The following is a 144,179-nucleotide window of genomic DNA, read 5'->3' on the forward strand; positions in this document are numbered from 1 at the left end:
AGATTAATAGGTTAGATTTAATCAAATTTCTTACTTCTAATCTAGCATGATGTTTATATAATAATGTCTAAAGATTGAGCTAATGAAAGACATTGTTTTGTTGTACAGATGAGAAGGAGCATATTAATTCTTATAATATGACCAAGGAAATCATGAATGATAAAATGCATATTGACAACATGAAGATCCTAAGGACCTTGATCTATGCTGATGATGATATGCCACCACTGTATGATGGTCCTGCAAAGAAAAGGGTTTGTGCTCGAAACTTCTGTCACTATGAATCAATTAATAATCGTTCCAACATTTTGACATGGCTATCAACTCATGGAAAATTATACTCATAATTTTACTATTTTTCAGGTCCCCCTTGAGATTTTGAGGAGGAAGAATGTGTTGTTACTCATATCAGGCCTCGATATCACTCATGAAGAGCTATCTATTCTAGAGCAAAGTTACATTGAATCAAAGGTCCATGAATATGAGGTTGTCTGGATCCCAATAATTGACAGTTCTCTACAATGGACTGATCCCATGAAAGTTAAGCTTGAGAACTTAAAAGACTCAATGCCCTGGTACTCTGTTCATAATCCTTCATTAATCAGAAATGCAGTCATCAGGTTTCTGACAGATGATTGGAACTTTCATGGTAAGCCTATGCTTGTGGTGCTCGATCCTCAGGGAAAAGTTCTGAGCCCGAATGCAATCCACATGATGTGGATCTGGAAAAATCAAGCTTTCCCGTTCACACACGCAAGGGAGGAGGCGCTTTGGGAGCAGGAAACATGGAAGCTTGAACTGCTGGTTAATGGTATTGATCAGAAAATTCTAGACTGGGTAATTTTCCTTCACTATTTTACAAATTCTTACTCCCTTCGTTCCGGAATAATTAACATGTTTTACTTTTTTTTTCAGTATTCATACACTAACTTTGATCTTTGTTTATAGTATTATATAAAAAATGTTGAATAGGTATTAATATAATGTTTCATAAAATCATTTCATTTATATTTTTACTTAAATTTAATTATATATATCTAATGTTAAATTAGTACATTGACATATGTGTCATGTTTGACTGTACGTGTCAATTATATAAATTTTAGAATCTCCTATGTAATATTACATAATCTAACCTCATATAAATATGCTAACATCAGATCAGAGAAGAAAAGTACATTCTCTTGTATGGAGCTGACGACCTAACATGGATCAGACAATTCACTAATGAGGCACGAGCTGTAGCGCGAACTCTGCAAATTCCTCTTGAAATGGTCTATGTTGGTAGGAGCCATACCAAGGAGGAGGTGCACAAAATTTGTGCATCTATAATAATGGAGCAGCTGAGCCATTGCTGGCAAGACCCAACCTTTGTTTGGTACTTCTGGACAAGAATCGAGAGCATGATCTACTCGAAGATTCAACTAGGTAATGTCCATGACCATGAAGATACCATATGGCAAGAGATACAAAAGCTCCACAGTCATGACAAATCACACAGCGGATGGGTAGTGCTAGCCAAAGGCTCAAGGATCATTGTCCATGGTCAGGGTAAGGTGGCCATGGTGACTCTTGAAGAACTCGAGAAGTGGAAGGAACCAGCTATAAGAAATGGATTCGATGTGGGGTTCGGAAACCATTACACAAAGCTTCATATGGAGGAATATCCATGTCATAGGATTCTGTTCCCCTCTGGTATGAGAATTCCAAGAAGTATGCCTTGCCCTGACTGTCGTCGCCCTATGCATAAAAACGAATCATTCATCTGCTGCCATGAAGATCACAATGCTGAAGTTGCTGAAGTTCTGGCTGCTTTAACTGATGTTGATCAATATGAGGCCTAAGTTACAAATTTACTATGTTTATTTGATTTTTAATTTGTCTTGTATTTTAATACGAATAGTACTAGAATAAATCCTAAAGAGGTGAGGTGACACATTTGCATTGGTATCATGTTGTTGCAAATGGGTTAGTTCAATCTTGTAGTTTTATATCATGTATTAATGTATTCTCCATTTTAGTAATGCTCTTTGTGTCCCAAATAAGTTTTTACACATTTAATTTATTTTTCTTTGGGAATATTGTTGCTGAAAATTGTTAAACCAAGGAGCTGACATTACCTTAATTTTTTTTTTTTCTTCAATTTATTTAATATAAATGGCCTATCATCTAATTGTAATTCAATTTTAAAGTTAGAACAATAGGCAAAAGCTAATTGGAAAATTGAAGCATAGAAGATTGATTCCGAGGCATATCAGATTATTAGGTGCTTTAGGTCCTTTCTTCACTTTCACTAACGTGCTAACATGCGGAAAATTACTGGTGCATAGCGCTTAAATGTAACTTGATGCAGAAAGTTAAGAGACTATAATTCTAAATTTCTAATATGACAAAATTTTTACAAAAATTTATATTCATTAAAATGAACTTTTATTAGTCGGGTCCCATTTTTTTTAGTAAGAACATGGGGTGAGTCTGGGCGCATAGCACCTATGGGCGAGTTATGTAAATATGAGGGTAAGGAAGTAATTTCCGCTGATTCAATTTTTGCTTTTAGAAAAAATTGGCTTTCTTGGGGTACATTATAATGTACCATTATGCATGTATAATGTACCACTAAAATATAATTTGTCTGAATAGTATGTTTTGTGGATTATTACGAGTGTAGTGGTACTTTTTTTACCATCATATAAGTTTCAACTTCTGGAAAAAGTTGATTCTCTAATGGTACATTATAATGTACCATTATGCATATATAATATACCACTAAAGTATAAGTTATCTGAACAGTACCTTTTTATTGCAAAATTGTCATCCTATATGCATTGAAATCATTAGGCGCTATGCACCAAGACTTAACCGTAAGAACATAGTCTCCAAGATATTATTTAAGATGACCATGAATACATCTTTAGAACATTGATTGACAATTACTTAATACTTTCTATATAGTTTATAGTCACTTTTCCCGTTAATAAACAGAATTTTACAGATCAATTTCCCACAATAATGCTAGAATAAAAATAAATTCCCTTTATGCATCGATTTGGAAACTAATTCCCTAGATACCATCCATGTATGATCGGTAAACCGCCACTGTCATTAGCGGTTTCAGAAAAGAGACCGCCTATTTCAATAAACAGGTCTCTTTTCTTCCTTTTTTTAAATAAGGAGACAAAGAGGCCTAACAATAAAAAAGGAGGTCTCTTTTCTGAAACCATGTCTTAGCCAATACCAGGAAAGAGAACGCCCACTTAAATTCAAAGAGACCTAATTTCATTAATAACTGGTCTCTTTTCTTTTTTTAAAAAAAAAAATCCAAAACCGCTAATATTGCTAGCGGTTTTATCCAAACCAAATACCAATCCTACATGGACGGTATTTTGGGAATTTGTTTTTAAATAGGTGTATAGTGGGAATTTGTTTCTGTTTTAACATTATTGAGGGAAATCACTCGAATTTTACAACAAAAAATAAAATAAATCAATAAATAAATAAAACTATATTCACTTATAAAAGCAAGAATTCGTTTCCTTTTTCCAAACAGGGAAAAAAGCAAGGGTATGGAATCTTCTGCTCTTCTACTGTGGTTTTGCCTCTTGGTGAAAAACAAACTAGAGAATATTGAAATTGAAGTTAATTAGAGAATCGAGCAAACCAAATCAACTAAGCAATTGCTCTGACACTCTACCTTTCACAACACTGTTTGCATTTAACTAATTGTCCTTGAACTGATCCCTTTTTTTTTTTTTTTTTTTTTGGTATGACAACAGTAAAGCACAAATAAAGTAAACAATTACAGAAAAGGAAACTAAACTAGTCCGACAATTGTTCACAATACTGTCTACCTTCAAAATGTTGCGTCTTTGTAGAAGTGAGCTAAGTCGTTGTACGTCTTGTAATGTCCTATGTGAAGGTGAAGCTGTAGTCGTAGTATCCGTTATTCTGAAGGCAAACACGTACTCTTTTGACCATAAAGTGCAACACTTTAACTAGCATAGTTAACGAGGCACTACCGCACTATGTAGTCAATGTTCGGTTACTCTCATGACCATCACAAATACCATCGGCTATGAGATTGGGGGTTCAATCCCCACTAGAGGATTTGAGAGTGAGATCTCTTACCCTTCCCCCCTCTCTCTCAAATTGTCTGACCCGCAAATACCGAACAACATAACCGTGAGGGTTGAGGTATGGTCAGGGTCCTCCTCCTTACCTTTAAAAAAAACAAAAAAAAACAATCCAATACAAAGTTCCTTCTGTTTTTTGTGCGTGTAGGAGGTTGGGGAGGCTTCAATTAAGGGAAATTACTTGTGTTGATTAACAACCGCAAGTCCAGAATCCCACAGTTAAAAAGTAAAAGGTGATTGAGAGACAAAATCTAAGTATTTCATTAAACAAACGAAGAATATTCTTACAAGTTAAACTTCAATGGAAGCAAGGAATTGAAGTTGATTCACTTTGCTTTATTCCTGCAATGCTATAAAAGAGCAGTAACCAACAAACGCAACACACAAGCCATTCTCAGTTTTGACATTTCTTGACCAACCAAAAGTGTATAACAACTTTTATAGCCACCATGGCAAACGCCCCGAATCCAATGACCCCCAAAGTATCAGCTCAGTTACAACCTCAGCTGCAAAAACAATCATGGGATGCTGAAAAAAGCAACATGTTGTTGCCTTCTTATATAGGCACGTCCCTGCTGTCGAGGGGTAACGAACGAGGAGGCATCTTCTTGACCTCTGATGATAATGCCCTCTCCAAACAGATTGAGCAGCTGCACCAACCTGATGCTCGAAATGTTAATGTCAGACCTCTTTTCCATCTAGTTGAGGAAATCATCCGCCATGCTACTCAAAATACTGAAAGGTCTTCAATGGTATAGCGAATAAATAACTTATTTCAAAATTTTTGTATTAGTATTTTTTCATACCCAACCTTGCATGTTTACTGATAGTGGTGTTCTAATCTGTTTACAGGGTCAGAGGGATGCCCAAGGAAGCAGACTTACCCTTGACGGTCTTCAAGAAGTTCCTGATTTGCCACTCATTATTGAAAGGATATCCTCTGAGGTATTTCCTGAACTATTACTTCTCTATAAACCGCACAATATAAGGTCCAAGTATTCAGTGGTTACAGCTTAATCTAAACATAAAACAGGTTTCCTGTTTTCACCTTTGTTAGCTTATAGTTCAAATGCATTTTATAGTTAATTACATGAACAAGAATGTGTCCTGTTTTCTAAAAATTACTTGCTAAAACTGTTTTTAGTTGACTGTAAGTAATGCCTATAAAACTGATGCAGATGACATGTAAGTTACTGAGTGGATATGATGCACACAATACCACCCTCTCGGTGTTGAATATGCTGCCACACTTTTCTTGGGAAGCCAAGGTGGTGCTCACATTAGCAGCATTTGCTATGACTTTTGGAGACTTCTGGCTTCTTGCCCAAATTTATTCTACAAATGCCCTGGCAAAATCGATGGCACTTATGAAGCAATTGCCTATGGTTGTGGAGCATGCAGGCGCCTACAGGAACCAGTTTGAAGCCACTAATAATCTAATAAAGGCCATGCTTGATACAACTAGGTGCATTGTTGAGTTTGGAGAGTTACCCACTATGTATATCACAGATGAAGATCCTGAAGTCAAGGCTGCAATGAGGCATTTCCCAATAGCTATTTATTGGATAATCAGAAGTGCTGTGGCTGCTGCGACCCAAATTACAACCATGTCTAGCAAGGGAGTTGGGTAAGCTTTGGCTATACAATAATGCGATGCCTGATACAACGCAAGGTTTTCTAATAGATTTTCTTTTTGGCAGAAATATGTCAGCCACAGCTGAATCATGGGAGCTCTCCAACTGGGCTCACAAACTTAAAACAATCAATGATCATCTCAGGAGCACCTTAGACAACTTGTACATGCTTATAGGTCAGATAGCTTCTCACTTCATCAAATTTCTTGCTTATAATCTTGCATTATATTTTCACAGTAATGCCTAGAATATTATTTAGCTCTAATGGACATTGGTTTCTCATATAGAGGAGAAGAAACAGATTGACGCTTATAATATGATCAAGAAAATCATCTACCACACAATTCATGTTGACAACATGAAAGTCCTGAAGACCTTGATCTATGCTGATGATGACATATCTCCACTTTATGATGGTCCTGCAAAGAGAAGGGTTTGTGCTCGAAACTTCAGTCCATAGTATACATCAACTATCATTCATTCCAAACAATAGTTTTTTTAAACATAGCTATCTAATCAAGGAAATTGTACTTGTATTTTTGCTAATTTGCAGGTCCACCTTGATATGTTGAGGAGGAAAAATGTGTTATTACTCATATCAGGCCTTGATATCACTCATGAAGAGCTCTTCATTCTTGAGCAAAGCTACAATGAATCGAAGGTCCACGAATATGAGATTGTCTGGATCCCAGTCATTGACCGTTCACTGCAATGGACAGATGCCATGGAAGTAAAGCTTGAGACTCTAAAAGCCTCAATGCCCTGGTATTCTGTTCATCATCCTTCAATAATTGGAAATGCAGTCATCAAGTTTCTTAAAGATGATTGGCACTATCATGGTAAGCCTATGCTTGTGGTGCTGGATCCACAGGGAAAAGTTCTAAGCCCAAACGCAATCCACATGATGTGGATCTGGCAAAGCCAAGCTTTCCCATTCACAAGCACAAGGGAAGAGGCTCTTTGGGAACAGGAATCATGGAGGCTTGAACTGCTTGTTGACGGCATTGATCAAAAAATTCTAGACTGGGTAAGTTGCCTTTGCTATTTTGTCTATCAAAGAAAGTTCCCAGCGCAGCTTATATACTATGTATGTTTCACCTACTTGCAAACATACAGGTTCTGCTTTTAAGAAATTTTTTATGTAACCAGGCAAACTTTGAGTAGTTTACTACTATTTGGTTATAAACCAGTAAACAAAACACAATCATAATTTTCATAATAATATGAATGGTTACAGCCCTTTAATCTTATATACCCATCAAGAGCACAGAAAGCCCCCACAAAGTCCAATTGCATGCCCACCTTAAGTGAATTATTGAAATATTCATATGCCCATACATCATACATGCAGTTTCTTGTTAGTTTGTAAAGAGTATTGCATGACACAATTCCAACAGCCATGAAAATTTTAGACGAGATTACTAGTTGCAGAAAATTTAAAATAGGAAGCTCAACCACAAAACTCTCAATCAAAACAGCTCAATGATTTGAAGGCAATTAGACCATAGAGAAAACTGGTGGAGCTGATAATCTGACATTAGTGCAGTAAATAGCGTACTTGTTTAGCAGGAGAGGGAAACCTTTAAAGAAGTGTTTTCGCAACTTGAGTATCCAAGACCATCTGCAATAGAAAATCAAAAGAATTTAAGCTAATAGATCAAATAAACTAGTCTACAGTGACCATATAAAGGGAAAAAAACCCTCAAAATTAGGGTAAGATTGCATAACTGAAACTCACCAAATTATCCCAACATTCATAGTAGGTTCTTGTTCTTCTTGTCATGGCTTCAATTATTCTATGTTAATTTTAGTACCTTTAGTCCTGTCAAAAGTACTATTGGTAAATTATTTCTACACTAACTTCAAGTAAACCTGTAACTTTCCTACAAACAGATCAGAGAAGAGAAGTACATTTTCTTGTATGGAGGAGATGACCTACAATGGATCAGAAAGTTTACAAACGAAGCACATACTGTATCGCGAGCTCTGCGAGTTCCACTTGAAATGGTCTATGTTGGCAGGAGCCATAACAAGGAACTGGTGCGTAAGGTTTGTGCAGCTATAACAATGGAACAACTGAGCCACTGTTGGCAAGACCCAACCTTTGTTTGGTATTTTTGGACAAGAATTGAGAGCATGATCTTCTCGAAGATTCAATTAGGGAGAGTCCACGACCATGCAGATATCATACTGCAAGAGATACAAAGGCTCCACAGCCATGACAAATCTCATGGTGGCTGGGCAGTCCTAGCCAAAGGCTCAAAAATAGTGGTCCATGGTCAGGGTAAGCTTGCTCTGACTGCTCTTCAAGAAATGGAGATATGGAAGGAGCGTGCTATAAGAGAGGGATTCGAAGTGGGGTTTGAAAGTCATTACAAAGAACTTCATATGAAGGAATACCCATGCCATAGGATTGAGTTCCCCTCCAGTGTGAGAATTCCAAAAAGTATGCTATGCCCCGAGTGCCGTCGCCACATGCATAGGTTCAATTCATTCATCTGCTGCCATGAAGATTACGATCCTGAAGCTGAGATTCCACCTGCAGTAGCGGCTGCTGCAACTACTGTTGCTCAATATGAGGGCTAAGTCACAATGTTTCTGTGATTTTCATTTTGTCTTGCCTTTTTTCTTTCTTTTTTTTTTCTTTTTTTTCTTTTTTCATAAAAGTAATATACTAGAATAAAGACCACAGAGGTGAAGTGATCCATTTGCTACCTATATTATGATCCATTCTCGTTGCAAATGGCTTCAGTCTTGTAATTCGCTTTCATGTTATCAGTGTACTCTCTCCATATACAAAGTATCAAGTAATTATTTAATGTTGATGCAAAATTAGTTAGAGAGACTAAAACTCTTTTAATGTATCCACTGATTGATCTCAGGTTTGCGCTTCCTTTTGTTCCTGCTAAAAGGTTGACACATTTACGACCCTAAATCATTCTAAAAGGTAGAAAAGCACAAGGAATGCCATGAAAACTGTGGGTGGAGCTCACATATAATGTCGAAGATAGGATAACATATGAATAATTGAATAGAGTTGCCAACTGGTTTAGGTTACACCCGTCTTTACATGCAACTGCTGATTCTGAACTCACACACTCAGTTGGTGGAAGAAAAATCAGCAGAGTTTGTTGGATAATATTCCCAGTAAGGTGATTTGGTTCAAGTTCACTCTAGCAGCAGCAGATGCAGGGCAATAAATCACAGCAAGTTAAGCTCAAGAAAATTGGTGATCAAATGACCTTGTCCACCTCAGCAAGAAGTTTTTAGATAATTTGATATGACAATGCAATTCTGTAAGAAAGTTTTTAGGATGTAAAAAGCTTAGCTCCTTTCAAAAATACGTAAATTGTGAGAAATGAGAATTCATAATATTTTCCTCAAATTTTGAGTTTGTAAGAGTTTCTCTCACTATCTTAAAATCAATAAAAATTCTCAATTCCTCTTCATACATTCAAAGTTTTTCTACATAATTCATTTGATGAAATTTACGGTTTTATCAAATTCAATACAGTTTCTATAAGAAAGCCATTGAATTTTGATGTGTATCATGTATCTTTTCATGGTATATATGCTCCAAGGTATATAAAGTTCACACTTTCACAGATAGGTTGAAGATACAGATTACAGATTGTGCTACACACTTCATCCGCTGACTCTCACTACAACAATTAGAGAGAATTTAACTTGGTTTCAGTCAAAATAGCAGAGCTGAACCCAATGTTTAGTTTCAACCCCAAAGAGGTCAATAATTTTTTAAACTTGCAGTGTAAATCGATTTGGAAGTTGGGAAGGAAAAAAAAAAGGATAGAAATTGGTTAGGGTATTGTATCAGCTCACAGTTTCTGTTGGAAAGAGCTTGGATGTACTTCTGCTTTATAATGCACAATGGCAGACGGCGGTAAAGATCCGATACAAATCTCGTGTATTGTTCTGAAAAGGGGAAATGAATCAAACCATCTGTTGCTTTCTAAGACCTCGTATACCTCTTTAGCTGTCGAGACACCCTTCAAGAAAATAAAGACAGAGGCTGCTATAAGTGGAATAAACATCATTAACTGTATCAGAAAATTATATTGCTGGTCGAATAAATAAAAAGAGCATCCGAGATATTGATTAACTTCTCTCTAGAATCAGATGCTTGAAACATGCAGTCTAACATTGTCTTTTAAGATGTATATATTTCATTTTCCATATGCATCCAATGGATACGAAGATTTTTAACAGTCTACCTGTAATTTCTGCCCCTGCAACATCTCAGCTTCCAGCTCCTTAAAGGGTCTAGCACGATTTAAATTTAACACTAGATTAGCATTTGCCTGAAACAATCAATCACCACAAAATATTCATTGTAGGGAAACATAAAAAAAAAAGTTTTACAAAATCTATACCTCTTTCCTCCATGAATTGCAAAAGCCTCTGCAACTTTTCTGTTCCTTCCTCCAACTGTCAAAGAAAAACCATTGAGCATACTAAGTTGAAAGAATGTTTTTGAAAAAAAAAAAAAACAATCAATCAAACAATAACGTGAACTGAGATATTACAACAAGTAGCGATAAGATCAGCAACTCCACAACTCTCAAAGAAAGTGTCCTCTCTAACCGATGGAAACAGTCGCTTGGAGAATGCCCTCATTTCATTCAAGCCAATTCTCATGATTGCTGCCTGAAATAAATCATTCTGATTACTCTTGCAGCCACATGTGACCTACCAGCAACAAATCTAGCTAAATAGACCGTTCTGATTACTCTTGCAGCCACATGTGACCTATACCAAGCAACAAATCCAGCTAAATAGAATTTCACAGCATTTTGAATATATTTTGGACATATATTTACTTTTGAAATACACTTTGAGCCATAGAATATTTACTCACAAAACTTTGCTTACTTTTGAATTAGTCCCCATATCCAAGCCATCAACAAATCCTGTAAGTAGAGCACTCTATGGTCATTATCCATTGAATGCATTAACTCTTATCAATAATCTTCGATCGAAAAGAGCAAGTGCTAAAAAAAGAAAAACCTGCAGCTATTGCCACTACATTTTTTAGTGTACCACATAATTCCACTCCTTCCACATCTTGAATCTGTTTTTCATGAAACAATTATAATGGTGTATTTGAGACTGCGAGAAGACATAGCGCAGATGGAATAAATCATGAAATGTTCTAATTTCAGAAGAAATTCCAAAAGAATAAAAAATAAACTCACAGTTGTGACAGCAAAATAGGGTGTGGCAAATAGTCGAGCCCACCTATCTGCAACCTCTTTATTCTCACTATATCCTAATGTTGCTTCACTAAACTTCTCCTCAGCTATCTACAAAAGAAGAATCAGTTATTCTGATTACCCAAGGGATAGATCAATAGGCCAGATCTCATTCAAAGGTACAATAAAGTCAGTAATAAAATAAACAAATAAATACCTCATCAGCAATATTTGCCCCCATTAAAACACAACAATTGACTCCAAGTTGCTTAGAGATTACATAGGATATCATGTGTGGGCCGTCAACTTTGACCTCCATGCCTTTGATCAATGAAATAGCCTCAACATCACCCCTTAGTTTTCCAGCTAGTCTCTTACAAACACCATCGACAAACTGATGTGGTGTCACGAATACCAGCATGTTAGCATCTCTGACTGCACACAGTTCACCCAACCAAAACAATAAAATGAATTAAAAAGAAAAAAAATATACCATTGAACTATAATGATTAAAGAATATACAAGTTAATCTTGAGTAGAGCTTCTGAACAGAATAATATAAACCCACTCTACCAAGCCAAAATTCTCATTTAGATATCTTTAACATTGTGACAATTGGATATTGAGTACTAAAAAAGTGTCATCTTAATTAATAGTTTCATTTGTATGTATCAAGGCTGAAGCAGTAAATTGAAACTCTGTATTTGTAGATGTCTACACATTTGATGCTTCTTAATGAACATATTAGCCTTTGTTGTCAAATCTCTTGGTGCAAAAATACACCTAAATAGTAAAATTGTAATCACTTCTAAGGGGCAGTATGAATATTTAAGGAACTCTAAACCATATGAAGAAGAGGAAATTGGACACAACTATTCTGATTCCTCAATAACATCGTAGCTAACTTTTTCCAATTTCCCTCCTAAAATTAATTGTTACATAGTCCCAACCATTCGAATCAAAGAATTAGACATGATTCACATATATATCTTTTCATAGTTGTTTTAACCTCATTCTCTCCCCCATATCACTTACTTTAGTAAGGGTCTGTTCACATTTACTGAACGAGCTGAACTGAACTGATTGGAGGTGAACTGAAATGAAATGAATATTTTATTAGAGAGGGAAATTAGGAGCTGAGCTGAACTGATCTAAACTGATTGGAGCTGAACTGAAATTAAGCAGAAGTGAACAGGCCCTAAGGATACATTTTTTAAAAAAAAATTATGAAAAATCAATCACAAACCACTACAGCTTCAAGAAATAAGACAAATGTTTTCGAGCTATCCTCAAATAGGACTAAAAGACAAATGAAATATTTCATGTTATGTATTTATTATTATTGTGGACCCACTCAGATACTCTTTTTCTCTCATATTCTCCATTCATATTTCATGTTATGTGGGTCCTCTCACCACTAATTATCTTTAATCATCAGTTTTTAGTTATTTTTATTACCCCATTATCAACCAAAAAACTTACCAAACCCTTAAGGGATGTTTAGTTCACGAAATTTAGGTATTAGGTATGGGTTTCCACATGTGTTTTGTTGACAACAATAAGAATTTTAATTCCATCAAACCAATACCTTTAGATATCAAATAGAAGAAAAAAAAATCAATTTTAAAACAAAATTAAATACATAGTATTACTATCAAATTCTAAACTAATTCACCGTGATTTCATTCCTAATTTCAACCTCGTACCTCTCTACAAACAGAATGTGCTCAATATTTGCAAATAAGTGAAGTATATGTGATCCATAATTTCAAGCAAAGATAATATATAATACCTGTGGTATCGAGGTCCGGGTCAGCAATCACATTTCTACCAAGCTCTATGCCAGGGAGGTACTTCACATTTATCTATGAAAATACCCAAAAATAAACATCCATAAATGACAAATGATCCATCTCATCAAGCAATACTACCAATTAAAAGGATGATGTGATTATATCATATTCCATTCACTATCAATACTCCATCTCCAATAAAAATCCCATATGCTTTTAACACACATTTTTATGATGGTAAATTAAAGATGTAAGACAATAGAATTTGGTTAGTTAATGATGATTATATATTTAAAATAAATAAATAAAAATAAAAATAAGCAAGATATTGGGGTTTTGTTAATTTAAATTTGATATAAAATAAGATAATGTAATTTGGTCCATTAAAAGCGAATAAAAAAATAAATAAAAGTAAAATGAAACATTTATTGAAAGGCAAGATCTTTAGACATTAGGTGAAATGATGAAATGAAACAACTACAAACAAATGTTATTTTCATTTATAATAGGGTTTCACTATAAACATAAACCTAAGAGTTCAGCATAAGCATTAGGCCTTATTGTATTCGACTTATATTGAGTATATTAACTAGTTTCAAACAAAATAGATAGTAATAGTTCGAATAAGTTCAAACAAATTGAGTTCGGACATACTAAGAGTTCAACAAACTTTTAAGACAAAATAAGGTCTAAAAAAGTACATACAAAATGTAAGATAAGTTTAGACAAATAAGTCCAATAGAATAGACCCTTTAACTCATTTCCAAACATAGCAGTATAGTACTCTCTCTAATGCTTCTTCCCATTTAGAGTCTTAACACTATTCATAAGTTTGAGAAAATGTTCTAAATTACTAACAACACATGAAAAAAAAATAATCATGTTGAGTCTTAATTGATTCATCACAATGATTAGTTTACTAATATTCAAATGTTATATTTTATAGGAAAAATTACCCCATTAATCTCAACTTTGCCTCGTCCGCCAATAATAATCCCTACTTTGGATTATTCACCATCACTCCAAACTTTAGGGGGTATTAATTTCTATAGCACTCAAATGACTTGCAACCGGTTAATTAGGTAAACATTTTTGAATTAGTTTTTTTTGCACACGTGTCAATATGTAATTGATTGAAAAAAAAAGAGAAAATAAAAAAAAAATGTAAACAAAAAAATTCCTAAAACTAACTGTCGTACCTCCACCACCACCGACGCACACCCTCCTCACCACACCACCACCACCGACGCACTCCCTTCCTAGCCATTACTACCGAGTACCGAAAAACCCATCACAAGCCTAAACGGTCGTTTCCCCTCAAAAATTGGCCACAAAGCAACCCCTCTCCCCAAAATCGACCACGAAAATTGGCCACAAATGGCCGATATTGGGGCTGAATGGTTGATTTCAACCCTAAACCGGCCGATTTCGTAGCTGATTATCGCCGGTTGCCAATGGTTAGGGGAAAGGGGCGAAAGTCGACGAGGAAAGGGGAGGAATTCAAAGGGGAAAGGAAGGTCTAGGCCGAAATCGGTGGGGAAGGGGGTGAAATCGGCGGGGAAGGGACGAAAACGGCTGGGGAACTGGCGTGGCAGGGCTACCGCGCCGCTGCCGGAGGTGGCTGGCTGTTGAGGAGGGGTTTTCGGGGGTGGGGGAAGGGAAGGGGTGAGTTTCGAGGGAGGGGGAGGGCTAGGCGGCGGTTTCCGGCAGCGGGGGAGGGGTTTTCGGGGATGGGGCCGATTTTTCGTCAGGGGCCGATTTTTCGGCGGGGTGGGGGTGTGGTGTTTTCTGGGCATGGTTGGTTTGTGGGTTTTTATTTTGTTTTTTGTTTTTTTTAGCCAATTATAGGCTGACACGTGTCTTTTAAACTGTAATATTAGGTTGGATGATCGGTTGGGTTCAATAGAAATTAATAGGGTGAAAGTAGGGATTATTATTGGCGGACGACGCAAAGTTTGGATTAATGGAGCAATTTTTCCTATTCTATACTAATATCCAACTGTAGATATATATGATCGAACTTCAAAGTAATGCATTGGCGCACGTACAGATTCAAAATGTGAATAACATTTGGGATAAGAGGGGGTATCAATTTAGAATTCATGATACAACCTCTAAGTGATTTGTGCTCCTAATACTTTAATTTTACATGGGCCACTATATCATCTACATAATAATTCATGATCATAATCTCATAAATATTACTTTGTCTATTAAATAATACAAACATGAATATGACACAAATATTTCACCTTACATTGGTTTGATTGATAACATTGGACAATTTCTCTCCACTGGGCAATGTTTCATCAAATACCCACATCCTAACTTCATCTGATGGACATCAAAAACATCATAAATCAATAAAAAAAAAAAAAAAAAATCCAAAATTTCAATCAATTGTATATTCGTATACAAAAATTGCAGGTAAAAACTATAGAATGTTTTGATATTACCATGGAAGATGTTGTAATTAAGGGTATTGGATGCAATTAGCTTGGCAGCAACACTTCCCCAGTTACCGCTGCCAATAACAGCGACTTTGTATTTATCTGGAAATTCTTCAGCTTTCATAGAGATGATGATTACAGAAAATGAGGAGAGAAGTTGAGAGAGATTTGGTTTTATGATAGATTGTGCATGTGTTTGTGTAGAAAATGTCCAGCGAATTGATCTTGTATTAAAATATACTTTCCCCTTTTGTTACTACTCCGGTACTCCCTCTAGTTTTCCTCAAACTTGGGTAACAGTTTTTTTTTTTTTACGTTCATTTTTTTTTACCCGTTTACCTTTACCCTAATTCGAATTCGGGGATCAGTTCTGACTAGGGCTGTTCATTATCGGATACCCAGGTTTTCGGGTAAGGCGGGTAGTCAATTACTCGGCCGATGACCCGACCCGCGAAAGGCGGGTATCCGGTAATCGGGTACCCGATTTTTGCGGATCGGGTCACGGGTACCCGATTAAACAACATTAAATTTTACAAAACAATGAAATTAATTAAATATCTTCAGATCTACTCTATTGCTTGTTGAAAGAAGTGAAATGAAGTACCAATATGGCAGTGTTACAATCAATTTCACCCATTATTCCCAAAAAGAAAAAAAAAATCTCGTAAATCAAATACTCTGGCCTATCTCAATTTCCTCTGCCACCACTCAATTTCCCCCGTCGTCGTAGTGTGTTGGCTTAACAATGGCTAGCAATTTCAAACAATACCAGATTACCTACTTCCACCAAAAAAAAAAATGCGGCTGATGTTGAGGGATGGCGGAGTGAGATCGGTGTTCGCTTGAGAGGGAGGACGGTGGTAGCCTAAGATGGAGGACGATGGTCGTCGCTTGAGAGGGAGGATGGTGGTCGTCGCCTAAGAGGGAGCGTTTGAATGTTTGAGAGAAGGGAGAGGAGAGAGGAGAGAGATGAGGGGTGAGTATGTGAGATGCGGTTACTCACAACTCACAAGCCCAATAAGTGAGTATGAGTAACCCTAATTCCCAAGTAGAGGGAATTCCGGATTTCCAGCCAAAAAAAAGAAAAAAAAAAAAAAAGAAAACGGGTATTTAGCGGGTACCCGCTACACTCAAAGGGCGGCCCATTACCCGACCCGCAAATCTAATATTTTAGCGACCCGACCCGCAAAAATGGAAAAAAAATACCCGCCGGGTACTTTGCGGGTCAACGGGTCGGGTCAAACGGGACGGGTATTTTTGAACACCCCTAGTTCTGACTACTCTTTTGAGTAGTTAGGTTTCAATCCCCTTTCAATTATTATTCAAGCACGGGTCCTCCCTATTAAGTGTAGTCTCAATCACCACTGCACCAACAACCAATTGGTTAACCTCCTGCCTATCTTTTTATTGTAAATAAAAATGTTTTTGAAAATAATAATTCTTTCATTTCACTATTTATATACTTTGACTATCTTGATGATTTATACAAAATATAAGAAAATAAATTAGCATGTGGAATTTTGTAGATTCGCCTCAAATACCTAGATTTATACTTCTAATAATATTTAGTTATAACAATTTTTACATATTATAATTTTGAAAGACTTTATTGATAGAAATAATCTTTTGGCAAGCGTAAAATAAGGAAAGTTTATACCATAAAAAAGTTGTTTCCTTCTATAACGTGAGGTATTGACCATATTCCATGACATTGGGAAAATTCTCTATTTCTAAATGACTGAATCATACTCAAGTGTGACTGCGTGAGAGTGTTTGTTATCTTGAAATATATCACACAACATATTACAGTCTTCCATTTCCATGGTATCAAGGGTTAGTGTGACACAGAGGTTGCGGGTTCAAATCTCATCTACTTCTTCTTTCATGTAAAATATATCGCGCTGGGTATGAGGAGTGTTATGCTACATCCACTTTTAATCCCAAAGGGCACTCATGTGAGGTAGTGTGATAGAGTATATAAATCTCATCCCCGCCTCTCATTCTCCACTACTACGTGTTTTTTAATATCTATGGTTCTCAATTCTACAAAATTTATTATTTCTCTGATCTTACATCCTTCTCAATTCTTATAATACAGACTCGGGATCATTATAGGTGCACCACCCATGCCCCCCCCTCCAATGCATTATAAATTAGACTAAAAGCGCGCATTAATTTAATGTCTAAATTTTTTTTTAAAAAAAAAACATACGCTTAACAAAAAGAAACATCAACAAAAGAGAAGACTTCTCATCCAAAAGAATACTCATTCCAAACATTTAATTCATAGTGTGGTAATTCACACCAACAAAAGTCCCACAAATTGATTGATTATTATAGTAATAGGATGTATGCCTCCTATAAAATTCAAGAAAGTCTTGAGACGTCTTCTTAATTCATATCAACTAAAGACCCACAAATTAAGTCGTACATGTTAGTAATATATGTTGTATCATGCACAAATAAGTCCCCAAATAATTAATAATCTATCTTCATTGTTCCATCTTTCAAAAAAAAAACAAAAAAAAAAAAAAAAAAAAAAAGAAGAAGAAGAACAACAAGTAGAAGAAGAAAAACTATATGCCCTTTTATCATCAACTTTTAAATAAAAATAAAAATCGGGTTTTGGTAATTTTCTTTGTTGAAATACCCTTAATTGTTCTCTTGTATCACTTGTTCATAGCCATTAAGATGCTTCCTTGTCTTCACTTTACTAACTCCATTATATGCATCCCTTGCAACAAAACTTAAACCATCATACATAACTCCCAACTTCATTCCTCTTAAGTTAAATTGCATCAGTTATCCCAATATCATTATCTTTTAACGTAGTGGGGGTGAATAATTATTCTTTAGTCACTTGTCTTTGTGACCTTAGCCAAAACCTTTTTGTCACTAGGCATCATTTTATAATTGTGAACTATCTCATGTCTTACACATCATTAAATGTCATGATCAACATGAATCGAACAAAAGTCTTACAACCACACCTCACATTTGCCTTAATTATTATTAGAATTGTCAAGAATAATACAACCTCTAACCTTTTTTTTCAAAAAAATAAATAAATAATAACACCTTTATGGTTATTCCATAATAAAACAACCTTTGACAAACATCTCCTCAAAATAGAGGTCCTTTCCAAAATAAAACATTGAACATTGTAGAGGTATTATTTTGCTAAGTTTGTAGAGGTGACACGTGTATTAGGTCATTCAAATTGAATTTAATTGGGTCGTTTTAGATTAGGTGACTCATAATTTGATATTTACTGCTTAAAATCTATTTGCATAATCATCACTTGTCCTAATTATTATTCTTTCTAATAATAATTGATCATAATAATCGAGGTTAATCAGAAAGAAATCAAGTATGTATATTTGATGTCCGGAAACAATCTCCAATGTGATGACGATCTTTATTTTATAAGTAGGACTAGTTTTGGCCCCTTGCACGGATTTATAAAGTATGATTTATTAATAATACGAGTAATAGTCAATTGAAAAAGCGTTCATTGAAATTAAATGACACATGTAACATACCTAAAAAAATTGCTTATGCAACAGAGTTTTTTTTTTTTTTTGAATTTATTAATGTCTATCCTATAAATTCTTATGTGTTATATATATAATTTATTAAAATAATTTCAATTTTTTTTTCTTTTAAAAAAAAGCAGAGCATTTTGGAGGGAAATTTTTTTTTCACAAAATAATGCCAAGTGTCCCCAATGTGATGGCGATCTTTATTATATAGGTAGGACTAGTTTTGGCCCCTTGCACGAATTAATAAAGTATGATTTATTAATAATACGAGTAATAGTCAATTGAAAAAGAGTTCATTGAAATTAAATGACACATGTAACATACCTAAAAAATGGCTTATGCAACTGTTTTTTTTTTTTTTTTTTTTTTTTTTAATTTGAATTTATTAATGTCTATCCTTTAAATTCTTATGTGTTATATATATAATTTATTAAAATAATTTTAATTTTTTTCTTTTAAAAAAAAGCTGAGCATTTTGGAGGGAAATTTTTTTCACAAAATAATGCCAAGTGTCCCCCCTTTTAATTACTTTAGTATATAGTATTATGAAGACTACTTTTCAATTATTTACTTACAAACTTGTGTGTAATAACTATTATTATATAATTAAATGTTAGAGATATGAGATATCAAAAAATGTATCAAGGGATTTTTTTTTTTGGTAAACGGTTTTAAGATTTAATTTGACTCTGATACCATAACAAATTATGGTGAAATAGACAATGAGTGGCATGTTTTATTATGGAAAAATTTCCCGTAATAATCCCACGCACCTTTGGGCCGTCCGCTAAAATAATCCCACCTTTGAATTATTTTTAAATAATCTCACCTTTACCCCTGATCTTTTTTAATGGTCCCATTTTACCTGGAACCGGTTGTATAAGGTTTTTTTTTAGTTTATTTGACAAGTGTAGCTACTTGATTGGTCAAATTTTTACAAAAAAAAAAAAAAAAAAAAAAAAAAAACTTGTAAGGTGATAGAGATGGTCTTGTTCATGGTGCTAGAGTATGTTATGGTGCCCCCCCCCCCCCGGATTTCACATTTATTTTTTGCTGACGATAGTATTTTGTTTGCTAAAGCTAATACTCAAGAGTGCTCTGTGATAGCTAATATAATTAGCAAACATAAAAGAGCGTCGGGCTAGAAGATTAATTTTGATAAAACTGAAGTGGCTTTTAGCAAAAAAGTATGTCCCTTTTGTCGGAAAGAAATTGTGGATACTTTGGGGTTCGGGAGTTAACAGGCATGAGAAGTACCTTGGCTTGCCGACGATTATTGGTAGATCGAAGATAACTATTTTTGCAGGCTTAAAAGAGCATCTCTGGAAGAAGTTGCAGGGTTGGAAGGAGAAATTGTTATATATGCCCGGAAAAGAAGTATTGATCAAAGCGGTAGCTCAGGCCATCCCGACTTATATGGTGAGTATTCTACGGATACCCGATGGTATTATTGATGAATTTCATGCTCTCTTAGCTCGCTTTTGGTGGGGGTCGACGGGATCGACAAAAAAGCTACATTGCAGAAATGGGAATATTTATGCAAACCGAAGAATATGGGTGGATTAGGCTTTCGTGACCTTCGGTGCTTTAACCAAGCTCTCTTGGCAAAGCAAGTTTGGCGCCTCCACCATAACAAAGGTACTCTCTTGCATTCTATTCTAAAAGCAAAATATTTTAAAAATTGTGATGTGTTGGATGCTTTTCGAGGGTATGACTCGAGCTATACGTGGAGTAGCATGTGGGGGTCAAAATCTCTGCTTTTGGAGGGATTAAAATGGAGAGTGGGAAACGGGTGTGACATTTCGGTTTGGGAATCCACATGGCTGCCAGGAAATTCTTCGGTGTGTGTTCCTACCACTACAAAAATTTGGCCTTTTAGCAACAGGTGAAATCCGTTGCTTATTGCTAAAAATCCATCGCTGGACATAGCTAGCTACGGATATATCGACGGAATCACTTCGTTGGTAAAAACCATGTCGCTAAATAAACTTAGAGACCGGAAAAAAAAAAACCGTCGTTGGACTTAGCAACGGAAAAAACAAATCCGTCGCTGGATTTAGCAACGGAAAAAATAAATTCGTCGCTGGATTTAGCAACGGAAAAATAAATCTGTCGTTAGCTTTAGCAACAGATTAAAAAAATCTGTTGCTAGATTCAGCAACGGAAAAAAAAAATCCGTTGCTAGATTCAACAACGGGAAAAAATATTTTGAATCCAAAAAAGAGTTGCTATTTGGGTCGACCTTACTCGGGTCAACCCGACTCGACTTTCCTTTAATCTCGAATCGCAATATTGCTATTAGTAGGAGTCGAACCCGTGACCTCAATGTCAAATAGTGAAACTCGTACAAACTATACCAAATATTATTTGTTTACTTTTATGCACATAATTGATAATAAATGAAAGAAATATTAGAGACGGAATTTAAAATCCGTCTCTAGTTTAGAAATGGAATTTAAAATCTGTCTCTAATGTTGAAACGGATTTTGAAATCCGTCTCTAATTTAGAGACGGATTTTAAAATCTGTTTCTAGTTTAGAGACGGATTGAAAATCCGTTTCTAGTTTAGAGATGAATTTAACTTACATAATTCGTATCTAATGTATGTAATATTTTAAATAATTAGTTTCAAAAATTATCTAGCTAGAGACGGAATCAAAAATCCTTCGCTCATATTAGCAACGGAAAAAAAATTTCCGTCTCTAACTTAGCAACGGAAAAAAAAAATCCGTCTCTAAATTTAGTAACGGAAAATAAATCCGTTGCTAATTTAGCAACGGAAAAAAAATCCGTTTCTAATTTAGAGACGGATTTTCAATTCCGTTGCTAATTTAGCAACGGAATTTTTAATTTCGTCTCTAATTTAGAAACGGATTTTTAAATTCCGTCTCTAAATTAATATAGAGACGGATATTTTTATTCCGTCTCTAATTTAGAAACGGATAAAATTCCATCGCTAGAATTCCGTTTCTATATGGACATTTTTTTGTAGTGTACACCCTTACCTAATAGTGAGTTGGGGTTGTGAGTATGCGATTTAATTGACCATGAGACAATGTCTTGGCGAGTTAAGGTGATTAGAGATAATTTTAATGCTGCTGAACAAACACAAATTATGTCAATACCATTGTCGTATTGTAGTATGAAATATGGGATGTATTGGTGGCCAAATAAGAGTGGGGAGTACTCTGTGAAATCTGGATACTGGCTTGCAAAACAAGGTCCTGCTACTGTCCAAAGACAGCCACATGATGAGGCGTGGAGAATTATTTGGGGTCTTAAGGGACCCCCGAAGCTTGCCCATTTCTTATGGAGGGCCTGCAAGGGCTTTCTTGTTGTAAGGGAAAGGTTACATTATCGACATATGGTGGCTGATAAAATGTGCTCAATTTGTGGTTGCGGAGATGAGACAGTGATTCACGCCACTTTTGAATGCAGGGCTGCACGAGACATTTGGGCAGCGAGCAACTTCATCCAACTCACTACTCAAGCTCCTGTCACATGTTTCAGAGACAGATTTCTGTGACTGGCTTCACATTCCACAAGCGAGGAGCTGAGATCGATGGTAACTCTAGCTTGGGCTGCTTGGTGGTGTCGAAATAAGATCACGTTTGATAATGGAAGTCAATGTCCCATAAGTATTGCAACTAATCTGACAAAATCAGTCCATGATTATGTTGAATATGTTAATAAGGTGTTCCTGCGTGGTGGAGCTCAAAGGTCTTCATCAGCAAACTCGTGGGTGTAACACCCCAATAACTCTCTCTTTAAACCTGTGAATAACCTGAACAATTCTAAGAGAATTACTAGCGTGATACCGCCACATGTTCAAACGTTAAGGTTTTATCAGAAAATAGCAGCGGAAAAACTAAAACAAATATATATAGGTTTCAAAACCAATAACCAAAACCAAATTAAATTTTACAACTTGGAATCCTTAAGGCCCTTATTCAAAACTTAAACTAATAGAAATAGTATGAAAGTAAAGTTGAGTTTAAACAACTTTAAATGTAAATAGCAAATAAAATAAGAAAAGTAACCAACACTCCACTCAAGATCCCACCATCTAGAAACAGATGTTGCATGTGTAAGAACATGTGGTTAATCTGCTCCCCAATATTACAAGTGTAAAAATTGGATCGTCACAGGGTCATTGAAAGGCGAAGGCCATGACCAAAGAAAGACACACACAAAAGCACGCAATCAGCAAAGCTGAGTACATACAAGCTGCGAAATAAATTAAGAAATACCTAACATGCTACTAATAATCAAGCAGAAGCATCATTAAAATACAGACTCAACACGTGGCTCAATTATCAAATTTATTATGACCTCACTAGTTGATATTAACTAACTTATTTATTTATTCCATTGGATTTTAGCAATAGACAAGGTTGTCCAACCCATGTCCCATTTGGAACATCAATAAAAGAAAAACCCCATGCCTCCTTTCGGAAACATCAATAAACATTCAACGACCACGGGCGCGACTCCGTGACCGTAGTTAGTATGAGATCTCACCTAACTCCTAGTTTTGAAAAGTATTTGAAATAAGAGACTCTTAGATCAGAAGACCTCGAGAAAACTACATGGCTAATACCCCGTGTACCCCAACCCCTGATTGTCATTACTCCAGAAGTGCACCAATCCAAAGTTTTATTGCTCATCCATCTTACACTTTACGTAATTTACAGGTTTAGACTTGGTGATGACTCATATGCAAACAATACAATCAATCCAATATCAATTCAATCAAGTAAAACAACTTTCCAATTTCAATTCTTGATTTATTAGTGACAAGCAACATTTATTATTTATTCCTTTAACTGCCTAGGTGTATAAACACCTTGAATGCATAAGGCACCCAAAAACATTAACCTCGTCTTATAAGACTTGAATTCTTCCTTTACTCATCCTGCTTGCATAATCATGAATGAGTAATAAATTAATCTTTACACCAATCACATACTTTTGCCTCTAAGTGCACCTTGCATAATTAGAGCACAAATAATACTTGCAATATAAAATAGTGCACATCACATGAATTTCACAATGTATAACCAAACAATTTAACCCAGTCATCCCTATACATGATACTAAGTTTTCGATTCGTCCTTAAACATGCACCTAAACGCAAGGTTTCGTAACTTGTACGTACCTTGTGTAAACAATTCGGTTGGCCACTTTAAAACTAGAAATCACCTTCAATAAACTCCTCTCCTAAACCAAACAATAAAATCTCAATCAATACCTAATCAATCAAATTTACAGCAATACTAACTTACTTTAAAACTTTCAAAATCCAAATCAAACAACACTTTAAAACCTTCCCTTTAGTTAAAATTAAAGGCTTATATATAGTTCTTTAAATTTTCTTCATAAAAACCTTAAAATACACTCTTATACATGAAATTACAGCAAGTTTAAAGTTTAATAAAAATCTTAAAATTATTTAAAAACCCCTAATAATCTCCCTTTTTAATGGGTGATTAAACCCTCTTTATAAAACATCAAAAGTAATACTTAGAAACTATTTCCAGCACTTAAAACTTCAATAAAAACATATATTTATGCTTAATTAACTTTAAACATAATTAATTTTATCAATCAAACTCAAGGATAATATTTTAAGTATAAAAAAAACTTCGTTAAAATCAAAAACTGCCCGAAAATCATATTTAGAGGCTGAGTTTGGCCACTAGAGGGTGGTGCTCACTACTAAAGTAGTGAGTCATTCTTAAAACGTTGTTTCTACATGGAAAACTGTAATTTTTTTTTTTATCAAAATCTGATGAGTTCAAAACCCGACCGGGATTAAAACGGGATTAATATTAACGAACGAAAATCTAAAAATTAAAACACGAATTACATGTTCAAAATAATCTGAAATTAAGTTAAACTAATCATTAGTTACAATCACCAAAATTTCAAAACATCATTACTATAAAAGCCCTAAATCAATTGTTCATAAAAACCCTAAAATCATGATTTTCAATAATTAAAAACCCTAGGTTATAAAATTTGCAAAATCTGAAAATTATGACATTTATAAAATCTGAAATCATCAAATTTAATCATCAAAATACAATTTGATACTAATTAAATTAATTTCAAACAATAAAATCAAAACCCATAAATCAATAATTATAATTACACAAATTAATAAAACAAAGGAGAAAGAAAATAAGACTAACCTTTTTGTGTGGAAATTTTTTGGGGATTCATGGGGTATTTATAGGAGAGAACGTTGTAGGGTAAGTAGAAAGATTGGGTCTCATAAAATTAATGGGCCAAATGAATGAAATGGACTAAGCTTTAGTTGTATTGAAATAAATTATAGAATGAAGGTTCATAAAATAATTTGTCCCAAAATAATTTTTGACCCTAATTAATAATTTTAATATTTTGAAATTAAATTACGGAAAAATACAAAACAATATTACAAATAAAATTAAATTTCATTTATAACATATTAAAAATACGGGGATTACAGTGGGAATGTCCTAGCTTGGGTGTAGTTAAAGTGAATGTGGATGCACATGTAGGGAGCTCTACAGGTCTCAGGGTAGTCATCAGGGATGAGAATGGCATTATTCGAGCTCCTGCTGTACGGAAGGAGGCTGCTGGCTGGGCTCCAGATTTGGCAGAAGCTACGACTTGTAGATATGGTCTACAATTGGCTGCCAGACTTGGGTATTTTTCGATTGTGCTTGAGAGTGATGCAAAGAACGTTGTGCAAGGGGTCAAGATGAAGGCTATAGGATTTACTCCTTTCTCTCTTATTATCGATGATATTTGTAATCTTTCTAGTATCTTTGATGTTTGTTCTTTTTCTCATGTTAAGCATGCGAGTAATACTCTAGCCAATCATGTTGCAAGGTGGGATTCTAGAGGTTGTAACGAACTCGTTTGTTTAGGTCCTTTTCCCCAAAGCCTCTTAATTTTGGCGGAAATTGACCTCCTTTAATATATTTATCCACAGGTGGTTTACAACAAAAAAAAAAAAAACCACCAGCACCACCATCCCACCACCACCCAAAGCCAAACCCTAGAACCACCATGGCACCATCCCACCCAGAACTGAAACCACCGCTATGGAGATATATCGCACTCACCGGAACCCCACCCAGCCAACCCAACCCCAAAACCCCACTAACCCATTAACTCAACCATTCGAAAATCCACCAAACCCACCAAACCAAATCCTAGAAAACGGGTTGAATGGGCAAGGGAGTTCGACAGGGTGGAAACGGGGAACAGGGAGTTCGGTGGGGCCGGGATTGGGGGACGAACCAATTGCCCATTATGCAGCTGGAAACGGTGGACGGAGGAGATCGATGTGAGCAGAATTTGGGCATGGGGGTGGTCGGCGCACCGGAGCTGGGTTTAAGGGGGTTCGACAACGCGGCTAGAAATCGTGGTGGCTCGCTTGGGTTTTCGCGGGGAAAGGAGTGAGAAAGAGGGTTGGGGTGGTTTAGGGGGAGGGGGTAAGTCGCACGTCGGAGCTGGGTTTTCGTGGATGGCCGGAGCCGCGTGTCTTCCGGAGCCGCGTGTATGGGGTTGAGGTTGGCTTGGGTGGATGATGGTTTTTGAATATTAATTTTTTATTTTACTTTTTTTTATAAAAAAAGATTTATTTGATTTGATTTGATTTGATTTTTATTTTTTTGACCAATTACAGGCTACCACGTGTATGGTAACTTGGTATAACAAGTTAAATGACCGGTTGGGACCATTTATAGCGGGGTGGGTATAAAGGTGGGATTATTTAAAAATAATCCAAAGGTGAGATTATTTTTAGCGGACAACCTAGAGGTGGGATTATTCTGGGCAATTTTTCCTTTTATCATTGATCAATAATTAGAGTATTTATACAAAAACCTAAACTCATAAGATAAGAAATAATCTTGGAAAAAGTGAAAAGAATAATCCTACATTTGCTCCATCTGCTCAAAACAAGTCAATCTCTACGTATTATGTGAACGGGCCAACCTTTACCCCCTATTTTCTTAAAACAAGTCTTTGACCGATTTTATAATTTAGTAACCTGTTTTAGAAGGTGACTTGCCACGTGTCACCTATTAATTGGTTGTTAGCTTAAATAATTAAAAAAACCCCAAAAGAAAAAAGAAAAAAAAAATTAAAAAAGAACCACCTCCTTCCTCTTGACTCAGCCCCCACCACCACCATAGCTACCCCCTTTCCCGCCGGCCGACCCATCACCAACAATCAACAAAGCCGCACATCCACCGAGCCTTGACCAGTTGACCACAACCAACAAACCTGCATCCACCAGCGTTTCCAGTAGCCGCCCATCACCACGCAAGCTCCTTCCGCTCACAACAACAAGCCACCAACCCACCACCAGCAATCAACAAAGCCATACAGAATAACTCATCCAACTTACCCCAAGGACCGAAATCACCCCCAGCCCTTCCTCGCCGTACAAAACCACCTCGAAGCAAGCAATTTTAATTCTAGAATTTGGCCATGGTGAAGCGATCTAATTACACAGCCAAAGTTTATACCAAATCTCTCCATTTTTTCTTTTGGAAATCAAATTGAGTCTTTCTTTAAACTTTCAGGCACCTTCAACTTCAATTACTTTGTAAATCAAATTGACCATTGTGATTACTTTGGAAATCAAATTGAGTCTGATTTTGGGGTTGGGTGGGGTAGAGCTCTGGTCGACACGGTGGATTTCGGGGGGGGATAAATTACTTTGGATAAATATGGAGTGTTAGGTGGTGATGTGGTGGTTATGGTGAATGGTGCTGGTGATTATGGTGTTGAAGATGATTACAGAAAATTTTTTTTAAAAAAAAAAGTTAACCTGCTAATCAGGTAACTTGTAAAAGGGACCGTTTAAAGAAAATAAGGGGTAAAGGTTGGCCCGTTCCCAGAATATGCAAAGGTTGGCTTGTTTTGAGCAGATTGAGCAAAGATGAGATTATTCTTTTCAATTTTTCCAATAATTTTTCTAAAAGATATACTAGCATAACCCCTAAATCTTATATACTTATTTTCTCTAAACAATATTTCAATATAAAATAAACATAAATATATTATTCTCCTAATGATATCCACGGAAAATATATCACAAATATATTTTCCAATATCTCATGTTTCTAACATTAAATCTTAACTTTAATCATATAAATAATTAAAATCATAAGTTCTCTTTTCTAATATTTTTGGAAGAATTGAGGTTTAATTTTGTTCTAAAAATTAAAGTAAAATCTAATAGCTAAAAATGACCAGTGGAGGCTTTAAACTTCAAATTGAACCGAAATTGATTTTCAAGGTTTTTACCTAATCTATTTGTTTCGTGCTATACTTTTTTGTATATAGGGGTGAATGAACATTATTCGGATCAAATTTAATTTCAATCCAAATTTAATTACTAATTCAATTTGGATTATAAAGAAATCAGATGAAATTAGACCGTCAAATTCAAGCACTCCATATTTCACTCTACAACCATATGTTTGAGCATTCAATAGTAACAAATAAAAGCAAGCTACAAAGAATTGGAGAGAAGCGAGTTTCCAAATCATGTGCTCAGCTTAAATAACTCCTGCGAACAAATGAAAGAAAGGAAGGGATACAAGCAGATTCATCTTTTCATTATCGACAGTCAAAAGAATTGTGAAGTTCTTGTACAAAACAAATATGCAGAACTGTCGGACGTACAACTAGTACAATCCAGACATCCAACGCGTTCCATTTTACTAAACAAAAATGAACTTGACCTAAGATTTCCTGTTGCTCTGTAGCATTCTGGCATATGATTAAAGAACTTCATCCTAGCAGTTTGTAAGCATAAGACTAAGTGAACTAGAACCTATTATGTTAGTATACTAAAATTTAATGTCCAAATCGATCCTACTTTTACTGTGCTAACAAGACTATACAAAGAAAACACGATTCTCCTGCGCATTGATCTTGAGGTGAAATCAGCACCTCCCATCCAGGTACTCCAACATATCGAAGCATATATGAAAGACAAAATGATATGCTTAAATTATAATTTACGAGAAGAATTTCCTGTCCATAATAGTAGAGCTACTTCATACGGAAGTCATGCCTGAAAACAGTCAAGTTCCGGGTAAACTTGTCCCTGTTTTTTGAATCTAAACTTCGGGATACATCTGCCATTAATTTGTCAAAACAAAGCACAAGGCGCTGCTGTTGTTCCACTGGCTGCAAGTATCAAGAGGTTGAATCAGTTAAGTGAATTTCACATGTTTTGTATAAGAAGTTGGATATTAATTTCACTAATGATCCATAATCTTTAAAAGTCACCTTATAATGCAAGTGATGGAATCTATTAGTAATAGACCACAAACTATGCACTTAAAAAAATAAAATAAAATAAAATAAAAACCTCATGCATTCAAAAGAAGATTTAACTGTTCATGGGAACAAAGTTTGGGAAAACTAAAGCAACGATGACTTATTTGAATGAAAATTTAGACATAAACTAAAACTTTTTCTTGTAAGCAGAGTGCACCAGAAGTCTCTTGCTTGGTTTTTAACTGAAACAGAAAATAAGGATTGCAGAAAGAAGTAATTGAAAATATACCTGTGAGGCCAGTATTTGAGTTTTCAAATCCGTAAATATCTGCAAAGTCAATTAGGATAACAGATTAGTTAAATAGCCATTTGTTCCCTTTCCTGGTGAGGAAGGAGATCAATGATCTACTTCATTTCTAGGTTGGATCTATTTCCTACATTAAACCCCGTCCTCGGTTAGAAACGAACCTCATTTGACAAGAGAAAAAAGTGAATGGCAGGAAAAGGAGCATCCAAGAAAAAAAGAATTGATATAAAACAAGGATAATAGTGCAACAATATTATACGAAGTTTAAGACAAAATATTTATTTTAAGTTTGCCTAACCTAGACTTGATGATAATAAAATCCCAGCCAGTCAAATAACAAGTCAACTAAAAAAGGAAGGGGCAGTGCAGAGGGAAGCAAACTAGTTTTCAAAGATGAGCATCTGATTTCTAAAACCTCCATCTTTATGCTGATCTGATATATCACATCACAGTAAAAACACACTTCTGTTGAATATTTCCTTGAGCATTTAACCTCTAAATCTCTACCTTCATTCAACAATGCTCCAAAATATATTTAGCAATAACAATAGTCGTTTGCTTCACAACTCTGAAGATCCAACACATAAACTCAAATACTTAATAATACGAATGGCTGTGTGTCTCACAACTTTGAAGGTCCAATACATAAGCATATGCAGGGGATGAGCATAATGTGGCGCGGTATGAGGATACCATTAGTATCAACTCTTTCTATTTAGCATATATACTTGGTTCTCAACTTCTCCCACCACCTCGACACCTAGTTCTATTGAGTAGCCTTCCATTAGAATTTCTATTAATGTTGACAATATAGTATTGACATGGCTTTTTGACATACTCTGATCTCCTATAGCCTACTCTTTTTTGTTCGCCCTTCTCTTGTATATTCCCCTCTAATTTTTTTTCTTTCTTATTTTTTTTTCAAGTTCAAAAGTTACATCCTTAGTAGGGAAAGAACATCGATGGATTAAAAATAAGGAAGGATCGATCTATAAATGATTTTTCATTAGCTAATATTTCACTTGTATGTTGCTTTCTTACCTCTAAAACTGTTTGTAAAACCCATAAAAGTAGCACAAAAATTCCAGTTTTGTAATAGCACATTGTATGTCACACAAATCCACTAAATTACAAAAGGAATGGAAGGAGAGAGAGAGAGAGAGGAATAGATGATATGGCCTAGATACAAGCTAATATAGCTAAGCAATCATTTCATGATAGAGGAAGAGGTACAAATAGACTACACTCACAGGTTGCCTTAAAAGCAAAAGATCCATTACAGAAAGCAAAATCTGAATAGAAACAATGGATATGCTCCAAAAAGGGAATTGTAGGTCTGTAAAATAAAGCATCTCACTTAATAGGTAGGAGAGCACTCCAAGCTAGACCTTAATCACAAATGCTAAGTTTAATGTGAGTGAATAATAAAATACAGAATTAAATGATACAATGACACTCATGATAGTGTCTCCTATAAAGTCGAGCTGGAACAAAAACTAGACAAGCTCCTGCATAAAAACTTTTTTTTTAGTACCCATCAAAGTGTAAAATTATAGGTTTTGATACCTCCGTCCATGTTCTGTTAAATTTTCCGTTTGCGGAGCCCATTATCTAATAATTTAATAATTTAATTTACTAAAAAAACCTTTTAAAAAACAAAAAAAAAAAAAAAAAAAAAAAAAACCAACCAGTCACTGCCACCCCTCCCCGTCAGCCACCCTTCCCCCTCCCCGTCCCGGCTGCCGATGCCCATTCATTTTCCCGGCGCTGGCGAGCCTGCCTCCTCCCTTTCCCTCCTCCGGTCTGAGCCGCTAAACCGCCACACAACTGCCCTCCAAAACAACCACCGTTCGCTGAAAAACAACCCCCCTCCCCTGTTCGTTGGCCTCCTCCTCCTTCCCCCTGAAACAAACACCCTCCCCTTTACGCTGCCCCCCGAAACCCACATAAAACTACCCGAAAAACAAAACCTGTTTAGGGTTTTTAGGAGGGTTTTTAGGGGGTAATTTTGGTGGTGCTGGTGTGATGGAGCGGCGAATCGGAGGTGAATTAGGGAGTTTCGAGTGGTGGTGGTGGCGGCTGGAGTGTGTTCGGCGGCTTTGGTAATTGTGGGTCGTGTGTCTGGCCGCGGCGACATGCTGCTGTGGCTAGGCTTCGGGGTCGTCGGCACCTGATAATTGGTGTTTTGGTGGCTGGAAGGTGATTATTAGGGTTGCCGACAGCCGCACGGGGAGGGAGACGGGGGCTAAGGGTGGCTGGGAGGTTGCAGTTTTATGGCTAGGCCGACAAACGAAAAACATAACAAAACATGGACGGAGGTACCAAAACCTATAATTTTTCAATTTGACGGGTACCAAAATAAAAATAAATTTTAAAAGGGTGCGAAAATTCAATTAGGTTCATCTTTCACATACCAAAACTCAAAATTTCCTAAAAAATTTGAATTTTCTTATGTTCAAAATTTATGCACATCAAATTTTGGTCATTCTGTTAAAAAAATATGCACATATATATATATGAAGGTTCATGTAAGAACCCTTCTGGATATAAGAATCCAATCTTATATAAGAACCAATCTCAGCCCTTTATTAGTTTTAATCTAACCATCTAAAATGATCTTTTAGTAATGGCATTTCTGTAATTTTGAGGAGTTCAGGTTTAAAACATAGAAAAAAAATTTAAACAGAGAATAAAATTTAGAACATTGGAAAATTTTTAGAACATAAGCCAAAAAATTTTAGAACATAAGTTGAAAAATTAATTTATAGCACAGGAATAAATTTATAACATAAGCTGAAAAATAATTTAGAACATGATAAGTGGTTTACTTGACCATTTATTTTGTTGATTTAAACCCGGTTTTGCAATTTTTTCCCCTCTTTTTAGCCCGTTTTGAATGAAAATGTTGTATCTTGGCTTCGCCCCCTCTTTGCTTGTGTTTTTCCATGATTTGCAGGTATTATGACTTCCTTTGGCAAACAATCAAAGCTTGGAAGTCTTGAAATCAGAGAAAGGAGAGCCCGCTCCAAGCGGAGCGGGTGTGCACCACTCTAGGAGGAGCAGGCGCTCCTTCATCATAGACAACATTCTGCCCAATTCCAACCCTGTGAGGAGCGGGCGAGCGCCCAAGCTTGAGCGGGCGCTACAAGCTGCCCCAAGTCATTCTGCCTCAAGATGAAGCGGGAGGAGCGGGCATGCACCCTCCTTGGAACGACCGCTCCTCCCCTTGAAGATTGAATCAGCCATGTGCTGAAGAACAAGGGAGCGGGCGCACACACTATCAGCCGCTCCTCCCGCTCCTCCCTGCCTCATTCTATCGATGATAGGAGCGGGCATGCAGCTTGGTAGGAGCGCCCGCTCCAGGGCTAGGAGCGCATGCTCCTCACTGGAAATCCGTTTTATTTTGACGGATTAACCTATGTAAATCGGGGAGTATAAATACTTCCCCTTTAGTTCATTTGAGAGTTGGACAACAGTAGTATAGTTTTAAGCAACTCCTCTTAGTTTGAAATAATCCATTTTGGTAATTTAGTTTAGTTTTCATCAAATTAATCATTGTAATAGTGAGTTTCAAGGATTCTCAAGATTTGGCACTTTGTATTCAGCATTTTGAAACTTCAAATAGTAATTTCTTCCACCTTCATCTACTTAATTTCTGGTTTTATTTGGTTTTTACATGTTACTCGAATCCCTTTAGTTCTTGATAATTTGTTGTTAGATGAGTGTTTATTTAATTGTTAATCACTTTTCCCCAATTATTAAAGCAATTAGAACCCTAACCTTTGTTTGCATGTCACTTAAAATGAGTTGTGAGTAGTCCTCTTTGCTAGGGGTTGGGTGAAACTCAACATATTGGTTAGTTATGTGAATGTGGGAGGGTTATTGACATTTGTATTGCAATTAAATTGATTGTCTGAGATTGCTTGTTAGTTCTTCATGATAGGATTAGCTACCCATGACTTAGGAGCTTGATAGCATGATATGCTTAGTTTGACATGGAAATGTGAATTGAGTTTGTCATTACTTATTGCAATTTGATCATGTATCTTCTATTGCCAAACTAATGAGGAATCTAAGTTTGGTAGTGTGAGTTTTTTTTCTCATTGCATGAGGTTGATCTTACATATAGTCCTTGCTATATCTTGTGTATTTTACTCCCCGTTTGCCTAATTGCCTTAGTTGAGTGGATCTCATTCCCTAGTGCCTTTAATCCATCGATTCAGAACCATAGTTTGTTTGTCTATGTGACGAACCCCCAATTCACCAAAGACTTCGAATTAGCTTAAGTGTTAAAATCTTTAGCAACCATATCCCGTTCCTTATGGACTGAATTCTTACTTATCATTATGCTTGGTTTGTAGGATGTTTGTTTATAAGTGTGTTTGATTGAGTGTGGAATGTGCGACCGTTCTAATGCCCATCAGAACATTAGGAAAAAATTTAGAACATAAGCTGAAAAAATAATTTAGAACATAGGAACACATTTAGAACATAAGTTGAAAAAATAATTTAGAACATAGGAACACATTTAGAACATAAGCTTAAAAAAAATTTAGAACATACGGAGTAAAAAATAATTTGGAACATAAGTTGAAAAAATTTAGATTATAGGAAAAACTTTAGAACATAAGCCGAAAAAAATTTAGAATATAGGGAGTAGGAGAAGATCTACCCATTGGGGTGGTGAAGATCTACCCATGGACAATGATGACCGAAAGTTCGCGGTTATGGTGGTGGTCGAACCACCAATTTCAAACGAATTTAATTTAGGTGATATGGGTCGGTGGGTATTTCGATGAGGGCTGGTGTCGGTGGTGGGTAATTTTTAAGGATGCAAGGTGATTTTTGGGTTGGCTAAGGGTAAGTGGTGTGAGTTAGTGTGGGAGCGTTACGGGGTGGTTGTGTGGTGGTTCGGGGTTTGGTTTTAGGTTTTGTGAGGTATGGTTGCAGCGGGGTTGGTTTCGGGTTTGTGTGTGGTGGCTACGGGATGAGTTTTAGGTTTTGGGTTTGAGCGCTAGTGGATATGTGGTGGTTGGGCGGTGCCCGTGAGGCTAGTGTTGGTGGCTGACACTGGGCGGTGCGTCGAGGTGGTGATGCGTGTGGCTGGTGTTATGGAAGGTGGTAAATTCATTATTAATTCATCCCCAATTTCTCTCTCCTTCCTTAATCACATGTCCCTCCCTTTTCTTAATCTCCATTTCTCATTTTTTGCCTAGGAGTCCGTGTCGACTCCAAAGTTGCAAAAAACTTGAAACGAAGGTAGTAAATCATATAAAAAAAGGAGGTTTTCTAAGCTCTGCCCCCCAAGTTATTGAATTTCTAAGTTGTACCCATGCTTTTTCAAAATTATAAGTTGTGCCCTCCACCTCACAATATTTTATCATCAATATCCCTTAACGAACTTTAAGTGGCGTTTTTAATTTGACACGTGTCCTGTTCTAATTGGTCTAACACTTTTAAAAAAAAAATTAAAAAATCAGAAAATAAAATAATTAATACTTAATTAAGAATTAATTAGAAAAACAACCAGCCACCCCTCCCACCACAACAACCCCGCCCATCAGCCCACATCATTGCTGCCGCCGACAACTGTCCACCCTCGCCCAGATAGCCAACGAGCCCCCGACCTTTCCCCCTCACCCTCCTTTCCTTGACACTCCACGAACACAACCACGTGACGCATCATTCCTCCGTTTAGCAACCACGAAACAGCCAACAATTTTTTTCCCCCACCTCGAAACGACCCTCTCTCGCCGTTTCGGGGTGTGGGAAAGGGAGTTAGGGGTTGTTTCAGGTGGGGGAAGGAAGGAGCAGCGTTGTTGGGTGGTTGGGGTTTCGAGAAAGAAGGTAGATGCGGTGGGTGTTAGGGGAAAGGGAGGGTGTCGGGTAAGTCAGATGGGGAGGTAAAGTACCGGCCGGCCGATTTAGGTGGTTAAGGTGGAGTGCCAGCTGGTTTTCCAGCAAGTTTAGGGGAGGGGTTAGGGTTTGGCGGTGGGAGGAAGGTGTCTAGGGAATCATGGCTTTTTTTAATGTTTTTATTTTTATGTTATTATTTTTTTTTAATTAAACAATTTTAGTAACGCCACTTAACATTCTCTAACGTTCGTTAACTTTTGTGGCTGTCAAAGGTTATTGTTGTAATCCTTACAAAAAAAAAAATCACAATGCTCTTAAAAGTTTGTGAAATCCTTACAAAAAAATAAATCTAAATCTTAGAAAATGTTTGATGCATTGCATCAATATTTTAATAAACTTTACATGGATAATTTATTCGAAATCAAATTTTTGCAAAAGAAGGTCAAATTTTCTCCGATTAATTTTTAATCAAAAATGATTTGGTTACACCCCCTGTTTTGTAATAATTGCAACATTAGGGAAGGCACAAATGTTAAAGAGAATTATAGGGTGGAGACCAAAGGGGGAATTTAATTGTATAAAGTACAATTAGTGGGGATACAGTTAATTGTAAATAGGAGAGAAATAATTAAAAAAAAAAAAAAAAAGAAGTGTAAGTGGGGAAACTAAAAGAGACAATATTAAAATATTTGTGGGTCCTTACCAAATAAATAAGTGTTGCAATTATTATGGAATTGAAGGAAAAGGAAAGTGTTGCAATTATTACGAAACGAAGGGAGTGTTTAAATGGACTACAAGTAAATTTATCCGGATAACATTCATCGGAAATTCACTTATATATGGGATTGATGCTACTAAAATAAATTTGTCTTAAAAATTTAAGTAAATAAATTTTTTGATTAAAATTAAAAATTAAATAATTGAACATGTTTAAGTAAATAAAATAAAAGTAGTTTTCATAATGCTTGATATACTACTAAAATAAAGATCGCTATCACGTTGGAGATTGTTTCCAAACAATAATTATACATGATCTATTTTTATTAACCTCAATTATTATGACCAATTATTTTAAAAAACGAAATAAATTAAAATAAGTGGCGACTACATATAAAAATTTCACATATTAAAATATCAAATCATGAATTACTGAACCCAACTCAATTTTAATCGATTCAAATTACACATACAAGTATCACCTCCACAAACTTAGAGGATTGTTATTTTAATTAGCAATTTTTAATTAGATTATACTTATAATGTTAATTTCATTTTCTTGGTTTAATATAATTTAATTAGGTAATTCTACTTAAGTACCCATGTCGAATATGATAACTTAGCAGGTACCCATGTAGCATGAGATAGGCTAACACAAGGGCTACTTAGGCACGCCACGAAAATAATCCAATATGACTACATAATGTGGGACATGGATCAAGCTTAGGCATCATTTAAAAGAATCAAGTCCAATTTTAGGCCCCGTTCACTTCACCTTATTTTTGCTGAATTGAAATTATTTTTACTAAACTAAAATTTATTTTTGCTAAACTTAATTAATTTTTAATGAACTAAAATCAAAACTGAAATTAATTTTGCTGAACTGAAATTATTTTTACTCAATCTCTATTATATTTCTTCTTTACAATTATTGATTTTTATTGACATAGGCAAAAACATTGAAATTCAATCCCGATTCATCCAACACTCATTTTGAACATTGATGCTACTAATTTAACTTAATTTTTAAAACCAAATTCCTAATTTAACTTAATTTTTAAAACCAAATTCCAAACCTAAATATCAAATGTCTTGATTTCTGCACAATGGCATCATATTAAGCATCACTGCATCTTTATTGAAAATAAATAAATTGCATCACAAAGCTACTTTTAGCCAGATACTATGTACTATCAACAGCATGAAATCAGTCTAATTCATACAGTGTTATCCCAGGCATGCATAGTTTTTTCCGTAATGATACAAATACAAAGCTACTTAAACTCTGTATAGGCCGAACAAAAGAAGCATATAAAAAGCATAAAAAGCTAGTACCTGCTCGCTTATCAAAATCAGACTCAGAATTGGCCTACTCAAGCTCCATTGATTGGGACAGTCCTCAAATAAAACAAGCTCAAATAAGGTCTTCAAAATCTGTCAGAAGCAAAAGTAGATTATTACCACAATAGAACACTAAAGCCATCCAAAATAAAATTATGTGCCCCTCCCAGCCATTCTCTCCAACTTTAATAGAACTGAATCAATAGTGTGCAAGACTGCAAACATGTTGCAACCTCATACAAATAGGTGTTTAAGTGTCATAGTCGGCTATATAGCTATGTATAAGGAAAAAGAACTTATTTAAAAAATTAAAAAATAAAAATATCCTCTTCATGATTATTTGAGGATATAAAATCTTACTTCTGGGAACAATGTGGGGCATTCTGCAATATGTCGTGCAAGACTTATTGCAGCTGGTGAAGAAGGTGCATCCCCCATAGTAATGTTGTTGAAATAAAAAGCTGCCAAATTATCAATTGCTGATGCACACTGAGAAGAGCATTGATAAACGTCAAACTAAAATATGATATATGTGAAGAAAACAGCAATCCTTTACATATATTCACTCCACCTAACAAGATTTTCTTTTGAGGATATAACAGTTCACACTGGATTAAACAATGAGTGAAATAATCTAGGGCCATACAAACTAAACAAAAATAATAATAATAATAATAATAATAATAATAATAATAATAATAATAATAATAATAAAAAAAAAAAAAAAAAAGCTGTATGTAATAATTTTAAGAAACGTTGGCTACTGGGATGGCAGGGCAGCTGTAACGCACCTGTGTTGAGATGCCAGTATCTAAACCTTTAAGACCAGATTCAAGGGATCCCATAATGCGCATAAAAGTGCTTGTATCCAGATTCAGTACAAAAGCAATATGACTGCTAAACAAAACCTCCAGAAAGGCAAAATATGCCCTTGTTAACTGCCAACAAAGATAAATGAACTCACATCAAACTTTTTTATGTGTAAATACTAAATGATAAAGTTAATATTTACTAGCATATTTAATGAGCATAGAATAAGAAAGTCCCTTCAAGATTCAACCATAGTAAAAGCAATATCATTTTCTAAATCTGAAATTATTAAAACAGCAGTCAACTATGTCCAGTAATATAGACTCTCCACTGTAAGAGTATAGAAAACTCATACTTTACACATTACACTAACTCAAACTCAGACTTTAGGCTATGTTTGATCCTATTTATTTTGTCTAAATTTGTATCATCTTATCTTATATTGTCTGCTTAAAGCTTATTATGTACTTCCTCCGTTTCTTTTTAATTGACACGTTTCCTTAGTCACATTTGTCAACGCACATACTTAACCATTAATACCTTTAATTACCGATAAGCAAAAATTATAAAAAGTTGATATTTTGAAAAAACATATTGTGACGAATTTAACAAGATCTCACATGACTATATTTTTTTTCGTTATGTATAATTGAATAAATCACAAAATACGGTCAAAGGAAAGTGTATGAGTAGTGCTAAAGTCAAAACGTGTCAACTAAAAAAAACAGAGGTAATATTTAATTTCTAAATTGTCTGTGAAATTCCCCGCCGGGGAGGGGGGGGGGGGAGGGAGAGGAGTAAATAAATAAATCTCTATTTAAACTTCCTGAACTGAACAGAACTAAAGTTATCTTAGTCAAAACAAGGTAAATAGAACAAGGCATAATCTCATAACACTCAATAGTTTCATAAACTGAAATAGGAAACAATCTGGCCTGTACATCAGTTTGCATAACTAAAACTTTGTGTCACGTTCAAAGCTAATAGCTTAATACTCAAAAAAAAATTTAAAAAAAAAAAGAACATAAAGGAGCTGCACCTCAGAAACCAATTCTTATATCATGGAGCTGCACCAGACTGTTCATCCTAGTCCAGTGCATATTATTTGCATTACACTTACATGTTCTTTGTATGAAACCTCTATCTTTTTCAATTTAATAAAAGCACTATCTCTCATCACATCCACCTTTTCTGTGCAAAATAGTCCATAACTCCAATCAAAATTACATTTTAAATAAAATACCAATTCACTAACTGCCACTATAAGTGTAAAAAATAAAAATAATTTGGGAAAAGGGGTGTAACATACTTAAGGGAGCATAGATTAAAATAAGGCTACTCCATTATAGTAAGGTCATTCGTTACAAGAATTTTCAAGTTTTCAGACATAAAGCTTAATAAGTATTACCTCCTTTTTTTTACTTGGAAAACTTCTATATTGTACACTATTCACATTCTTCACTTCAATTACAGTATGTGATTCATACTTAAAGAAATAGTCGTATGGGTAAGATCTGTCTTAAAGTGTACTCTACTAAAATTTAATTTTTACTTTCTTCGTTTCTATATGTTAGTCCCATATGGAAATCAATCACGTAAAATAAGAAAAAAAGAATATTATGAATCTAACATTAAAATACTATAACAGCTCATAATTAGTTGTCTTATTAAATTTTTACAATGTTTTGGAAAGTATAAGCCATAATTGTGGGCCTTTGTGGCTGAGCATGCGACTTAGCTAGGATTTTATTGCCAAGTCATTAATCCACTACATTACAATTAACCAATCAAATTTAACATTTCAAAAGCTTTAACTGCCCAGATTTAAATAAAAAATCCTGAAAAATTAAAATGCAACTTTTTTATTTTCCTAGTAATTAGACTTTTTTTTTATAAAAAAAAAAAAAAAAAAAAAAAAAAACACCACATTAATGTTTTTATATTTCGAAAATTAAACAAAAAAAATTGCATCTTCAAAGACAGTTTGAGCAAATATTACGAGCATTAAACATTGATTTCAATTCAATCTCAATTTGAGCAAATACACCCAGCACATCAGAACTCATGGCTGGCAAGCACCAAACAGATGGCAAATGCAGCTTAATCTCAAATTCTCAATTCAATTTCATTCCTCATCATATACCACTACAATACAGAACAATCAAGACAAGGTTTTATGCACAAAGACTATTAAAGTGGTAAAAACACAATTTTGTTGATGCACTACCAAAAATTAACCGAATTTGTACTAAATATACAACCTATTGAGGAGAGAGAAAATGAACGTCTAACACAACTAACTGGAGGCTTCGTGAAATCTGGTGACACTGACCCAGAAAATCAAAAATTTAAGGAGAATCATGAAGAATTAGCCTTCAGATTGAAGAGGAAAAACCAAGGGTTCTTCATGTAAAATGGATAATGATGGGAGGTTGAAGAAAGAAGAGAGAGGGGAAGAATCTGGATGTTTAAGAAGTTAAATATATCAGTAAAAAAACAAAATAATGTGGTGAAAAATCATTGACTAGAGCTATTAAGCGTGGAAATTTAGGAAACAATCCAAATAGAATCAAGTGATATAATGGGTATTTTAATAAGACGGCATAATAGGAAATAAATATAGGCTAAAAAAGGAATACATTCAATGGGTAGATTTTTTTGAAACGCCTAAAATAGCATATGGGACTAACATTATGAAACGAAAAGAGTACAATATTTAAAAATGCATAGCTAAAGATATTAACGATTGAAATTGAAAAACGTGAAAAACATAAATGTTGCAAGTAAAAACTTAAGACCAATATTTATATTGATACTAACGAATAAAGATAACATAAATACTTTAGACTCATATTTCAATAACCATAACAATTAAAACAATCATATTTCATCAAACATCATATGATAAAGGCCATGAATATATTTTCAAGTACAATTTAAAAAAAAAAAAAATCTAGAAAATTTATAGTTCCATCAGTAGATATATCACTTACTTAAATAGGAACTATCAATATATACACATCACTTTCCTTTTTAACTAATAAACTCTCTCTATCTCTCTCCTATCACATGTCTCTATTTTTTTCTTTCTCTTTATCTCTCTCATCTCCAAAAATGCCTAGGAGTCTGCAATTATTAAAATGATGCAACTAAAAAGAAATGGAGGAAGTAGATAAAATGACATCAACAATGAACATCATCACACCAGTTTGTAATAGACAAACCCAAGGAGGGGCAATATAAGTAGTCATGGTCTTTTATATAGAGAGAGGGAAATGAAGAGGTAGGCAGATTTTTGAGAGAACGCTTAGGAGAGTTGTGACCTCAACTCACTATTAGGAAAGTAGTAGCCTTGAGCAACCTCGTAGATTTGCAACCTAAAGTTGTTAGTCTGTAAAAAGCTCAAACCTTTTAATCAAATAATTAATCTTTTTCTCTCTATTTTCCTGTTATTTTCGTGACTAAGTTAGCAGTAATCTCGGTCTATTACATGTAGTAACACTGTCGCTTCTACAGTTCTGCTACATACCGTAATATTTTTCCCTAAGGATACAAGTTTCCACTGTTTTAATGAGGTAGTTGCAGCCCTGTTTTTCTTTTTCACTTTAAAAGCATTCACATACAAACACACAAATAATTGAGAAATAGCCAAATGGGGATTACCCTACTGCAACACACAAAATTCAAATCCATCACCTACAGTGCAAATGAAATTCATTACTAATCACCTAAAGTTTAGCTGGAGTAACTATGCACCTCCTAAGTCCTACTATGGAGGGCAGTGAGAAACAAGACAGCAGGTATATATCTGCAAACAATGCTGCTTATTGATAAACAGATTTTCAATAAGAAGAATCACTTGAATTAAGTAGGGCTCTTCTGTTACAAATTTTCAGTTTTGTTTCAACAGTTCAATTTAGGACAGCAAGGTACTATAGAAGATTCTAGAGCCAATTTTATAACACATCCAAGCAAAATTTATAGGTGTACTTTAGATGATGAAGATGGCTTTGGCTGAGATTCAATAGGGTTATTTACATATCAATCAATCAATCAAAGAATTAATCCCAAAAGTGGGGTCGGCTACATGACCCAAATTTGATTATTCTGTGTGGTCATCGACAAGAGGGTTATTTACATAGAGGACTGGAAATAATAGCAGCACAATCATCAACAGAAAAAAGATTATCCGTTTAAAAACCTATATTTTCTTCTTTTCGACTATAAACGGAGATTAAAGAGGGAAATTTTCTGATAATATTTGATGGAACTGGTTGAGCTGGTTCACAGAACTCCCTATAGAATATCCACCTTATGTTACAGGTTGGTAATATGTACTCGTTATGTTCACAGTAGCTATTATTGTAGATAGACCAAAACAATGGAATTCAACACAGAAATAGCAGCAATGTAATTATGTAGAGCATCACATACCTTACGAAACACCAAGATGTCCCCCAAAGGAATCGATAATGTCATCTTCAGAGCCATGTCAAGGGCATCAGCAAGAGCTCTATCGCCATAAAGTTCAAATACACCGAAATTGACATAGTTTCCACCAAGAGCTACAGTGAAAAAAGAATTAACAGCATTAATCAAGTCGTGAACATGCCCACAGAATTCTCACATGCAGCAAGAACCCATTAGAAAAGTTATACCATTCAGAATAAAATAAATAAGTAGTATAGTTGTTAATTTCCTCTCTCTTTTCTAGATTGAAATCACTGTTTACTGATATTCATAGAGTGCCAAAAATTTTAATTTGACAATCGCCACCAATGCAGAGCGTCACACTTATATTACTTTTACAAGAAATTAGGGAAGATAATGCTACCTCGTTCTTACAATGAGAATCTTATTTGATTTTCAGCAATTACTTCCCCCGTTGCACAAATATTGCAACAATTATCATTTTAGGAAGTTTCACAAATGTTGCAACATTTCCCTATCTGCACATGTTGTCATACTTTCTCTCTCCTCATCTTTATTCCTCTCTATCTCTCTCCTCTTCTTAAAATTTGTGCCCCTTCCCCATGTTGCAATATTAGGGGAACGGACAAAGTATTAGTTAGGAATTTAACACCACAAATAGTAGTGATTTACAATTGTACGCATTGTGTAATTAAAAAGACAATCGAAGGATACACTATCAAAAGAAAGGAGCCCATTCTTAGGGATGAAGGGTCTAATTAATGGATAACATGATAAAGTCAGGGACAATCAGCAAGCACATCTAGAATACATGTTACTGGTCCAAAACAATCACAAATTCTTCAGCTTTTTTTTTTATGGAAGAACTACAAAAACTTAAAAGGGAGATAACAGGGAATTATTAAAACAAAAAAAAAAAAAAAAAAAAAAAAAAAAAAAGGAAGAAAAACGAGGCATATACATTATTAAAGAGTCACATAGTTACGATGTAAAACCATCCATCAGCAACACACACACACAATGACAGAATAGTAAGAGGTTATGAATGTCAAATGATAATGTTAGTAATCACTCGATGGAGAGAAATTGTGATGACCTTGTGTTACAAAGAAATTTCCACATGAAATAATAAACATTAGATACTAAGAGTTGTATATGGAGTTAAAGACACTCGATGCTGCAGCTTAGGGAAGATATATGTTTAAATTATAGATAATAAATGCCTCCAACACATAGACATGCATCCATGTAGCAGATCCTGTATGACATCTACATAACTAGGAATTGAAAGTATGTTGAGAAAGTTAATGTTGCCTAAAGGGTTGATGGACTCACAACAAGTGGAAACAATGCATGCGTGGTTGATTTTATCAGCATGCTTTCTGTGGTGAATGGCCATCAATTGAACCTATTCTTAGGCTATCAGATGTTCGAGCCTCTTATTTCCTGTATACTCTGATCGCCATCTTTTGTATTAACTTTTTACAGAAAATGTAGGATGTGTCAGGAGGTTTAAGCATTGAGACATGGTGTCTACTTCTCATTAGCAATTCAGAGGCAGCACTATAATTTTGTCTCAAATAAACTTCAGAAGGTCAATAGTATTCACTACCCTTAGATCTTTATGGTAATATTGCTGAGGTCATTCTGCAGCCTTCTTCTCCAAGAGTGTTTGTTCTAAAGTGGGTGAGCGTCCTGAGCGACCCTGATTTTCTGCTTACCTACGTCTGGGTCCCACTCAGAAATCGACGACAATAGTCTAGAGGTCGTGTGAGAGAGTTTTTGAGAGGGGTAGCATTGGGAAGGCTTTATCCTATTCAATTTCAGTGCTATTTATCACTTTACAAGTGAGAGACCATCTTGTACAATTAAACTGTGCATAGGGCTAAAGTAAAACTCTAGCAAGAAAAAAATCTCTAGGGAAGAATTTATCACAGTTCTGGAATTTATGTCTACCTCCTATTTTATATCAAGTGATCAGAGCAGCTATGATACTCTCAAGGCTTTAGGATACACAGACTTCCAGATCCCGTGCATGGACTTACAGTTATAGTTCATACAAATGCATGTCGTATGGTTCCATTGCAAAAATTTGCTAGCTTAGTTAAAAGTGGCATTAGGAAAAAGATTGATTTCCTAAAGTGTACTAAGAAAAGGTTCTTTTTTTCTTTTGGGGAATCTACAATTCGGATGAAGTCCTCTGAATATTGAAAGAGCTTACTAAAAGGTTGGTTAGAGCCTTAGAGGCTTGCCCTTTCTGGATTGTAGATGTTGGAGGATACGGATTGCCAAGTTGGGAATTTATCTATCTTTTTCACTCCTTAATTCCTTATATAAGCACTTTTTGCAAAATTTTGAATGAGTATAGCCCAAGGCATTAAAAGATTAAATGATAGGAGTATAGGACAAACTGCAAATTTGAAAACCCAGCATGGAGACTGGGCATATTCTTTATGAGTTTTGTGCCTGAAAAGACACTGAAATAGGGATTTATTAGTTTATGCATAAGAATACCCACCTACCATTGACTTAGGTTGTCAAAGTCTTAGAAATTTGTCGGAACTGATGGGCTTTGGCACTGGAAAATTTCCCTATGTGTTTTTACCAGAAAGGCATTGAATTTGGGATTTAATATTGAAAAAATAACAATCATTGCCACAAACAACTTTTTATAAGCTCTCCTTTGTCTGAAAACAACCTTATAAAATTTATTTGGCAAGTACAGATCTTAAACTTTTTTTTTTCTTTTTTTTTTTTTGTCAAAGAAGACCTTAGCCAACTTTCCGACGTTGACTCTCTTTTCCAGTGTTGACTAGAGCATGCTTGGCATGTGATCTTATTTTTTTCCTAATTAGACCCCTTTTCCCTCCAAATTCCCCCTCAAAAGACCCATGCTCTCTCACTTCCTCCATAACAATCTTCCATTCGCTCAAATTTGAAGGCTCAATTACTCCCAAAAGCTATTAGATTATGCAATTCAAGTCTTGAACGAATCAATTTATCATTTTTTTGACTAAGGTAATGTGTTTATCCTTCTTTAGATTTCTGATTGTTATGAAATTGGGTTGTTGAAAAGTAGGTTTTTTTCTCTAAAATTTTTCAATTTATGTAGGTCCTGTTTGGCAAAAGTAGCGGGTAACTTTTAGCGGTCGAGTAGCGAGTAGCTGTTAAGGTAGCGAGTAGCGATCAATTAGTAGTGGGTAGTGGTTAGCGGTCAAAGTAACAATTGATAGTATGAGTGTTTGGCAAAAGTAGCGGTGGCAATACCAAAACTCATCAAAATTCATATAAATGTTATTTTAAAAGTTATAAAAATTTGTCAAATGCTACCCCCGCTACTTCTAAATGCTATTATTTTCAACGTTTGAGAAAAGCTACCTAAATACTACCTCTATCGCTAACCGCTACTAGAATCGCTACCTTGCCAAACACTCTTACATTTTTTTCTAGTCTGGTCAAAATGCTACCCGCTACCTCAAATGCTACCACCAAACAGGGCCGTAATCGAAGAACAATGAGGACGAAGATCATAAAGAAGGGAGAGTTCGGTTCAGGAGTCTTGAGATATTGAGGAGGGAAAGGGTTGGGGCATTTGATAAGATGGAGCGAGATATCAAAAATGGGTATCAAAGGGGGGTGATTATGAAGGTGTGGGTTTGAGGACTTTGGAAAAGGATGCAGAATAACAGGATCAGATGAATGAAGATGGTAACAAGGAGGTTGGTGGGTGGAGGGAAAAGGAAAATGGAAGCTAAGGTATTTGATGATCGGTGAATTGGGTGCTCTAATGAGGGGATTTGCTATGAATTTCTTCTGAATTGAGATGAAGAAATTGGATATGATGAGAAAGAATCAAAGATTGACGATTGAAATGGAGAATAAAAGATATTCTTGTTTAATACTTTTGGTTTAGTGCTGATGGTGATGGAATGGTGATAGTGGTGGTGATTGGGGTTGAGATTGGGAAAAAGTAAGGCCAAGTGCCAAGCATGCTCCAGTCAGCGCCGAAAAAGAAAGAGTAAACGCTAAACAGTATGCTTAGGTCTAAATAAATAAAAAAATGTTTAAGGCCTAAACTTTGGCAAAAATATTTTACAAGGTTGTTTCCATCAAACGCAAGCTTTTAAAAGGTTGTTTTGACAATTTTTCCTTCAATATTTTATGCATTAGAAAAATCAACCTTCCTTTGACTTAGGTTATCGGAATCCTAGATACATGTGGGATTCACTAGGCTTCTTGGTCATGTTTACGATTTCTTGTGTCGTATCTCTTGTAGAACCTTAAAGTCAAGTAACCATGTTTCAGAATCCCATGGGTCTTGTGTCTGGACTTTTAAAAAGAGATATTTCGGGATACAATCTCCGGATCATCTACTTCAGACACAGTAGTCAATCTTGCGTACTTTGGATGTTCCTTAAGGACCTTGAGTACTTTTGATGTTCATGTCTAAGCTAACATAATCACTAATTTTACCCTCTTAAGTAATCTTCCCACATTTTTAAACTTTTTTATCATCCACATTAGCTTTTAGAATATTGATCAACTTGCAATATAACCACTATCCCAATTCAATTCATGCAAAGAGTGTTGACCTATAGTATTAACTAAAAAAAAAATCATATAATATTATAGTATCAAGTCAAGGAATAGGAGGCTACGAATGAAATACCACACCCACACACACTTTTCTTATATCATACACATAAATTTCAACAATAATGCTAAAACGCAAATTACAAATGCCCTCACCTCTTGACAGTATAGTTAAGCAAATCCATATGCCCTTGTACTTGAATGAATAGATTTCAGATGCATTAGGAAGAGATAATATCCTTGAGCCATATGCTACTATTAATTTGCTTACTTCCCGGAAAAGTAGTATTCCATTAGCAGAAGAAGAGTCGAATGTCAAACGCTGGGCCTTGTTCAGTACAAATTCAGCCATGAATTTTAATAATGGGGTTGTAACCTGTAAAATGTAATCATGATTTTAACTTTCATGAAACTAATTAATCAAGATAAAATCCTAAAAACAAAAATAGATTAATAAATAAATGTTTTGAAGTATACTCATATAGCAACAAGATTATTATGTATTAAGAAAACAGGAGTTTCCGGTGTCCAGCAATTCTTGTTGAGAAAACACAGAGAATTTGACAACAAACACGTGTGGTTGCAAGGAAATCACAAAGATTAGCCCAACACTCAGTCACCACTAAAAGCATTCTTAAAGAAGAATGGAAGCCTTGCAGTGATCTGAAAAGTCACTAGAACAACGAGAAGATTTTTCTTATTACCCAATAATGCAGCTCTGCAAGTCAATTTACTGTTGAGAGGATAAATAAGTTGAAAAAGGTTAAACATTTTATAAAAATTCAGTATAACTCTCATTAAAAATTATCAATGAGGCATCAAAATATATGATCCAGATCAGCATCACAGTTACCCAAAATTTATTTCTAAGTTAACTAGGCAAAACACAAAAGCATAGAGTAATACAGATCCATTCACAGTAGAAAATTCCAGATTATACATTAGAACATAGAGCCCTTATTTTACATTACCATAAGTTATATATTAGATGCCTCAACGAACTATGAGAATATCATACCTCAGGAGTGTCAGCCCAATGTGAAATGCCTCTCAAGAGGAGTGGCATCCTTGAAGGATACAACCAATCGAACAAGAGCCCATAAGTTCTTCGACTAAAGTTAACAAAGCAAAATTTATCATAAAAATCGAGCTCAGAACTAGGAGCACAAATAAGCAATAATCTGATAGAAAAAGATACCTGTTGGTGGCCATTGCAATTCCCCTGAGATCTCTCATCAGTCCAATTAATGAGTACTTAACATTATCACTTCGAAACATTGTATCTGGAGTTGACTCCAACGAAACAAAAACCTACAAGTACAAGTCATATCACATTACCAGAATTAAATCCTAAATTGCTCCAGGCCACAGAGCCACTTTACAAAGACAAAAAACACCCATTTTTACAGTTGGTATAGTCTTCACAATCATATGTTAATTAAAAAAAGGTAGCAAGCCGTGTGCTTTTCTCCAGCTATTGATTGATAAAGCAATACAAACCGAAGCCTTAATCCCAAAGATGGGTCAGCTAAAACCAACAGTTTGGACTCTAAAAAAGCAATACAACACAAATATTTTTTATATTCCTATGTGCCACGATTTAACAACGATTTTTGGTGTATTAACAAAGATTAAACAGCTTGAGTTGGACAACATTAGTGCAATGACATTCATTTATGTTAACATATCTTTTACTGCCTCACGTTCCTTACATATTATAGATTTCACTGATACCATTAGTCTACGTATTTTTTCCCCTCTCACAATTCATAAGACATACACATACCACCATCGTTTCACAGTACTGTTTTAACTTCTTTAGCTGTCAAAACACAAATTTGACAGTTAATTGTTGTATGCATATCTATAAATATCACTAAAGTAGCAACCACTTACATCATACTGTCCACATGGCAACTTTACAAGAAAATATTTCCCTCCTAAATAAAATATGATGTCATTATATTTTTCTTTGGTTTCAAATTTTTTTCACTTAATTTTACCTCCTCTCAATTTATCTATACTCTTTAATTTATATATTTTCCTTCTATCACCAACTATCTATATCTAATGCATCTTTCCCGACCCTTATGCTTCATAAAATATATAGAATAAACACTTTATGTTTCTTATATGAGGTAATTAAGTAATATGAATACATAAAATATACATTATGTATTTCAAAGCAATATTTAATGTAGTGCATCGCACAAGGCTAATCGCCTAATCTAGTCAATTAGTAAAATTATATGGAAAAGCTACACTTTTGAAAATATACATTGTACGGAGTATTATACTTTGAAAATATCCATTGAAACCTATACAACAATAATTTACATTTGCAAGGTTAAAAAGAAATATTTTAAATTGACATCACCCACACTGTACAATGATATACTCCGTCAGTCTTCTAATCACTGTCCTCTAAGGCTTGGGCATGCATATTAAGAATATATGTATAATGTAGGCTTTTTGGTAGATAGTGGAAAATTACTAGGGGGTAGCAAAAATTCTAGGTACTGGGAATTGAACAGGTTAGGAATTGATGGTTTTGGAACCGGAATCGATTAGGAACCAGAAGGTTTGTAACCAAAATTGGACCAGGTAATGAGTTAAGGAACTGGGTTTTCATTCCCATTCTCAGTTTTTGGAACCGGAAACCGGTTGGGTACCCAGTTACCGACACATATAAAAATATATATGTATTGGAAAAACCAAAACATGTTGAATGTATATAGTTAGTAAATAATTAAAGCTTACATGTTGAAGGTACACAGTTAGTAAATAATTAAAGCTTTAAAAAAAATAGCTTTTTTTTTTGGATAATAAGGAGAAGGGCCGTACTGGTCGGAACCTCTCATAGGTCCTCCCAGCTCGTGTACTTTGGGAGTGAGGGAGAAAGGTAACAGAATCCCCACCCCCTAAGTAGATCTAGTGGAGTTTGATCCCACAACCTCTTGGTTGTGAGATTCAAACTTTCCCACTAACCAAGTAAATTAAATAAAAAAAAACAAAACAAACAAACTTAATGCACAACAAATAAAAGTATTAAAAGCTTGAAAATGAAATAAACGGAAAAAAAAAATATATTATAATTTGTATGGTTCTTCAACAATTATATATATAACCGGGCATCCAGAACCAAAATCAATACCCAGCGGTTCCAAACCTAACTCCGAAATTTTAATAACAAGTCATACCGATTCCAAAATTTTGAGACTCGATTCCAACCAATTCCGGGTCCGGTTATTTAAACCGGGTACCTTATTCGCTCACCCTAAAATTTATGAATAATGGAGAAAGATATAGCAAAGGACCCACATCACCACATATTATAAGAACAGAGAAACAGTGAGGTAGTTATGGTAGAGCCCAAAATCACATAAAATTGGGTAAGGAAAATTTTCCATATAAGGTAAAAAAAAATAATAAATAAATAAAATTATATAAATAATAGTTTATTTTGGGACAAAATATATGTGGACAAAGGGAGTAATTATTATGAGCATCACCAACCATCAAACAAAAAAAAAAAAACATTTCATGGCACCAAACCAATGTATAAAATCATCTCATGGGTACTTGGTACATATCATGCCTCCATTTTTGCAAAAATCAACTACTTCTACTTTTAGTTCTAACTTAAAAAGCTATTTTCTCCAAAATAATATTGATAAAAAAAATTAAAGAAAAAGCAATCAAGAGACATCTTTTTTGTAGAGGTTTAAACAGGCACCACTAGTGGCATATTTTCAATAGAAAAAAAGAATAAGAAAAATTTGTTGTAGGAGAGAGGAGGATTAGTAATTTTGGAACTGTTCATGAGCAGAATAAAGTTTAATGTAAAAATATAATGTCATGACATAGATGATGTGAATGAGAGAGAGAGGAATGATAGTGAAAGTGAAATGTTTAAAGACTTTAAACATAGGCATTATAGTCAAATTGCATAACCCCATCATTGTGGATGTCAGCTAGCCTAGTAGGTATATTCTTGGAAGTTGTGCCTAAGAGTCTAGGACCTAGGTTCAAATCTTGTCTACATCACAACCCTTTTCATACACCAAAAGCATAGCCCTTGTCATTGATGTAGTTACAAATTCAAAGTTTTTCAACAAGGAGAGTGATAAAAGATAGAGGAATCAATCAACAACATTTATGTAACAGGTAGAAGAAGTATGCTCATTTGTTCAAGAAAAAGAAATAGATGAATCAGGTTTTCAAAAAAATAAATAGATGAATCAATTTAAAGCCAACAAGATGTTAGCTTAACATTTAATAATGCAAAAATGGTATAAATTCCCAGACAACCTCTGGATATTCAATTTAACTTCTTTTTCCATTTTGACACTATACATACACACCATTTTGATTGTCTTTTCTATGATATATATTAAAGAAAAACATAATGTGGGATCTTGTTGAATTCATATCGGTATGTACTTTCATAACAATTATACTACCTCCGTTTAATTGACACCATTCTATTATCACGCTTGCCAATGCACCATTTTAACTATCAATATCTCTAATTATAAACTTTGTAAAATTATAAATTAAAAGAAAAAAAAAATAGATATTATTAAAATAGACATTAGGACGATTCAAACAAACTCCCATATGACTATGCTTTATCGTAGCTATAGATCACAAAAGTTAGTCAAATTATAGTTTGTGAATAGTGCAAAAGACAGATGGTGTCAACTGTCAACTAAAGAAAAACGGAGGAAGTAAAAAAAATTATAATTTTACATGTAAAAAGTTAAATCACACGGATTTTGTTATTAAGAAATTGTACGTTTGCAAGTGGAAAAAGTCAAATATAGTAAACAATCAGATAGAAACGAGTAAAACAGACTATAGATGCTTGTCAACTTTCTCTATACCATCACAAATTTCCTGGACTTCGTCCTTAACACATTACTTTCAATCAACCGCATCAGGGCCAATATACAAGAATGATCATATTCAACTTCCTTATACAGCAGGGCTAGATAAAAAATGTCATATATATTCAGAAAGATCAGGCTCTATTCACTTTAAAATAAACTGCTTGACTAACACTATTCTTATGTCCCCTTCTTTTATCACTTTTCTCACCAAATATAGAGGAATACCTTTAGAAGAGACTCCATTGAAGACTTGAATTTTACAGGGCTATCCTCCATAAAGATTAGCCAACCAATTATATAATAAAAAGTTGTTCTGCTACGAGAGCACCTATGCTCTTCCAGAAATGGAAAGTGGTCCCTCTGAAATTAAAAGGTCAAAAATAGAGTCAAAACCACTTTTGAGCTTAAGTTCCTCAGCTAACAAAATAGGGAAATGACAGATTGAAATACATTAGACGAACAGTACCGTGTGGTTTGCGACAATGAACTTGACTGTGTCCAGCCTCAGAAGAAACTTTCCAGTCATATAACTGCAAAACAACCAAAGGCTACATCAGTTTACTTTTTCTAGGTTTTTCTTATACAATAAGCAGTATAGCAATCTAGGTGAACATAATTACTTACCCAGAAGCCAGCTCCAAGAATAGACTCAATGTATGATCAATAACTTGTTCACTCTACATACAAGAAGAAAAGCAGAGGTTAGATGAATATATAAATCTACTGAGAATAAATAAGCAATCAAGACCCACCTCTGTATAACATTTTAAATTTGTTGCAATCTTGCTCACAATGACATTTAGTAAAACTAAATGATCATTAAGCCCTAGAAGCTCCGATAATCGAGCATATAACTGCTGCACCCAAAGATAAGAGTCTTAAGCACAACTTTAGAGATAAATATTGTGTGGTAATCATATTATATTATCTTGTTACCTTGGACGAATGCATGGCCTGGTCACCAATATAACACTTTCGGAAATTCTGGAAAAACATTAGTATTGCACGATCTAACCTCTGCTTGCTAATTTCAGAATATCTCTTCAACATGCAAAAAATTAAAGGTTATTTTACATTGAAAAGCAAGATAGAATAATAGGAAAAGAACCAAAAATAGTCACACGAGGACCCAAAATTTCTCTCAACTTTTACATGCAGTTAATGTACATAAAAGTACGGAAGAAATAATAACCTTCCCACTCGCATTCAAAAAAGAAACACCAATAAAAAATTCTAACAAAATGGACCAAGTTTCCAACAAAAAATTCTGCAACCTGCTAAAAATGACGTTGAAAACTAAACTCTGCAAAGGCGGTGTTGGGAATCAAAATGACTAAAACTACTCCAGGTATTAAATCCCTGTCGTTAACAAGGTAGCAAGATTGCAGAGAAACCTAAGTTCCTTTTCATCAGCTTGCAGACATAATGAATATAAATTCTTTTACACTGTCTCAGAAAGTTCTACTGTGGTACACTAGGATTAGATTTAATGCAACTAGATAGTGGGCTAATACTCTAATAGTTTATTTAAAATACAAGATGTGAGAAGAGAAAAATAATAAAGAGGATAGGAGTGGGAATCATGAGTGGAGAGAAATAATTAGAATCGTAGTAGAGGGGAGCAGGGAACCAAGGGAGGAGAGATAATTAAAAGTAGTATAAAGTTTCCAAATTGGACAAGTGTAGCACTTAGAAGATAAAACAACAGGAGTACAAAATATTAAGTCACAATGCTAAGGATGTTGTAAAGTTAAAATCCAAAATACTGAACCATCAATGACACTTGTGCGGCTGAAAAACAGGATGGAACAATGGGAGGCAGAAAATATGGAACAATAAAATTTGGTTCGAATCCTGCCTCTTAAAAGATGGAGGGGAGCAGGAAAAGAGGAAAATTGGTCATTATTTAACCGTAGGCATCTTGCCAGGAAGTTGGTGGGCTCATCATAAATTAGGTCGGGGTGGCTGGTGGTGGTATACTACCATAATGAAACTGCCTTTTTTTTTTTTTTTTTTTTTTTTTTTTTTTTTACGTATGTACTGGAGTTATAACATTTGAATTTCTCTTACATTCTACATTCCAAAAATCATTTCTGAGAATTCTATTTAATAGACGAAACATCCTTAGTACACAGCTGAGGAAAAAAATCAGTAAAAGTAAAAGATTAAAAAGTCAAATTTAAAATTAAAAATTAAAAATAATATTCTGAGGGTTTTTTTTTTTTTTTTTGGAGTTAGAGAAATAAAGTTAATAACTCATTAATATGATATGTAACACAGTTTGTGACAGAATAAACACCTACAACTTTCACAGCTTTTACCTGACTATAAATTTCAAACACGCAATCTGCAGACTTTTCAGAACCAGTTCTTTAAAAATGGTATAGAAAAATAAGAAAAAAGTAGTTTCAAACAAACAAAGTCACAGCAAAAGAAGACCAAGAATCATCCCTCATTGAAGAAGAGTCAAACACTATACATCTGTTATCAGGATAACCCCTTACAGAAAATGAAGCATGACACAAAGAAAATACAAAAATGAAAAAATAAAAATAAAAATCTCAATCAGAATCCATGAGCAAATAAAATAAAATTAAGCTACTTCCTATTTTCTACAATACCAAAATATCACAGCAAGTGCTGCTTATTTAAACACAATCCCCCACCCACGCCCTTCAACAAAAGGATTTTTTTTGAAATCCTTTCTGATGGATCTACCTAAAGAGCCAGTTTTTGTTGACATAAGCCAGGCCAAGAAATAAGGGGATGATGGGATCCAGAAGGCTGTTAGAAAGTGTAAGGTGGCAATATGTAAGTATATAATCAGGATAAGTGGGATTTGAGGATTGCTGTAATGACAAGCTGTGAAAGCAGAACAGAACAAAAGAGGAAAAAGAGGATAGTAGCGATTTATTGATTGTGTACTGTTTTTCTTGGGAGAGTGTGAACCTCTTGAAAGCTCATTGTTATCATCATCATTTATTTTGCAGCCTGAATATTATTAAAATTATCTTTTTACTTGATTTCAATGTTTATTTGTGATTAAGCTCATTTAGACTATCTTGCATTAGAGTTTATCTCACCTTTCCCACACAGTAGTCTGGTACTATATCAATATCAGCCACTTGGGAGGATCAAGACTTGCAGGTTGGTCATTACTGATTCACAATGGATCCCACATTCCCACGTGTCCCATAATATTTGCACCAGATCATAAGTTACTGATGCTTCCAGCTACTAGTATCTAACCATCTAGAGTGCACCAATCCACATTCCACAGTTGCCTAGAAGGACACTAGATCATAACACATTGGGGTGCCTGCAATCTTTGCTAAAAGCACTTAATAAAGATCGCTGTGATACCTTACTGAGTAATCCACTGTCTGCAATCTTCACTAACTGCAGAACACGTGCTGAAAGTTCAGCATCAATTACCTCTTGTGACTCTGTACTGCAATAAAGTAAGATAATAACAATTATTTTCCACCCAAAAATAACATGGATATTTATAGAAGAATTCAAGCATAAACTGTCTGTTATACCTACTGCCTGTGCATTGCTTGATTTTGAGAATAGCAGCAATAATATGAACAATCCATGCAAGTTTGGCTTCAATAACAGATAGCTCTTTGATATCACTGGTAGGCATTTGAGCTCTTTCCTGTAACATAATACTAGTAAATAACTTCTAAAACACTGCCAACATGAATAACTCAGAAGTCTCATTCACAAATCAATTCAGAGTACCGTATAACTCTGCAGGATAGGCTCTATGACATTAATTATATATAGGCTGCTGCGTTCATACTGCAAAATAACGTTAATAAACAAAATCAGTGCCAAAACAAGAAATAACAGTGATTTTAGTAGTTTATTGCTATACGCCTATACATGTATCCATGGAACAACTACCAATTAAGATACAAACATTTTAAACAACAATTCATACTCTAAGAAGAAAATCAACGCAAAGGAAAAGGAGCAACCTGGAATCTGCAAAGATAAGGAAAACAATCAAGCTGGTCCTGAAGAAGTTCAACATTGTCGAGGGGATTCTCAGAGAAGTCATCAGGAAGCACAGCCTAAAAAGCAAAATTAAAAAGGATAATTAAACTTTCATATCAGAATTAGAAAGTGAAACTAAAGAACACTAGCAAAAGTTTCATTTTGAGACAAAACCTGCACAGAGTCAAATCTGGAGGTGATAAAACCCTCGGTGATCTTTGGCACGAACTCATCAAGCAAACTTGGAGCATCACCTTTTAAATATGGTACAGAAGTTACCAACCTCGACCACAGCCCCAGAAGATAGTATACGCTGCTGCTGGCCCACTTATACACCATTCACAAGGTAAACAATAAGGGTCATGGCAACTCGTGAAGCATCAGCAGTAAAAGAAATTTATCAATGAATTAACTGGGAGACAATACTTTCCAAACAAAGACAGGATAGGAGTAAAAATATATCAGCAAGATCTCAGATAAAAAGAAGACAGCTCTTTCAACTACAAGGATTACGGGATTAGATAAAGTTAGGACAGCACACCCTTCAATTGAAGAAAAGTCCATTAAAGCAAGAGCTTTTTAATCCAAAATAAGTGCTGCTTTATAATACTTTGAGAGAATACAAACTTTAAAATCTCCACCCAATATGAAGTTCCACATTAGTATATTTGGATGACTAAACGACCAACATAAAAACTATATCCCTTTTTGCTTTTTCTCCCTCCAGTACATCAGCCCTCTTCTCTCCGTGTCACAACATTTTCCCTCTTACAATTTTTCCTCTTTCCATCCACTTAAAACCCCATGCCAATAGTCCCTCTAATACAAATTAAGTGTTTGAGATTCAACCACATAGAGCAGACTAAGTAAGGATCTCATAGGAATCCACAAAACTAACCTGCCAGGATTGTAACGATTTTGATGTGAACTCAGCCACGAGATGTATCCAATCACTGTAACCTTCCATATTAACAAGTTCTGACAACTGTAATACAGACATAGAATTACCGAGTTGGCAGTGAGAAAAACATACTGTGTTATTAATCATGTGACAACAGACCACAAAAAATGCAAAAGAAGGAAATGGAAAGCCAGCAGCGTTCCTTTAGAAACAAACATAGAATCATCTCGTCTGCCTTTGTTCATTAGAAAAACATAGTTATAGTGATCATGAGATTCATGACAACAATGCTGGTAAAGAACAAGTGCCCATTGCCAAAATTCACCATACTAACAAGTCAAGAAACTGCTAGAAATTCCACAAATAGACTCCAAATGATCTATCCAGTTGATTTACAGAAACCACTTTCCAATGATTCTACAGCTACATGTTTGGGAAGAAGAGACCTTAAAGGCAGTGGATCACTCTTAGGTCTCAGCCTCCCTGAGACCATCTCCACTTAGAAGATAATACTCATGCCGTTAGGATTTTCAATATTCAGGTAAGAGCACTGGAGCTATAATCATCCTAGACTAGAGCATCGCCAACAACAAAACAAGATTCTGATCAAAAGGATGCTCTTCCAAACAAGTTTATTTTTTTATGATTAACTATTAAAGAATCAGAATACATTAAACTTTTCTTTCTACATAAATTTTCCATGTCTTCACATGCCAGATTTGATTTAGCAAATCACTCAAGAAGCAGAATTTTGGCTCCTAAGTTTTCAACAAGGTTTTTAATTTCTATCCGCTTCTAATTTTTATTCTTCATAATATAGCAATATAAATTAACATGTATCTGTAACAAAGATCCATTCAGTGAGGAACAACTGAGTAAATGAGTGGTAAAATCAGTCACTAACTCCATGCAGAAGGGCTTCAATGCATCACATACAAATGAAAAGATATATATGCATATGTTTTACCTGATAATTCACTCTAAAACGACCAAGAAGACGGCAAAACTCATGGTAGTTATCATGTTGCGCAAGACCTGTAAAAAATTTCACAGGAAATGAAAAAATGAAATACAAAAAACAATGCAAATAATAGCCAAGCCTTCAAAAGTCATGAAATTTAAGTAAAAGCTAAGACTATTTAGAAAGAGCATAAAACCCAAGTGATAACATGATGAACCTATATTTAAGATACATTATTGGGAAATTCTACAAGGTGATCTTGTGTTTTGCAAAATTTTATATGGTGGGATTTTTTTCCCCATGGTGAAATTGAGTATTTGCTTAACATTCTGTGACCTTGTATAGCATAGTCTGTTAAAATTCAATTAATTAATCAACTTTTTTTCTATATCATCCCTTTATCTCCATGACCAACGACCACCACCGTCCTTCACAACTATCGACCACCCCCTTCCTCCATGACCATCAACCACTGCCCCCTTCCACCATAAGTTACCACCACCCCTTTCTTGCATGAACACTGACCACACTGCCCAGCCTCCATGACACCCACCCAGACCACCCTCCCTAGAAAAACTGGCAATCGGTACCCAAAACAGCCACTACCTCCACCCCTTCAGATTTACTATTCTGGTTGTACAAACGTTCACAAAAGTCATACTGAATTGGAGAAAAGCCTCAAAGGCCACTGGCAATAGATAGAACAGATGTAATAAAACAGCCCAGTTCCATTAGCAAGTATTAACAATAAATTCAGCAAATTAAAAACAAAGCTGATTTACCAAAATAGGAATATATATACCACAGATATCAGAAATACTAATCTTCTTTCTTCATGATATTATCATCTTCAATGCATAAAATAATAAAGCTCAAGACACTAAGGCAATAGGGATTCAACTACACCTAAGTGCTCCTAGGGTGCACCTCATAGAAGTGAGGAACGCTTAACAAAATTACAGATGGGCTTAAAAAACTATAATATACTCAGTATATGCATTAAAGAATTTTACAGCTTCAGTAACATGACTATTCTCAAAGACATAATAAATGAGCAATCTTCATTTTTCTTGCCCATAGGAAGCTCCATACACATGCCATAATAAGAGCCACACCAAAAACACTTTTAACATTTTACTAATTAATTTTTTATTTCTTTAGACAAAAATCAGTGTCTTCAGGTTGTAAAAACTTTTCCATATACGCTGTAATAAACATTGAATGAGCAAAAAGTACCTTGTCCACTTTGTAATATTTCTTTAGTTCCTGTCATTAGATGGGCCAAATATTTGGAACGCACACTATCAGAGAAAACAGAGCGCCTTACTGAAGCCAAACGCACTAAGCATTCGAGAGCCTGAGAACATAAGAAAGAATATTTAGGAACAGGTCAACAAATTAAGACTTAAGAGACACCTATGACTTATAATAATCAAATAGCATAGAGAGAAGGGAGAAAACTATGTAAAATGTAGATAGAAATATAAAACTGTCTTATTATTCATCATCATATATAGTGATATATATGTACAAAGATAACTACCAAAATGATAATGAACAACACAAATTTACAACACTTCCCCTTGGATGTTCATTATCTAAAACAATACAATATCTATTAATGCGCATGAAATGCTAATTTTCAGTATTTAAGAAAAGAAAATTTCCAATTTTCAATATGACCATTGGTATGGAGTCCCTTTATATACCAATTGCAATACCATTATGCTTTGGCGACCAACAGAGGCATCACAGCGTAATCTCTATGCAACTGTGCTCTCAATGAAGTACATCATCAGTTCAAAATGACCATTGTCAACTAGCGAGTCAAAAACATCCAATGAGCTACTGTAATATACAACAATAACTACTGAAGCCTCAGGGTGATGTTACAAAGCGTAACAGTACATGAAAAATTAGAAAAGCAATACTGCTATGTTACTAGGACTTTCAAACTCATGTCGGACGTAGATACTTATCTATGTGTTAAACTCAGCTAAATTATATAAAATTAAAAAATAAATTTGAACCCAATTTAATGGTCTAAAATGAGGTTTCACTAATACCCATGTCACAGTGTCACAAGAATTTGACACAGGTACATGAGGATTTAAGGTGATAGAGGTTAAATGAAGAGTTAGAGTAACATAGGTTAAAAGATACAGAGCCAAACAGTTCAACAACCAACTTTCTATAGAAAAGTTCAACATCAAAATAAAAATTGAAATGATAAATGTATCATAAACCTCCTTTGAAATTGGGGGCTGTGTGATAGCGTAGTAGTCAAAAAATATTTTTAGTGTTGAAGGATCTTCAAGAATAGGTTTCCAAGAAGATGGAACCTGCAATGAGACCAAGAGTCTATAATCATCATTCAAAGTAATAAAAAAAAACATGACGGACATTGTCTTTGTTCAAGCATCAAATCCGTATTATAACAAGGTTTTTAACAAAAGGGAATTCTGACCTGGACAGCACCAAACTCTTCAGAGCTCTCATCAACAGTTGTGCCAACAAAGTCAAAAGATAAACATTTCAGCGCAAGTGAAAGTGCCAGCTCTTGCAACTTGCTTGTCGCTGCATGAAGTTTTATTAGAAATCATTGTGGTTAGAGAAAATTACGAAATTTCTACAATGAGAGGACTATTTGAAAAGGAAAACAAGAAAATTAAGAAAGACGACTAGATGATAAGACATATTACAATCACTAGCAAGTTGCTGCAAGGACGTTAGGGAAATTTGGAAAATTTGAAAAAGTGATTGATCCCTGAAGGAGCATGCTACCCTCCGATGATGAGTTGCTGGTAACCCTGAATTAGGCTACAAATCAAAAGCAATGAACATAAATGTATTCAGGTAAAGTTAGCTAAAAAACTGGAGTAAAATAAAAACATTGATTTAATGCAAAATGTAATGAGCATACAATTAGCAACAATTGATTTTACATATTGCACATAGAAATATAGAAAAACACATTTCATGACAATTAGAATTATTAACCATGCTTTCAAGATTCAAGTATAATTCCCAACTGCTCAAAAAAAATCCACTAGCAAGGACAAGTAATATGCACAAGTCACATAAATCTTATGTAGCTTTAGGATAATCTTAACAAACTTCATTGCTTCAGATAAACAGTGGGAAAATTTTTAAAATTGGCTAACGTATACACCATCACCACCACAAAGATATAGATTCCACCTATAGGTAGGGACTAGGAATGTCCAAATGTAACAGCCTTAACCTAGGCAATGCAATACTTTCTATGGAAGTATGGAACCCCATAGAAAACATGTTTTTAATACAATCGAAGATATTTAATATGTGTGAAATTCAATGTCGGTCCAGCCGTCTAGGGCAATGGAGGCTGCGGGATACAACCAAACTTAGTCACATTCAGAAGGATGAGAACATACCGAACAAAACAGAGTACATAGAGTGCCATTTCAGTATTAAAACTTAGAGTGGGTCAAACAAGGTTGTAGAAACGTTAGATGGTTAGGAGTTGCTTATAAGACCACAACTGAGTGAGTTAATTATTTTAGGTTGGTTTTACAAAGTGATGAAGACATTGACCAAAATTTAAATTACTTCCTCCGTTTCTTTTTAGTTGCTACACTTTCTTATTTTGGAAATTGTTGATTAGTTGCAACACTTTCCATTTTTTACATTTCCTTCTCTCTATCTCTCTCTAACCTCTAATTTTTCTCTCTCTCTCTCTCCTGTTAAAAAGTTGTCTAGGAGACCGTGAAAAAGAAAAATGTAGCAACTAAAAAAAACGGAGGAAGTAAATGATTACGTCTGTGTGGCTCAAATGAAAATTGATACATTGTGCAACAATTGTGTGCCTTAAAGGTTTAAGAATACCTTACAAGATTCTATCATACCAACTTTTTAAGAAATTAGAATGTCGGGCATATACGAATTATCATACTATAAATTTGGGAATGGTAAAGATGTGACGACACATAAAAACAGTATAGTTTGAAGAGGAATGGTAAAAATAGTCAATACATAAAAATAGTCAATTTTAAGAATTCTAAAGAATGTACCAATGCGAACAACAAACCTGATTTATCTCAGAAACAAGCTGGTTTAATATCTTCAGCCCAATAGCATAGTGATGCGGTGTTGCCTGATATGTTTACAAAAAGGAGAATAAGGATTCATTCACAAAAATAACATGCTAAAATTTTAATAAATTTCTTCAAATAAGAGGTTATAAGAATTTGCAAGTTCTGTAGCATCTCCATCCTCCAATCAAAGTATAATGCTCAAAGATCAATTTGAAGGTACTATTAGTTAGATAGTACAACAATGATGATAGTTTGCTCCATCAACAGCAAAATTACTACTCCTAGAAGGGTTGGACTGGCCATAAATAGACACTACTGCAGTATATCACCAACAGATCAGACATAACAAAAGAACATTGGGAAACCACATTTGAGGTTAAAAATATATCTTTAGTGTGTTGCTCCTATTGAGCTTCAATCCAACTAAATTTTTCCATGAACAACATATAATGAGTTGCCATAAAGTATTTTGCTAGTGTATTTTGTTTGAGTGTTTCAGAGCTTTCAGTCATTAACCTTGCTACAATGTTTACCAAAACAATTATTAAAACAGAAGTCACAAGACAAATTTAAAGTTATTTGCTAAATAGAATATTGTCAAATCTTCTATAGAGGCTCCGTTATATCCGTATGTGCCTAAGAAATCGACAAATTTACTGTGATAGGTTACCTTACTCAAGGAGAACTATAAAACAAAAATTCAGAGACCATTTCTCAAACTCAAGCAGTTATGTCTTTTGGTTTATAAAGGGCGTAGCTTTGCACAAATTCAGAAATATTTACTCTGTCAATTAATAAGTTTGTATGAGCACAAAAAGATACAGCCTGCTTATGGACCTCTTTTATCAATAAATTGACAGCAAAATCAAAGATTGGAAATTTGTTGATTACAGAATTGTAGCTCACTAAAATAGCGACTACTAATACTTGTATGAACCCCATCAACGACAAGGTAAAGAAGTCATGAACTTAGGTTGTACATGTACATAGTTAAACCTATAACTAGTTGAGCAGCTACAGTGCTATGTACGGTCTCTCAACAGGAAAAATAAATAAATAATAGAAAGAAAGCAACAAGATTTTGTAGAAGAGAGGTTCAAAACCTAAAAAATCAAAATATGAAGTAAAAGAAAAAATGATGAGGACTAAAACTTATGGCTAGTCTAAATAAAGAAAATACAAAGTATAATTTATTGACAGATCACAGCAACAATTTTCTACTACTTGTATGTGACAATGGATAGCAATCTGTTTGCCATCTCTTCTTCTGAAGACCATTTCCTTTTCCTTTTCTTTTTTGTTTTTTTTGTTTTTTTGGACAGGAAAGACCATTTCCTTGAAGCTGCTATGTTAGTGTGAAAACTATAGTTTATGTGAAGTGCTTGCTAACTGGAACAAGCTTTAGAGACGACTAAAAGGAAGCATCAGGACTTATCTATTTAACACCTGTTCTTGAGTACTGTGTCAACCTTACAAATGAAATCAACAAGTACATTTACAACAATAAGCACCTGGCTAAGAAAGTTCATGGACTCTTTAACCACGTCCCTGAATCTATCATCATCAAACCAACCAAACTTTGTGAGCCGGCACAGTAGTTGAATGAGAGACTGTATCACAAAGTGTTGTAATTCCGGCCCTCTTGTAGCCAAATAGTTTATCAAGTAATTCCCTTGCACAAAAATAAAAAAAATATAAACAAAGAGATCAGACAAGAATGAAAAGGTGAACTCAAAGCTGAGATTAGTCTTATGCCAGTATTAGCAAGAATTGCAACCGTCCCTGTAGTTTGAATCACCCAGCTCTACGAGGCATTTATATTATAAACCAATGAATCATTTCTACAACAAATAATATAGATCAATGAACCATTTTAGAAAATTCGGTACCACTCCATCACCAAATGTATCACTAACAATAACACACATAATGACACAAGGACTGCAGATAAAATTATGGAAACCTACTGTTCAGTTAGTGGAATTGATTTTATTAACCCCAAGCCAAAGCATAGATAACCTCAACTCCACTCACAATACTTTCACAGCTTAACTGACATAAATCTTAGTACCTTACCATTGCAATTTTGTTTCCATTTGACCTTTAATCAGGAAATGGGAAAACAAGAATCATAATTGAATCATGTTTGCTGTAGTCCATTTCTCAATACTGAAAAGTTGTGCATCAGTGTGGCTTTCAGATTTGTTTAGTCAATTCTACTATTATATCCAATTGAGCACTTCATTGTCCATTAACTAGAAATTTGATGCAGATCATAGTGAGGTAAATGTACTTTCTATTTTTACATAACAAACAAATAAAGAATATGTAGAATAACGAACTTTCACAATTCAAATTTAAACTAAGTTGCTATTTTGCAGCTATCTCGCATACACAAACTGAATTTCAGTTCAATAATTCAACATAGTTCCTCATAGGATGCTACAGGCCAACATGCAATATAAATTCTAGAAATTCTAAGAAAACAAAAGATAATTATTTTTTAAGCTAAATCTATGACAGAATTAAAAAAAAAAAAAAAAAAAAAAAAAAAAAAAAAAAAAAACAATAACTAAGTACTAACTCAAATAATTAGCCAAAATAGGATCTAATTTGCACGACAACATCATTGTATTTTCCAAATACGCATCTAACTCCCCTTCTCAAAAAAAAAAAAAAAAAAAAAAAAAACTTCGCCCTCAACAAATACCCACATATGAATTATGACAATATTCTGGAGTTGTACCACCAAAGTATTAAATGAAACATCATCATCTTCACCCATAGTTTCCCATGAATCAAGGAGTAAAATTATCTTGTGCAAACAATTAATGCATTGCGTCAAAAGTTTGACATTGGCTGGGAATTCGTTACTTAATAGCAGCGAAAATTGTACAACAAAGTTCTAACATTTTTTAATGCAACACAAAACAAATCGTTCCAAGTAAAAATCCAGATATAATCAAAACGACCCAACTGCGCAAAACTGATGCAAAACAGGATATCGAATGAGTTATCTAAAGTTAAGTCGGACAATGGATCAATTTGAGAAATGATCTCCCTATATGATGCAGATCATGGTGAGGTAAAAGGGATATAATTTAAGAAGTTTGCAGCTATCTCAGCTTACACAATTTAAACTAAGAAGTTGCAAAAGAAGTGCCTTCTCAGTCAAACTTCAAATTCAATTAACTTAACATCATTCCTCATAAATTACTACAACATAATGCCTTTTATATATGCAATATAAATTCCACAAAGTTTCATATGTGGCAAGCTACTTCGTGTGGCTGGGTTACTTGGTCAAGGGATACTGGATAGTCAAGGGTTACTTGGTCGGTCAAGGGTTACTGGTCGGTGTTTTGGTGTGTGGTAGCCAGCCACACAAAAAATGCACTGAATAAATTCTAGCATATTCTAAGATAAAAAAAGATAACTTTTTTATAAAACCAAAACTATAACAAAGAAAACAATAATAACTCATTATTATCTTTAACAATTACCCAAAAGATAAAAATTAGCAAACTTGGACCTAATTTGCACAACATCAACATTGTATTTTCTAGATACACATCAAACTGTTACTAAAGTTGCCCATATGTAGTTACCACATTGTTAATCTATGTTACATGGACTCGGGTACCCATGTCCAACACAAGCATTCGACTCTGCTATTATGGTAAAAGTTCCATGATTTTGAATTAAAATTGAAGTATCCAAGTTTCATACCTATATCCATCTATAGTCCTACATAAGTACTTAAAGTAAAATGAAAAGTTCGGATAACATAGGTCCTAATGCCTCATAAACAAGGGTATGGCACAATCATACTAAAAAGAACCACTATTAAAAATTAAACCATCTAAACACTATCATACACAATCTAAATCAGGGTTCGAATAAAATTGGTATTCTAGATAAATTAATCACAAACTATATACTTATTAACCAAATGTGACTAATAACACACACACATAACTAAATTTTAAGGGTGAATGGGAATATAAAAAAAAATGGCATTCTATAAAAAAAAATCACAACCATACATATCATATATATTGCAAGAAATGTGACACATTATATCGAACATCCTAAAATGGCATATGTGACTAATATTTACGGATAAAGGGAGATTAAAAACAAAGGCCATAGACAGCTGCACATACTGATATCAAGGCGAAGCTGCAATGACAGTGAATGATCTGTAACTTGTTTCAACAAGCTCGAACTCGCGAGCATCAACGCATACGGTGTCAATGCATTGTCTAGAATGTACTGGCATTGCGGAATATACTCGGAATTCATCGAAAAACATTTCAAAGTATTCTCAGCATGAGCTCTTTCCGCTGAGTCTTGTGAATTATATAGCCTCTCACATAATGCCTCCAATTGTTGCAAACTTTCCATGATGTTGCACTCAAATCCAACTCCTTTCACAAACAATTATCACCAACTTAATCTCCAAACATTCAAAATCATAACTTTAATCAAAAATCAAACTTTATCATGAAAATACCCTAATTACTCCTCATTTACTTACTATGCTACAATTAAATCCACAAAATATAGCCTAAAATTTCGAAAATAAATAAACAATAAACAAAATAAATCATCGAAAAGCGTGAAGATCGATCGATTACCTTGCTACAAACAGAGATTGGAATTGAAAGTTGAGATCAACGAGTCAAATCGATTGATTGAGTGAATCAGTTTATCAGTGTTTTAGGGATGAAATGAGAAAGAAAGGAAAATTTACGTAAAGAGATTGCTGACATTGTTAAAAATGAAAGGGAAAGGTAAAAAGAAATAAATACATTGAGCTAAAAATGGAGGACATAAATACTATAATTAACTTCATAACTATAGATTAAATTTAAAAATGTTACCTTGAAAAAGAAAATAAAATAAATAAAAATAAAAAATATATATATATAAATAAATAAAATTTTAAAAAAATGATATCAACAATAGTTTTGGATGGAAAATTTTTAATAAGAAGATGACACGTGTATAGTTATTATGATGTAATCGGTAATTACTTTAGTATTAGTTATACATAGATCGAAGATTTGGTTAGTGAAATAAAATGATACAAAATATTTAAAATTTACTTCATATAAAACTTTTATTTTTCTCTTTCCAGTCGAATTCCTCCAATTTTTCCTCCCACTTCCCTTCATTTTCTTTGAATTCTCATGTTATTTATTCAACCTAATATGGGAACATGATTAAAACCCTTTCCTTTCATTTCTTTTCCACCCAAATCCCTTCAACCAAAAATGGCCTAAAGCAAACTTTATAAATAGCGTAAATGACCTGCTATTTTAACAAAATAATAATAATAAGTGTAAATGACCCTGCAATTGTTTTTAGGGAATTTTAGAAAACAATACCATAAAAAAGTCACGATTTTAATTATAACACCACAAAAAAAAACCCAAAAATTTTGATTTTATAACCACCTAGTGGATGCCTTCCAAAAAACCATTTTGTAAACCCCATCAAGTACACGTGTCACTTATATACTAGTTAAAAAACATAATTTAAAAACCTTTAAACCTTAAGCCAGCCAACAAGCCCACCACCTACAACCCCTACAATCCTATATCCCATCGTCGAATACCCCACGACCACCAAGCTCACTTGCCAGAACCTCTCCTTTATCGCCTAAACCGTCGGCACCCCCTTCTTTTAATGCCCACCGTCGAAAGTATCCCAACACTAGCAACACTGAAACACCCATCCCCAATTTGGTTTGGGTTTCAGATTTCGGCTCTGGGTGCGGGGTTTGGATTTAGGTGAGCGTGAGAGGGCTTTTGGGTCTAGATGAGGGCTGGGATGCGTCCGCGACGCCAGCAAGGCTAAGGTGGGATCTGAGCGGTCACCGGAAATGTTATGGTGCATATGTTAAGGTTTTTTTTTCCCAATATTCACTAGTAGAATAAATGTGATGGGAAGCTATTATTGGCAAGCGGTTTTAATAATCCGCTTCCCATTACTAATAAAAAAATAATAATAAAACCCATGAAATGGCAAGCGGTTTTGGCGCGAACCGCTTGCAATTTAACTAATGGCAAGCGGTTTTGGCGCGAACCGCTTACCATTAGTTAAATTGGCAAGCGGTTCAACCCCAAACCGCTTGCCATTTTAAAAAAAAAAACCCTAAAATCGTGCCCACCCCTCCCTTTATTTCTCTTTCTCCTCTTTCTTTACTCAGCTCTCTCTCTCTCTCTCTCTCTCTCTCCTCTTTCATTTTCGATGCTCTATCTCTCTCCTCTTTCTTTCTCCCGTTTTCCCCCTCTCTCCTCTTCTCTTTCCTTCAATCCTTTCTTCTTTCACTTTCTTTTTTTCTTTGTTCTTTCTCATCTCCAAAAAATCGAGCCAAAACCAAAAAAATTCGAGCAAATTCAACCAAAACATCAAGTTTTCGAGCAGATTGAGGACAATTTCGGGCAAATTTCGAGTACAATTTCAAGCAAATTCGTGCATGCGTTTGGGTGTTCAAGTTTTTTAGGTCAAATTCGACCATGAAAACTCTAGATCTAGAGTTTTTATGGTCGAATTTGACCTTTAAAACCTTAATTTCAAGCCCAAATTGGCGTTTTCATGGGGTGGGTGGAGGTCGTGGTGGGCTAGATGGTTTTTTTTTTAAGGTGGGTCGAATTTATTTTTTTTTAAATTTCGATTTTAGATTTATTTTTGGTGTGGGTACGGTCGTGGTGGGTCATGGGTCGTGGTTTGGGTGGGGTCTGGTCGTGGTTTGGTTGGGGGTCTGGTTGAGTGGGTGGGGGTTGTGGTTTGGGTTAGGGTTTTGGTGGGTGGGGGTTAGTTGGTGGTTCTGGTGGGTGAGGGGTGGTGGGGGGTCGTGGTGGGTTTTGGTGGGTTTCGGTGAGGGTTTTGGTGGGTGGGAGTTAGTTGGTGGTTCTGGTGGGTGAGGGGTGGTGGGGGGTCGTGGTGGGTTTTGGTGGGTTTCGGTGAGGGTTTTGGTGGGTGGGGGTTAGTTGGTGGTTCTGGTGGGTGAGGGGTGGTGGGGGGTCGTGGTGGGTTTTGGTGGGTTTCGGTGAGGGTTTGGTGGGTGGGGGTCATCAGTTGGGGTTCTGATGGTGGTGGCTGCTCGTGGGGGTCGTGGTGGGTGGTGGTGTTGGACGGTGGTGTTGGTGGTCGTGGCTGGAAGTCTGATCTGTAACATGAGTTTTTTTTTTTTTTATTATTATTTGTATTAATTTTTTTTTGAGGAATATTATTTGTATTAATTTTATTTATTAATTTTTTTTAATGTAAATGTAATATTACAACAAATAATTAATAAAAATATTAATGTTTTTACATATGTTTGGTTTATATATCAATTTTTGTGGAAAAAACCCAAAAAATTTTATTTTTTTATTTTTTATACCCATAATGGGCAGCGGTTTGGCGCTAAAACCGCTGCCCTTTCTCTAGTAATGGCAAGCGGTTCTGAACCGCTTGCCATTTAAATGGCTAATGGCAAGCCCCCTAAGCCCATGCGGTTCAAAACCGCTTGCCATTAGGGGGTTTGAACCGCTTGCCATTACGTTTATTCTACTATTGATTATGTCATTTGTTTTAAGTATTAACCCGGTGCAGCTCTTAGGCTACACTAGTTTTTTTTTTTAAAAAAAAAAATCATTGTTATACAGATACGTGTACATGGTGGGTCCCACTAACAGATTCCATCCAAGAATCTGTTAAGTGGTGGTGTAGGGAATATTTCAAACATTATCCCTAGCTTGAACCCCACTGTGATCATACACTAAATTACGGTGCCGTCCAAAGGGAAAGAAGATAGAGCAAAAGAGTCGCCAACAAGTTTTAGGAACTTGTAAACCGTTCACGAGGTGAAGGTTACACCCCTTAACGATCCAAGAGATCGTCAACTCCAATAGGTCTGGAACCATGACTAGTAGTTCGGGGATGAAGGTACAAATCCAACCTAAAAGAGATTGAACCTGCCCTAATAATAGGCCTCTACCTTTATTCTGATCGTATTCATGTGCGCTTTCTGACTAACATGCAATCATTAGGATTAACCCTAAACCTGTTTATCTATGTTGGTTGAATATTAATGCACAAATAAAACTATTATTGGCGACCACTTGAATTATAATCATAATAACAACCTAGACATGATTTCTATATCACAATAACAATGAAACCAATTAAAGCACTTACTTGGATGTCTCGTACCTCTTTCTAATAACAAAATACACGCGTAAGTAACTTCAAGGAAAATAATAATCAAAGAATTAAATTAAATAATTGAAAGAGAGATTTGGGACCAAACCCTCATAAATTAAACCTTTCACGTTTAGGGCGAAGGCAACTTCGAATATGGCTAGGTGTGTCTAGTGCTAATGAATGAAGAATTGTATTTGTAAAAGGCTAGTCTAGAAAGAGAGAGAGAATCAAGAATTTCTTGATGAGAGTTGGTGAATGAAAAAGGAGTTTTTAGAAGATTATTTATAGAGAAAATCAGCCAAAAAGATAAAAAATCGAAACAGAGTTCTGACGCGTAAAATGAGGTTAGCGTCAGACGCTGACATTAGCGCCAGGCGCTAACGCTAGCGCCATGCGCCAAGCTTAGCGTCAGGCGCTAATGCTGGCGTTTGGCGCTAACTTAATTATTGATGCGTTTTCTAAAAATCAGATAGAAATTGCCGTACAGGAAGATAAAATCGGATTTTCCTCAACAAACATTCTTTTATTCTGATTAAAATTCTAAAAAGTCAACAAAAGTCAATTTATCAATGCTAATTGAATTAGGAATGAAAAGAACTTTCTAGAAGAATCTAGAAGACTAAAACCATTCTTAATTGCATTAGGAATGATAAATCCATATTAGGTTCTCCTCTAGATCATTGGGCCGCATATAAGGCTCACACCATGCCCAGTTTAGTAATTTGGCCATAACTTCCTCAATATTCATCGGAATTGGGCTTATAATATATCGTCGGAAAGGTCTTTTCAAGCCCTATCCAACTACACTACTATTGGACCCATATCATGGACCAACCAAGATGGGTTGGCTGTTTTCTTAAAATAGATTTTCAAAAACAGAGAGAAGAGAAAAGAAATTAAAACTATCCGCAACACTAAACTTTCCACACTTTCACTTCATTCGATTATGATTCGATGTGAAAGGTGCTCATCACTGGGTTTAGTTTTGGGAAAACACAAATGGGTGTCTACAGGTGGTAAAATCAATCTTTGGAGTTTTTTTGTGGTGTTATAGTAAAAGTTTTTTTTGTGATGTTATAACCAAGTGTAGACACCTAAAAATGTCTCCCGAAAACCAAACCCGATGATGAACAACCTTTCACCGCCACTATTGGTCGGGTTTAGTATTTAATCCCGAGAGTGCTTAAAAAATCGTATTTGATTAAATTCATACTTTTGAACTGTCCATGGATTAGTCTTGTTGTTTGGTAAAAGCATGGTTTTAATTTCAGCCTAAACTTATTATTTAATTTTAGCCCAAACCTTTTTTATTTTATTGTTTTATTATTTAATTTTGGCCCAAACCTTTTATTTATTTTTATTTAATTATTTTCTTATTTTAGCCCAAATAATAATAAGTCAGAAAAGGCCCGAAATTATCAATCGGCACTTAAAATGCCGAATGAAATTAGGGTTAAAAATGTATTTAGACGGAAAAATAGGCTGGAAATTCCCGCGCCACGGCAGGTACCCATCGTGTCACGGGAATCCTTCCCGTCTGACGGTGGGATTTCCCGTGACACGAGAAGTTTGCCGTGACACGGGACATTCAGTGTCTTTTCCGCGTAAACCCTTGACGCGTTTTCTATCCCGTTTTCTGAAAATTTCCCGCGTCACTCCAAAAATGTACCGTGACACGAAAAGTGTGCCGTCTGACGGTGGGAATTCCCGTGTCACGGTACAGTTTGTCGTGTCACGGGATACTTTTTTAGGGTTTTTATCATTTTAGGGTTCCGTGTGCTCCCTCAGCACATTTTCCCTATAAATACCCCCTCATTTATGATGTACGGGGCATCAATTAACTCTCTGATTTATTTTTCTCTCTTTTATGCTTTAGCCTAAAACACTAGCCTACCCTTCTTATTTCAAAATTCCTTCTTCAAGTGCTCAAAGGAGTCCATACTTTACTCGTGGTATTGTCCTTAAGCCAAGACGTGAAAGGTAGAACTGTTTGAGGGTGCGGCCCCAAAATCAACTTTACTTTATTTAATTTAATTTAATCATCGCTTTATTATTTCCTTGAAGTTACTAACTCGTTTATTATTTTGTAGTTGCAAACAAACATAATCAAAGTAAGAATCACGTTCCTTTTATTTCTATTATTTTTCTAACGATTTTATGTTGTTGGAATTGTGATTGAATTGCTTCCAATATTAATGTTAATTCTATTATATTTATTGATCACCATATTGCATTTTTAAAGGGAATATGTAATTGAAAATCATGCCTAATAAGATAATTTGGACAACCGGTTTAGGTTCCTTTTTAATCTTGTTAATTAATTCAAGTGATCACCAAATATTTTAGAATTATGTGTGCATTAATATTCAACCAATTTAGTTAAATAATAGTTTGGAGCGAATTGAATATTTTGTTTGTATGCCTTTGAGATCACAGGAATGCTTTTCAATATAAGAATCGAGTAGAGGCCAATACGGGCGAATGTGACTCCATGACTCACTTCGTACCATCATCCCCGATCCTCCTTTCGTGGTTCCGAACCATATGGAGTTAGTAATCTCATGGATTATGAATGGGGTGTAACCTTCACGGGTCAATCGTTGTTGCCTTCGTTGTCCCTTTATCGTGGTTGCCTTTTATGATCCGTGAACTGTTTACAAGTTCCTTAAAAACTTGTTGGCGGCTCCCTACTTTATTTGTCCCTAATCGTTGTCCCTAATCGTAATGTCAATTCCCACTTCCTATGAGTGTCGAGCATATTCACAACATGCTTTTAACGTAGGCGCACTTTGAGCGACTCCTACAATTTTGCGACTCCACTGGGGAGGATTCTTGATTATCTATCGATTTGAGTAATCGGTATTTAATTAAGATGAGTGGATGAGACTTGAAAGATTCTTGAAAAAATATTCCTGTGATTAATTTGGCATTTTTGCATCTTCATAGACATTTTAACATCGCATTCAGGTCTGTCCCGTAGAAAAAATTGGATAACTTGGTTGCGCGCGAAGGAAAACAGGGCACCAGTCAGATCTTCTGACTGCCGCGCCACGGCAAAATCTGCCGTGTCACGGTATAGTGTACCGTCTGACGGTGCACAATATCGTGACACGGGAATTTTTTCCGTGTCACGGCAGTCCTAAAATCAGTCTGGTGGCTTATTTTCTTTCCTCACGGTCGACTTCCTTCGATTTTTCTGAAAAAACGTATGTGTTCTACATGCGTCTTAGCCCCGGGGGATTTAAGCTCTATCGACCCAACAACGCTCATGGCAATAAGGGTTCATCCGAGATTTTAAATCCACCCAAACCATGGAGTCGAGTTCGATTTCATCACGAACTCGCGGAGCCGCCCGTTGGCATACACCCTCAAGGGAGGCTGCCTTGCTAACGCGTCCAAACTTTTAACCATGGTACCCTTTTGAAACCCAAAGCTTGACCAATAGTTGAACATAGATCTTGACTCTAGGTTGCGAACTTTTTTTTTACATCATCGTGCTTAAATGCTATGTGGTTTTTTGGTGCTAACCTTCATGTGTTTACTCTTTTGTTTAACCCATGACCGAGGGTTTTTATTCTCACATAGTAATTAGTATGGACCTAAAATCTGGAAAAATCACAAAACTGACCTGGAACTACGCACCGTGTCACGACAGGTTCTGCTGCGCCACGGTGAACAGTGCCGTGACACGGGGCTGTCTACCGTCTGACGGTAGGCTGCACCGTGTCACGCCAGTCTGCACCGTGACACGGTGCCCAGGAAAGTGTCATGTCAGCCTTTTTTCGATTTTTGTGCGAATGCTGTGTCCAGTATGGTGCCATGTCTACCTATACGGTTAAAACACGCGTCTATAACCTCACTTAATCACTCACATATCGTGTTCACACACTTTTTTTTTTTTCTTTTTTAAGTCGTGCACCACTTTTTGACCGTATTTTAGGGAAGTCTTGGTTTTGCGTCTTTTTTTTTCGGAGTAAGTCGGATGGTATCCTCCCATATGTTTTTTTTTTAAAAAAAATAAACAAGTAGAGTTTCAAAATTATAGATTCTTAATAAAAAAAAAAATTTTAAAAAAATTGTAGATTTTTTTTTATTCTTTTTAATCCGGATGGGTTCAGGTTAAGTTTGGTCATTAAAGGTGTGTTTGTTTCGGTGTCACAGCACTTGGTCATGAAGTAGGGGTAGATTGTTATGGTTCGATTCCATACCTCAACAACCTTTGATACCAAAGAGGCGTACAAGGAAACCACCTCAATCATATCCACAAGATCCATCTCCAGTCTACTTTCAACCAATGGCCACTAAGGAAGATATCGAGAACCTCAACAGGACAATTGAAAGATTGTCTGACATGATGCAAACACTCACCACTAGAGTCAACACGGTAGAACAAGACAATCAAAACAATGTCACTACTGCTGCAATGGACAAGATTAAGGAGCAGATGAGCAAGATTTCTGAAGAGTTCACTTATGTGGAACAGCCTGTCACCTCTTCGTCCATAAGAGACAAGCTTCCTGAGAAGTTTTCCACTGCTGACATTCCCAAATTCAAGCCTACTGATAATCCGCTTTTCCATTTGAAGGCTTTTTCTGCAACTATGGCTCTTAAGGGAGTAGATGTGACACTTTTCCCTATGGTGTTCCCTCTTTCCTTAGAGCATGCCTGTCAACAGTGGTTCCATTCTTTGGAATCCAAACATGTCGCGACCTGGGAGGATGTTGTTGAAAGCTTTATGAATCGTTACAAGTGTAACATCCAGGCCAAGACTTCTGAACGTGAACTCTCCATTCTCAAACAGAAAGAGAATGAAGGCTTCACCACTTACTTAAGCAGGTGGGGGGAAACAGTTGCGCTCCTGGTGGATCCCCCCAAGGAGAAAGAAATGGTTCGCTTGTTCATTTCCAATCTGACTCATAAGTACAAGAAACACTTGAAGTTTCTGCCTCTAAGTACCTTTGAAGCTGTATACGATATTGGAATCAATATCGAGGATGAACTAATGAAGTCTGTTGGTAGCAACAATAATAACAACACTTGGAAAAACAAGAAGAACGACACTCCTTCTTCTTCGTCTTCTAAGCCCAATAATGCTACCAACAGTATCAATATCAATGATGTGCTGGCCCTTAATGCTCCTCCTCAAAGATTCCAAAGGCAAAGGAGGGTTTACACGCCTTTGGGAATGACTTATGATGCTGCTTATGATCGTTTGCATGGTCAAGGACTGATTATGCCAATCGGACCATTTCCAGAACCTCGGCCAGAGAATAGGACCGCTAGCTATGACCCCAATGCTTATTGCAAGTTTCATCAAGGCAAGGGTCATAACACTGAGAAGTGTTGGAGGCTGAAGGATGCAATCCAAGACCTAATCGATGCTAATCAACTTCCCGTCCCTCCAGGGGGCAAGAAGCCTAACATTCAAACAGGTCCTCTTTCTGATGCTTTGGCTATCATGGAAGATGAAGTCTCCTTTGATCCGTCGATACTCATTCAACCTGTGAATGAACCTCTGCCAGAAGTTGTATTTATCTCAAGTACTGAAGAAGTGGATGGGATTTGGGATAGTGATGATGAAGACGTCTATCTCAAGGATATAGCCTGTTCATCTCTTGGCACAAGTGAAGATATTTGGGGGGACTTTGAGGTCAAGGTTCTCACCAGAAGTGGACGGTTGCAACAACCTAATCCACCTCCACCTCCTCCACAATCACATCCGATAGTTGATCCCATCGACCCTGTGAACAACGATGTGGTCAAACAACTGCAAAAGACCAAGGTGGAGATGAATGTATGGAAGCTTTTGGCCACTTCCCACGAGCATCGAAAGGCTGTGATGAATGCTCTGGTGAAGATAGGAGTTGATGATGACATGAATCCTCAAGGACTGGTCAACTTTCTCACTACTGAATTGCCAAGTACTAGCAATCTGATTTCGTTTTCTGATAAGGATCTGCCCCCGGAAGGGGACCAACATAATAAGGCCTTACACCTCTGAGCCTGGTGATAATGGCTCTGCAATCAATGTGTGCCCACTCAGTACTGCAAAGAAGTTGGGTATAAAGAATGAAGAACTGACTCCCTCCACTCAAGGGATTCGCGCTTATGATAATACTCGCCGTCAAGCCGTGGGTACTATCATACTGAATATAACTACTGGGGCCATTGAACGTCGCACCAAATTTCAAGTGGTGGACATTAAGGCCTCTTTCAATCTGTTGTTAAAACGCCCTTGGCTTCATGAGCTAAAGGCGATTCCATCATCGCTGCACCAGAAAGTGAAAGCCATAGTTGGAGGGGTTCCGATTACTATTGATGCTTCTCCTATGCGCATTCAAGTTATTGATACTCCTATCGTCCATTTTGAACATGACGAAGAAGATGAAGATCTTTGGGGGTTTTCACTAGATGATGTTCTCATGATTGAAGAGGAGGAAAAGTGCCATCTCAACTTCGATCCCTATTCAAACACCAATATCAATGCCATTCTGAAGAAGCAAGGTCATTTCCCTGGAATGACCCTTGGACTCAAGAAGAAAATGGTTGGATCTTGGGGCCATCCTGGTGCACTCAAGAAGGATACTTTTGGCTTGGGATTCAAGCCAACAAAAGAGGATGTGAAACAAGCGTTATTGAAGATGAAGTCTTGCAATAATGCTCGAATCATGAAGACGGAAATGGCCATGGATCCATATTCGTTCACCCTCAATGGCCAGTACATCAAAGAAGGGGAAGACTTCCCATGCAATGAATTCCCTGAACCATTCGTCCATGATGGGATCCGTGAGCCAGGATTCGAGATGTTCCTCGATTGTGTCTTTGTTGATGAAGATGAAGAACTTTTCACAACCGAGAAGCCAGCTAGCCCGAGTTCTGATGATCTAGGAATCAACCTCGTTTTTGGATTGGAGAAGAAGGAGTTTAAGCCGGTCCGCAATTATAACTCCGAGCTAGTTCAAGCTGTCATAGCAAACAATTATTTTGACCCTTCCGAGTTAATCGTCCAAGCTGACAACATTTCAAGGGGATGGCGCAAGACATTGAGGATCACTAAGCCAAGTGGAGAGAAGTTGGAAATAACCTCTGGCGAGGGTCCTATGTTTGATGAGTCTGAGTCGTCTGGGTCCGAGTCCGAATCTGAGTCTAAGTCTGTAGACGAATCCTTAGAGTCTGAGGCCGACCCTCTTTCTGCTATAGAGTTTAACCCTAAGTCTCTTGTTGAGTCCCCTCTTTTTAGTCCTAATAATTCCGGTGAGGTCGCAGCCGACCTTGCCTCTCTTGATGTATTAGCCAATGAATTCAATAAAATGAGTACCTTTGCTTACGATGCGAGTCATTCCCCTAACCCAGAAATCTCTTATGCATAGCCATCACGGGAGAACTCCACAAGAGAACTGCAATGGGAAGAATCTCTTATGCATAGCCAAGAAAGAAGCACATAAAACCATGGAAAACCTGCATGCCGGTATATGTGGAACACACATGAATGCAAAGATGTTAGTCCAAAAGATTCAACGACAAGGTTACTATTGGACTACCACGGAGAGAGATTGTCACGAATACGTCAGGAAATGTACGAAGTGTCAAGTCTACGCAAATTTACAGCATGTTCCACCTTCGCTTCTCTACACATATACTTCTCCATGGCCTTTCTCCACTTGGGGCATCGACATCATTGGAAAAATAACACCACCCGGACAAGGGGGGCATGAATTCATTCTCGTAGCAATCGACTATTTCACCAAATGGGTCGAAGCTGCCTCATATGCTAAACTGACGGCGAAACATGTAGCTCAATTCATTGAGAAAAATATCATATGCCGCTATGGGGTACCACATGAGATGATCAGTGATAATGGAACACATTTCCAAGCCGAATGCGCGGAATTATTACAGAAATATCATATCAAGCATAACAGATCATCACCTTATAGACCACAAACAAATGGTGCAGTCGAATCGGCCAAAAAAAATGTGAAAACTATCATCGAAAAGATGACAGAAAATTACAAGGATTGGCCAAGTAAGCTACATTTCGCCCTTTGGGTTTATCGAACCTCTGTTCGTACATCAACGGGGGCTACCCCTTTCTCTTTGGTCTATGGAGTTGAAGTTGTACAACCAATCGAACTCGAAAGTCCTTCTCTTCGAATCGCATTGGAAAGCCAACTAGATGAAGTCGACTGGATTAGAGCAAGATACGATGAACTGGTCTTACTTGATGAAAAACGCTTGGCAGCTTTGCATCATGTCCAAACTTACCAACAGCGTATGGTACGATATTTTAATAAAAAAGTCAGGACCAGGAACATCAAAGAGGGTGACCTAGTGCTTAAGGCGCTTCGTAAAAATGTGTTAGATCCAAGAGGAAAATTCAGACCGAATTGGTCAGGCCCGTACATTGTTAAAGCCATCTTGTCTGGCGGAGCGGCACAATTGGTAGGCATGGACGGTAATGGTTTCCACAATTTAACCAACTTGGATCAACTCAAGAAATTCTATGCCTAGTTGCATGGGTTCATGACCCAATAGAGCTACGTTTGGCCTGATTCCTTTTTAGGATACGTAGGCAACCCCTCAAGGGGGTCCGACCACTTTAAAAAATAAAAATCCTCCCTCTGTTGATCAAATATGCGCGTCAGTTCAGCATTGCGTCACGACAAAAAAAAAGGGGGGGGTTCTGCCGCGACATGGGACATTCCACCGTGTCACGGTACAGTTCACCGTGGCGCGGTGGACCTGAGTGCAAAAAAAAAAAAAAAAAAAAGGAATTGCCGTGACGCGGGAATTTGTAACGTGTCACGGGATTTTTCACCGTGACATGGTGGAATTTTTGGTTTTTCGTTTTTTGCGCAACTGCGAATTCATTGTTCGTTCGAGGTTTTTTTATTTTCGTTCTTCCATTGCGTCCGACTCCTTGACTCGGATAAATAAATAATAAATAAAAGTAATTGTAATTTTTTTTATTTTTAAGGCTGAAATAAATATGCTGTTATTATTGATATAAATGCGACTACAATTATTGGCATCATATGCCTCATTTTAAATAAAAATTATAAATCATAAAAAGCAAAGCACTGTTGATCTAATCTCTCTTCACTTTAGGAACATCCTTCTCTTGGTCAATTAGGTCGGCCTTCAACATTAATGTGTCTTTTGTAGCCCGAATCGTCACACCCCTAGTCGAACTTTCACCCCTTTCACCTTTCTTGAATTTTTTCGGTTGTTTCTCCCTATAGACCATCTTTTCTTTACCTTTCCCTTTCACATAATTCTTCTTTCTTGGCATTATAGGAGTCTTAAACTCAATCCCTTGTGTTCTCGGACCTAGACGATCTTTAGGAGGGGTTTTCTTATTTCCAAGACGACTCTTCACATCAGACTTGCGTGATCCGAATCTTTCCCTCCTACTTCTAGGGTTCAACCATGCTTTTTATGCACTAGATAATGGAGGAGGAGCTTGGTCACTTGTAGAAACGGTCCACAAAGGTCTTCCAATCCAATAAGTCTCGTACTTGTGAACGTTACTTTCATGCAACGATACTTCACGAGGACTATCGTTATAGCGTGGAACTACTTGTTCAAGTCCATACTGTCGCATCAGTCGAGAAGGACAATAAAAGGTCAGTTTTGAGATACTAGGAACACGACAATATGGAGTATCATTCGTGCCAACCATCTTAGTAAGCCTCTACCAAGGCACTACCCAACGAATGGAAAATTCCCTCTTTGCAAAGAAATTTTTCCAATCTTCATACGACATGTTCGCAGAGTAATTCTTTTTCCTGCGGACTAGGTCGTTAGGGCCATATTTTTCAACACCGTCGGGGGCTTCAAATAATTCTAAACGCTCCATCAACCAAATCTACAAAAAAAAAAAAAAAAAAATTGCAGATTCCCGTGACACGGCTGTTTTCACCGTGTCACGGCAGACACCCACCATGACACGGTGCCTGTTTTGTGTCACGGGGGCTACTCGAAGCGTATTTTTACCTGCAGCAGTACCAACGAGCCCTTCCTGATGGCTTTCCGGTCAGCTTTTGCTTCGTAAGGCCACGAAATGTTTCTCCAAGGCACGTCGGCATAGGAGATCTTCCAGATTCAACATGTTCAAGCACGGACGCTAGACAAGCATGTCCTACCTTACCGTTTGCAAATAAAAGCTTGCTAAACATGCAAAAAAATATATGCCCTTCTACGATATACATGATAAGACTCAGAGATAGGGCGATTAAAATATAAATTTGCAAGTTTTTCTAAGTCACCTCATTACCACACACAATTCTATTTAAATCTGGATCTGTTAGATTCAGATGGCGTTCAAAATCTTGGTAATAATATTCACGTAGGGTAGGCATGGCAATAAGATTTCTAGCAGGAAATCCAAAGATTGCACCGAATTCCTCCGACAGGGGACAAATTTCATCATAATCAAATTTAAAACAGTGTGTTTCTGGACTCCAATAATCTAATGCTGCCCTAAGAAAATCATGTTCAATAGCTACATGTCGCAGGGCTAGCAAACCCCTGACATGAAATAATTCTAACTCTCTTTTTTCAGCATTGGTCAAAGAATAAGACCAGTCGCGCAATGTATTATCAAAATTCTGAGACATGATTATTGAAATATGGAATTCTAAATTATTTTGTGTTTCGTAATTATGCATATCATGAATAAACTGGTCTTATTTTATAGCAAAGCGCTCGAAACTGTCCAGAAATTATCTTTTCATACGCGTAAAACACACCGCTGAGTAATACGCGTACCGTGACACGGGGAGTCCCACCGTGTCACGGGAACTTTTGCCGCGACACGGCATGTTCTGCTGTGACACGGTGCATAGTGCCGTGTCACGACACCTCACGCGTTTTCTTTTTTCATCTTTTCCCGTATCTATCCGGATTTTTTATAGTATTTTATCTTCACCGTTTATTTTTCAGTTTTCTAAGAGTTTTATTTTTAATAAAATTCTCAACTTTTTTTATCTCTATTATTATTATTTTTATTATCCTTATTTTATTTATTTATTTATTCATCACTTTAATATTATATTTCTTTATCATTTTATTTATTTTTTGCTTGTCTTTTTATTTCTTTTTCTTTTGGGGAAGGTCGGTACCCTCCATTACTCCACTTAATTTTTTTGTCGTGTCATTAATAAATACACGATCATACACAATGAGTCTCAAGCACACACTAAACACAATAATAAATACATAAACTATGAATAATGTACAAAAGAGTCATAATAAATAAACATGTCAAGTGTCATCATAGTATGTACAAATAAAAACCCTCGATCAAAAGTCTCTAGAGCCAAAATCAGTATCATCTCCACCCTACGAATATGGGAACGGTGAGCCAAAGAGTCCCTCCATCATCCGAGCACGGGGAGTAGTGTCCCTACTAGTCCCTGTGACCCCAGCAGTAGTCAAACTCAAGGCAGGACCCGTCCAGCCGGAAAACGGTGTAGACTGGCTCAAAGACACGGGAATCGTCGGTGAAGGCATCGTCCCATACATCGGAACTGAGAACAAGCCCGACACCGGTGGAGGAATCCCGGACAATGGAGCTGAAAATGAACCAGGATCCAAGGGAGTCAAAACAGACCCAAGCTCGGGCTGTGGAGGCTGTAAAAACGACTGCCGCAGCCCCTGACTCTGGCCCGGAAAGCGCTGGGAAGACTGAGGCTGCTGCCACTGAGCCTCCTGAAACGGCTGAGTAACCTAAGGCTCTCGCTGAGAATGAGAACGCCGGTGAATCTCAGGAGATCATCTACCATGACCAAGATCCTCCTCGTCCGAGCCCCTATGCCTCAAGCGCGAGCGGGACCTCCGTCGCTCCTGAAAGATACAAATCAAAAGGTGTCAACAACGCAAAATAAAACAAATGGTAGAAGTAAAAAAAATGAATGATACCTCAAGAACATCGCTAGAGCTCCGACAACTCACACCACGCCGAAGCTTGATGATGAAATACTTTAGGGCGTCAACCAGCTTCATGAGTCCTATCATCTCCGGGTGGTTAGGATGAGGATAAAAAAAAGAAAAGTCAGTAACAAGCAGTGTTAAAAGGATGAATAATGCATCAAAAAACTTACCGACTCAAAGACCTCGGGCAGAGACTCCTGCGCCTATTTGTAACCCTCTAGCGCGTCAGCAATATGGTCCTCGGTGATACTAATCGGCCCTGGATAGCGGACAGATTGAGGCGGAATCTCGATCCTCCCCACAGGGCGAATAGTCGTCTGAAAATATGATCGAATAATCAAGTTATTCGACTATTTAAAACAGAGACTAGTAACAAAGATCCTCAAAAGAAATCATACCTCAGGAAGACAGGGTGGAGGAGCCAGAGAGGGAAGCAAGTCCTGCGCATAATCACCCTCCATGTGCATAAGCTCCTGCCATGGAAAAGTATAGCGTTCTCCCCTGTTTATCAACTCCCTAATCAAGCGTGAGTCCAACATCGACTCTGGTGGAGATGAGGGCACCACAAAACAATCGCCGCTATGCTGACGAACGACACGCTTCCCTAAATACCAGACAAAGCGTCCGGTACCAACCAAAATGGTGCGGTGCGCTGAAAGACGCAAGGCCTCAGGAAAATCAATCATCCCGGCCTAAGGACGATACTGGACATCAATGGCAGCCTGAAAAACGTAAAAAGTTGGCGTGAAACAACGGAAACAACGTCAGAGGGAAAATAACAGGCAACAAAACTAAGTCTTACGCCAACAGAAGAGGTGCCTTGGCGTAGCAGCCCACGCAGCATAGGGACATACTCCACCCGCGACTCTCCTCGATCACGCCAGCTGGCCCCGACAGGGAAATCATGGACCGCTCCATGACGCCAGCGAGGAGCCAAGCCTGGGAAATACTCGTAGAACCATAGTTGCAATGAAAAGTAATCTTTAGCACATGAGTCGAACAAGTTAAAGTGAAACAAAAGGGGAAAAGATCATCACCTCTACGACTCTCCACAGACCATAGACGGTGATGGGAGACTCGTCATTCAGCTGCCGACAGCCATGACGCAGTGATAAGAGAAGATCGGCGTATCCAAGGCTGGCCCAGCTATAGGATCCTATCTCATGGATCCTGACCAAAGAGGGGAGGTAGCAAAGGAGTAAGCGTGAATTCTTATCAGGAGAAAGGGTCATGACGATCAGAATTAGGATGAAGATCCGAACCCGCTGCTCAGCCGATGTATCCTCCATGTCGAAGCCACGAGCTAAAACTGAAGCCAGCTCCGATCGCCCGCTCCTAGGACCACCTCGAGACACTGGTCGGGTCCTGATATGCTGAACGATCGGACCTAACAAATCAGCTGCCTCAGCCGATCCCCAAGACAGATCAGACATCTGAGCTACAGCCCGCTCGGTGAAGCGCAACCCGCTAATCATACTGAAGTCTAGAGGGGTCACCATCATCTCCCCCCAAGCAAAATGAAAAGTGTTGGTAGTATCCCAAAAATACTCCAACAATGCGCGAACGACCGTCGCACCACAACCCCGGGGGCTGCGAAACCCTAAAACTGCCGTATAGAAATCTACTAAACCAGCCGATTCCCACAGGGCGTTCGTAGCAGGATCCCTCGTAATGATCTGGTGAAGTCGAGGAATCAAATCGCCGGCTCCAGAACCGTGGTGGCGAAGCGTGCCGTCGACTATGTCGGAGAGTGGGCGATGAGAAACATGGTTTTCATGGCAGAAAACCAACTGGTCTGGAGTCCACGGAGGTGGAACCCACCTACCTCTACTCGTAGAAGCCCGAGGCTCGGACTCTAAGGCATCGTCGTCCATACCCTCAGGAATAGTGAGAGTGTCCTCCTGAAAAGCCTGACGCCGGCCCTGGGTAGAAAGATCGCGATCCCGTCGCCTAGGCATGCTATTATAAAGATCTAATTGCTTAGCATCATTTCCTAAGACATTTAATTCAAGTTGCATTTTTATAAAAATAAAGATCTAAATACTTAGCATCATTTCCTAAGTTATTTTGTTATTTATCAAATTATACGCTAAATTTTTACCTCCAGGCTAAAAATTGGAAAAATTATGGTATTTAGTTTCTCCATGACAAACTAATACTACAGTTCTCCTAGCCGCATGATACTATGTTCTCCATGACAATATAGTACATACGCAAAATATGTTTCGAAGTTACACAAAAACAATGAATCAACACATCATGAAATATTTCACAAGGTTTACCACCATTTTTTCACCATTTCAAGTGCAAAGAAGTAACATGAACATCATTTCACAAAAATAGTACCCAAAAATGGTGATTTGCTCAATTCTCCATCAAATCATGCAATTTTTGTCTCAAATTTCTCACAAACACACATACATACATATACAAGTAAAATTATGGCAAGAATTTCAACATAAAACCTCAAAATCAAAAATCCCCAAATTGATTTTTAAGGGTTTTTTTTTTATGAAATTACTAATTTGAAGCAAATTTGAGACACAAATTAAGAAGAACTTACATAGATCCTTGTAGAGGTTCGAAAATGAGGAGTATGGCAAAAATTTGGAGAAAATTCGGTGGAAAATCGAGAACCAAAAGCTCGAAAAAAAATCCAGCAACCCAACAGACCGCCGCGACACGGTCAGATAACGCCGTGACACGGTGAGTCTGTCCCGTGTCATGGTGAGCCTGAAAAGACACGGAGCTCCGACGACTCCGACGACAACTTCAGGCGAAGCAACAGTAGTAAGTAGCAACGAACAACAACAACAACAAGTCGCAGAAAAAAAAATAAAAAAAAAAGAGAGAGAGGAAGCAAACCGCCGAGACACGGTGGTGAACGCCGGCCGACGGGAAATGACACCGAGCGCCGGTGAGAAGAAGCAGAGACACGGAAAACAGAGCAAAAGAAATTTTTTTTCGAGTTTTTAGGTGAAAATCAGACGAGAAAGAGAATGAGCCAAAATGAGAAAAATGTTGATATTTAAAACCAAAAAATCCCGTGCAACGGACCCCGTTCCCACGTAACGGTTTGATTTTGTGTGGTGCACAAGCTTTGACTGGTCAAAGATGCTTTTTGACCGTTTTTCAGCCACTTGATTCCCGCGCCACGGGATCCCCTTGCCGTGTCACGAGAAGCAGCTCCGCGTGACTGGGATCTGTACCGTGTCACGGGAATATTTTTTCGTGACACGGTGGCTTTGCACAATTATTTGCGAATATTCCTGACATTTTGACTAAGGTTGCATGATTTTTTGCATAAATTGGACAGTTATTTTTCACTTGAATTACCCGGAAAATTGTAATTGATACTTAAAGGGGACTAAAATTACCATTTTACCCCTAGCAAGCATCAAAGTCTATTTTTCGGCATTTTAAGCACCTAATATGGTCGGATAATCGACTTAAAGGTGTGAATAATCTGCGGCCCATGTTCGGGGATAATCGAACCATCATATGCTTACAAATTTCAGTAATTGTCGGCTTTCCTCAAGCATGGAAAGCGTTATCGGTGGATTTTTCTTCAAGTATAGAAAACCGCCAAGTCGGCTTTCCTCAAGCATGGAAAGCGTTATCGGTGGATTTTTCTTCAAGTATAGTAAACCGCCAAGTCGGCTTTCCTCAAGCATGGAAAGCGTTGTCGGTGGATTTGTCTTCAAGTATAGATTACCGCCAAATTCCTTTGTCGGCTTTCCTCAAGCATGGAAAGCGTTATCGGTGGATTTTTCTTCAAGTATAGAAAACCGCCAAATTCCTTTGTTGGCTTTCCTCAGGCATGGAAAGAGTTATCGGTGGATTTTTCTTCAAGTATAGAAAACCGCCAAATTCCTTTGTCGGCTTTCCTCAAGCATGGAAAGCGTTATCGGTGGATTTTTCTTCAAGTATAGAAAACCGCCAAATTCCTTTGTCAGCTTTCCTCAGGCATGGAAAGCGTTATCGGTGGATTTTTCTTCAAGTATAGAAAACCGCCAAATTCCTTTGTCGGCTTTCCTCAAGCATGGAAGGCATTATCGGTGGATTTATTCAAGCAAAGAATGACACCAAATTCGTTTGTCGACTTTCCTCAGGCATGGAAAGTATTATCCGGTAGCTTTCTTCAAGCTTAGGAAGCTACCAAGCTCTTCAATCGGCTTTCCTCAAGTATGGAAAGCGTTTTAACAAATGTCACTCGGTGGATTCCTTCAAGCTTAGGAAGCTGCCAAATTCGTTTGTCACCAATACACTGGTGCCAGATATGTATTCTATCCCTTTACTCTTTTATCTGTGGAATTAACATTTTTCTGCAGGTATCGGCGAATACAGAGTGATTTAGGATCGCAGAACGTCTTAAATCATTCTCCGTCCCTATCGGCTACTTTGACTATCGTTTTCAAAACTGACGTTTCTACAAACTCAGTCAAAGTGGGGGCTTCTGTAGACATCTAAAAATGTCTCCCGAAAACCAAACCCGGTGATGAACAACCTTTCACCGCCACTATTGGTCGGGTTTAGTATTTAATCCCGAGAGTGCTTAAAAAATCGTATTTGATTAAATTCATACTTTTGAACTGTCCATGGATTAGTCTTGTTGTTTGGTAAAAGCATGGTTTTAATTTCAGCCTAAACTTATTATTTAATTTTAGCCCAAACCTTTTTTATTTTATTGTTTTATTATTTAATTTTGGCCCAAACCTTTTATTTATTTTTATTTAATTATTTTCTTATTTTAGCCCAAATAATAATAAGTCAGAAAAGGCCCGAAATTATCAATCGGCACTTAAAATGCCGAATGAAATTAGGGTTAAAAATGTATTTAGACGAAAAAATAGGCTGGAAATTCCCGCGCCACGGCAGGTACCCACCGTGTCACGGGAATCCTTCCCGTCTGACGGTGGGATTTCCCGTGACACGAGAAGTTTGCCGTGACACGGGACATTCAGTGTCTTTTCCGCGTAAACCCTTGACGCGTTTTCTATCCCGTTTTCTGAAAATTTCCCGCGTCACTCCAAAAATGTACCGTGACACGAAAAGTGTGCCGTCTGACGGTGGGAATTCCCATGTCACGGTACAGTTTGTCGTGTCACGAGATACTTTTTTAGGGTTTTTATCATTTTAGGGTTCCGTGTGCTCCCTCAGCACATTTTCCCTATAAATACCCCCTCATTTATGATGTACGGGGCATCAATTAACTCTCTGATTTATTTTTCTCTCTTTTATGCTTTAGCCTAAAACACTAGCCTACCTTTCTTATTTCAAAATTCCTTCTTAAGTGCTCAAAGGAGTCCATACTTTACTCGTGGTTCTGTCCTTAAGCCAAGACGTGAAAGGTAGAACTGTTTGAGGGTGCGGCCCCAAAATCAACTTTACTTTATTTAATTTAATTTAATCATCATTTTATTATTTCCTTGAAGTTACTAACTCGTTTATTATTTTGTCGTTGCAAACAAACAGAATCAAAGTAAGAATCACGTTCCTTTTATTTCTATTATTTTTCTAACGATTTTATGTTGTTGGAATTGTGATTGAATTGCTTCCAATATTAATGTTTATTCTATTATATTTATTGATCACCATATTGCATTTTTAAAGGGAATATGTAATTGAAAATCACGCCTAATAAGATAATTTGGACAACCGGTTTAGGTTCCTTTTTAATCTTGTTAATTAATTCAAGTGATCACCAAATATTTTAGAATTATGTGTGCATTAATATTCAACCAATTTAGTTAAATAATAGTTTGGAGCGAATTGAATATTTTGTTTGTATGCCTTTGAGATCACAGGAATGCTTTTCAATATAAGAATCGAGTAGAGGCCAATACGGGCGAATGTGACTCCATGACTCACTTCGTACCATCATCCCCGATCCTCCTTTCGTGGTTCCGAACCATATGGAGTTAGTAATCTCATGGATTATGAATGGGGTGTAACCTTCACGGGTCAATCGTTGTTGCCTTCGTTGTCCCTTTATCGTGGTTGCCTTTTATGATCCGTGAACTGTTTACAAGTTCCTTAAAAACTTGTTGGCGGCTCCCTACTTTATTTGTCCCTAATCGTTGTCCCTAATCGTAATGTCAATTCCCACTTCCTATGAGTTCCGAGCATATACACAACATGCTTCTAACGTAGGCGCACTTCGAGCGACTCCTACACCAAGTTTTTGGTTTTTTTGTGGTGTTATTTTCTAAAATATGCTAGTTTTAACTTGCAAAAAAAAAAAACGTTTAATCCAAATGTCTTAATACATGCTTCAAAAAACAGTTTTACATGATTAATTTGCAATTATACATTATACATACACGATTTGCTATTAAGTGTCTTCGGTTCCAAACAAACTAAATCCGACATAATCCAATCTAAATCCAAATCCTCATTAATTTTTTATTGGAATTAAAATCTTGATTTGATCCAAATTAATGATTTAGGTCTTGTTTAGTTCAACTTGTTTTTACTTATTATATGAAAAATAAGCTAAGATCATATCAGATCAGATTAGAAAAAATAAGTTCAGATCAGGACAGATAAGAAAAAATAAGTTCAGATTAGATCATCGTTTTATGTGCAATTTTTTATCGCTAAATATCTTCAATTTTGTAATAAAAAAATTATGAAAAACTACATATAAATAAAATACACATTATTACAAATCTAAGATCCCATTTGATACATTTTTTCCTTATAGTTTATCGTACATTTAAGTTTAAATTTTCGTCAAATTAGACAATAAGATTAGACGAGATCAAATAAGATCAGATCAGATTAGATCATACCAGATCAAATTAAATCAAATCAGATCAGATTAGAGCAGCCCGGATCAAATTAGATCAAACCAGATCAGATTGCCCAAATCAGATAAATTCAGATAATCGATAATAAGGTGAATTAAACAGGGTCTTGATTTAAATTGATATGAACTATAATGTGCCTGTGTTAATGCACAGATTATAATTAAGGATAAGATTAAAAAAATATAAAGTATATAGATGCATATAGTATTTGATAAATTCAAAAATAATAACAATAAAAAAAAATTGCCCGAAATAATCCCACCTTTGGGGCGTCCGCTAAAAATAATCCCACCTTTGGATTATTTTTTAATAATCCGACCTTTAATGTCAAGCTTCTTCAAATGGTCCCAAGTGACTTGTAACCGATTGAGTAGGTTATTTTTTTTTAAAAAAAAAAGTTTAATTTACACTTGTCGCCACTTGATTGGTCAAAAATTAAAAAAAAAAACAAAAAAAAAAACCACCACCTACCTTAGCCACACCACTTCAGCCACCAGCATCCTCACCACCACCATCAACCAAACCCAAACCCAAAATCTAGAACCACCATCTCACCTAGAACCGAAACCACTGCCAACTGACCGCATTGACCGGAATCCCACCCCAGCCAACCCAACCTCAAAACCACTTTAATCAATTCCCCATAAACCCAAGACCATTTGAAAACAAACCAAACCAAATCTTAGGAAACGATTGGAGAGCTCAATGCGGACGAAATCAAGCGCATTTGAGGTCAGCGCAGCCATAATCGGAGGATGAGGGAGGTCGGTGCGGCCAGAATTGGGGGATGGAGGAGGTTGGCGAGGCCGAAATTGAGGGATGGGGATGGGGGAGGTCAGCGAGTCCGGCATCGGGGGCAGGGGTTGTTAGTGAGACTGACATCGGAGGACAGGGGAGGTTAGCTCGGCCAGATTCGAGGACAAGGGAGTTCGGCACAGCCGACAGTACAGTGGTAGGGGTGGTCGGCGCGGCAGGGTTGGTGGTATGGCTGGTGGGTAGTTTTTAAATTTAATCAATTGTTTTTTTTTTAACTTTTTTCTTTTAATTTTTTTATTTTTTTGGACCAATTAGGCGCCGACACGTGTCAAGTAACTTGCTATAACAAGTTAATTGACCGGTTGGGACCATTTAAAGAAAATTGTTATTAAAGGTCGGATTATTAAAAAATAACACAAAGGTGGGATTATTTTTAGCGGGCGTCCCAAAGGTGGGATTATTCCCGGCAATTTTTCCAAAAAAAAAAATTAAAGTCATTAAATATTATGCTGATGAATCTAAGTCTTCAATTAGATTGTCCACGCATCTAAATATTATGCTGAATAAATCTGAGTTTTCAATTAGATTGTCCACGCATCTCTCGTTTCAGATAGTAGAATTCTTCGTTCCTCCCATATTACTTGTAAAATAGATGCAACTATCATATCATCGTTTCCTATCTCAGGAACATGTAGAATGAAAGTGAATATATTCATCAAACGTTCACTCAGATACTCCTCTAAACAGTAGTCTCCAAATTCCTGTTCATAAATAACAAATGTAGTCATTATGAAGGTGAGTAATTCCTTAATATATATAATTAAAGGATATACTTACATTATTTGTCATCGCTTGAATACTTGATATTGGACAACCAATAATCATCTCAACATATTGGCCAAAGAGTGTAACAGACAATGTATTTATTATGGGATCACCAATTTTTATATTGATTCTATATCTGTTATTATATGGATATTTTTTTTGACAAGTGTTATCATATGGATATGATATAATTAAGTATAGTGATTTGTAAAGCACATTATAATTATATTTTTAAATAAAATAAAAAAGTGAAAATACCTTGGTCTACTGAAGGAGGGGTCACACTCCATGCACATATCATCTCTCCTTAAGTATCAAGCACATGATTTATACCAACTAGGCATAGAAGAATCAGTGGATAACACTTTTGCTAGTACTCGAAAGTATTTTACCTGAAAACACACATCAAATATTAAATACCTCATGTATAAGAAAATGAAATAAATAATTGTTGATATACATACATTATGAGCAACTGAAAACTAATTTAACTTCATCCTTTTAACATTAAACACCATTTCCATTTCAGAGATACTATTGGCTAATATCTGGCTTCAGATATGTTTTGGATATATCCATCATTCGCATACCTATATGAGCTATATAAATACATAAGTATGCAACATAAACTTACATTGTTGATTATGATGTTTGTAAGGCTTACCAGCCATGTAGATCATTAGTTTCATCAATATAAGCTCATAGAATAAGAATCGACCTTAATCATGAGCAAACCCTTCCCATAAAATTAGCCTCATTATTTCCGTCTGTAAATTAAAAAATGTCATTTAAAAAAAACACCTTAATATTGCATAAGTTGTTATAATTGTATAAACATATTGTAACTTGTTTAATATGCTCTTACTTTGTGTTGCATAGTAACACATCTCTTTTGAATTGTTGTCTCCCACCCGAGACTCTATATGATTCAGACACATATAAGACCAATCCAATAACATATGTGTACATTCATCATCCGGAAAAAAGATCGGATATGACCATTAAAACTGAAGAAATAATTTTTAAAAATGCAATAAATATTCATACTATTTATATTAAATACTAAAAGACACATATGAGAGGAGAATTGCGTATGTGAAGGTAATGTGGAATGTGGAAAAATTCAATAAACCTGAAATTGTACCTTGGGATATCATCACAATCATCAAGAATTTATATTACCATGGTCTTGTTGCCAAATTTCAACCTCATTTGGTTATTGACATATTTGTAAGATGTATCTAGAGGCATAGGCTCTAGCTGAGAAATTGAATAAACCTTTCCTTGTTTCAAGATCTCTTTATATTTATCAATGTTAGCATTAAATAATGTGATCTGAACTTCGACTACCTAGTAATTGAAAATTTCATACATGAGTGTGAAATAAATGAATATATTGAAAAAAAAGAAGCACTAAGTAAAAAATATAGTCCAAACCTCTGAATCAATGAATACCATACTTCATGAACGATGGACGTAATTTGTATCCCTAGCTCTACTTTGTTTATTGACCATCCATAATAAACGCACTCTCATATTCATATTCAATGTCGTAAGGGTAATAGAACGACATGGTGTGTAACTTGTGTTCATTTTCTGCATTTTAACATCATTGACGTGGACATAAAAAATAATTTACATAATATATCATCATTGAATTGATCTCCTCGCACATGTACAGAGGTTATATAAATAGTATAGATAATGAAATAAATCGTTAATAAAGTCAAATGGAAGCATTAACATGACAAAGAAAATCTTATATATATCTATACACCTTAAAAGCCAAATTGGTGAGAAAATGGGTTTTACATTCCTATTCTTATGAATAGTGTGTTTCCCCTTTTACCCTTAAAAAAGTCCCTTAAGAAAGTTGAATGACCACTTTCTCCTTATTGTAGGTGTCCCTTGTAGAACTGCCACATGCATGCTCAAGCTTCCTCTTTGGCTAGCCACGTGCGTGAGGATATCTCCTTTGCTACTGTTAAGTTCTTATTTTTTGTTTTTTTTAAAGTAGTTGCAGCAATTGTAAATTTGTAGTTGTTCATCCCAAATTCAGTGAATTTGTATTTTTTCTATTTTTTGGCAATTTGAATTTTAAGTTACGATTACATCGCATAATTATTTCCTGTAATTTTAGGTTTATGGGTTTATTGGTAATGTTATTTTAGGCTAATTCCATTTTTTGATTACTTTGTACAGAACCAAAACTCATTATTTATTATTCTCTCAATGCTGATTTTGTTTTGCTTGAACCTTGCTTTTGATTACTTTATTTTCTATGCTCTAAGAAATGAATTTTAAAAATTGTACACTATTTTGGGTTTGCTTTTGGATTTATGAGTTTGTTGGTCTTGGTAATTTTACCAATTTGAAGTATGGAAATTTTTACAAATCTTGGAAATAAGCAATTGCTTTATGTGAAATACCCAATTGCTTTATGTCACAATTGATAGATTTTTTGCTTTTCTCAAGCACAGAGATTAAGCATCCTCAACGATATTGCATTACCTTATTACATGTTGGTTAAAAGCTCTTCTAATTGGTTTTAAGTGTTTCATGCCAAAAATTGCTAGCCACAGTAATTTCCAATTGTTCAGTGTTAATAGGTTACAAATTCCTTTATTTTTTATAGATTTCTTTTGGGTTTTGAATTGTTTAGCTTTAATTGCATGTTGATTTGGTTTGTTTGGTTAATGATGCATTAATGTTTTTATTATTTCCTTAATCTATTAGATTTGTTGATATTGGATTTAAAGTGAAAAAAAAATAGAAATTCTTCATTTAATTGGCAATAGTCCCTTCAATGAATTAATTGGCCAACGATATTGGATTTGGGCCAGCCACATTTTGCATTAGTTAGAGTTTGGGCTCTTTACATACTTTGTCCTATTAAACTAACACATTGTAACTAATTCAACATATCCATCAACTCAACAAATTGATGACCCTACTGTAGACACCCATTTGTGTCTCCCCAAAACCAAACCCGGTGATGAGTACCTTTCACGTCGAATCATAATCGAATGAAGTGAAAGTATGGAAAGTTTAGTGTTGCGGATAGTTTTAATTTCTTTTCTCTTCTCTCTGTTTTTGAAAACTTATTTTAAGAAAACAGCCAATCCAGTTTGGTTGGTCCATGATATGGGTCCAATAGTAGTGTAGTTAGATGGGGCTTGACAAGAGCTTTCCAACAATATATTATAATCCCGATTCCGATGAATATTGAGGAAGTTATGGCCAATTTACTAAACTAGGCCTGGTTTGAGCCTCATATGCGACCCAATGATCTAGGGGAGGGCCTAATAGATTTTTCATTCCTAATGCAATTAGGAATGGTTTTAGTCTTCTAGATTCTTCTAGAAGGTTCTTTTCATTCCTAATTCAATTAGCATTGATAAATTGACTTTTGTTGACTTTTTAGAATTTAAATTAAAATCAAAGAGCATTTTTGAGGAAAAATACGATTTTATCCTCCTGTACGGCAATTTTTATCTGATTTTAAGAAAACGCGTGAATTTCTGAATCAGCGCCAAACGCCAGCTGTAGCGCCAGGCGTTACGCTTGGCGCTAGCATTGGCGCCTTGCGCTAATGTTGGCGTTTGGCGCCAATAGCCAGCGTTGGCGCTAATCAGATTTTATGTGCGCCAGAACTCTGTTTTTATATTTTATGTTTTTGGCTGATTTTCTTTATAAATAATGTGCTAAAAACTCCGTTTTCGATAACCAATTTTCATTCACGAATTCTAACCTACAATCATCAATTCTCTCTATTTTCACCAACTCTTGATTATTCTTTTTTTCTCTCTTTTCTAAACTAGATTTTCACAAATATAAAAATTCCGCATTCATCAGATGTAGATACACCTAGCCATATTCGAAGTTGCCTTCGCCCTAGACGTGAAAGGTTCAATTTCTGAGGGTTTGGTCCCAAATCTTTATTTCCATTATTTAATTTAATTGCTTTGTTTATTATTTTCCCTGAAGTTACTAACGTGTGTATTTTATTATTAGAAAGAGATACGAGGCATCAAAGTAAGTGCTTTAATGGTTTTTATTGATGTTATGATATAGAGTTCATGCTTAGATTGTTATTTTGATTCCTGGTATCATGTATAGGATAACTTTAATATCAAGTATGATTAAAAGTATGATGCTTCCTATGTTCTTCCTAATATTTATGATTGTTAGTATCATGTTAGGATTAAAGATTTGATTTTTGATGCTTAGTGACATGCTAGGGTTTGTTATTAATCTTGTTAGTATCATGCCTAGGATCTTGCTATGCTTTAACATGATTACTATTATTATTAATATGATTGTTATTATGATGATTATTGTTTTGATTATTATTATGATTATACTTTATGATTTATGATTATAATTTTTATAACTATGATTGTTATGATTATAATTTTATTATTTTGAGTATAATTTGATTATTATATTGTTGCTTGATTATTTATTGTTACTGCTTGATCACGCTTTTTATGCATGTTTAAAGGGATTTGGTACTTGAAATCACGCTTGATAAGACATTTAATAATCTTTTTAGGGTTAATATGATTATAATTCAAGTGATCGCCAATAATAGATTTATTTGTGCATTAAATTCAACCAACATGGATAAACAGGTTTAGGGTTAATCCTATTGATTGCATGTTAGTCAAAAAGCGCACATGAATACGATCAGAATAAAGTAGAGGCCTATTATTAGGGCAGGTTCAATCTCTTTTAGGTTGTATTTGTACCTTCATCCCCTAACCCTATTTGGTTCAAGACCTTATGGAGTTGACGATCTCTTGGATCGTTAAGGGGTGTAACCTTCACCCTGTGAACGGTTTACAAGTTCATAAAACTTGTTGGCGACTCTTTTGCTCTATCTTCTTCCCTTTTGGACGCCACCGTACTTTAGTGTATGATCGCAGTGGAGTTCAAGCTAGGGGTTAATGCTTGAAATTACTCCCTACAGTTTTTGGCGACTCCACTGGGGAGGATTTCTATTTTAATTCCTGAATTTGTTTCGGAAATGATGTAGAATAAGTGGATGAGACTCGAAACGTTCTAAGTATTTCATGTGTGTAATTTTGATAAATATTATTGTCATATGCATAAAAAAGATCTCATTGGAAATCCCATCCGTAATGAGTTAAAAACATAGGATTTTACACGTAGGAAATTTGAGAAATATCTTTCACAACTAGGACCGAAATAACACTGCGCGAAACTGGAAAATTTTATCGAGCACAGAAAGCTGCTGAGGCATGTAGGAATTAGCGCCAGAATTTTAACTGTAGCGCCAGATGCCAGCATTGGCGCCAGGCGCTACAGCTAAAATTTGGCGCCAAGCTCTGTTTGCTGGCGCCAAAATCTTCCAATACCGAGCCAGAAATATGCGTTCTAATTTCGACCAGTTTTTCGTATTGTTTGCTCGATCCTACTTCCTGATTGAATTTTTTCTCACTTTTCTGAAACCCGTATGTGTTCTACATATGGACATAACCCTCTGGGAATTCATGCTCCATCTACCTGATTGAATGTTCTGAGCAATAAAGGGTACATCCGAGATTGTTGAAATCACGAAATCATGGAAACGAGTTTTTTCTAAAACTCACGGTGTCCCATCCACTCGCGCCGACCCTTCATGGTTAGGCTTCCGCACGGTGCATCCGGACAATTAACCATGGACCCTTTATTGACTAAACCATATCTCGAACTTTAGAGAACTAGAGCCATGGTTAGGTTGCAAACTCATTGCATCATATTGTGCCTACTTGACTAATTGTGCATTTATTCTATGTTTTCTTAACCGTTTGTTTGACTTTTGCTGAGATTAAATAAATTAATGACTTAAAGAACTTTGCCTAATTAATTAATTGATTAATTAATTTGAGTCAATAAAGTCTAATATTTTAATCAGAATTGACCTAGTACGACTTTAGGCATACCCCTGTTGATTAATAACACCAAAAACAGTCACAGATTGAAGCTCCAGCATTGGCGCCAAAGTCTGGACTGTAGCGCCACTCTGTGGAGTGTGGCGCCTGGCGACAGCTCTGTCGTCTGGCGCTACACTACACAGTGCGACGCCAGTCCTGTTGTTTTGCCGACAGTTCGGATTATTGGTCGAGTCATCACCTAGTGTCTAATTAACTAGTTTGCTAATTAAATCGGTTAATTTTCGCTGTCAATAGTACTTGGTCGAGTCATTAATCGAGTTTAGGCATTAAGTCCCATGGTCTTAAACAAGAGTCCAAGCATGTCACTTACACTCAACGCACACACCAATACACACAATTTGACCATGTCTAAGGGAGTCTTGCATGCGCGTTTTTCCGTCATTTTTTTAGGGGGGTAAGTCGGATATTAATCCTCCAATAAAACTATACTTAGTTCCCTAAAAATATGTACCTTTTTTTTTAATTTTTTCTCTTTTTTTAAGAACCGTAAAGTCAAGTCGATTTGAGTCAATGATTAAAACGCAAAATGGTTTAAATTACAGCGCGTGGTCAAGAAAGGAAGGACGGTTAATCAAAGACAACCTCTCCATACAAGTCCAACTTTTCGACAAACCCATAGCTCATAAGAGGAAAGCTAAGACCATACTGCAACACAAGAAGAAGTCAATGAGCTTAGGAACCAACTGGTTACCGTGACTGAAACACTAAAGCTCCTCACACTTAAGATCGATGATCCCATGAAACAACAATAGATAGACCTCATGCAAGAGAGTCTAAGCAAGCTATCTAGCGACTACAAATTTCAAGGGCTTACTTCACAAGGGGTCTCGGTGGACAAAGATCTTCTTCCGCAGAAGTTCAATGCCAACGACATCCCAAAATTCGGAGCATTCGAAACAATAATGAGTATTAAGGGTATCGATAAGAAGGTTTTCCCCTCTCTGTTCTCACTATCTCTCGAGACCGTTTGCCAACAATGGTTCTTTTCTCTCGAGAAAGAAAAGACTTCTACCTAGGAGTCCATAGAAAACGCTTTCGTTGATAGATACAAGTGCAACATTCAAGTTGAGACTGAACATAGGGAACTTGAAATCCTCAAGCAGAAAGAGAACGAAGGCTTCACCTCTTTCTTTAACAAATGGAGAGAAACCTCAGCTAAGATGATTGAGGTGCCAAGTGAAAAAGAGTCTGTAAGGTTGTTCATCAAGAACCTCAAAGAAAAATATTCCAAGCATCTCAAGTATCAAAATAATCTCCATACCTTCAAGGTCGTCTACGACATTGGGATCAATATTGAAGACGACCTGGCTAAGTTAAAAGCTGCCAACAATAACTCCAACAGTGGCTGGAAAGGAAAGAAGAACAACAATCCTCCTTCTTCCAAAACCACCCACTCAAACAACGTTAGCACTTTTAATTTAGGTGAAGTCCTTGCTATGAACAATCAAGGACAGAAGAAACCATTTAGGAAAAACTTTACTCCTATTGGCATGAGTTATGATACCGCATTTGATCGATTAAATGCAAAAGGTCTTATAACTCCTATTGGACCATTTGGATACCCACCAGTCGAAAAGAGGTCGGCTAATTGGAACCCCATTGCACACTGTAAGTATCACCAAGGTAGGGGCCATCTCACCTAAAACTGTTGGAAGATTAAGGAAGCTATCCAAGACTTAATCGATAACAACAAGCTGCCATTGCCCCCTGCCAGTAACAAGCCAAGCATTGATAATGCACCTCTCGCTCATGCCTTGGCTATCTCTGATGAGGAAAACGAGATTGACCCCTCGTCTCTCATTAAACCTGTCAAAGAAATCCATGCCATTGAAGAAGACGAGAAGATATTATTCAATGCCATGGATAGCCTTCCAGAACCGGCGAGTAAAGAAGACATACATTCACTCACACTGTTTATGATGGAAGGGTCGCGCTTGCTACGTGAAACTCTCAAAGCTATAAAGGAACTTCAGAAGAAATATGACGAAGTTCCACTCCTAAAAGAAGAACCTAAGAGAGAATTCACACCCATGAGAATGACTTATGAGGCAAAGCGTTTTCCTTTACAAGTCACTGAAAAACCCAAGAAGAGTAATAGAATTAACACTCCAATTGAGATCCCATATGCACAATTGTTCGAAATGCTCTCCGAGAGTGGCGAGATCAAACCTCTCGAACCAAGACCATTCGAATAATTGAAAAGGACAGATAGGTATTACTGTCAGTATCTTCAATCAGGGGGTCACACTATCAAAAACTGTTTCAAATTCAAGGATTTAGTTCATAAAATGATTGATGAAAACAAACAAGTCCAAGTTCCACAAGAATACGATGCAACCATTAATGGAGTTTGGGACAGTGATGAAGAAGACGTCTATTTAAAAGACATAGTAGGATCTCCACCTTCTGTGTCATACGCCATGGATGACTTTTGGACTGAAGAATACTCATCGATAGACGTCCTCACAAGATCCGGGAGAATGCAACCTCCCGTTTCAACACAACCTATGTCGACCACACAACAAGTTCCCATACCTATCATTGAAGACAATGATATCGTTAAGCAGTTTAAGTAGACAAAAGTGGAGATGAACGTATGGAAACTTTTGGCGACATATCGAGAACATAGGTTGGATGTAATGAATGCCTTGGACAAAATAGGGATAGATTCTGACACTAATCCTGAGGGGTTAGCCAACTTCCTCACAAGTGATCTTCCTAGTCCAATTAATTTGATCACCTTTTCTGACAAGGATTTACCTCAAGAAGGTGAGAAACATTACAAGGAATTAAACCTCACAGTAGTTTGCAAGAGAATGAATGTTCCTATGACTCTTGTAGACAATGGATCGGCCATCAACGTCTGTCCACTTAGAACTGCGAGGATGCTAGGCATAAAGGATGAAGATTTAACTCCGTCTACACAAGGAATAAGGGCCTACGACAACACTCGACGTCAAGCTCTTGGTAAAATTACCCTTAACATAACGGCGGGAGCAATAGAACATGCTACTACTTTCCAAGTGGTAGACATTTAAGCTTCGTTCAACTTACTGTTGGGGCGCCCTTGGCTTCATGACCTAAAGGTCATCCCCTCATCTCTCCACCAACAAGTAAAAGCTATAGTTGGGGGAATTCCTATCACCATCGATGCTTCGCCTATGAGGATCAAGTCTATAGAAAATCCAATCATAAATGTGGAGCACGACGAGGATGATGAAGACTTATGGGGCTTTAACGAAGAAGTCTCCTTAATCCAGGAAGATGAAAGGACCCCTCTTTGCCATGACCCCCATTCCAACATGGTTATAAATGCTATGCTGAAGAAACAAGGACATTTCCCTGGGATGACCCTAGGAAAGAAGAAAGGAATAGCAAAGTTGCTGGAGTCACCTGGCCTCCTTAAGTTAGACACTTTCGGAGTTGGTTTCGAACCGCGGAAAGATCTCAAGCGGGCTCAGGAAAAGTCAAAGGCACGTAGAGACGCTCGCATTCAAAATAAAGCAATCCCAATGGATCAATACCCTCTTACACTTAATGGCCAATTTATAAAAGAAGGAGAAGACTATCCATGCCATGAATTTCCCGAGCCATTTGTTGTAAACGGCATAAGGCAACCGGGATTTGAGATTTTCTTGGATTGTTATTTCACAGATGAAATCCCAACTCCTGTCCATAAGGAGAAAGCACCCCCATGCTTTAACTTTAACATCATGGGATTACTATTTGGGCGAGAAAAGAATGAGCCAACTTATAGAGAAGACAACTCCTCGCTCATTCAGACAGTCCTACAAAGCGAAAGCTTCGATCCCTCGAAGCTAATCACTCCAGTTGAAGGATCACTACAAGGGTGGCGCAAGACTATCAAGGTGAATACTCCAAGCGGAAGAAAAATATCCATCACAACAGGGCAAGGACCAATGTTTGAAGAGTCGTCAGAATCCGAGTCGGAGTCCCTCCCTATAGAGTCTTCTAGGTCTTTAGTAGTAGAACCTTCCCTTCCTATTCCTTATCCTAGAATAGTTAGTGATCAAGTCCCTGAGGACATATCACTCTTTGATGTAATGATCTCAGAGTATAATAATATTTCTCCTTCTCCTTATTTCTTGTGTTCTTCTCTAACCAAAGATGACGAGCATTGCTTAACTAACAATGACAAAGACAAAGAACTTATTAAAGCAATGGAAACACTCGAAAAGAAAACACCAATAATTGAAGAAACTGAAACGATTGATATCTCAAATGATTCAACCAATAAAAGAGAAGTTAAAATCGGATTAACACTAAATGAATAAGAAAGAACCGATTTTAATTAACTTACTTAAAAAATTTATCAATGTATTTGCTTGGTCATACGAGGATATGCCAGGCATTAATAGAGAAATAGCTCAACACACTATACCACTAATTCCAGGACTGAAACCCGTAAAACAAAAGTTACGTCGAATGAAACCCGACGTAGCCCTTAAAATAAAAGAAGAAGTCCAAAAACAAATAACTGCAGGTTTCATCAAGGTATCCAAATACCTTGAATGGGTCGCCAACGTTGGCCCAATTCCGAAGAAAGACGGAAGGGTAAGAATGTGTGTCGACTATCGAGATCTAAATAAGGCAAGTCCAAAGGACGACTTCCCTTTGCCACACATTGATATTCTGGTAGATAACACGGCAAATCACGCGCTCCTCTCGTTCATGGATGGGTACGCAGGTTACAACAAGATTCTCATGGCAGAAGAAGACATGGAGAAAACAACTTTTATAACACCATGGGGCACTTACTGCTACACGTTAATGCCATTCGGGTTGAAAAACGCGGGTGCTACTTACCAACGCGCAACAACTGCCTTACTCCATGACATGATGCATAAAGAAGTCGAGGTATATGTCTATGACATGATTGTGAAATGAAAAGACCGTCCAGGCCATCAAGTAGCCTTAAGGAAATTTTTCGAAAGGATAAGAAAATATAATATGAGGTTGAATCCATCTAAGTGTGCTTTTGGAGTTACCTCAGGCAAGCTTTTGGATTATGTCATAAGCTCTCGAGGAATAGAGATAGACCCAATCAAGATCAAAGCAACCATGTCAATGCCACCGCCCAAGACTGAGAAACAGATTCGAGGATTTATTGGTCGGTTGCAATACATAAGTAGATTCATATCAAAATTGACAACAATATGTGAACCAATCTTCAAAAAGCTCAAGAAGAATGTACCAGTGATATGGGATGATAAGTGTCAAAAAGACTTTGAAAAGATCAAAGCATATCTTGCAAATCCTCCCATATTAGCACCAGCACTTCCGGGAATACCTCTTAGGTTATATTTGACGGTTACCAAAGAGACAATGGGAGCCATGCTAGCACAAGAAGTAGAAGGCAAAGAAAACGCAATCTACTATCTAAGCGAGAAGATGCTCGAATACGAAGCACGCTATACACCACTCGAGAAGTTGTGCCTCGCCTTGCTGTGGGCCACAGCCAAGTTAAGACATTACATGCTAGTGCATACCGTCTTCGTAATCTCCCGATTAGATCCACTCAAGTATCTTTTTGAGAAATCTACACTCAATGGACGCATATCAAGATAGATAGTCAATCTAGCCCAGTTTGATGTAAGGTTTATGCCACAAAAAGCTATCAAAGGATTCGTGGTGTTAGACTTTCTAGCAGACTTCCCAATAGAAGAATCGACGCCAATACAAGACAATGAATTTCCAGATGAAGACTTAATGGTCATTGAAGATGATACTTGGACCTTATACTTCGACGGAGCCTCAAACCAAAAGGGATGTGGCGTTGGAGTATTACTAGTATCACCTAAAGAAGAGCATGTTCCAATCTCCATAAAGCTTGATTTCGACGTTACCAACAATGCTGCTGAATATGAAGCATGCGTGGTAGGCCTTGAAACAGCTTTGGCATTAGGAGTAAAAAAGTTAAGGATATTCGGAGACTCTTCTTTAATTATCAACCAAATATCTAAAAGGTGGAAAGTAAGGAGCGAAAGTCTAGCCCCTTACCAAACCTATCTGGAAACTCTCACCGATCAGTTAGAGAAGGTAGAATATACATACCTACCTAGGGAAGAAAATCAATTTATTGATGCCTTGGCAAGACTAGCCTCAATGGTTAGGATTCCCACGAAAATCGAGCAAATGCCTCTAACTATAGAGAAAAGGCACAAACCAGCATACATCCAGGCTATAGAAGACGACGAAGTAGTCCAAGACGAAGAAGAAGAAGAACCGTGGTACACGGATATACTTAATTATGTCACCAAAGGAGAATACCCTCCCCATGCTGATAAAAGAGAAAAACGAGCATTAAGACTCTTGGCTTCCCAATATGTACTCATAGACAACGAGTTACATAAAAGAGTACCTAAGGGTCGAGCTCTTTTATGCGTAGGAAAAAAGGATGCACAAAGAGCAATGAGAATAGTCCAAGAAGGAATCTGTGGCACTCATATAAATGGCAAAATGTTAGTCCAAAAAATAATTCGAGAAGGATATTATTGGACTACAATGAATAGGGATTGCCATCAATATGTAAAAAGATGCCCTAAGTGCCAAATCTATGCCAATTTACAACATGTTCCTCCATCCTTGCTCTACACCTATACGTCGCCATGGCCATTCTCTACATGGGGAATTGACATCATCGGCAAAATCACTCCCCCAGGAAGAGGAGGCCACGAATACATACTAGTAGCAATTGATTACTTCAGAAAGTGGGTCAAAGCGCAATCATACGCTAAACTCACTGCAAAACATGTAGCATTCTTTATCGAGAGAAATATTATTTGTCGATATGGAGTCCCACATGAAATGATAAGTGACAATGGAACTCACTTTCAAGCCGAATGTGAAGAATTGTTACAAAAATATAGCATTCAACATCATCATTCTTCCCCTTACAGACCTCAAGCAAATGGAGAAGTCGAGGCAGCTAATAAAAATCTAAAGACTATCATCGAGAAAATGACGGAAAATTATAAAGATTGGCCTGACAAACTTCACTTCGCATTGTGGGGTTACCGCACGTCAATCCATACATCAACAGGAAATACGCCATTTTCCTTAGTATATGAAATGGATGTCGTACAACCTGTTGAACTAGAAATTCCATCTCTACGCATCGCGTTAGAGAGCAAGCTCGATGAAGTTGAATGGACTAGGGCAAGATATGAAGAGTTAATTTTACTCGATGAAGAATGACTAGAAGCTCTACATCACACTCAGTGTTATCAAACTTGTATGGCTAGGCATTTTAATAAGAAGGTCAAGACAAGAAACATCAAAGTAGGAGACTTGGTGTTAAAATCATTAAAGAAAAATGTTTTAGATCCAAGGGGAAAATTTAGACCTAATTGGTCTGGACCCTACATTTTCAAAACAATCCTGTCAGGAGGTGCAGCAAAACTAACTGATATGGATGGCAATGAGTTCTCGAACATGACAAATCTTGACCAGCTTAAGAAATACTACCCATAATTACTTGAGTAGGATACTCAAGAAAGCTACGTTTGGCCTGATTCCTTAAGAAAGGATACGTAGGCAACCCTTTACGGGTGCGGCCACTTTATTTTTTCGACATTCCCGCGTCCCAAAATCAATTAAAAATTCGACAGAAGATCGGCGAAATATCGGCGTCGCAGATAAAATTATGGCGCCAGCCAACGACCATCAGCGCCAGCTGACGACACTGGCGCCTGACGCAAGACTGCTATGGCCGGCGCCAGTCGCAAATAAGTGGCGCCAATTCACAGCTAAATTCTGGGCATATTTCGGTGTTTTTCGGAAAATTTTTGACTTCCGTACTCGAAGAATTTCTGGAAAATTAATTTTTTTTTCGGTTTTCATTCTTTAATAAAATAAATTTAAAGTAAATAATTAATTAAAAGCTGAAATTTCATTAATAAAATAAAATTACATTATTGATGGAATTTTAATAAAGCTGAAATAAATTAACTTTAAATAAAAAAATATAAACTAAGTCTAGTAATTGGAAATTAAGCAATGCTCCTAATCTTTCTTTTCTTTCCTAACCCTTTTCCAATTTTTTTTCTGCTTCCTCCTCCTCATCCTTAACCTTAGCTAGTAGGCATCCTTTAGAGGACCTACATTCAATCTTAGAGTAGATAGTGTTCCCTTCAGCTAGGACTCCATGCTTCTTTTCTACCCAAACCTTTTTATCTGTGGTGTCAGCTTTCCTTTTTCCCTTATCTTTTATAGTACTTTTCTTCCTAGGCATTGTAGGTTTTTTGAATTCAACTCTTTCACCTAAGCGCTCCTTGGCAGGAATCACCCTGTCACCTAGACGACTCTTCACATCAGTTTTACCCTGATCTTTCTTCAATTCCTTTGAAGGTTTCCTGAGCAACCACTTCTTCACATCATTGGGCAAGGAAGGAGGAACCTTTTGGGTAATTACTTCCCATAAAGGTCTAGTACTCCAATAAGCATCAAATCTTCTACTTCCTGGGAGACAGGGAACTCGTAGGGAGAACGAAGATCTCCGGAAGGAATATTCTGAAGTAAGCCGTATTGTCTTTTTACCCTGCAGGGATAGTAGTAAGTCATACGAGACAAACTTGGAAGACGGCAGAAAGGTTGCTTGTTGACACCAACCATCCTTTCTATATTCCACCATGGGACGACCCACTTGATAGCAAAATTGCGAGATTCGAAGACCCTTCTCCACTCATGGCGCCCCATTTTAGAGAAGCGTTTCTTCCTCCTCACAAAGCAATTTGGAGTGTACTTCTCAATGTTGTCCGGAGGGCTAGTTAATTCTAGCCTTTCCATTAGCCACATCTGTAAAAAAAAATTACAATGCAAATAAATTATTATTACTATACAAAAATATATTTTTTGATTTTTGTAATTAAAAATATTATTTTTCTACCTGTAATAAAATTGGAGAGCCTCGAAAAGGTGCTTTTGGGTTCCTTTTCAATTCATCAAGACTAATCATGGTCTCTCCAACTATCAATGGCATTGGATTTCTCCCTGATTCAATGTGTTCCAGTACGGTGGTTATAATTGATTGACCCTCATTATTTTTACCACTACTAAGGAAAAATTGATTAAGCGTGCAAAATAAGAAAGCCCTTCTTTTATAAATATGAAAAGATTCAGAAAAAGGTTTATCAAAATAATGGCGAGCAAATTCTTTTAAATTAACTATGTTGCCATCTACTATTTTTGATAAATCCCTTTCTTTTAAATTGAAGAAGCGTTCAAAATCCTTGTAATAATATGCATCTATTCTAGGGATTACTATGAGGTTTATTGCAGGGAAACCTAAAATAGCACCAAATTCTTCCGGCAAAGGGCTAATTTCATCATACCCTATTCTAAATCAATGAGTACCAACATCCCAATATTCTAGAGCGGTATGAATGAAATCTAAGTCAAGATCTACCCCTTTGATACCATAAATTCCCCCCAAGTGAAACAAATCTAATTCTTTTCTTTCTTTGGCATTAAGAGACCGACACCATTAATGGGTGTATTGGGTAAAAGTTTTGGTGACTAGAGACATGATATTATTTTTCTAAGGCCACGAATTATTTTATTTGCTGAAATTATGAAAAGAATCGGCTGGGTAGGGGGCTATTTATGCACGAATTAGGAGCAATTTTAATCAGGGTAGAATACGGAGTCAGCGCTACTTGGCGCTAGACGCTGTGATTGGCGCCAGACGCCAAAGCTTGGCGCCACACACTAAGTGTAGTGCCTAGCGCAACATCCAATTGCGTAGCTGGTGCCAATGTGCCACGTCATACGCGCTTTCTAAAACCGCGTTTTTACCTTAATTCAAGTCTGCTATTGACTTTACGGCTCCCTTATCTTTTCTAAACATCTTTTTATTCTTTTTAAAATTAATATATTATATTATTCTTTTTCGGATTTTTTTTAGGTTAATTTCCAAGTTTTTTATAAACCCAAGCTTTTATTTGATTTTTCCTTTTTTCATTTTTCTTTTTGGGGGAGAAAGTCGAATACCCTCCATCAATAATAAAAATAATGGAATTTTTGCGCAAAATTACTTGTCACACTTTCTTGCACACACAAACATGCACATAATAATATAAATAAAAAATGATAAAATGATAAATAAATTAAACTAATAATAGTATGTATATACAAAATATGTCTAAAAAAATGAGTTTAACTAAAAGGCAAAGTTCTATACAAAGTCAAAAAAAATAATGAAAAAAGTACAGGAACAAACTACAGCGCCGGGGGGGGGGGGGGGGGGGGGGCGTACACCCATCATCTCGTAAAACTGCGTCGTACGAGGAGTAACCTCTCCACCAGCTCCGGCTCCAACTCCAGTCTCCGCAGGAGGAGGAAAGATCAACGTGGGTCAACTCCACCCGAGATCAACCTAAGGCTGAGGCTGTGGTCCTGTGGAGGCTGCTGCGATGACGAGCCGACCTCGTACATCCCACAACCTCTAAGAGCCGAGGTAGCCTCTCCCTGGCCTACTGTTGCAGCATGAGCACCCTCAGAGGAAGAACCCGAGCCCTCCGCCACATCAGCACGGGCAGCCTCAGAGCGACCGCCTCTACCCCCTGACGTAGTGCGGCGATTCCTCGAGCTAGACCTCGCCGAATCCCTCCGCATCTCAGGTCTCGTGCGGGTATGAGAAGCAATAGGCTGACCCTGCAAAAAGAATTAAAATCAGAAACAAGGCAAAATCGAAGCGGTAATGCAAAACATATGAAAGAAAGACTACCTCCTGAACAGCGTCGTAGCAGGTAGCCACATTCCTCATCCGGACGAGCTGGCTCCAGAAGGCATCTATACATCGTGCCATCGCCAAAACCACCTCGCGCGAAAACTGTCAAAGAAATAAGTCGGTAAACGTGCATAATATATATGGACAAAAATTGCAAATAACTAAGCTTACCCGAGTCTGGTGGCGAGGAATCGACTGTTCTACGAAGCGCTCGTCCTCAGGAGTCGGAGGAATCATCTCCTCGATCGGCCCGTATGTCTCCTGGTAATGGATAGACATACGGGGTGGCAGGAACTCAGCAGCATCGTCCTAATAAAGCAAAACAAAATCAGTAAAGCATTACTCGGGGGCTACTTAATGAAAGGTAAAAGCAGAAAAATCGTACCGCCACATCCTCTGCCGGTACAGGAATTGGAGCTAACAACGGCAGTAGCTCCTCCGCATAGCATCGCCCGGGGATCGTGCAAGATCGCCAAGGGGTACCACTCCCTCTGACATGCTCAACAACCTCGCGGCGTCAAACATATGACGTGGTGGAGGAGCAGGAACGAAAAAAACATCGGAGGAATGTTGTCTAGCAACCCTCTCTCCCATGTATGTGATCGCTCCGTAAGTCCCCAGGAAATAGCGACGCTCAGCAGAATACTGTGCGACTAACCCAGGGACTGCCAAGCCAACCCATGGCCGGTACACCACCTCAGGCTCCTGCAAAGAGCATCAATTAGGCAAGGATTTGTCTAGAGCATCACAAAATGGCAAATAAGAAAGAATCGTACCGCGATAATCCAATCTTAGACATACGCAATGGAAATCCCCACACGGCGCCTGCCCCAAGAAGCACTCACTGGAAACCCGCGCGGCGACGGTCTCGCCGGCGCAGCAGAAGGGAAGTACTCGTAGAACCAGATCTACAAGGATTTAAAATTATAAGCAAGTGCTAGCTAAAGTGTAGAGCTAAACTTTATAGGGAATAATGTTTACCTCTACGACCCTCCAAAAGCCGGACAAAGCAACATTCGTCCCAAAGGACCGGTGTCGACACGAGTCCCTTAGCGCACGAATGAAGTCAGCATAGGCCAAGCTGGCCCAGTCATAAGTCTTGATCCGGTGTAGATTGCGGACAGCAGGAAGGTAGTAAAGCAGCGCCCTACTACCCTTGTCAGGGGAGAACGTCCCTGACAACAAAATAAGCGCAAAGATGCGCACCCGCTGCTCTCGGGTGGTCGCATCATCATCGAAAGCCGCTGCCAGAGTCGAGCGACGAATCCCCCTAGCACTGAACTGAGACGACTCGACCTCAGCTCGGGCCCAAATGGTAATCGGCCCCAAAAGCTCCTCGACCTCGGGAGAAAAGACGTCGATCCCACTGTCGAATGGTAGTGGCACACAGCTGAACTCCAGTCCTGTGATGAGACTGAAGTCCGTAGGAGTAACCATCATCTCACCACAGGGAAAGTGGAAAGTGTTGGTGGTGTCCCAGAAGAACTCCACCAGAGCACGCACTACGTGGTGACCCCCGCTGGAGGCAACTATCGCCTCGGAGGTCTCAAACAACGCAGCAAGACCGCAAGACTCCCATAGGAGTCTCGTCTCAACATCCCTGGCGATATACATCTTGTATAGGTCGCCTAAACCGTCACAGCCGGAACCGTGACAACGCGTCCTCCCAACGGTAATGCCCCGTCTCACCCTCTCAGAAATGTGGTGGACGGGGGAAAAGAACAAGGTCCGCTCATCCCATTCGGGGAGTCGACTAAGCGAAGTGGACGGCGCGACGTCGTCCACCACGGGCTTATGCTCCCGTCGAGTGTCTCGGGACCGTGAACCAGAGCCTCGCTGTCTAGCCATGATACATTGTGAAGAATTATCATAAATTAAGGTTCTATAGTATCTAAGGTTTGCCTAGCCGCATGATACTATGTTCGCAAAAAACAGAGTACGTAGTACTAAAACAGAGCACAAATTCAAATTGAGCATATACGACATTTTTCAAGCAATCAAATAATTTCTTGCAATACTATAGTAATTATTGTGACAAATTGGACAAGAATTGCTAGCAAAAACATCAAGAACAAGTCACATTGCATTCCCGACCTCAAGAGGTCCAACAATGGCAATTTGCTCACTTCTTCACCAAATTGAGTCAAACAAGTCTCAAATTACTCCCAAGGCAATATATAAACATAATCAAGAAATTTCATGGCATAAAATTTGATAAATAAAGAGAATTAAGCCTTCTAAATTTCAAAATTTCATGAAATTCGAATATAAACATGTGTAAAATTCATAAAAATCGGTGTGAATTTGAGGAAAAATTACATAGATCAGGAAAATGGATGAAACGAGCTTTGATTTGCAACAAATTTGAGTGAATTCGGTTGAGAAACGAGCAAGAATGAAGCAAATGAAGTTTTCCGGTTTTTCGAGCAAAGCACGACGAGCAAAACAGCGAAAATGAGGAAGAAAGGGGTATTTAAGGAAAACCCCGTTTTGGCGCCAAGCGCTAGGCTTTGGCGTCAAAAATCAGGCTTGGCGCCTGGCGCCAATCCCAGCGCCTGGCGCTAAGGCCAGTTGTGTGGCGCTGATGCTTTTTCAGCGGCGCTAGGACACTTAGCCACTCAGCGGGGTTGTTCTACCTTTTTGCAATATATTTTGGGTTCCTTGGTACGCTTGTTAGCCCCTCTAAGCAATTTGAAACGATTTTTAGTAATCGGCTTGATCGCACAAAGTGATCGACCTGATGAAAGATCGTCTCACTTAGCTTAAAGCGCCTAAGCATTGGCCCATTAACAAAAGACACCGACATAGTGATTCATTCTGCAAAGGGAACCAACGTACAGGCTCAAAAGCAACAAAAGCGCCAACGTACAGGCATAGCGAGAGCAAAGTTCAAGCGAGCTTCTAAAGATCGACAAGCGGAGATCTTCGGTAATTTTCTTTGGAAAATTATCGCAACAAATGAGGATAGCTTCAAGCGAGGATATCTTCGGCAACATTCCCTGACTTGTGGAGAGTTGTCACAAACAACTGAAGGTGGTTTCAAGCGAAACAATCTTCGATGGTATTCCCTTGGACGTGGAATATTATCATAGCGGGATAGGATCGTTTCAGGCGAAGTAGTCTTCTATATTGGAAGCAGTTACAAGCGTAGCAGTTTTCAAGCGGGATGACATTCTCTTGGCAGGAGGTCATCAAAACAACAGCAAAGCAGCAGCAAATCGGTTACTTTTAGAGACGTGTGCTCGACGGTGCAAGATACGCGTTTCTTAACTCTTTTATCTGTTTGACTAACGCTAGTTTTGCAGGTATCGGCGTTACAAGAGTGGTTTAGGATCGCAGAACGTTCTGAATCATTCTCCGTCCCCATCGATACTTTGACTTTTGTTTTCGAAACTTGCGTTTCTCCAAACTCAGTCAAAGTGGGGGCTTCTATAGACACCCATTTGTGTCTCCCCAAAACCAAACCCAGTGATGAGTACCTTTCATGTCGAATCATAATCGAATGAAGTGAAAGTGTGGAAAGTTTAGTGTTGCGGATAGTTTTAATTTCTTTTCTCTTCTCTCTGTTTTTGAAAACTTATTTTAAGAAAATAGTCAATCCAGTTTGGTTGGTCCATGATATGGGTCCTTTGGATGGGGCTTGACAAGAGCTTTCCAACGATATATTGTAAGCCCAATTCCGATGAATATTGAGGAAGTTATGACCAATTTACTAAAATGGGAATGTTTCGAGCCTTATATGCGGCCCAATTATCTAGGGGAGGGCCTAATATAAATTTATCATTCCTAATGCAACTAGAAATGGTTTTAGTCTTCTAGATTCTTCTAGAAGGTTCTTTTCATTCCTAATTCAATTAGCATTGATAAATTGACTTTTGTTGACTTTTCAGAGTTTTAATTTAAATCAAAGAGCATTTTTGAGGAAAATACGATTTTATCCTCCTGTACGGCAATTTTTATTTGATTTTAAGAAAACGCGTGAATTTCCAGGTCAGCGCCAAACGCCAGCTGTAGCGCCTGGCGCTACGCTTGGCACCTGGCGCCAGGGTCAGCGTCTGGCTCCAATAGCTAGCGTTGGCGCCAACCTTGTTTCATGTGCGCGAGACTTTGTTTTGATATTTTATCTTTTTGGCTGATTTTCTTTATAAATAACGTCGTAAAAACTCGGTTTCCATTCATTCACAATCATCAATTCTCTCTCATTCTCTTCAATAATCATTCACCAACTCTCATCAAGATTTTCTTGATTACTCTCTCTCTCTTTTCTAAACTAGCTTCTCTCAAATATAAAAATTCCGCATTTATTAGATCTAGAAACACCTAGCCATATTCTAAGTTGCCTTCGCCCTAGACGTGAAAGGTTCAATTTCTGAGGGTTTGGTCCCAAATCCTTATTTCCATTATTTAATTTAATTGCTTTGTTTATTATTTTCCTTGAAGTTACTAACGTGTGTATTTTGTTATTAGAAAGAGATACGAGGCATCAAAGTAAGTACTTTAATGGTTTTTATTGATGTTATGATATAGAGTTCATGCTTAGATTGTTATTTTGATTCCTGGTATCATGTATAGGATAACTTTAATATCATGTATGATTAAAAGTATGATGCTTCCTATGTTCTTCCTAATATTTATGATTGTTAGTATCATGTTAGGATTAAAGATTTGATTTTTGATGCTTAGTGACATTCTAGGGTTTGTTATTAATCTTGTTAGTATCATGCCTAGGATCTTGCTATACTTTAACATGATTATTATTATTATTAATATCATTGTTATTATGATGATTATTGTTTTTATTATTATTATAATTATTCTTTATGATTTATGATTATAATTTTTATAATTATGATTGTTATGATTATAATTTTATTATTTTGAGTATAATTTGATTATTATATTGTTGCTTGATTATTTATTGTTACTGCTTGATCACGCTTTTTATGCATGTTTAAAGGGATTTGGTACTTGTAATCACGCTTAATAAGACATTTAATAATCTTGTTAGGGTTAATATGATTATAATTCAAGTGATCGCCAATAATAGATTTATTTGTGCATTAAATTCAACCAACATGGATAAACAGGTTTAGTTTTAATCCTATTGATTGCAAGTTAGTCAAAAAGCGCACATGAATACGATCAGAATAAAGTAGAGGCCTATTATTAGGGCAGGTTCAATCTCTTTTAGGTTGGATTTGTACCTTCATCCCCTAACCCTATTTGGTTCAAGACCTTATGGAGTTGACGATCTCTTTGATCGTTAAGGGGTGTAAACTTCACCCTGTGAACGGTTTACAAGTTCATAAAACTTGTTGGCGACTCTTTTGCTCTATCTTCTTGCCTTTTGGACGCCACCGTACTTTAGTGTATGATCACAGTGGGGTTCAAGCTAGGGGTTAATGCTTGAAATTATTCCCTACAACACCTTTCTTTTCCCTTAGATTAATTTTGTAGATTCTTTCTTTTCCCTTTTTTTTTTTAATAAAATGAGCATTTATTCTCTTACATATGATCGTTGCATTACATTGCATTGCTTTAAAAAAAAAAACATGTCGAATTAAGCACATCTAACGATAGACCTTTCTTTTTTCAATCCCACATCTACCTAACCTTGGGATGGGATGGTGTGTAACTTATGCAATCTTAAAAGCTTGAGTGATTTCAAAAGATCAAAATAAATAAAATAAGCAAAAAATAAATAAAAGTGTACAAAAGGGTAAGTGTTCCAATGTCTTTGATATGAACATGTCTTTGATATGAACACGTCTCAAATTGCGTCTCTTATCGAGTGCTCGGTACCGTGCCTGAGAAACATGAATGCCAAGTGAGTGATAGACCGCATGATCGGGATTGCCCACACTTATAAAAATGAACTAAATGCTAAAGCAAAGAAATAAAGTAAAAAAAAAAGTAGAAACTCAAGCATGAAAATATAAAGATTCAAAAGCAAGGTTGCACACCTTGGGGGCTTATATAGAGTCTTGAGCCTTTATCCCCTTCTTCTTCAGCCTTTAGCCTAACCGCGTTACAACCCTTAAAAAAGACCTTTTTTGAGGTATACACATACTTGTGCGAGGTTCGGCTAGAGCTACGTTCGTCCTGATTCCTAACGGATACGTAGGCAACCTCACATCGAGGTGCGGCCGTAATAAAAATGCATTCATATTTACATTCACTATTGATCATATCAAGGGATCCCTGTGCTCATCCCTATTTACTTAGAGCTAGACTTGGGGGCTTGATCCTTACATCATTAGCTTACCTAGCCTAAGAGTCACCACCATTTGACTCTTTTCAATATATTTTTCCACACACTTAGCCCTTGTGGCTTAACTTTAGTATCACTTTCACACACCGCACAGATACATGACCAAATATACTTTCCTTTAGGAACCCTTTGTCAAGAAATCTTAACACAACACTAAAGCATGCCTTGTCATATCAACATCACTCATCATTGCATCACGAAGTATAAAGTGCTTAGCCTCCGTGCCTAAGTTACCCAAATGCTTTCATCATTGAGTCAACCATTGAGATAGCCTAGGATGGATTAATCCTTGCACCTTGAGAGATAGTATCAAACAACATTTGACTAAGCTCATTCAACATGCACCTTCAAAACTTCGATTCTTTTTTCACATCTTTCTTTTTCGGGAGAAAGTCGGTACCCTCCACAAAAATGACGGAAAAATTTAAAATTTTTGCCTTTTTTCATTTTCGAGTCGCACAATCAACACTATGCACACACGGGTCATGAGTCACACGTGTCATTTCACTTCGAGTCGAGTCAACCCCGAGTCAAGTTTATACCTTGAGTCATGTCAAGTCGATGAGTCAAGTGACACTAAACCTTAGGTCAACCCTAAGATGATTAAAGAAATATTAGCAAAGTTCTATGGTAAAAAATAAATACAGGTGCAGCAGAATAGGGAAGACCCTACTCCAGCGCCAGACGAAAACATCTAGGTCTGGCAATAGTTTTTAGCACTTGGCGCTAGATCATAGCATCTGGCGACAGAGTCAATTCTTGGCGCCAGAGATATTTCAGCAGCGACAAAGCTCGAAGCCTCTTAGAAAGGTGATTTCGACCTCATACAGCAATTTCGGGTTCCTTAGTATGCCAGTTAGCCCCTATAAGCAATTTGACATGATTAAGTAATCTGTTCGATTTCAATCACAATAAGTGATCGACCTGATGAAAGATCGTCTCACTTAGCTTAAAGCGCCTAAGAATTGGCTCATCACGGAGACACCGACATACTGGTTTTAACGGAAGCAAAGTTCAAGCGAGCTTTAGAGATCAACAAGCGTTGGTCTTCGGAAATTTTTCTTTGGAATATTATCATCAAAGCTCTTTTTTTAGAGACGAGTGGACATTTCTTTCAAAGCTCTTTTGTTCAGAGACGCGTAGACAATCCTTTCAAGCTCTTTTGCTCTAGAGACGCGTGGGCATCCAATTATCAAGTTCTTTTGTTCAGAGACGCGTGGACATTTCTTTCAAGCTCTTTTGTTCAGAGACGCGTGGACATATCATCGAAGCTCTTTACTCCAGAGACGCGTGGACATATTAATCCAAGCTCTTTTTCTCAGAGACGCATGGGCATCCTATTTTCAAGCTCTATTGTTCAGAGACGCGTGAACATTTCTTTCAAGCTCTATTGTTCAGAGACGCGTGAACATTTCTTTCAAGCTCTTTTGCTCAGAGACGCGTGGGCATCCTATTATCAAGCTCTTTGTTCAGAGACGCGTGGACACATCATTCAAAAGTTCATATCCTAAAGAAAATAAAGAAGCTCTATTGTTCAGAGACGTGTGGACATATCCAAAAAAGAAGCTCTTTGTTCAGAGGCGCGTGAACATATCCAAAAAAAAGAACCTCTTTGTTCAGAGACGAGTGAACATCGAAACAGCAAGATGACGTTCCCTAGATTGTGGAGAGTTGTCATAAACATTTGAAGGTAATTTCAAGCGAAGTTGTCTTCGATCATGTTCCCTTAGACGTGGAGGATGGTCATAAAGCGGAAGAGGATTGTTTCAAGCGAATAAATCTTCGATAGTATTCCCTTGGACGTGGAATATTATTAAAGCGAAAGAGGATTGTTTCAAGAAAAGCAATCTTCAATATTGGAAGCAGTTACAAGCGTAGAAGTTTTCAAGCGGGATGACATTCTCTTGGCAGGAGGTCATCAAAACAACAGCAAAGCAGCAGCAAATCGGTTACTTTTAGAGACGTGTGCTCGACGGTGCAAGATACGCGTTTCTTAACTCTTTTATCTGCTTAACTAACGCTAGTTTTTTGCAGGTATCGGCGTTGCAAGAGTGGTTTAGAATCGCAGAACGTTCTGAATCATTCTCCGTCCCTATCGATACTTTGACTTTTGTTTTCGAAACTTGTGTTTCTCCAAACTCAGTCAAAGTGGGGGCTTATGTAGACATCCATTTGTGTCTCCCCAAAACCAAACCCGGTGATGAGTACCTTTCACGTCGAATCATAATCGAATGAAGTGAAAGTGTGGAAAGGTTAGTGTTGCGGATAGTTTTAATTTCTTTTCTCTTCTCTGTTATTTTAAGAAAACAGCCAATCCAGTTTGGTTGGTCCATGATATGGGTCCAAAAGTAGTGTAGTTGGATGGGGCTTGACAAGAGCTTTCCAACGATATATTATAAGCCCAATTTTGATGAATATTGAGGAAGTTATGACCAATTTACTAAACTGGGCCCGGTTTGAGCCTCATATGCGGCCCAATGATCTAGGGGAGGGCCTAATAGATTTATCATTCCTAATGCAATTAGGAATGATTTTAGTCTTCTAGATTCTTCTAGAAGGTTGTTTTCATTCCTAATTCAATTAGCATTGATAAATTGACTTTTGTTGACTTTTCAGAGTTTTAATTAAAATCAAAGAGCATTTTTGAGGAAAAATACGATTTTATCCTCCTGTACGACAATTTTTATCTAATTTTAAGAAAACGCGTGAATTTCTGAATCAGCGCCAAACGCCAGCTGTAGCGCCTGGCGCTAATGTTGGCGTTTGACGCCAATAGCCAGCGTTGGCGCTAATTAGATTTTATGTGCGCCAGAACTCTGTTTTGATATTTTATCTTTGTGGCTGATTTTCTTTATAAATAATGTGCTAAAAACTCCGTTTTCGATAACCAATTTTCATTCACGAATTCTAACCTACAATCATCGATTCTCTCTATTTTCACCAACTCTTGATTATTCTCTTTTTCTCTCTTTTTTAAACTAGCTTTTCTCAAATATAAAAATTCCGCATTCATCTGATCTAGATACACCTAGCCATATTTGAAGTTGCCTTCGCCCTAGACGTGAAAGGTTTAATTTCTTAGGGTTTGGTCCCAAATCTCTCTTTCCATTATTTAATTTAATTGTTTTAATTATTATTTTCCTTGAAGTTACTAACGTGTGTATTTTGTTATTAGAAAGAGGTACGAGGCATCCAAGTAAGTAATTTAATGGTTTTATTGATGTTATGATATAGAAATCATGTTTAGGTTGTTATTATGATATTTCTAGTATCATGTCTAGGGTAATTTTAATATCAAATATGATTGTTATGATGTCTTTTATGTTCTTCCTAATATTTATGATTGTTAGTATCATGTTAGGGTTAAAGATTTGATTTTTATTGCTTAGTGACATGCTAGGGTTTGTTATTAATCTTGTTAGTATCATGCCTAGGATCTTGCTATTATTATGCTTTAACATGATTTATGATTATTAATTATGATTATGATTATTTTTATTTATGATTATAATTATTATTTTGTTTATTGATTATATATTATGTTGCTTGATATTTATTGTTATTGCTTGATCACACCTTTTATGCATGTTTAAAGGAAATTTATACTTGTAATCACGCTTAATAAGATAATTAATAATCTTGTTTAAGGTTAATTTAATTATAATTCAAGTGATCGCCAATAATAGTTTATTTTTGCATTAATATTCAACCGACATAGATAAATAGGTTTAGGGTTAAACTATTGATTTTATGTTAGTCAGAAAGCGCACATGAATACGATTTGAATAAAGTAGAGGCCTATTATTAGGGCAGGTTCAATCTCTTTTAGGTTGGATTTTTACCTTCATCCCCGAACCCTATTTGGTTCAAGACCTTATGGAGTTGACGATCTTTTGGATCGTTAAGGGGTGTAACCTTTACCTCGTGAACGGTTTACAAGTTCCTAAAAAAACTTGTTGGCGACTCTTTTGCTCTATCTTCTTCCCTTTGGACCCCACCGTACTTTAGTGTATGATCACAGTGGGGTTCAAGCTAGGGGATTAACGCTTGAAATATTCCCTACACCTACTTACATCCTAAATGTTTTTTAAAAGGAAATTATACACATTCACCAAATTAAAGCGTTGTTCTATAATATTGTCAAAACATTCGACTTGTGCAATTCAGAGTTGATTTACCCCACTATTAAACTAACACACAACTCAACAAATTGATGACCTACTTACATCCTATCATAACTCAACAAATTGATGACCCTACTTACATCCTAAATGTTTTCCAATAGGAAAATAAACACATTCACCAAATTAAAGTGTTGTTCTATAATATTGTCAAACCATTCAACTTGTTGATTTACCTATTCCGATAAACAAGATGTTGCGTGCGCATCGCGCGCGTGCACCAACACTATATATATATATATATATATATATATATATATATATATATATATATATATATATATATATATATATATATATATATATATAATGCTTCCATTTTACTTTATTAAAGATTTATTTCATTGTTGGGTTATAGCTTTTAAGTTATACTAAATTAAACATTGTTAAGAGTTACTAAATAAATGTTATAACAAAACTACATACATAGCTAATTTACACTGTTTAATACTTCCTTATACACAATGTTTTTAGTCAAACTGTGAGAAACACCCTTCTTATTTTGTACTAAGATTTTTAGCCCGGAAGGAGATGTAACTCGTGACATTGCAACATATAAATACGGGCCTAGGGAGAAAAATGGCAACTTTGCTCAACGTTTGTCCTTGGCTTTTATTTATTGTCATGGCAAAGGCTAATTTTAATGGAAATTGCCTTCTTTTAAGAGGGAGATATATCTTCTTGTTGGAAGGCGTTAAATCAATTCGCAGAAGTAGAACTGATTCTGTAGCTCTTGGACCCATGATCACTTGTGCTTCAATCACCCTATAACCTAACTTCTTGATTATATATAAGGCGTGTTCCATTGAACAACCCTATGGATAGGTTCATATATTTCGCATCAATATTACAGGGGCACCAACTTTCAACTCTAAGCAATGATTAGGAAGACCTGACAAATTTAATGAGTGTAATAATTCCATAGGCTCCATGTTATCATGAAACCCACCATCTCCCGTATGACCCAAAGTATCTTAACTATAAAAACTCTTCACGTTTCCTGGTAGCATTGATAAAATTTTCGAATTTAACTCATTTACATCATTGTTTGTTGGTGCTAGAATTCCTCGATCCTTCAGGTACTCCCAATCCGTGTAATCTGAAGGCAAGTTGGGGTAGACAAAGTTAATGAGATTTTGCAAACCATGTTCATCATCGTTTATAAAAAAATAACGTGGCATTTCAATCCAATTTGGGTCCCCTTATCTGTAATGGGCACTCCTGCTATATTTCATTCTCTAACCTTTATTATCCAATCAACAAATTCTCGAATTTGTTCAAGAGTATCAAAAGGAACTTCACTTCGACATAAACGCATGTTTATCCTTAGGCACATAACTTGGCACTCTCTTCAAAAGGACGCTCGATGCAAGGTGGTTGCAACAATAGATTCTCGTCCTTCATTTGGCTCCACAGGAAGTATCTATCTAAAGTCTCCACAACAACCAATAATTTACCTCTAAAAAATCTATTGTCATTAGGAATGTCCTTGAAATGTCGATCTACTGCCTCAAATGATATTTTTAGAGAGCAGTTAGTGGATGGCGAATTGTATGTAAACTACGTGTGTAATCCTCTTTGTTTTTTTAATATAAATTAATGAAAAAGGCGGGAGTGAATGAGACTATGAGAGTGTAGTATTGGGAATTTGGAGGGTTCTCGTGAAAACGTCTCTTAAATTATATCAAAGACTAGAGTGTCCCCGTGCAAAATGCACGGGATATATAAGAAAAAATATATTTAAAATATGGAAAGTTGATTTTGATGTTGCTGAAATTTATATAAGGTAGTGCCTTCATACTTTGCCAATAATAATACTCGGTATACTTTGCAAGCTATAATCCTTAGTTTTCTGTCAAAAAAAAAAAGCCTTAGTTTATATTTTAGTTCAGAATATATTATTTTTATAATTTTATATTCCTCAATTTATTTCTATTAGAATTATATTGATTAGGTGAAGAATTGAAGTTACTAATGGTGTACCCATTTCTTGTATCAATTCTCTTTCGTAGTGAGTAGGGGATTAGAAATTAGAATTGATTTTTTTTTTTTTTTTGAAAGAGATAAATTAAACCTTTTAATTCAGTGTATTTTTTTTTAAATATTAATCATTATTAGTAACAGAGATTAAATTAGAACTTTTTAAGATATAATTGAGAGAATTTGGATGGTTGATTAAGATTTAATTGTAATCTTTTATATACTCTATACAGTAGACAAATACAATAAATAATCATCCATAACCAATAATCAAAAGTACTGAAAACCTTGCAACGTTAATTTTTTTAATCAAATTTTATAACTTGATCAATATCTTTCAATCCTTTTACATGTACATATGCAGAAGTGCAGAATTTATATATTCACACATAAGAAATTATAACCAATCTAATTACATAATATGATGGCACATTCCTTATTCAGTTTCCAACTCACAGTATTCAACTCACAGTATTAATATAGTAAAAATTAATTATGTATCTGATAAAAGCAAAACCTTGTATTCCCAAAAGCACCCTACTTGGTAAAGATCAAACCAACCGATAAAAGCAAAACCTTGTATTTCCAAAAGCACTGTACTTGGTAAAGATCAAACCAACATTATTGCTTCCTGTCAAAAAAAAAAAAAAAAAAAAACATTATTGCTCTGAAAAATAAAATTTTAAAGATATAAATATAATCAGTACATTGATACCATTCATTATAATCATACGTTGATAACATTCGTTATATTCAAACAGCTTAAAAAGTAAAAGTTTATAATCATATACTAAACTGGGAGTCCTCATAATAATCTGTATAAGATTATAAGTGAAAATTGATTGCTTACCGAATCAGAAACCGAAGATACCCAATACAATAATCTACTATATCGCCAAGTTTGATTTTGTCTTTGTTTAGATTGTTTTGATATGAAGTATGAGTACTGATAAGTGTAGTAGTAATCTTAAGTTTGGTATATTATGAGGAGTGAAAATGAAGGTGGAGGTGTGGAGTTTTACAACTGATTAGCACGTTTAGTGGGTTTTTTTTTTTTTTTTTTTTTTTTTTTTTTTTTTTTTTTTTAAATGAGATTAGAAATAGATTAAGATAAGGCTAATATTTTTAGAGAGTAGTTAGTGGATGGTGAATTGTATGTAAACTACTTGTGTAAAAAAAAATTTAAATCAGTGAAAAAGGCGGGAGTAAATGAGAGTGTAGTATTGGGGATTTGGAGGATTCTCGTGAAAAGTGTCTCTATAATTATATTCTTCCTCCGTTCTTTTTTTATTGCACAATAAGGGGTTTCACGTTTGTCAATGCATTACTTTGGCTATTAATATCTTTAATTATACTTTTGTAAAAATTATGAAAAATTGATATTTGAAAAGTAGATTTTGAGACGAATCTAACTAGATCCCACATGACTATATTTTTCCTAATGGATAAATTACAAAAGATAGTCAAAGAAGATTAAGTGAATAGTAAAAAAGTCCTTATCTATAAATATAACTAAAAAAGTAATTACTGTTGATGTCATTACTTTTTACATGTCAACTTCTTGTATATCCCTCCAAAACTAATAATGACATCATTAATTTTTTTTATCAACATAAATAAAAATTTGAAAATGCTAAATTAATTTTATATTTTTCTAATAGATTTTATATTTGAATTGACTAATTATGCAAATTCCATTGGAGAGTTAAAGGAAGGTCGGACTATTTCATTTTCTTATAAACATTACGGAGTATTTTTTTTCCTACTCCAGATATTTTATACAGATTATATGAATTGGGGTGTCCACTCTTTATTAATTTATCAATTTATTATATATTTTTAAATTATTTCTACTACATACGTATTACACGCAAATAAGCTAAAAGATATTGTTAAAATCATAAATTATTGTTAAATTTGTGTATTGTACGAGCCTAATCTAATCTAATGGTGAAATAAAAGAAAAACGGAGGAAGTATTAGATTTCAGCTTTAATGAGAATACTCAGACATTCTTAAGGCCTTAACCCAAACAAAAAAAAAATTACAAGCCCAGACAACATGTCTTGCGCACTACGAAAATTAAAAAAAACGCAAAAACAAAACTCAATGAAAACGACGTCATTTCATCCACCCTTTATTCTCCTCATTTCACACCACTCACATAAACATTCTCTGTTTATCTCACAATTTCCCCTAAAACTTGCACATTTCATTTTCTTTCATTTCTAAAACCCTACTTTCCTCCTTAAATCACCCTAACTCCAAACAACCTTCATCAATGGCGGACAACGAAGCTCTCTCTAATGGCGTCAATGGCGACACCGCTGATCTCAACGAACCTGATCATTCTTCCCAGAAGTCAACCTCCACCCCCTCCATTGACGACCTTAATCAGAGGATCGAAGCTTTGGAGAAGGAGAAATCCGATTTGGAAACAGAAAAGTCGAAATCGGAGGCTAAAATCGGTGATTTACAAGCTCAGATCGAGTCACTGAAGGCTGAAAACGCCGAGTCGGAGTCGAATCGTAGGGCGGCGGAATCCATTGCTAAGAGAGCGTCGGAGCTTGAAATTCAAGTGTCGCGTCTTGAGCATGATTACATCACCTCCATGAACGAAGGTGCCGAGTCGAGCCGTGAAGCTCAGGAGCTGAAGACGAAGATCAAGGAGATTGAAGAGAAGGCGAAGAGAGAGAAACAGGCGAAAGAGAATGAAATTGCTGCACTTTTGATCGAAAAGAAGGAGGTTGAGAATTCCGTTGAACAGCTTCAGGCTTCGTTGAGGATTTCCGAAGCTAAGGTGAATCAATTGGAGGAGAAACTGGATGATTTGGCGAAGAAATCGGATGAATCTGAAAAATTAATTGATGGATTAATGGATAAAGTTGCAGAAAGAGAAGTTTCTGATGATGGATTTGCAGGATTCAAGAATCTATTGCCTGCTATTGGTGCTGTTTCTGCTGGTGTCATCGTCGCCGCGGCCGTGGTGTGCTACATTAGGCAGAAGTAGAGGCAGGTATAAATATAGAATATTGATGAGATAACTTGTTTTAGGTTGAGAATTTAAATGGTTACTATTGGATAGTAGTAATCTAGTTATTTGCTAAATTTTGATGTTAGTTGCCATGGTTTTTTCTATTTTATTTATATTTCTAAATTCTGTTTTTAGCAAGATAATTTGGAAATTTTACTCTGGTTATATTTTTGTATGAGTTTTGAGGTGTGAATCCCAATTTTGTTCTATGATACATGATTGATTTTTATTAAATGTGATGTTTGAGTGTTGATTTAGTTGATGCTGAAAACAATTCTTGATTGGGTTTTTCAAGATTGGTGTTATAATTGGATTTCAATTTTGATTTTTCTCATGTGACAGTGAAAATATGGTGAATTATTTCATCATGTCATCATGTGTTTAGTTTATCTTCTTATGTTGCCTTATTGTAACATTAGTGTTGAATTTCTTAACTAGTATAGCTCTGGAACTTGAATTTCGGGTTTTGGATTTGATTTTATGAGTTGCGTTTTTTGCCTTTGTTAAATGACTAGAATTGGAAGCAGACTGTGTCCCAAATTATGGGTGAATTAGTTTGTCTGAATTGTACAACTTGATCTCTACTTGCCATGAAATCTTGCAGAGGGTAGCCTCTTACCCCCTTCAAGTGCTCATAGGCTGATTGTAGCAATTGGAAATTTGATTCAGTGGCAGTGGCGTCTCCCTATCCGAGACCTGAGTTTACTTTCTCTAGGTCACAATTCTCCATCTAATTTAAGGGTTATTGAAACATATGATATTCAGGCTGCTAGAAAGAGTAACAATCATGGTTTGAAAATGCGGTTTCAGTTACTATCATGGGAACGGGTATGATCGCAGACCGTGTCACTTTTATTGCGATGCAAATTTAATTTCAAGATAGTAGAGGATAAGAGCCATCAATGGAGAGATATGGTAGAATAGTAAAGGATTAGAGCCATTAGTAGGGAGATATGAAGAAATCTTTCATTATATCTTTTACTACGTAATAGGAAGTAACTTTTGAGTGAAACAATAGATGTAACCCTCAATAAGAGGTGATTTGGGGTTGGAGTGTTTGATTTGGACAAAATCGCGGGTATTTTTTAACATCCCTTGTTAATACGGACAATTTCGGTTCGGTCAATTGAAATCCATTACAAAACGGCCCAACCAAGACACCTCGGCCTTGTTTTTACACCATGGTTAGAATACCATCTGAAGTTTCAATGTTGTTTTGATGTTAGTTTTGAAAGGGTGATTAGTCCGCCCTTAAACCCATAAATTATATGTGACAAAAGGCAGCCGGCAACTGTAATGGTGTGAATGACAGTCTAGTGAGAAGTTTTCTGTACAAATCATTTACAATAACGTTTTCCTTTTGTTGAACAGTTAACTTTGTCATAATGTTTATTCATCCCCTTATTAAACTTAATCCTTCAAGCATATCCATGGATTCACCCATGTGCTTCATGGATGGAGTCTGATATAAGTACCTGAATAAAAGTATGACGAAGTATTTCATTATCATAAGGTCAGATTATCCTCCTACTTGTGTGAACGGAGTTGGTTTTAATATTCTGTCGACTGGTATTAGTTAGCTATCTATATTTGTGATTATGAATCTACTGTAAAACAACTGCATTATGAATTAGACGGTGCAGATGGGTGAAAACTTTATACTGTTATATTTAGATGTTATGGTATGAAGGGTAAAGTTCCTTGCAAAAGCAATGACAAAAAAAAAAGTACGACTGAAAGCAATGTGGTGAGGCTAATTTGCCTTGCTAGAGCTTCTTGTATTCAAACTTGAATTTTCAGTCTAGTGGTTCAAGTGGTTAATTGTGATGGTTACTTCCTGTGAATTAGTTGTATGTAGGAGTAGCATTGATGGAGGATTGAGGAATATATGCTAATGCACTTGGTGGATGATTTTCATCACTCATTTAGTCATTTACCATTCCAAGTACTTTGTCACTATTCATGTACTCTGGCAGCATATTCCAGGACATAGCATATTATCTGGCGCCATGTGCTCATAGTTTATTATTGCTTGCACGATTGTACTGCCCTTTTTTTTTGGTAGAAAAAGGGGTAGTTATTAATCTTATAATGTTGACACTTAAATGCAAAATCTTGTAGGTGGCAAACTAAATTTGCTTCATTATGAGTTTGTGACACTTTTGTGAGGCCATGCTTGGTTCACCTTTATTTATTTATTTATTTATTTATTATTCTTTCCTTTTTTTTTCATCATTTTGGATTGTACAAAGTTTTAGGAAAGTAATATAATATTGTAAGTGGGTGAATAAATTATTATAATAAAAGTAAGATGGGGACCACGAAAGATAAAATATGTGAGGATAAATATTTTTATTATTTTATTAGGGACTATGGAAGAGAGAGAAATGATAAAATAAGTTTTGCGGGGTTTAAAGTAAGAGAGAAAATTGATAAAATATAGTACTATCTCCGTGTTTTGATAAGTGTTACACTTACCAAATATGACCGTGTTTTAATAAGTGTTATACTTCTTTTATTTTGGCAAAAATAACTATCTTTTTATTATTAGTAGAATGTGCCTGTGTGCTAATGCACGGGATATAATTAAGGATAGGATTAAAAAAATACAAAGTATGTAGATGCATATAGTATTTAATTAAACCAAAAATAATGACAACAAAAACCAAAAAAAAGAAAAAAAAAATCTGATAACAAATTAAAAAAAAAAAAACCAAGTGTTGAATTCATATATAAAAAAAAATAAAAATATTAAAGTCTTTAAATATTATGATGAATGAATCTAAGTATTCAATTAGATTGTCCACGCATCTCTCGTTTCAGATAGTAGAATTCTTCCTCCCATCTTACTTGTAAAACAGATACAACTATGATATCATCATTTTCTATCTCAGGAACATGTAGTATAAAAGTGAATGTATTCATCAAATGTTCACTCATATACTCCTCTAAAAAGTAGTCTCCAAGTTCCTGTTCATAAATAACAAATGTAGTCATTATGCAGGCGAGTAATTCCTTAGTATATACTTCTTCCATTCTATAGTACTTGACCTATATTCCTTTTTGTGAAGTTTCTTTTTACTTGACGTGTTTTCTTTTATAGCAAATATAACACTATACTTTTACTTATTTACCCATAGAACTATTTCAATATAATACTATGCTATACTATACCCTTTAATCTTTCCCCCTTCCTCACCTCAGTCAATCCCCATAGTTAATTGATTACCGGCCACCATCACATCCTCCCTCCCTCCTCCACTTTTAACTGTGGCAGCCACCACAACCACCACCTCACTTTTTTTCTTTTTTTTTTTTTTTTTTTTTTTTTTTTTTTTTTTTTTATAAATATCAATCACCGCCCTATCTCTCCTCTTCACTGACAATAGCCTCCTCCCTTCTCCCATCATACTCTCTCTCATCACCTCCGCCCGTGTCCACCACCATCGACGTACTCAAAGTTTACTAAAAGTCCACAATCGAGGCTACGGTGTCAAATTTGGCTGCCAATTCCATATCTAAAACAAAACTACATGTATGGGTATTTGGATCTCAATTTTTGAAATGTTGATCGGGTAAAGGCGATTGTAGTATGGGTATTTGGATCTCAATTTCTTTGATCGGGTAAAGGTCGAATTTCTTGTGTTTATTTTGGTGGTGGTATGTACGATCTACAACCACCACAACTTAATTCGACCTTTAATTTTTCAATTTTTTTTATAAATGCTCATGTATGCACGGTGGTTACTAGAACGTTATTTTCTCTCCTCTTGTTCCTCTATTTCAGTGGTGGTGGTGAACAGTGGTAGATCCAGGATTCGAAAAATGGGGGTACGAAATTAAGTTTAATTAAAAAAATTTACAAAATACAAAGTAATATGTGGAGTGTAATAATTTTTTATTAACTAATTTTTGAGTTGATAAACCATTTAACTATTGTACTAAGTATTAGTTTTTGCGTGTATTATACGTCTATACTCCCTATCTTCCGCCAACAAGGCTTATAATTGAGTAAATAAAAAGAGATTATCTAATAAACCTGTTACGATAATAATATGTCTCTTTGATCAAAAGTACAAATCTACTGCTGGAAAACAAACAATATCACCTAAGAGACCTGTTATTGTAACAGTTGGTCTCTTTGTTCAAAAGCACTTGTGTGGAAAATGTATCACCTAAGAGACCGGTTTTTAAAATAGGCGGTCTCTTAGAATTTAATACAAAAAGGCACGCTGAACGCCGCTAATTACGGTGTTGCCACAACCTTCATAACAGTACCTAAGAGACTGCCTATTAGATACAGGCGTTCTCTTTTTTTTTTTTTTTTCTCGCGGAATGGGGGTACAACTGTAACTCAATGTACCCTCTAGATCCACCACTGGTGGTGAAGAAGGGGCTTTTTAAATAAATAAATAAATAAATAAAGGGTATGGTGGTAGAGATGGTAGCGGGTCGGATTTGGATCGGATCCAAATGAATCCATATCCAGATCCGTTTTTGTAACCTGGATCCAGATCCGATCCGGATCCGTTGGGTATGAAAACTAGGGATCCATATCCATATTCGTTGGATCCTACGGATCCGGGTCCAAAACGGGTCATAAACGGATACTTCATATTTTACTAAATTTGTCAAAAAAAAAATAATATAGTTAACACATGCATTTGATTCAATATAACCACTTAATTATACAGTATTATTAACAAAAACAAGCAACTCAAAACATAAATTTAGTTTAACATAACCAGAGTACAAAATTAATTCAAGAAATTAGTCAAACAAGCAACTAAAATTCACGAATTTACATGAACATAACATAATCGTAGTATATAATTTAGATATAGAGAAGGGGGCTTTATGGTTGTATGCCGGAGAGAAAAGGTTGAGTTGCCAGGGTCAATGTCGCTTGAGAAAAGTTGAAACTGTTTGAACTTGAGGAGTTGCGGTCGCCGAAGAAATGTTGAAGAGAGTGGGCGGCAGGGTAGCTGGAGTGTTGATCAGAGTGTATTAGACTTGGTTGTGTTAGGGTAGAGAGAGAAAGAGTGCCTTTGGGGTTTAGGGGACAGAAGAGAGAGATAAATTAGGGGTTGGGGAGCCATGGGATTGTGAGGGTGAGGTTTGAGCTTAGAGGTAGTGGGCTTGGGCTTGGGCTTGCTTACATGTTAGTATGTTATATATATATATATATATATATATATATATATATATATATATATATATATATATATATATATATATATATATATATATATATATATATATATTAAAAAAAACGGGTAAACGGATCTAGATACGAGTATTTTATTTGGATCCGTGCCCAGTTTCGTTTTTAAGCACAGGATCCGGATCCAACCCGGATCCGACGTGTCCAGATTTTGAAGATCCATATCTGCAAAAAACGGATATGGATCCACGGATCTGGATCGGGTCCAGATCCGTGGTCATCCTTATATGGTGGTGCTTGAACAGGGGCAATGAAGGGGAGTGATTGTGGTGAAGTGGTGTTAGTGATGCGGCGTAGGCAGTTGTGGTGGTGAAGGGGAACGTTTGGGTGAAGTGATGGTTGAGGTGCAGCGTAGCCGACTATGGTGGTGAGATTGATGTAGTACTGTACTACTGTATGTGTGTGTGGAAGGGAAGGGTAGGAGTGGAGGGGTAATTTGGTCTTTCATGTTTTTTTCCTACTTTGCCTTAAAACTTGTGCCTATTTGCAATAGGTCATGTAATAAAAAATAGAGGAAGTATGATTAAAGGATATACTTACATTATTTTTCATCGCTTGAATACTTGATATTGGACAACCAATAATCATCTAAGCATATTGGCCAAAGAGTGTAATAGACAATGTATTTGTAGCGTCACCAATTTTTTACATTGATTCTATTTATGTTATTATTGATGATATAATTAGGTATAGTGATATGTAAAGCACGTTATAATTATATTTTTTAAATAAAATAAAAAAAGTGAAAATACCTTGCCCTACTGAAGGAGGGGTCACACTCCACACACATATCAACTCTCCTTAAGTGTCGAGCACATGATTCATACCAAATAGGCATGGAAGAATCAATGGATAAACTTTTGCTAGTACTCGAAAATATTTTACCTGAAAACACACATCAAATATTAAATACCTCATGTATAAGAAAATGAAATAAATAATTGTTGATATACATACATTATGAGCAGCTGAAAACTGATTTAACTCGATCCTTTTAGCATTAAACACCATTTCCATTTCAGAGATACTATTGGCTAATATCTGACTCCTGATATGTTTTTGGACATATCCATCATCCGCATACCTATATGAGTTATATAAGTACATAAGTATACAACATAAACTTACATTGTTGATTATAACGTTTTTAAGGCTTACCAGCCATGTAGATCATCAGTTTCATCAATATCAGGATTAATAAAAAGTCTGGTACGTCCAACAGTCAAAAGACATGCACCAATTGGAAGGTTAGTAAAAGTATTCAAAGCAATGATAATAATAAAAATGACACCATAGTCTTTCTTTGGTTATCTAATTTAAAAAAACTTATTTTACCATAATAAGATCCAAGTGATACCATGGATGCACCCAACACATGATCCTGATTAAGCTCATAGAATAAGAAACGACCTTGATCATGAGAAACCCTTCCCATAAAGTTAGCCTCATTGTTTCCATGCTATAAATCAAAATATGTCATTTGATTAAAAAAAAAAACCTTCACATTGCATAAGTTGTTATAATTACATAAATATATTGTAACTTGTGTAATATGCTCTTACTTTGTGTTTCAAAGTAACACATCTCTTTTAAATTGTTGTCTCTCACCTGAGACTCTATATGATTCAGACACATATATAACCAATCCAATAACATCTGTGTACATTCATCATCAAGAAAAAAAATACCGGATATGACCATTAAAACTCAATAATTAATGTTAAAAAATGCAATAAATATTCATACTATTTATTTTAAATACTAAAAGACACATACCGATGAGAGGAGAATTACGCATGTGAAGGTACCGTGGAATGTGGCAAAATTCAATAAACCTGAAATTGTACATTGGGATATCATCACAATCATCAAGAAATTCTGTTATCATGGTCTTGTTGCCAAATTTCAACCTCATTTGGTTATTGGCATTTTTGTAAGATGTATCTAGAGGCATAAGCTCTAGCTGAGCAATTGAATAAACCTTTCCTTGTTTCAAGATCTCTTTATACTTATCAATGTCAGCATTAAATAATGTAATTTGAACTTCGTCCCCCTAGAAATTGAAAATTTCATACATGAGTGTGAAATAAATGAATAAATCGAAAAAAAAGTAAGCACTAAGTAAAAATATAGTTCAAACCTTTGAGTCAATTAATACCATACTCCATGAACGATGGACGTAATTTGTACCTCTAGCTCTATTTTGTTCATTGACCATCCATAATAAACGCACTCTCATGTTCACATTCAATGTCGTAAGGGTTATACAATGACATGGTGTGTATCTTGTGTTTATTTCCTGCATTTTATTAAACGACATGGTGTGTATCTTGTGTTCATTTCCTGCATTTTATTATCATTGAAGTGGGCATACAAAATAATTTACATAATATATCATCATTGATCCAACCCCGCACATGTATAAAGGTTTTATAAATAGTATAGAAAATGAAATAAATATTTAATAAAGTAAAATGGAAGCATTAACATGACAAAGAAAATCTAATACATATATATAAAAAGTATCGCTTTGAAATTACGCTAAAACAAACATTGCTAAGAGTTTCTAAATAAATGTTATAGCAAAACTACATACATAGCTAATTTATACTGGTTAATACTTCCTTATACACAATATTTTTAGTCAAACTATGAGAAACATCCTTCTTATTTTGTACTAAGATTTTTAGCTCGAAAGGAGATGTAACTCGTGACATTGCAACATATAATTGGCCATGACTAAACACGACCTAGGGAGAAAAATGCCAACTTTGCTCATCGTATGTCCTTAGCTTTTATTTATTGTCATGGCAAAGGCTAAAATTAATGGAAATTGCCTTCTTTCAAGAGGGAGATCTATCTTCTTGTTGGAAGGTGTTAAATCAATTCACCGAATTAGAACTGATTCTGTAGCTCTTGGACCTGCGATCACTTGTGCCTCAATCACTCTATAAACCAATTTTTTGATTATAAGGCGTGTTCCATTGCACAACCTTATGGATTGGTTCATATTTCGCATCAATATTACCGGGGCACCAACTTTCAACTCTAAGCAATGATTAGGATGACCTGACAAATTTAATGAGCATAATAATTCCATAGGCTCCATGTTATCAAGGATCCCACCATTCATGTATGACCCAAAGTATCCGAACTATAGTATCTTTGCACGTTTCCTGTTAGCATTGATAAAATTTTCGAATTTAGCTCATCTACATCATTTTTTGTTGGTGCTAGCGTTCCGTGATCCTTGAGGTACTCCTAATCTGTGTAAATTGAAGGCAAGTTGGGGTAGAAAAAGTTGATGAGATTTTGGAAACCATGTTCATCATTGGTTATCAAAAAATCACGTGGTATTTCAATCCAATTTGGTTCATCTTCCTCTGTAATGGGCACTCTTGCTATATCTCCTTCTCCAACTTTTATTATCCAATCAGCAAATTCTAGAATTTGTTCAAGGGTTTTGGAGGGAACATCACTTCGACATAAACGCATGTTTATCCTTAGGCACATAACTTGGCAGTCTCTCCAAAAGAACGCTTGATGCAAGGTAGCTGCAACAATAAATTCTCGCCCTTCATCTGGCACCGCGGGAAGTATCTGTCTAAAGTATCCACCAAGAACAACCAATTTACCTTTAAAAACTCTATTGTCATTACAAATATCCTTGAAATGTCGATCTCCGCCTCAAATGCTAATCAATGGGTCATTGGAGACTCATCCCATATAATTAATGATGCTTCACAGATCAAATCAGTACGAGTTGAGTCTTTTTTGAAGTTACAAACGGAATGTTGATCAGGATCAAAAGGAATCTTGAAAGTTGAGTGTGCGGTTTTACCCCCAGGCAATAATAAAGCAGCAATTCCCGATGAAGCCACATAGAGCACGATCTTTCTTTTAGATCTGAATTCCGCAATCAGAGTGTTCCATAGGTATGTCTTTCCTGTCCCACCACTACCATAGATAAAAAATAGGCCACCTACATCTCGAGAATGAGCATCGAGTATTGCAGCATATACTCTATATTGATCCGTGTTTAACCCTCTAGCTAAGGTGTCAAATTTGTTGGCTTCATCATGTGTGTCATATTCAAGTTCATCTCTTATCAACCGATTTAAGGTATTACGTTCTAACTCTGAAGAAGGTTGTGGTATGTCAGGGAAATTTGTCAATGACCTTCCAAGTTTATTCAATATATGTTCAATCTCTTGTAATCCTTGAATCTGCATCTCCTCGGGAGTTAATCGTAAGTTAGGGTTTCTAGTTTGACGTTGCATCATTCTCTCAAGGTCATCGGTAAGTTCACCCCAATGTTGTTCCCACAACTGTTTCGGATCACTTACTTCTGAAAACATTAATATGGAGCAAAACATGTTTCTCAACTGTGAAATGAATGCCCAGTTAGAGGCTTCTGACAGAGTTTCATGCCACTCATTATCGTCATCAAGCAACCTTAAGGCTTGACATGCAGATCTAAAGGTAGGATGGATGACACCATCAAGAGTTCGTATGTCTTCAAGATATTCCGCTCCATAAACCTTAGTTAAAAGCATCTGTAAGTAATATCGTTCCCCAGAATTTGGATGAACAAAAGGCAATCTACCAATGCAAGATCTTTCTTGCCGTTGTGCCCACCTTTTTGTAGAACAATCCCATTTGAATCCCATTGGAAAATTTTGGTAAGTGTATTGATTTGCTTCTCAAAAATCCTGGTTAGCTTGAAACCACATAGTTAACATGGTTTGTTACATCTCGGTCATTCAAGGGCTATGTGCAGATCATCATTATCATTGAAAACTACAAATTGTTCACCAGGTAGATGAAACTGAAGTAGTTCCGTTGAAGGATATTGATGTTGCAAATCAAACTAAAATATTCTCCAGCATGCATCAATGGCCGATACATATCGACAATCTAAGTATTGTTTTATCTCATCCACTCTATTTCCTTGTCGTACCTCTTGATCACATCGTGTGGTTGAATTGTTTTCAATGACAACTGTTGCTAGATCTTGACCTTTAGTAACATACTTGCATAGATACTTTACCACACTTCTCGCAGCAACACGCTAAACATTTATGTGGGCATTGTACTTCACACATAGATCTCTGTTATATGGTACCACCCAACGATTTTCTACCTCCCTTCCATTAACAATGATGGGCTCTCTAGGTTGTCTGCGTCTATACTACACAAAGCCATAATCATCAAAGGTGGTATCAGTACAAAATTTCTTCAGAAAATGCTTTGAACACTTTCCATCGATTAAACATGGCCCACATGGTCCATGGAGCATGTTCTTGGTAACTTTTTCAAATGCCAAAGGATCTATATCCTTGTCAGGGATTTCCCCAGAGATAATTACATCGATATCCTCTGGACACTTATGCTTATCTTCTGAAGCCAATGTTATGAGAATATGCGCATGTGCAAGTCCGCGCTTTTGAAATTCAATGACAAAAAAATCTTTAACATGAAATATCTACCATGTTAATTAATTAGATATGACAAAAAATATAGTACGATTATATAATTAATCAACACAACTCACCAGCAATGACTTTTCCAAACTTCTTGTTATCCTTCAAATCGCGAAGCATTTGTTTCAATTTGATCTTGAAAATACGTGCTACAATGTCTGGTCTATCTTCAGTGCGACGACTTTCACGTGTAGATATCTCATTTACAATCTCAGACCAGTTTGGATTGCAAGTGAAAGTTATTAATAAATCAGGCGGACCCAAAACACGAATAATTGCCGTAGCATCTTGATAATGATGGGCCATATTACGGGGGCTTCGTGTGAAGGATGATGGTAATATGAATAATAAACCTACATCAGTAGCATGACATCTCCAGCCCTGATTGTATCTTAGAGTCCATTGTATAAATCAGAGCGAAGCCTGCCTTGATTTCTCCTTATCCATGATAATCGATATTGTTCCATTGCAGTGTATGCATCAACATCAAATTGTTTCAATAAGCGGCCGGAAACTATCAAGGTGTCACCCTCCTCTTCCCTATCATGCATCCTAAATGCATAGAATTGTCGCATTGTCACAATACTTTGACTAGTACTTGTACTTGACGCCTTAGGTTTCCTAACTCTCCATCCAACGGTACCATATGGAAACAGCAGTGTGTATTATAAAGGCATATAACTTGGATGATTTTCATCAATCCTTTGTAACCACCATCTTTTATTTGCAATATGATATCTCGATTACCTATGTCTTCAGCCCCATCACCTACCATTAATGCAACCACTTCACTTGCGGTTGGTTGGATGTATTGTCTGCCTTCTCTTGCGCAAATTAGCTTTATTCTCAAATCTTGATGCTCACCTTGATCGCGCAACATACTGCCAGCATTTCTGAAGACTGCAATATAAGGATTTATATCATCAAGCATCGTTTGTAGTCCTTATAAAAGTCTTGGATCTAAGGAAGAAGCCTCTGTGCCCCCCATGTAATGTAGCCGATTGGATGTTTTGTTATCAGTGTCATAAATGTACAACTGTGCAAACTTTGGTCCAGTTCCAGGCTCAGGGAGTAAAGTTCCAATTCTATGGTAATTACTACCACTTATATGATAGACGTAGGGGCCTCTACCATCATTAACTATGTTATCAATTTGATCGCCCATAGAGGTGAAAGCTAACATAGAATTGAAAGCTCTAATATTGTTTTGAAATTGTTCATATGGCAAAATTGACATCAAATATGGCGGTGTCAAAGGTAAAAGCGCCAATTTAACTTGCCCACTTTGACAACAATGTTAGAACCTTGGGCGTGTTTTACTGCTACCCTTTACCCTTTCTTCTATCCACATACGGGCCTTGCAATTAGGACAAACAACTGTTCAATGTCCAAACTCCCAATGTCTATCAAAATCATCTCTACGATATTGATGAGTCACTTCTGCATGCAAATGATTTATTTAAGTGAATATCAAATTAACAATGATATATCAATAATGTGTGTGGTTAAGTAGCTTGGCAAGGTGATTACCTCTCGCTGCGACAATTTGCTCATCATGTCTAGCATTATATTCTATCCCATTATCAAGAGATCTTTCTGGAATTAAAGTTTATAAAAGTTTAATATAATCTTTAGTCAAGGTATTATTATTCTAAAGTAAATAGTAATGGTTTCTATAAGTACCATTCATATTGATCTCATTGGCTAATTGTTCCACTTGACGTATAACATCTTGACATTGATGTTTAGATCGACGTAATTGCATCATCAGTAATTGCAATGATCGTGCTTCTTTCTCCAATAAGTAACAACGTCGCTTGAAAATAGGATCTTCATGTTTTGTAGTGCGTTTGAATAGTAACATTCGTCTAACGGGTAATCTAGCTTGTTTATGTTGCAAAATCTCTCTAAATCGATAATTACTTGTACTTGTGTCCATCCTTATCTATTAATTATACGATAACCAAGAAGGAAATATATTAGAAATGATATTATAGTTTGCACAACCATTAATAAATAAATTAAGTTGTAACAATTGATTTTTTTTTTCGTGTTAGTATTTTTAATTGACATGTTTTATTTTATCCAAGTTGTTGGCTTATATTTATTGTTAGTGGACCAACTCCAAAATCTTATGCTGATGTTTGAGACTCATGAATATTTTTTATACACTATCATTTATATTTATTTACATTTTCAAATTCACCCATTTAATCTTGTATGTCTATAGACTTATATTTATACTTTGTTTTCATAATTAAGTAATTAAAAAATATTTTAAAACAAACATTATTCAAAATTATTAATAATTATACGTGTTACATAGTATAATTTTATATGTATACAATGTAAAGTGACAAATTGTATAACATGCCCAATACAACAGATAAAAAAAGTCCCAATTCACCTAAATATCCATGGTCATTCACATTACTAAAATTAAAGCATCAAAATTAAGGCAAAAATTACTGTATACATACCTGTAGGGTCTAATAAGATAAAGGCAAAAGTAGTCAATTGATATGTATACCGTAAAAAAGACCATAAATAAAAAAAGATTAATAGATTATTTCAATAACTATAAATAAATAATACATGGACCGCTTAAAAATTTGTGTTGATAAAAAATAAAATGTCAAAGTGAAGTTACGATTTAAAATTGATTAGACGAAGCTAGATTACCATAAGTGAATTTATCTATCAATGTGGCACAGTTCATAGGTGAGTAAGTGTTGTTAGTAAATGATTTATTTTTTAAATATATATTTATATTTTTTAAATGAAAATCAGGTGATTTTTTCTCTATAGGTTATTTTAAGTTACATATATAAATTGAGTAGATACTATTTTTTTTATTGCTCTATTTTATTTTCATATTTTAAGTTACATGTGCATTATAACGGCAATTCCAATATGAAATCATCATTGATAAATTATAATTCATATAGCACAATGAAAATCTTAGTATTCCACCAACTTGCAAAATACTTGTACAAAAAAAGCATATATAATTACATAGAGATACATCTTCATTAGAATTTACAGATTAAAAATATTACTTTTTTTTTTGTCAAGAGTATAAAAAGTATAGTCAATGTATGCTGTACCCAATTGTAAATAATAAATAACAATTACTCTCTATTACAAAGTGCACGGGATATTTATTATAGAGTTTTAATATAATAACCATTGCAAAATGCACGGTATATATATATTATAAGGTATTAAAAATATATTATAAGAAAAATATATTTTAAATGCGGGAAGTTATTTTAATATAATAACTCACTCTTATATTTTTTTTAATTAATTTTTATCATGGATGCCATTATAAATTATGGGGAACGTTTTTTATTTAATTTATTTAATATATTTAGTTAGTTAGGTAAACATAGGATTGTATTTTGTTGAATTGATGATGGCCTTTGAAAATGATGAAAATAGTAGTACTAACTATTGAGTAGGAACGTATAACATTGGGCAAGTGCCACTCAAACTCACTTTAATTTGGTAATTTACACGCAAAGGAGGGGAACATTCAGCGACATACGCTAAAATTTAATGTATCTAAACTCAACAACATCATACCCATTAATTTCGTGCAACCAATCGAGTGTATGAAGATAAAACTATAATGATCGTTCTTCATAATATATACTTCATATTAAGTTCTGAAATACCATATATTACAGTACAATAACCCTCTTTGCTCTATCTAATTTTAATACACTTGAGTCATACTAAACTTGAGCAATTAATCCTGTACCTATGTATACCTTGTCTTCTTTTTCTTCTTTCTCTTAAGCTGTTTGGCGAATGAGGTACCTTAAAATCCTGCAAATTACCAATTCAATGAATCAATAATTCAAATCCCAACAAATACTTTGCAACTTAAAATTGAATAATGAAAGTTCCAAATAAAACAAACAAAAATAAAAATGTCAATAAACTACTATTAATAGTTACAGACGAAATAGTTCTTTATGGTTGAAGGTTGATAAAAACTAAAATAATAATCATCATTTGTTAAAGTGTGGATATAAACATACCTTTAACTGTAATTGGCAGCAGCAGTAAGGTTGCGGGAGGCGTATATATTACCGCAAAAAGTCACCAGGCTAGTACGCAGCGTCCAGGTGTCTAGACGGTGACAGATGTTTATTTATTTTCCTTCAAACTATATTAATTTGGGAGTATTGCATTGAGAATTTGAGATTATGAAATGGAGAAGAATGTTTTTAGTGGGTAGGTTTTTTTTTTTTTTTTTTTTTTTTTTTTTTTTTTTTTTGTGTGTGTGTGTACTATTACTAAAATTAAAGTGTAGTGTTAATAAGTTGGAGTTTAATTAAAGTATAGTGTTGATAAGTTGGAGTTTTTAGATTTTAGTGGGTAGTTTGTTCTTTCAGATTTTAGTGGGTAGTTGTTATCCTTTTTTTTATTATATTTTTTTTTCTTAAGTGTAATTTTTTTAGTAAATTTTAAATTAGAAAGTAGAAGTAATTTTGGAGGGATTAGTGAATTTGAGTGGGAGTAAATATGAGGCAAGTATTTGGGTTTTGGTTGAGTATGCAAAAAAGTAGAGAGAGAAAGTAATAAAAGTACATGAAAAAACAAAATTTACATGGAAAATTTAAATTTGCACAAATATTGTTGCAAATTGGAGGGAATTTTAGTAAAAAATTAATATTAATGATTGTTGGAAAAAGCAAATGGGGTGAACATTTTGGGACTAAAATTTATCCATATATAAAGGGACTATCATTTGGAGACGGGATACTTCCTCTTACATTTATTACTTTTCAATATTACTATTAACTCCACTATATATCTTTTACAAATTTTAATACTCCAAATACCCCACTTATCTCTCATTTTATTTAAGTCAATTAATAAAACTATGTACCAGTCAAATTGTAATACTTATTACTCCCTTCGTCCCCTTTTGATAGCCCCTAACGGACATATATTAGTCCCAAAATGTTCACCCCATTTATTTTTTCCAACAACCATTAATATTAATTTTTTTACCAAAATTCCCTCCAGAACAATATTTGTGCAAATTTAACTTTTCCATGTAAACTTTGTTTTCCCATGTTCTTTTATTACTTTCTCCCTCTAATTTTTTGCATACCCAATGTCAATTTACTTTTTCAATGTATTTTGACTATTCTTATTTGTGTTTATTAAATTCTGTGAAAAATGCCCATAAGGGACTATCAAAAGGGGACGGAGGGAGTAAAACACAGAGAGAGTAAAAAGTTACCAAATATAAAAGTGATGCATTTAAAAAAAAAACTCCAAAAAGAAAGTGATGCAAATAAATAAAAAAAACGGAGGGAGTAATTTATTTCTAATCGGATCAAAAAAAATAATTTCAGAATTGATTAAAATAAGTATTTGGATATATTTAATCGTTTTATGTGGTTTTTAATTGCTAAATTATTTAATTTCATAATTAAACAAATTATAAAAATTACATAATAATAAAATACACCAAATTGCTACTCCCTCTGTTTTTAAATACTTGCTCTACTTTCTTTTTCGTCCGTTTTTAAATATGTGCTCTATGTCATTATTTGGAAATCTTTTACAATATTGTATTAAATTTTCTCACCTAGTGGATCCAACATAAATCATATTTTATTAATTTTATATTCCCTCTCCTCCAATTCTCTCCACTACTTTTACTTGTTATAATTTTTTACATTTTTCCAACAACCCCGCTATCTCCATATTTTATTACTTTCTTCAATTTCTCCTAAAACTCCACGTATGGAGAAATTGAGAAAGTATTTAAAAATGGATGAAGTAATTAACAAGGCCTAAAATTAAATAAATTATGAAAATCACATTTTAATAAAATGCACTGTATTACAAATTTAACAAGACTGAACCTGATATTATTACACACACAAGGTTAAAGTTTAGTCAAAATTGGACATCATATTAAACCAGATCAAATCAAATTATACTAGACCAGATAAGTTCATATTAGATCAGATAAACAAAAGTGAGGTGCACTAAACAAGCCTTCTCCTTAATGCATTCACCTCGCCAAAAGACTAATTGAAACTAAGAAAGATACAAACTATTCTATGATCAGGTCAAACTAATTGCATATTTTACCTCCAACGATTAACTTTGTATTTAGGTATTATTCCAACTTGCAAGAAAGTCCCTAATTAGTGTTACTACAAATATACAATAACTCTCCGTAAAAAAAACCACTTGAATATTACTCCGTAGTAAATTATGTCTTTCGAACTAAAGTCACAAAATGCAAACAAGACACTATCTGATCCTAACATCAGACTCCAATCTGATAGTCAAGCTACCCCCTTCGTGTTTTAATAAGTGTTACACTTACCAAAATCGACCGTGTTTTAATAAGTGTTACATTTCCTTTTTAGGCAAAAAACTACAATAAAATATTATATCTCTCTCCTCTCATGGTCCCCATTCAAACCCACTACTACTTTTTTTTTTAGTATATATTTCCTCTCACATTCATTACTTTTCAATAAACTATTAACACAACTATCTTTCTTTTACAATTATTCAATACTTCAACTACCCCACTTACTTCTTATTTTATTTAAATTAATTAAATTGCCTAAAAATATGTACCGGTCAAATTATAACACTTAAAAAACACGGAGGGAGTAGTTATTCTAACCATTGGAGTACCCATTATATATTCATATGAAAGTCATGCCCAATCAAAGTCACTTGACTTTTAGACCCAACAAGCAGTATAGGACTCCAGTTTTGCCGTAACTTCTCATAATATGTCCTTATTGCCTCCAATTTAATGAGTATATGAATCATATATGGGAAGGTTCTCCTCTACTTACTAAAATGCAAAAAAATCAAAACAGTTATCATAAAGAAAACAAATCCAAATAGTTGTTTGGTCTCTGTAGGCTTCGCTTGAAGTGCGCCTACGTTAAGCATGTTGTGAATATGCTTGGCACCCTTAGGAAGTGGGAATTGACATATACAATTAGGGACAATGATTAGGGACAAGGAAAATAGGGAGCCGCCAACAAGTTTTTAAGGAATTTGTAAATCGTTCACGGATCATTTAAGGCAACCATAAATAAGGGACAACGATTGACCGGTGAAGGTTACACCCCATTCATAATCAATGAGATTACTAAATTCATATGGTTCGGAACCACGAAAGGAAGATCGGGGATGATGGTACGAAGTGAGTCATGGAGTCACATTCGCCCGTATTGGCCTCTACTCGATTATTTGGAATAAGGCATATAATATATCTTTGGAAAGTTTATCAAGTAAATTTTGAGACCAATTATAATCAAGTCAAAATCATTTGTAGATTTTAATATATAGCCGTGTTAGTGAAAGGGTGTCGGTTATGAGCCGAGTTTAGTATTTTGCTCATATCTTCTTCGTTTTTAATCGAAATTGGGATTATTATATATTGTTGGAAAGCTTACTTCAAAGCCTATCCAACCAAATAATAATTGGATCAAAATTATAGGGACACAGAATCAGTTCAGCTCGGTTTTGTGATGTGGACACAAAAAGTGAAAAAGTGAGTTATAGTTTGGGGAAATGGGCAAAAAATTGGGTTGGCCTGGTTTATGAAATGTATTGAATGGAAATATGGATTAAGAACTCTAAATATTAAATTCTCAACCCAACCAATAATGGCGGTGAAAGTTTATTCATCATCGGGTTTGGTTTTGGGGAGACATTTTTAGGTGTCTACAGTCTCATACAAAGAAGGGTAAATTTTTGCTTTTGCTAAGGGGTGCAATTATAATGAAAAACTAAATATTGAACCATCACTAGTTCACTACTAAATACATTAAACTCTGATGTTGTAAATAAATTTAATCATCACAAATATCATCTTTAAGTTTTTTCTTTGATCAAAGGTATCAAAGTCCATCGATAACCTGTTATATAATTAATAATTAGCTATACAACTAACACATAATATTGCTACCAACAACATTAGCCAGTACAACCTGAATGATGTGTTGGCTCTCAATGCTCCCCACCAAAGTTCAAAAGGAAAAGAAGGGTTTACACACCTTTGGGAATGAATTATGATACTGCTTTTAATCGCCTTCATAGTCAATGATAGATTATGCCTATTGGGCCATTTACAGAGCCTAAGCCTGAAAATGGAAAGTGTCATCTATGACCCTAATGCTCATTGAAAGTTTCACCACGGTAAGGGTCACACTACCGAACAATGTTGGAAATTGAAGGATGTTATCTAAGACCTAATTGATGTTAATCAGCTTCCTGTCCCTCTAAGGGCCAAGAAGCCTAATATTCAAGAAGGTCCACTCTCTGATTCTTTGACTATAAGAGGATATGAGATCTCATTTGATCCGTCGCTACTCATCCAAACCGTGGATGAGCCTCTGCCAGAAGTTATTTTTATTCCAAGCTATGAAGAAGTTAATGAAATTTGGGATGGTGACGATAAAGACGTCTATCTTAAAGATAGGGCATGTCCACCGCTTGGCGCATTAACTATGAGGTTAATGAAGATGTTTAGGGAAATCTTGAAGTTAAGGTCCTCACCAGGACTGGAAGGTTGCAACAACCTAGTCCATATCCACCACAAGCACAACCATTAGTTGATCCCATTGATCCTCTCCTAAGTAACGATGTGATCAAGCAACTTCAAAATACCGAGGTGGAAATGAATGTGTGGAAGCTTCTGCCTATCTCCCATGAGCATTAAAAGGGTGTGATGAATGATCTTGTTAAGGTAGGAGTTGATAGTGATGTGACTCCTCAAGGGCTAGTCAACTTTCTTATTACTGAATTACTGAGTACCAACAATCTGATTTCTTTTTCTGACAAGGATTTACCCCCAGATTGGGATCAACACAATAAGGCAATACATCTTACTCAGGTGTGCAAGCAAATGAATGTCCCTATGAGCCTGGGTGATAATAGCTCAGCAATCAATGTATGCCCAGTTTGAACAGCGAAGAAGCTTGTCATAAGAAATATAGAATTAATTCCCTCCACTTAAGGGATTCGAGCTTATGATAACACCAGCAGTCAAGCTGTGGGTAATATCATGTTGAACATTACTACTAGAGCTATTGAACATTACACCAACTTTAAATTGGCGGACATCAAGGCTTCTTTCAACCTTTTTCTAGGACACCCTTAGCTTCATAAGTTAAAGGCAATCTTTTCATCGCAACACCCGAAAGTCAAATCGATAGTTGGAGGGATTTCAATCACTATTGATGCCTCTCCTATGCACATCCACGTCATCGACACCACTATTGTTGATGTCGACCATGATGAGGAAGACGAGGATCTTTGGGGCTTTTCTTTAGAAGATGTTCTCATGATCGAGGAAGGATCCTTATTCCAATGGCAATGTCAATGCAATCATGAAGAAACAAGGGCATTTTTTTGGAATGACCCTTGGAATTAAGAAGAAAATGGCTGAAATTTGGGGCTATCCTAATGATACGAAGAAGGACACCTTTGGCTTGGGATTCAAGACAACAAAGAAGATTTGAAGCAAGCTGTGCTCAAGATTGTTGCTCATAAAACAACTCATACAATGAATACAAAAATCCCTATCTCTCACTCTCAATGGCCAATACATCAAGGAAGGGGAAGCCCTTCCATTCTACCAATTTCTAGAACCTTTCGTTTACAATGGGAGTCATGAGCCAGGATTTGAGGTCTTCATGGATTGTGACTTCATCGATGAAAGTAATTTTTTTTCCAACAGTTAAGGAAGCAATTAGTTCGGGTTCTGATGATATGGCTATTTAATTATGTTCTCTTTGGGCTTAAGAAGAACAAACAATGATAAATATGCGCTCGTTTAGGCTATTATGTTTGGAAGGGTTGGAGCAAACTGTGAAAGTCACTACTCTAAGCGGACAGAAGTTGGAAGTCACCACTGGCAAAGGACCCATGTTCGATGAATCTGAATTATCTGAGTCCGAGATTGTTTAAGAGCCCGTAGGATCTAAGGCTGAACCCATATACGCTATTGAGTCTTTATCTATAGTTCCTCCTAGTATCGAGTCTCTTGTCAAGTATCCTCCATCTATTCCCAATAATTCTAGTTAGGTCGCAGTTGACCTTGCCTTGTTTGATGTAATGGTTATTGAATTCAATGAAATAAGTAACTTTGCTTACGATGCATGCCATTCCCCTAACCATGATCAATATTGCTTTGCTAATGATGAAAATGACAAAGAGATAATAAAAGCAATTGAAGAACACAATAATAAAATTGCAATAATTGAAGATACATAAATAATTCATATTTCCGATGACACTACTCTCAAAGAGGTTAAAATTGGATTTACATTAAGTCTTGACGAACTTAAGGAACTTGTTAACTTGCTCAGTGAATTTGTTGATGTATTTGCTTGGTTAAATCGAGATATGCAAGGTATTGATACAGACATAGCTCAGCATACACTACCACTTGATTAGGGGATTTTGCTCCCACCAATCGGAATGCGCCACGTGGGCCAATCAGGTCCTGCCAAGTGTCCCCCAGTTGGAACTGTCAGGGCCTGCCACGTGGCACACACCTATTCGTCCACCCTGGACCTATTATGTCATGACACGTGGCATCCTCCATGCCTAATGGAGAAACCGGCCATCTAGGCCCAACTTCCAAGGGAAGCCCAATCAGCCCTAGGTTAACCTAAACCTAGGATTGTCACGTTTTCCAAGGTTATAAATACCTCCCTTGATCCTCATTAAGGGGGATTACGCACATTAAACACTCTCACCTAGAGAGACCCAATCACTTTTATTTCCGCATTAATTACTCCTTAATCAAG

At 36.1% G+C, this 144,179-nt stretch overlaps 6 protein-coding genes across 7 annotated transcripts in view; 4 read left to right on the plus strand and 2 right to left on the minus strand.

Moving 5' to 3' along the window:
* The window catches only part of LOC110700568 (protein SIEVE ELEMENT OCCLUSION B-like), a 3,623-nt gene extending 1,421 nt beyond the window's left edge, over positions 1-2,202 (plus strand). The window contains exons 4-7 of the mRNA XM_021878125.1: positions 1-10; positions 109-254; positions 364-837; positions 1,161-2,202. The exon at positions 1-10 is cut by the window's left edge and continues 82 nt beyond it. Of these exons, the coding sequence (XP_021733817.1) occupies positions 1-10; positions 109-254; positions 364-837; positions 1,161-1,844 (1,314 nt within the window). The 3' untranslated portion in view covers positions 1,845-2,202. The remainder of the gene's footprint in view (positions 11-108; positions 255-363; positions 838-1,160) is intronic.
* A 1,382-nt stretch (positions 2,203-3,584) lies between these two features.
* Positions 3,585-9,200, plus strand: LOC110700576 (protein SIEVE ELEMENT OCCLUSION B-like). Its single transcript, XM_021878137.1, has 7 exons — positions 3,585-4,882; positions 4,983-5,075; positions 5,309-5,757; positions 5,831-5,940; positions 6,052-6,197; positions 6,318-6,791; positions 7,658-9,200. Exons 1-7 carry the CDS (start codon positions 4,580-4,582, stop codon positions 8,348-8,350), a joined length of 2,268 nt encoding a protein of 755 aa, XP_021733829.1. The 5' UTR covers positions 3,585-4,579; the 3' UTR covers positions 8,351-9,200.
* A 95-nt stretch (positions 9,201-9,295) lies between these two features.
* LOC110700587 (glycerol-3-phosphate dehydrogenase [NAD(+)]-like) lies at positions 9,296-16,606 on the minus strand. Its single transcript, XM_021878148.1, has 11 exons — positions 15,224-16,606; positions 15,025-15,101; positions 12,767-12,839; positions 11,192-11,409; positions 10,978-11,085; positions 10,790-10,853; positions 10,655-10,692; positions 10,309-10,429; positions 10,156-10,210; positions 9,997-10,045; positions 9,296-9,771 (listed from the first exon to the last, which is right to left on the minus strand). Exons 1-11 carry the CDS (start codon positions 15,339-15,341, stop codon positions 9,601-9,603), a joined length of 1,092 nt encoding a protein of 363 aa, XP_021733840.1. The 5' UTR covers positions 15,342-16,606; the 3' UTR covers positions 9,296-9,600.
* Positions 16,607-22,321: 5,715 nt separating this feature from the next.
* LOC110701321 lies at positions 22,322-25,726 on the plus strand. The gene is made up of 2 exons (XM_021878962.1): positions 22,322-22,501; positions 25,253-25,726. The coding sequence occupies exons 1-2, from the start codon at positions 22,322-22,324 to the stop codon at positions 25,724-25,726; spliced, it is 654 nt and encodes a 217-aa protein (XP_021734654.1).
* A 2,634-nt stretch (positions 25,727-28,360) lies between these two features.
* On the minus strand, positions 28,361-66,869 carry LOC110700597 (exportin-7-like). 2 transcript variants are annotated; one of them, XM_021878159.1, is made up of 29 exons: positions 66,586-66,869; positions 66,112-66,375; positions 63,457-63,617; positions 61,939-62,004; positions 60,572-60,689; positions 60,337-60,446; positions 60,116-60,211; positions 59,106-59,226; positions 57,876-57,943; positions 56,906-56,992; positions 56,182-56,334; positions 55,989-56,084; positions 55,750-55,809; positions 55,545-55,663; positions 55,366-55,453; positions 52,939-53,043; positions 52,755-52,859; positions 52,627-52,679; positions 52,469-52,532; positions 52,228-52,362; positions 48,309-48,421; positions 48,129-48,222; positions 47,267-47,486; positions 42,521-42,651; positions 38,068-38,214; positions 37,637-37,765; positions 37,271-37,369; positions 29,345-29,383; positions 28,361-28,962 (listed from the first exon to the last, which is right to left on the minus strand). In XM_021878159.1, the coding sequence occupies exons 2-29, from the start codon at positions 66,350-66,352 to the stop codon at positions 28,825-28,827; spliced, it is 3,156 nt and encodes a 1,051-aa protein (XP_021733851.1). In that variant the 5' UTR covers positions 66,353-66,375; positions 66,586-66,869; the 3' UTR covers positions 28,361-28,824. The 2 variants fall into 2 exon arrangements, with proteins under 2 accessions (XP_021733851.1, XP_021733858.1); XM_021878166.1 differs by having other exon boundaries at positions 52,755-52,856; positions 66,586-66,867.
* A 55,024-nt stretch (positions 66,870-121,893) lies between these two features.
* On the plus strand, positions 121,894-122,622 carry LOC110701330 (peroxisomal and mitochondrial division factor 2-like). The gene has a single exon (XM_021878974.1). The coding sequence runs from the start codon at positions 121,894-121,896 to the stop codon at positions 122,620-122,622; it is 729 nt and encodes a 242-aa protein (XP_021734666.1).
* The last annotated feature ends 21,557 nt before the right edge of the window (positions 122,623-144,179 follow it).

The sequence above is a fragment of the Chenopodium quinoa genome, unplaced genomic scaffold, assembly GCF_001683475.1.
Source record: "Chenopodium quinoa cultivar QQ74 unplaced genomic scaffold, ASM168347v1, whole genome shotgun sequence".
NCBI lineage: Eukaryota > Viridiplantae > Streptophyta > Magnoliopsida > Caryophyllales > Amaranthaceae > Chenopodium > Chenopodium quinoa.

What these genes read in the sequence shown, in the direction of transcription:
- LOC110700576 (XM_021878137.1), top strand. Translation starts at nt 4,580, where the DNA reads ATGGCAAACGCCCCGAATCCAATGACCCCCAAAGTATCAGCTCAGTTA. An exon ending in TTGAAAGGATATCCTCTGAG is followed by an intron (nt 5,076 to 5,308) that starts GTATTTCCTGAA and finishes AAACTGATGCAG; the next exon opens with ATGACATGTAAGTTACTGAG. An exon ending in ATGGTCCTGCAAAGAGAAGG is followed by an intron (nt 6,198 to 6,317) that starts GTTTGTGCTCGA and finishes GCTAATTTGCAG; the next exon opens with GTCCACCTTGATATGTTGAG.
- LOC110700587 (XM_021878148.1), bottom strand. Translation starts at nt 15,341, where the DNA reads ATGAAAGCTGAAGAATTTCCAGATAAATACAAAGTCGCTGTTATTGGC. An exon ending in TAATTACAACATCTTCCATG is followed by an intron (nt 15,102 to 15,223) that starts GTAATATCAAAA and finishes GATGTCCATCAG; the next exon opens with ATGAAGTTAGGATGTGGGTA. An exon ending in ATGTTATCAATCAAACCAAT is followed by an intron (nt 12,840 to 15,024) that starts GTAAGGTGAAAT and finishes GTATTTTCATAG; the next exon opens with ATAAATGTGAAGTACCTCCC.
- LOC110701321 (XM_021878962.1), top strand. Translation starts at nt 22,322, where the DNA reads ATGGTAACTCTAGCTTGGGCTGCTTGGTGGTGTCGAAATAAGATCACG. An exon ending in CTTCATCAGCAAACTCGTGG is followed by an intron (nt 22,502 to 25,252) that starts GTGTAACACCCC and finishes CGGGGATTACAG; the next exon opens with TGGGAATGTCCTAGCTTGGG.
- LOC110700597 (XM_021878159.1), bottom strand. Translation starts at nt 66,352, where the DNA reads ATGGAAAGTTTGCAACAATTGGAGGCATTATGTGAGAGGCTATATAAT. An exon ending in TCATTGTCGCAAACCACACG is followed by an intron (nt 52,363 to 52,468) that starts GTACTGTTCGTC and finishes TTTTAATTTCAG; the next exon opens with AGGGACCACTTTCCATTTCT. An exon ending in ATACTGGCATCTCAACACAG is followed by an intron (nt 37,766 to 38,067) that starts GTGCGTTACAGC and finishes TGCTCTTCTCAG; the next exon opens with TGTGCATCAGCAATTGATAA.
- LOC110701330 (XM_021878974.1), top strand. Translation starts at nt 121,894, where the DNA reads ATGGCGGACAACGAAGCTCTCTCTAATGGCGTCAATGGCGACACCGCT.